The following is a 144,179-nucleotide window of genomic DNA, read 5'->3' as shown; positions in this document are numbered from 1 at the left end:
TGCAATTTATAGGTTTATATCAAATGGCCTACTTGGACAACTTGGTTGAACAAGAACAACAACAACAACAGTTGTGGTGGAACTACATTTTTCCCCCTTTTAGTAATAATTGCCTGCTCTGCAAAATGTTTTTTGTTTTAGTTCTTGAGAGGAATATATGGAAGGGTAAACATTACTATGGGATGTGTATTCTCTCTCTCTCTCTCTCTCTCTCTCTCTCAGAACTGCTTATTATATAACTGTTATACGGTATTTGTATAAAACAGTGAACACAGTGAAGAATCTTCCTGTATAAATAAAGCTCTTTTGAGGGCCACTGTAAGTCACCTACTGAATTATGTTACCCTGAAAATGCAAAAAATTATATGACATACTGCAAAGGGAGAATGTTAGACATCTCTGTATTTTAACTGAGAATACAGAAATTTTAAGGGGAATGTATAGTATCAAAATATATAGCAGCAAAACCTCATAGTAGTTCCAAGCTGTTCACTTAGGAGTAAACCCTACGGGGGTTCAGTTGGGTTTACCTCCAAGCATGCCTGGGATTGTTTCCAATGGTCCTATAACTTTATCTGACTTCTCTAAGAATTATTATTTTTGGAACACTTCTTAATATTTAGCCAAAATAAATGGAATAAAAAGTGTTTCAGTTCACCCCTGGCACATGGCAACATGCATGAACTATACAGCACAGAAATTGTGCTGCAGGGCGTAGTTTGGGGTAGAGTGTGGTAATCATGTTTATAGAATCATAGAATTTCGAAGTTGGAAGGAACTCTGAGGTTCATCTACTCCAACCCCCTGCAATGCAGGAATCTCAACTAAAGGCCACCCAACCTCTGCTTAAAAACATTGAATGAAAGAGGGTCTAGAATCTCCCAATCTGTTAAGGTCATCTTGAATTCCGATTCTGTCTTCTGCGGCATTGCGAAAGGAAAGAAGTGGTGAAAGTCTTGATAAGAAGGTTGCATAAACCAGTTTTATTTCAAATTCATTTCCTATAGCAAACTCCAGGATGGAATTTACCTTTTTTCGCATCATTTGGTTGGTGATGATTTCATCCAGCTGTTCCCCACCACAACCTCAAAATCCCTTTCCTGGTCAGCCACTGCCAGCTCATTCCAAAACAAAGAAGCTGAAATATGTTGCAGACTCTGCCAAGCTCTCTGCTGGAAATCACTTGGTCCTGAAATTGGGGCCGAAATGTTTCCTAGCCATTAAAAACCATTGTGGAGGTTCATTTCCTAATGTCGCTGGCCTTAAACCCCAGTAAATAACAACACACTGAGACATTCTGCCCCTTCACTGTCCCTGCTGCCTAGAATATAGGGGCTATTCTCAAAACAACAACAGCAGCAGCAGCGATGATAGATTAGTTACTTCGTCTTATTGTATGCTCATTTGAGTACATTGCAGAGAAATGGCTAATAAGCTTAATTCATAGGTATTACAACATTTTCACATGTAGCCTTGAATTCTAGGGAAAGTTAACGGAAGTACATGGAAGAAAAGCTTCCTGTGTCTTTCCTGTACAACTGCCTGCAGATATCCACCCCATAAACCTCTCTGGAGGTTTAGGAAGATCTCCTTAACAAGGAGTACCAAAGGACAGCTGAATTACATCCAGTTTTGGGCAGCTTCCTCCCACTGTGTCCCACCTTCCAAGAGATCCTCAAACCCTCTGTAGAGGCCTGCCTTTGGAGGCAAAGGCACCCAGTGTTAGAAACTCAAGATATATAATCTAATCGCAATGACAATTTACGGTCGCCACAATGGAATGTCTAGGTGCTTTTCCTGCAATGGGTATTATTATTATTATTATTTCATTTGTACAGTCATACCTCATGTTACATTTGCTTCATGTTACGTTCTTTCAGGTTACGTCTCGCGGCGACTCGGAAGTACCAGAAAGGGTTACTTCCGGTTTCGCCACTCGCGCGTGCTCAGAAGCGCTAAATCGCGCTTCGTGCATGCGCACAAGCGCCAAATCGCTCTGTGCACCTGCGCAGATACGGCGCTTCAGGTTGCGCTCTTTTCATGTTGCGAATGGGCCTCTGGAACGGATCCCATTCGCAACCAGAGGTACCACTGTATACCACTTTATACTTTAAAGAAAAAATCTCAAAGCGATTAAAAATCCAATAAAACAATCCAGGATAAAACAAGTTCAAGTTTCAAGGGAAATGTTTCAGATCCTTCTCGAAAAGGCATTTTGTTTTCCCCAGTCACCAAACTGGCATTCATGTGGTCACAATTTGACCCGTGCCAATCGCAAAACGTACCTGGTGCCTGGTTAATTTCTAGCTCTGCAGGCAGCCGAGGGGAAGAAGGGAACTGGAAACATTTCTTCCGCCATTTTAGGCTCTAAGATATTGTCTCCCCATCCCTTTGTGCCCTCCAATATGCTTCTGAAGGCCTACAGTAGATAGGCTACCTTGTCCCTTTTGAGATAACTTCAGTTGACGATGTACACCTGCAGACTTTGTTAGTTTGTCCACCTGTGAAGAGTGTTCAGGCCCTACCATGTGCTCTTAACTAGATTAGACTCAGGCTTTGGGTAGTAAAACAATTTCTCTGGAGTTCTCTGTCCACACTTGTCATCCTTGGGCAGCTGTGTGCCTAGCCATTCTGATGTCCCCCATTTTGGAGAATTAAAAAGTACGCACACCTCTGCCACCACCAGAAATGCTTACACTCCGAGCCTCACTGAGGTAGGAGAGGGGCCCAGCAGCAGGCAGGTTTCTGAGGGTCCATTTAGGTCTGAAGCTGACCCTTTGAGTAGCAAGAAATATTTTTCAAGGAAGCTAAGCAAACAAGGAGAACAGTGCTCAAAGCCTTCCCATTTAGCTACAGCTCCATAGCATTCATGCTCACTCCTGGAAGCTACAAAACTAAGGCATGCTCCATGTGGTATTATATAGCCCCCTTCCCCAGGTTTTGGCAAGGCATGCTTCTGTGAAGCGTAGGACAATGCAACCACTCATTACCTGGAATGAAAGGCTCTTCCATGTTGAAATCTGAGAACGCACCATACACGGTGGCTTGCCTGGCTGTGTCCCAGACTTGAAGTTTCCTTGAGGCCCAGCATCCCAAACATTGTGCTCTGTATGTTGAAGGTAGCCTTTGGTCTTTGGAAGGTTTTGGTGTGCCAGGTCCTTCCATTGGAGCTGCAGACATCTTCCGTTCCAGGAAGTGACCAGGCTAATGTCACCGTGTGCTTTGCTGAGCTAGAAGGTAGAAAAGAGTTGTATGAAAACTTGTGAGAATTCTGTCTTGTATACATAGCTCTGTCCTGATGCAGAGCTGAGAGCCTGATAGGAGATGGAGTATGTTCCTGCTACTTTTGATAAATTAAGACATAATTGTCATTGTAAATGAGCAAACGGCCGCTTAATAACTACCTGACCCAGGCCATTCCTTCTTCACTTGGCCTCAGTGTTAAGCAACAAATACTTAGCGTTTGTGCAGAATTAAATTAATGTATGTAAAATTAACAATTACCCAGTTTACTGTGTGAGACATGGCAGTCCTAATGTATGCTGGTGGCCAAAGTAATTGAATCACATTGAGTGATTAGCCAACTGATCTTGATAAACAGACCAGTGTACTTTAATCCGCTCATGTAATGGGCATGTTAATTAAAATTTGACATTGATTCCATGGAAAGAAGTGATTTCAAAAGTAAATCTTAAATTTTTTTGCAACTACACGTAAATTCCATTTGCTATCCCCAGGGTATACTAGCAGTCTAAGCCTGCAAAAGGGTATATCAAATGCTAATTTATGTGGGAGGAAGACCTATTAATGACCTATAAAACAGGAAGCAGTATACAGCACAACACAAAATTTCTTTTTTTTTTTTTTGAAAGGAAAATTAATTTAATTTTGTTTTTGTTTGGGAAGGAAATGAAGCAAATTACAGGGGATTTTTTTTTACTTATGCACTCCTGTTCCTTTTCATAATCCAGCCTTATCAGCAGTTCATTAATCCTGCCCCACAGAACATCACTCTGCAGAGTATTACATTGTGTAGTTCACCATAAAAAAAAACCAAGTATTTTACAGCTCAGCATTTGGGAAATGAATAATTTTGCACTGTGATGCTACTGATGAAAGAGGGCTATTGTGCTATCTTGATTAGCGCAAGTACAACTCTTACATAAGATTTGTGCTTGGAAAAGCACTGTGATGAGTTTATGCTGATTTTAACACATTCCAGTAGCCTACAGCACATTGATTCACAAAGTCCTGCCAAAAGCAATAAGCTTCATGGTGTACAGTGAAATGTACACAGCGGATTTTGTTTTTGAGGTGAAAACATGGGCCTCGGTTGTTTATTATAAAGATATACTAATTTTATTGCCAGTTTGGCAGCTGCTTTGTACCTTAGTCATTTCTTGGCCTCCTTCCTACTTTCCAGTTGGCTTTGGCTTGATTTTGTTTCAGGGGTGAGATACATGTATGACTGCTATCCATGCAGTCTTGACTTGCATTAATACCAGCATTTTAATTGCAAGTATTAATCTACCTACCCGTCCCCAAAAAGTCTCCCTAATGTAATTTCAATGATTGTTGAGTGTTGGCAGACTGTAAACAACAAGTGGGGGGGGGGGAGCTTCCCACATTATTGTTACTTGCGTTTTCTTTAATTTTATTTTGACAACCCAAAAGTACAGGCTGTTGCATCGTACCATATGCAAAATGAAAAGGAAAGAAGTGGTAACACACCAATATAAACCAAGACACCCATATTTCCAGAGCTGCTGTGGATGGTAAATATTGGACATATAAATCTGAAGCGTGAGAAACAAAAACCCACCAGATGACGTAAGGTGTTTTGGATCTTTGTACAAATTACCTTTAGATTGTGAACATGTAAGAATTAGTGGGAAGCTGAGCACTAGAAGTGCAAAAAAGGGTGTGTTTGGGGGGAGGGAGATATCTGATGCATTGGAGAGAGACATGTGAATATGTCAGACAATTGGTTTACCTAGCCCAGGGGTGGCCAACTCCCAAGAGACTGCAATCTACTCACAGAGTTAAAAACTGGCAGTGATCTACCCCCTTTTGGGGGGTTGAGGAAAGACCTGTTTTTTGGGTTGAGGGCAAAGTTGTTGAGCTTTTTAGGGAGGAAGAAGGCCCCGTTTTCTTTGGGTGCACAGCAAAAATGTTGATTTTTTTGGGCAACCCAAAGTTGTTGAGCTTCTTTGGGGGGGGGGCAGTGATCTGCTGGTAGGTCACGATCTACCTGTTGGACATGCCTGATTTAGCCAAATATTATATACACCAGTGGGCAGCAGCTCCCGTGTCTCATCCAAAAGTTTTTCTGTCCACTTGAGATGGCAGGGATTGAATGAAGGACTTATTACACGCTTTATCCCTGAGCCATGGGGCCTGCCATCCAACCTGCACACTTATTAAAGCAAAGCAATTATGTTATGGGGCTTGCTAATAATTTCATACTACTCCAGAGTTAAAACACCTCTCTTCACTGAAGTCAATTTCAATAGCTGCATGTAAAAAGAGTGGGAAAGGAACCATATAATCTTAACAAGGTGATTAGTAGGGTGCTAGCTTTCACAACTTGGCAATTATAAAGGCATTTAAATTACTTTCCTATCCACCTTTCTTACCGGAGTACTAAGAGAATTAATTAATGTTTGGGAAGCCTTTTAAGATAAGTGTTGATTAGTGTTGCCTCTTAGTTTAGTAAATGAAAAATGAATGCAAAATAATATATGTAAACAAACACCCAAGCCCTTACCCCGTGCTTGAGTTTAATTAGCACCATTAATTTTGCCTCTGATTTTAGGCTTTCCGGATGGGGCGTGAGTAACCCTTGTAGAATGCCTCTACGCATTCAGAAAAATAAATAAACTTGTAAGAGGCTGTACTATATGTTAGAACGCTCCCTGCATGTTGAATTCTGTGTCTGCAGAAAACTAGTACATAGCGGAAGTTAGAACAAAACTCTCCGCATTATGTCACCTTCCCGAATAAAGAGTGAAACCAGAAGCAGCAGAGTGGGCAAACTATTTGCATGTATTTTATTTGTGCTATTTGTGTGTGTATGTAAACACACACAGAGAGAGGGAGAGAGCTTAGAGTGAATTGGGCTATACAGACATGGATTTGCAGTTATCTGCCCTTTTATAAATCATCATATAAATTGTGCTTTCAGGTCATATGACTAACAATCATTTTAAAAATTGCCTGGTTCATTTGTCACATTAAACCATAGTTAAGCATGATGAGAATGAGCTGCAGCATGTTTCTTCCTCCTTCTCTTCTCCATAGTTGTGGTTTCAAGGAGTTTAGGGAAGCCTTTTCTTCTGTTTTTGCCTAGCATGAGTATGCAGTGTCATCCAAACCAACAATCTGTGGTTAATGTTAACGATGGTTTGTTTTAAACACACTTAAAACACACACACACACGCACACACACACACACATGCTTAGCAGCTGTTTACAGACCAGTTAATTTTTTTATATTACATTTTTATTGACTATTCTTATTCTCCTTTAGCACATGTGTTCTACCCATCAGCCAAAGCGCAGTGCATTGTACATACAAATATACAGAATCCCAAAAGGGAAGAACAACGAGAGAGCCATTGAATGTGCAAAACCATATTTTAGTAAAAATTGAAACTGACAGGTTTGTAGAGTTCAGAGCATTAATTGCCTGGTAATTAATAAAGGAAGCCCAGGCTGGACAAAGCCATTGCACTTTTGCCTTTCTTCTTAAGTTCTTAATATCACTTTTTAATTTTACAGTAATGACTTGCTCATGCAAGTTATGTCGTCTTAGTGGTGATTATTATATATAGTTAAAATTTTGGTGGTTTGCCAGCTGTGGGCCTCTCTGGAGAAAATGGATCTGGTTTCAGTTACATATCCTGGTTACCTCCAGACCAAATTTCTGAAATGCTGTCTATGTGGAGCTCCCTTTATGAAAGACAGTTTAGAAACTTGAACTGATACAGAATGCAGCTGCCAGGATGCTTGAGGCCAGGCATTCAAATCACTGTTGCACCAATTCTGTACCAGCTGCAATAGTTAGCTATTTATTTATGGGCTCAATTTAAAGTGCTGTTTTTGGCTTTTAAAATCCTGAATGGTTTGGGACCAGGGCACTAGGGTCACCTTGATCTTCATGAGCCTGCTCTGAGATCAGCCTTGAAGGTCTTGCTCTCTGGCCCACTGCCAAGAACCATACCTCGGGCAGGGTCTTTTTGGTGGTGGACCCACATCTTTGGAATCCCCTCCCCAGAAGGTTTGTATGCCCCCCTCATTGGTGGCTTTTAATTGGATTTTAACATTATTTCCCAGAGCAGTAGGTCTGTTAGATTCTTGCAGCAAAATTAACAAAAAGTATTTTGGTAGTCCGTGAAATCATAATATATTTTATGGTGTTGCAAGACGGTTGGTTGGTCTTTAAAATATTGTTATTTTGCTCAGCTTCTTATTGTTCACTTTTATTTGTTTTCATGTTTTAGTTGTTGCTATTTTAATTACTGTTTTTGCTTTTAATGCCTTGTTTAATAAACCTTATTTATTACTCTTAAGTTGTCTTGTGAAAGTTTTATCCTCAAAGGCAGGATGTAAATGCATTGAATAAAATAATAAATAGCATTTAAAATATAAGTAATGGAGCTTCAGTAAGCTAGTACTGTACTTTCCTTAGCAGTTTTATGGATGCTAGTCCAAAATTTTGCTGCAGTTGTACAAGTAAATCACATCTGGGGAAAAATGGGTTCTTTTTTAATATTTCCAGCACAAATTGCTGTACACAGTTACTTATTTCATGTAATTTCTTGAGATAATATATCATGTGGTGATTAAATTGAAATGGGTTTCCCTCATGTTGGTACATAATAATAATATTATTAAGATTATTATTACAGACATATTCCCAGAAATAAAAATGAATGGCTGTACTAAGATCTTGTTCCCATTTATTCACATAATTTCCGTTTGATCCATTTTATAGTGGAAATCCCAAAGCTTAATAAATTTTTGATGCAAAGTATTTTTTTTGGCACCGAAACCAACAGCTATTCGAAAGTTACAAGTTTTTAAACCAAGGTGCTGAGTGATTATCTAATTCTTGTTCAATATTTTTAATGCCCAAGTTTGATTTGAACAAATCTGTATGTCTATGAAAATTATGTTCTCGCCAGACCTTGAAAAGAGCCATTATTAAAGTGACGATTTTAAATGACTGCTAGTATTGGTGATTCTGTCTTGTGCAGATTTCCTCAGAAGCAAGTCCCACTGAGATCGGGGACACTTATTTCCAAGAAAATGCATATACCGGGTGGGGAACTGGCCCACCTCTCAGGGGTCACTTCAGCAGGTTCCTCTTTTGCAGCTACAACTTAGCAACTCAAGCTGTTTCTACAAATGAGGAATCTCCCTTTGCAGACATGGCTTGAGTCTGCAATGTGCAAATTTTCCTTCGCATTCCCAGCTTGAATGCAAGGAAAAGCCAGATCTACAAAGGAAGAACAAGGAATGTATTTAAAGTTGGTGGGAGTTTCTCCACCATTTCTGTATAAAATTACAGGCTTAGGCCATCTACGTTTCTTTCTTTCTTTTTTACATTTTCCAGTTTAGATAACCCTTTGTCACAGGCAAGGAGGAGGTACTCCATAGAAGATAACATTAGGCTTTTCCTGCTGACATTTGTACACAAGCTTTACAGTCCGAGAATAAGATATAGCCATTCCAGTTTCATATCTCTATCTCTGTGCATCTGTGTTTGGTCATCTTCCTGCTTTAAAATCTTACAGATTCGGTCTTATGCCACATAACACCAGTCTTGAAAGACTTCCCAGTACGTTTCCGGGCACAATTCAAAGTGTTGGTGCTGACCTTTAAAGCCCTAAATGGCCTCGGCCCAGTATACCTGAAGGAGCGTCTCCACCCCCATCATTCAACCCGGACACTGAGGTCCAGCTCTGAGGGCCTTCTGGTGGTTCCCTCACTGCGAGATGTGAGGTTACAGGGAACCAAGTCAGAGGGCCTTCTCAGTAGTGGCGCCCGTCCTGTGGAACACCCTCCCACCAGACGTCAAAGAGAAAAACAACTACCAGACTTTTAGAAGACATCTGAAGGCAGCCCTATTTAGGGAAGCTTTTAATGTTTGACAGACTACTGTATTTATATATTTTGTTGGAAGCCCCCCAGAGTGGCTGGGGAAACCCAGCCAGATGGGCAGGGTATAAATAAATTATTATTATTATGATTATTAATATTATTATTATTATTATTATGCGAACCAACACACAGCAAGAAATATCAAATATCCCGTTCATATGTAAAAGGCAGCATGCCTCTAAATTTATTTATTTGTTTGACAAAAATTGTATGCTGCTTAACTGTAAACAAGTAACAGATTAAAATACACTTCGCACGTCTTAAGTAGGCTTGGCTACACAGAAAAGGTTTTAGCAGGGGTCCAGATGAGTACAGGAAGGCACCTTCCTAATGACAATGGGAAGTTGTGCCAGTTGCTGGAAACTGCAAATGGAGAGAGTGTCACTCAGGTCCTGCCTTGCAGGCTTCCCCTTGGCAATCTGGTCGGCTGCTGTGAGAACAGAATGCTGCGCTAGATGGGCCATTGACCTAATGCAGCTTTTCTTACATTCTAACCCAGGGGTTGAATAAGCATGCATAGGATCACACTATTAGGTGATTGTGTTATGAGACTGTCTAACAGAGAACAGAGCTATTTTTTGCTTAGCAAAGCACCAGTTTGAAGTTGTGGGCTGTCTGCCATTTCAGAGTGTTCATAAATTATTTTTTGTCCTGTTACTCCATGGGTACCAAGGCACAAAGTACTGTCAGCAGATGGTGGTTTCTGCAGCGAGGACTGCTTTTTTTTCTTTTTAAGTTTGACGCTTTCCAATAACCAGCGTGATAGCATGCAGCTATTTTAAGGGGAAGGAGTGGATATATCAATTAATCTGTTAGATGGTGCTAATTTTGTAAAAATATTTTATTACCAAAGCGTTTGTATTTTGACAACTTAGCGCTCCATATGGTCTTAATGTTTTAAATGCTAAATTTCTACCTTTTAGGGAAGGCAGTTTCTGTATCAGTTTGTCTGTCATGAAGCTCCATTGCAGTGCAGAGCATGTTCTAGGATCCAGCTCCAAATAAAGATAGTACAACATGATAACGGAAGTTGTTGCTGTTTCCCAAGACGCTGATTGTTTAGTTGGCTTTCTCAATGCTCAGTATCGGGGGGAGAGAGAGAGAGAGATGGAAGGAAGTTTGAATGAGATGTGGTGGGAGCACTTCCTAGCTGACCCTATTGCTCCATAATTGCTACATCGTCTTTACCTTTGGTTCATGTGGCCCAAGTTACTGGGTGTGTCCGTGTGAACTGTAAGTTTGTCCTGGAACACACCCAGTGCTGTCCTTTGACTGTACAGTGGTACCTCTGTTTACGAACTTAATTTGTTCCAGTGGTCCGTTCTTAAGCTGAAACAATTCTTATTCTGAGGTGCGCTTTCACTATGGGGCCTCCCACTGCGCGCGATATATGTTCGCATCCTGGGGCAAAGTTTGCAACCAGGAGCAGCTACCTGAAGTGTTCGTAACCAGAAGCGTTTGTAACCAGAGGTACCTGTACACTGGTAGTGCTTGGAAAGCTGATCACCTGACGTTCTCATTGAGATACAAGCAGTAGACTTCTAGGAACCACAAGAGTTTCCTAGAATATTTTTTTGAAAGTCAGTGTCTTAAATGAATATGACTCTATGTGCATTCAGCTTAAAAATGTTCTAGTTTCTTCAGTGTGTCTGCACTTACCGGATGATGATTTTAACAGCTGTGTGTGTGTGTGTGTGTGTGTGTGTGTGTTATATTTAAAAGAATAAGAGTCAATTGAGAGTCTACTAAAATGCTGTGAAGCAGGGGTGGCCTTCCAGCTGTTGCTGGACTAGAACACCCATCATTTCTGACCATGGCTGATGCTGGCTGTGACTGATGGGAGTTGGGGTCCACTTAAAGCGCCACAGGTTCCCCACCTGCTGTGTGCTGAGGGTTTTCTCAGGACAAGTGACTGCTGCTGGAAGTGCTCCTAAAATTGTTCTCCAAAGTGTGGGGCTGGAAAGTAAAGGCTTCCTGCTGGTTAAGCAAATATTTTAACAATAATTGCAGTTGGTATGTTTCTCATGTATCCTCCTGATGAACTGTGCCGCAGGGAAATACGGTAAAACTCACATCAAATTGACCATCTAAAATCATATTTGAAAATTGTTGTATTGTACTTTTACTATTTTTTTGTTGGGAGCTGCCTAGAGTGGCTGTGGCAGCCCAGTCAGATAGGAGGCATATAAACAAATTATGATTATGATTCCACACCCATCTGACTTTTGCTGAAAGGTGCTTTTCACAGCTTCCATCGATGTTGTAGTTTTGTTAGATATAGAAATATTAATAAATCTTGCCCTCACACCTAAACTTGCTGATTTACTTTGGAATTGCTCTAAGAGGTCAGTGAGTGGGCTAATGTACTAGCAACAGATACTAAGGTTGAATTTTTGCCTTCCGCCATGTGGTTATATGACATTCTGCTGCCTTCTGTCTTTTGGGGAAAGTACAAAACTGCATCCCTCCTACAATGGTTTGGTTAGCATGTCCCATGATGACCTCTGCTATTCACAAGCAAAGGTTATCCGTGGTTCATTGCTATTGTTTGATCCAATTAGCTTTTATTGACTGAGAAGGCCTTAATAGGTTTCATTTATGTACCTTGGGTTTATTGCAGTTTAGTCCTCTAAAATCCCCAGGAGGCTTCCAGAATAACAAAGATGTTATTAATGAGATGTTAAAGGAGTGCAAATTTTAGAATCACATTAACAGATAGGTAAGTGGGTGTTCAGAGCTTATTGTACCTCTCAGTTTTCAGTACTGGCAGTATTGAATTTGGTTGTTCCAAGTGAACAGCAGCATATCTATCTCATGCTGTTCTTTGCATTGGGTGATTTTTGTGTGTGTGCGCGCGCTGCTTTTATGTGTTGAATGTGTTCTATGAATGTGTTCTAAACTTCCTAGGTGCATAGATAGTTCATTTGGGCAAGGATGGGAACGTCTATATTCCTGGAGAAAGGCAGCTCTTTTCTTCTCCAGACCTTCGGATGGAGTATAGAAATGTTTGTGTGTTTTATGCAAAACAAAACTCCTGCACAGATTGTCACACTCTTTAAAGTCAGCTTCACTTAGCTTTGGTTTAACAACAACAACCCCTGTTAGATAAAAATTAACAGATGATAAGTCAATCGGGAGTTAATATCTCCCACACACTTAAAATGTAATGACAACTGCACCCTGATAGCTGATAGCATGAGGGAGATAGGGAGGAAACAAGCCTTCCACAGTTACTGACTGGAGCAGAGCACGTGAGCAGAACTTATATACTACTTAGAAAATACATAAATAGCCAGTATATAAATTATTAAAAATAAATAAGTAAAATAAGAACAGAACGGTTGTTTTAGGGCTTTATTTCCGAAGCCGGGGCTCTCCAGAGTTTTCGTTGTTCCAGGGTCCTATATGTACATTTACTTCTTAGTGGGCATGTATAGAATTAAAGTAAAAGAGCATATTCACTTGAGTATGTGCAGAATGCTTTTCTTTTCTGCCTTAGAACTTCTGGATTAAGAGTTTTGTTGAGGGAGTGACCTTAGCAAGTCTGAGCTTTCCACAAAATGGAAGGAAGGGGAAAGAGGCGGAGGTAGTCTCATAGAATTGTAGATTTGGAAAGGACCACGAGGACAATGAAGTCCGTTTCAGGGACCTAATCTGGCCGGTCGGTTTAATCCAGCCCCTGTAGCAGTTCAATCCTAAAAAAAGCTCATCAACTATGGTTGGCCCTCACGGCCCTTCGCTTCATCAATCTGGCCCTCTTTGAAAAAAGTTTGGACAGCACTGATCTAGTGCAGTGCTGGAATCTTTCACCCAATGTGGGGCTAAAATCCACAGCCCTGAAATTAAGAGTCTCTAGAGAGAAATCTGTACCACTCCCTTCCCTTTCATTTTGCTTTGGGATGCAGGAAGGAAGGAGAAACTAACCATGTTAGTGTCTTCCCATATCAGCCCAAGAACTGACCCCGGCGCCCTGTCCTTCTATCCTCTTGAAACTACAGAATTGTGTGTGTGTACGGGGGAAGGAGAGAGTGAATTGCAAGAGAGTAAGGAGCTGGTAGAGCAGATCATCCCTGCCACCAACAGAGAAAGATGTGGATTTCTCTTCCATTCTTCTTATGTCAGGGTGAGGAAGCTTTCTGTCCATGAGGGCCATATTTTCTTCTGGCATCTGCCTGCCATGGGTGGGTGGGGCTAGAGGCAAATGTCAGCAAAGCAGCGAGTATGAATTTTACCTTAGTACAGTACAATAGTTTCTACATGCTCTCACACATCCCTTGGGGCAAGTGAGAGGCATTATCAGAGCTCAAGGACATAGGAGAATCCCAGGAGGGAAGCATTTAGCATATCTGTCTGAGGTTCCCTACCCCTACTCTATGTCTTAAGAGCCACACTTGGGCAACAGGTGGGGATGGGGAGACGAACCTGCTTCAGAGATGCCTAAGAGATATCTAACTTGCAGTTCAGCCCAGCTTCTATACACTTGGCTTTCTGTGTCCCCATCCCTTCTTGGGATGGAGGGATGCAACAAAGGCTGCAAACAGCAGCTCAAAACGTCGTGGTGCTCTCTTGGCTTGCTCTGTCTCTTGGTACCAAAGAACTCAGGAAAGATATGGTTCCTTGTGGGGTGTAATCGGCGGGGAGTGGGGCAGGAGAGGCTTCTCTGCCCTGATTGAGATAGTTTCCAGTTCAAATCAAGACTGTCGCTTTGGGCAAGGGGTAGTAAAGCTTTCCTGTTCTTGACATTTTCCAGACGTGAGTTACTCCACAGCTGGTAAATGGATCAAGTAGTGGTGGTGATGGGGGAGTAAGGCACGATTTATATCGGGGGGGGGGGAATGTTAAAAGCAGATGAGTCTCCTCCATCCCCTTGCACTATGGATCCAACCCAGCCCATGTGTTATTTTTTATATAAAAATGATCCCTGTACCAAAAATAAAAAGATATAGGAGATTTTGTTTCTTATCTAGTTTCTCCTTCCCTCCCCAGCCCCCCATGTCCACAGCAGTGACTCTGCACCTCAGGCTGCCTGCTTAGCATTCAGCTGGTTGCGCGTTGTCGGCTGTTATGGGCCAGATCCCCATCCTTCAGCACAGCACAGTGCAGCACAGTGCATCTTCTTGGCTGAATGGGCCAAGCCAGTCTAAGATAAAAATATGGCACATGCGTCATTGTTTTTGGCCTGCCGTAGCACACCTTTTCCATTGTTGCCTCCTCTCAAGGCCTGTTTGGCTTGCTCTTGTATTGCAATACTTGCCACCTTTTCCAGAGCCTCCCTCCCTTGCCACCCAGCATCCTGTTCTTACACTGGCCAATCAGATGCCTACAGGAAGCCCACAAGCAACGCGTCTGTGCCACAAGACTCTTCCTTTTGCTGAATGCCAGCAGAAACTGGTCTCTCAGCATTTCTTGGCTTCAGGACACAAATGGGAGTTTACCAAGGAGCGGGCTGCTGATTACGCGACTAAGGAAGGGCTGTCCCATTGCTGGCAGACCTCGGGTGGCTGTCAAGTATGCTGCTGTGCTTCTGCAGGCACTGCTGCACCGGACCTCTCACACTCAAGTTGGCTAGAGCTGCTGAGGGAATGCCCACTGCCTCCCTGATGTCCTGCTGTTTTCTTTTTGCTAACTGTTCTGTGGAAGCGACCCAGGATTTCTTATCGTGCAGGCTGTAGGATATATTTAAGACCCAAGCCCTCGCCAGGCATGCTTCTGTGTTGAATCAGCGGGGGGAGAGTGAGGACAAGCATGATAGCTCCCCCTTGGCAATGACTGTTCCCATCACCCTCCATGAGTCAGAGAGACAGCTTCTGCACAAAGTGGAGCCCTAATTTTCCACCTAGAGTAATGCAACATGTACAGACGTATAAAGTGTTTTTATTATTGTGTTGACACACTATACACAATTGTTTCGGTGATATCTCTATTGTTTTCCACAATAGCTACATTTTAAGTAACACGGCATACAATTTAATTATATGTCTATAGCTGAGTTTAATTTTTGATTATTTATAACCCTGGAGAAGAAAGCCAGTGTTCCAAAACCACATGGAAATGTAATAAATCTTGGTGGTTGGCAATTCTTGCATTATTTCTTTTTGCCTTTTACTTTGTTTCTGTGCCCACCTGTTATTTACTTATCTACCTACCTACCTACCTATCTATCTAACACAGGAACTACCAGAGACACTTGCCAGTCTACTGCAGATCTTTTCCTTCAGAAATTATAGCATGCTCCCCCAAAGCCTTCAGTATTTTTCTCCTACTAACACACACCATGGCAGACCAGAATATCAGTCCCCTCTGTAAATAATGGTTTTATGAACCAATTCCTTCACCTCCAGGACAATTCAAGAAAGCTTCTGTGGAGTTTTCACCTCCTGATTCCATTCCTCAATACTGTGAAGTCTTCCTGGCATTTGCATGGAAACTGACCTAGAGATGGGGCAAGGAACCATTTCCCTGCACACTTGGAATTCTTTGCACCTCTGTGTTTTCCCTAAAGTGAGGTTTTTAAGGACTAATATGCTAGGAATGCTGAGCTCTGTGGTGGAATGAAGAGGCTTTACAATCACATACATTTATGTGGTTGTGTGAAAAGTGGTGGAGCTACTTTTTAAACAATATTGATATTAACATAATTATTAGCCATTAATAAATGTATCGGAAATGCAGTCACTGCCTAATGGCTGAGGATTTAATTAGCTTGCCGTCCTGCACAGTAGACCTAGCTAATATGATCTAACTTAATATAGAGATGTTTGCCTTGCACAATTGTTCAATTCAGCTTTAAAAGGGGATTAGAGAAATTCATTGAAGATGAGTCTACCAGTGGCTACAAGCCCCAGTAAATGTCAGCTTCCTAAACTGCTGTGTTGTTGTTTTTTTATTTGTTGCTAAATATGGCTTCTTCTTTGTTTGTTTTCAACCATTAAGTATGCATTTGAAATCAGTTAAGATCACAGAAACTAGATTGCGGAAGGTTTCTTTAAAATGCACACAAGGGACTGAGAGATGTGGGCAATTTTAAAAATAACTTTCATTTATACAGAAAAAACGTTCAAATCGATATATGACTATGTTTTCTGATGAAAACATTTAGCCATTGGCTTGGATTCTTCTCCCCCCCCCACCTGCCTGCTTGCTTAGGTCACCTGTGATTCCCAGGGTGTGTGGGGGGGAGGACTGTTTTCAGATGGGGTCTTTTAGCAGCTGGGATCCAATGTCTCACTGCTTATCCCCCCAGGGCTATGCCAACCATAATCCTGGTGCATTGAGCTCTATGTATTAAGGGTGCCACCAGCTCTGCAATACAGGCCCATCTTTAGTTGAGTCCCCAGCCTGCTGTCTCAGGGCACTAATGCTGGTCCACTAGGCCACATAAAACCCTGGCTTCAGAACTTGCTGCCGGCTTCAGAACTTGCTCCAGTTTGTCGGAGAAGATCTTTCCCAGCTAAGTTCCTATTCCCTTCCCATTCCTTTTGGAATTTGGCCTCCATACCTGCCTGCCTTTGAATTACACTGCCTGTTTCTAGCTCTTGGAATTTGACCTTTTGATCATCTTGAACAGGGGTCAGCAGCCTTTTTCAGCTGTATATTTAAGTCTTCCTATACAGATTGATATTACAGTGGTACCTCTGGTTACGAATGGGATCCGTTCCGGAGCCCCGTTCGCAACCTGAAAGGAACGCAACCCGTGTCTGCGCACGCACGGGTCGCGATCCGCCGCTTCTGCGCATGCGCAAGTGGCAAAACCCAGAAGTAACCTTTCCAGTACTTCCGGGTCACCGCAGGACGCAACCTGAAAAAACGTATCATGAAGCAAACGTAACAAGAGGTATGACTGTCCTTGCGATCCAGATGATATGAAACTGTCTTCCCACAGTGAAGCTTCTTGCATATGTGTTCTGAACTCTGCCTGCCAGTGTTTAGTCACAAGAGATAGGCAAATACTAAGGGTGGGGGTGGGGAGACTGGGTTTCTCACAATTGCTGGTTAAATTACCATTCAGATGCAGTGAGAAGCAGCTGTTCATTACATAACAGGTTCTTGCACAAGATAATTCCCAGACACTCTCAGGTGAGTGGCAATGCTTGTTGTATGACTAGCAAATGGTGCAATGTACCTCGTCTCAAGGCAGGCATTGTAACTGATGCAAATATTTGCAAATAGTGCAAATATTACCACACGGTGTCTGAAACCTTCAACCTTTTGATTTCCCTTTTTGTCAGGTGTTTTGATTTATGCACCAAAAACTTGGAGGTAAAATTATGCCCAGATCCTTTGTGGCTGGCCATTCTCCTGGAAGTCCTCAGTAAGGCTGTAACGAAAAACAATTCCAGTTTTCTTATTTTACTACTTTTCATCCACACTGGGAAGCACAATTTTTGTTTTGTTTTGTTTTGTTTGTGGAAAACGATTGTTTGAACCAATCTCATAATAGTGGGTATTTTTCCATAGCAGAGTCTCAGCTCCTTCTCAAAAACTTTTTAGGTGTATGTCTATTTAAAGCACCAGCTACTTTTAAGAAGTGGATTTCAACTATGGCTTACAAGGAAGCTTAGATGTAAATTATAGAGTATTATTTAATATTATTTATAAAATATGAATTTGCTGGAGCAAGGCTTTTATAAAGAATTTTCAAATACTATTTCTGAAATAGTATACTATCTCAGTTTCTTGTCTATTAGTAATTGAGATGATAAGCTCTGAAAAAAGGACAGACATTTTCTTTTTAGTAATGTAGCTATGCTTAAACACTTGGTTTATTGGCAAATATTTTAAATATTTGGAATATAATGATTAAGATGAAACTAATGCACATTGTTAAATTGCATAAGGGTATCTAATGTATAAATACTACATGAATATCTGGCTAACTTTCAAATAATATTATCCTTTCCTTTTATTCAGTGTTTCTTAAAAAGAAGGGAAGGAAAAACCATAACTAAGGCTTCATTAATATGACTACTTTTCCTATCAAAGTTTTGCTATCACTTTTTAGTTGTTGGCATCCGTCTGACTCAAGAGGATAGGAGCCAACTCCTAGGGGTTGTAGGGGCTTTGGCCCCCACAATAAAATATTTGAGGGGGCTGCCTCCCCCAAGTTGATAGGTATTCGCATTCAAATGGTGTGTGTGCATTGTGTCATGTGATTTATTATGTGGGGTGGGGCTTACCTGGGCCCCCACAATATTTTATTCAGGTTGGCACTCCTGCTCGAGACACAATGAAGTGCATGTCTGGGGGTGAAGTAAGATCACTGTGGTAGCAGCACCGAAGTAGACTGTCTGAGGCGCAAGCCTGGGCAACGTGTATGGTGGACTCTAGAATTAGACGTATTCACCAGATGAGATTTCACATTAAAATATGAAATCTCATCTGGTGAGTCCAATTTTGTTGTAGTGCTGATGCCTAAAGCCACAAGGGTTACATACATGTGTGACGGAGCAGCAAAACACAGACTTGAACCTTTTTCATGCCCAGAGTCACAAAGATAGGAAGAACTTGGTTGTGCAAACTCTCCTTTAGTCTGAAATCATGGGTAGTGAACACTTGCTCTCAGAGGAGAAATACAAGGTATAAAGACCATATAAGCAAAAAAGCTTATAAACCCAGAAGGTTTGTCCAGTGATTGAAACACAGTCAGTTGGCACAGAAGAGCGATGACCTTTGGTAGGTTCTTTTGTCTCTGTTATTTTTGTTTTTATTTCTTAACATTTATGTACCTGCTGATCATAGACAGAATGTCAAAACCGTGTACAAACCTCAAGACAGTTTATTGGGAAGTATCTGGTCAATATCTTGAGAACTGGTGAAGGAATGATAGGAAAGTTGTCAACTTTTGTATTGGTCAGGATACGTTCCCTGAGAGAGGGTATAATGATTGTGTTCACATGTTTAGTGTGACATGGACAGACCTGTCTATAAGGCAAGTGAAGCGCTCTCCTCCCTTCACTTTCTCCTGCGTGGCCGAGACAAAAACTTATGTCAAGCTTATAGTTTAGCTTTTAAAGTATCTTGGCTTTACATATGAACTAGAGTTCTTGGTTTAAAACAAACTCTGTTCTGTGTAATAATAAGCTAGCTTCAAACCACAGACTATGAAGCTGGCTTATTAAACTGACCATTTTTGGTTTTATTCAGGATCCCTGGTTTCTACCTAAGACCCTTTTGGGGGGGGGGGAGGACCTATAAATGCATCAGAACTACTCCTGGCTATGTGGGAGAAGGAGAGTGGGGTGGGAGTAGGGGTTCGAGGCTGATGCTTTGTATGGGCTTGTGGATGCTATATTATGGTTTAGTGTTGTATGTGAACTGGGCCAGTACAGTGGTACCTCTGGTTCCAGAGGTCTGTTCTTAACCTGAAACTGTTCTTAACCTGAAGCACCACTTTAGCTAATGGGGCCTCCTGCTGCTGCCGCGCCGCCGCCGTGCGATTTCTGTTCTCATCCTGAAGCAAAGTTCTTAACCCGAGGTACTATTTCTGGGTTAGCGGAGTCTGTAACCTGAAGTGTATGTAACCCGAGGTACCACTGTAGTTCAAACACTCTTCAAGATTCCATTTACCTACCTACCTACCTACCTATTCATTCATTCAGTAAGTAAGTATACCACCCTTCATTTGAAGATCACAGGGCCATTTACAACATAAAAATACCTGATGCCTGATCATAATGGTGACTGACCTAGATTCTCAGTATGAATGGATGATGCTCAGTTGTGGTATCCCGGTTGTGCAACAGTTTTCACTTGTGTAATGGGATTTCCTTTTCCTCTCCTCTCCTCTCTCTTGCAACCCCTTGCATACACCCAGAAAATATGCTCTGGAGTGGGGGTTGGGTCCTTGCCCAATAAAATTTCTAGATAAACAGAATAAACAGAAGATGAGCTCCATTAGATTCCAAGATATTGAGTGGCAAAACGCTTAGAAAGTTGGCAAGTAAACCCATCGCAGTGGCAGAGAGTGGACAGAAGCAGCTCCACAAAGGAGGAAAACAATGGGTGCTTAAAAAAAAAAGCTATTTTTATTTTCTTCAATGTTAAGATTGTTATCTCATTTGTGGTGACATTTTTGCTGTGAGAAGGAAAATGTGGTCTGTAAAGTTTCCATTAGCCTATATGGTAGATATTGAGTGTTGAAAATACAAGTTTATATCTTGGCTGAGATCAGCAGAGCACAACATTCACTGGGAGTTATTCTTGCCAAAGTCAGAAAACATTATTTAGGACAAATGGAGAAGTTGGCTTCTGTAGTACCCTTCTGATTCTACCCAGCCTCTGCCCATCACCCACTATTTCCCATAAATCCGAATGTATGTGAATGAAAGCCAAGTTCCTAATAAGGCAAGTGAAAACATGGCTTTAATTTGTAGTTAAGAAAACTCCGATCTGTGTATGTGGCCACATGTTCCATTGGCAAGATGTTAGAAGTTCCTCTGAAGCATATAATTACTATATCATTGCTTGATAAAGGATACCTTTTAACAATTAATTCTACTTGGAGCATTCAGCTTTTTAAGATTTCAGAATTTAATAGAACAGTTTGCAGGTGTCAAGAGAATTGAATTGTTTTAGACATTTAATTCCTTTTTATTTAAATCTACCCTATAGCACACTCTGCAATTATTTTTTTTTTTAAAAGGTACCAAAATTCAGATGTATAAATACTGAATGGCGACTGCAAGAATATAAAAGAAACCTGCCTTGACATGCATGAATGAAGAACGATTTCCCTGGCTATTTACACAAATAAGAATTTTTCTGTGTTTTAAGATAGTCTTTGAAATGTTAAATCCCTGTCATGTTTTTTCTTCTTCTCCTGGCTAGCAGAAGGGGAATAGACACTGAAAGCGGCCAAGAACATCAGCTTGTATAGGAGCATTCCTGTTCTTTTAAAAAAAAAGAAATAAAAAAACCCCAGCCAGATTTGCTTCCGGTATTAAGGGACGGGAGATGGGAACACAGCTGCTCTCACAGTTCAACATGAAATGACTTTTAGTGTGCAAGTTTGATTGAGCACTTGGCCTGCAAACCTATGCGAGCTTACCCAAGACGAAGCATTGAACTTCATAGTGCAGTACTTGCTTCCTAGTAAAACACATAGGACTGCACACAAACCAATTCCTCAAAAGAGGTCTACAGTGGAGCTTTTATGATAGCATTCTCTTGGTCTATATAATTAGACCCCAGTTCTCCTGGGATAGTTGTGGATCTGTTATGTGGGTTTTTTTTAAATCAGAATGCAGGATGATTATCTCCAATTGCCAATTCAAGTTGCCTTAGCAACTTTGTTTACTGATTTAAAACTTTTTGATAATTTGTGAACATTTAAAAAGCACTAGTCCCAATAGAGATGCTTGTGGGAACCCAGTTAATTTTTCCTAAGTAAATTGTTTGGCTACATTTGCAAGGGCTTTCTGCCAGAATTGCAGTTCTTAAGGCAAGTCAGACACTCAGAGAGAGAAAACTATCAGCGCCGCAGTGTGACTGCATAGAAGCCACAAATAAGGAAAACGGGGTTGCTTAATTATAGTGGTTGCTTTTACAATTGGTCCTCTGTGCAATCACGCATCCCACCCCCAATTTTCATACCAGGATATTGTGGACCAAAACAATAAATAAAACCCTCATGGTGGTCACGATAGTCTACATACTTCTAGACTTGCACTTTTGGAAGAATACCCGAGGCAACTCTTGAAAAGTAGAAACCTTTCTAGAAAGGACCACCCAAAGAAACAACAGCTATACTGGTGAACAACCCTGTTTTATTTACGTATGCTTATACAAGCCAATCTCACTTTTGTAACTGGAGTTTAGATTTAGCAAATAATTATTTCTCCTTGCTGCCACCACATGGTGGCTGCCTTTTATTCACACGACTTAAAACACTGAAGTATCCCCTACCCGGAGTCTGGTTTGCTGTATATCTATGGTATGTTTTGTATGGTCAGATACTCAAATAATTCACCCAGGCCAACCCCTACTTGTTGCATAGGGGTGCTTATATCAGTGGAGCTTGTGAAGCCTGTGTTGCCAAACTTTGGCTAAGGAACAAAGAATAGTTGCTGTGATAGCATGCCAAACCATTAAATTGCAAGTGTCAACTTGCCAGCAGATATTCCGAGGTACTCTTGTTTCCACCCTCACAACACAGTAGGGTGTGGTATTCCAAACTAGGTCAACGAATACCTAGGAATGTGGAACTGACTGTTTAATTAGGGCTATCTTTTCATTCTTTAGTTCTTAAATGTTCTGCGGCTCAGCAGTTGTGTTACATAATGGAAGCAAATTCTAACACTGCATGATTGTACAGTTGGCATGCAGTTCTAAGTATCTCAGACAATGAGAGGTACCAAATAAAGCACAGCTGAGACTTAACAAAACCAACCTTTGCTGGGGGTTTTTAATCAGCCTACATGGAAACATCTTTATCATGTATGAGCACCCATAAGCCTAGAACCAGGATTTTTTTAAAAAATTGTGGTCAGGAGCTTCACTTTGCAAAAATCTCAGGATGGCAAGGAAACAATAGGCTTTTTTCCTGGTTATTAGACTTGTTTCATGACCTTCTCTCATCTTCGATGGTGTACTTGCCAGCCCTGTGAACACCCACATTTCCCAGTACCTAATTCCTGGATTAAGTCATCCTAAAGTATTACAGTGGTACCTCAGGTTACATATGCTTCAGGTTACATACGCTTCAGGTTACAGACTCCACTAACCCAGAAATATTACCTCAGGTTAAGAACTTTGCTTCAGGATGAGAACAGAAATCGTGCTCCAGCGGCGCGGCAGCAGCAGGAGGCCCCATTAGCTAAAGTGGTGCTTCAGGTTAAGAACAGTTTCAGGTTAAGAACGGACCTCCGGAACGAATTAAGTACTTAACCTGATGTACCACTGTACAAATTTTTCACCATCTTCCCAGCTCTATTTGGTCCACCTACCCCAGAGGCAACAGAGGGATGTTTTGGCCATGGGACAATCAAATGACAGGCATGTTCTGGCCAGCAGATATTTCGTCTTCATGATATACAGTGTGATGTGCCGAAAAGTGGAGTTTGGTGCTTCTGACCTCTACAGACATCTCCATCTCCTTATCCAAGTGCTTCTCTAGCAAACCTAGTTGTTGACAATATAAATGGCCCAGAGAACAGGAAAGGTGAGCATTGGAATAGGACATGTTGATATCTGTGACTCAGGATTGGAGCTGGAGCTGTTCTCCCGACAATTTAGGCTTATCTCCTCACTGCCAACCCTTCATTCTGATCACGAGCTACATCATTGTTCACCCCTGAATATTCTCAGACTTCTTCCTTCTCTTGAGCAAACCCCTTTTCCGTGAGAGACTGCAGTTGCTAAAACTTCCTGGCAGACTCTGGGCTTTCCACTGGTCTGTTGCCTTAATCTTGAGGCTGGTCGAGGGAGGGCTTGACCGTAGAGGTTATTGTAGCGATTGTGGGTGGTGAGTGGCTGGTGAGATGCCCTTGACAGTCTTTCTGGATGTCTTAGGACTCTAGCAAGTTCTTCCAGTTGTACTGGGATTCTCTCTGGAGTCCCACGCCTCATCCTCAGAGGAGGTCTCCCAGGGTTCCTGGGCAGATAGTTTCCTAACAATTGATGGTTAAGTCTACAACACAGCAGTTAGATATTTGGTTGAAGCTAGTTTCTGGGAGCATGTGACTTCCCTTTTGCAACAGCCTTATTTGCTTCTGGCCTAACTCAAAATATGCTTCAACATGAAGGTCCTTAAATTTAAACCCCTTGATGTTTTAAGACTGGGATATCTACCAAATAGTGTCTTTTCTATGTCCCTTCAACATTTAAGTTTGATTCATTGGGGTACAGGAGGGGGCTTTGTGGTTCTGCCTAGGGTGAGGAACTCCCTAACAGGAGAAGTTTGCCTTCCCTTCTCTGAGATGGTTTCCTGCCATCTTGTGAAGACCTTCTTATTTCAAAAGGCATTTGGCCTATTGAACTGTTTGTCAGTTTTTATATTTCTTGGAATGCTATGTTGAGCATTTTATGGAAAGCTGAGATATAAATATTTTAAATCAGTTTTGTGATTTACTTATTTTAAACTTGATATCCCTGTGTGCTTAATCTTTGGTATATTTTTTGTTGGCTGAAATTTAAATGGAAAAGCAGGGCATGAATGCTTTATAAATACATATGAATATACATACATGCACACATACTTCATAATAGCCATGACCTGATGGGCTTGTATGGTTAAAATGCACTTATAATATTCAGGAGCAATAGGATGAACAATGGTGGTTAAACCAGAAAGTGAAGATAACGAGAAAGAAATCTGGTTCAGATTAAAGACTTTGAGGGGTGCAAGGTTTTACTGTACAGATTCTTAGAATCGGGTTTTAGTCAAGAAACTCATTTTTATTACAACTCTAATCTGTTCTTTGTTCTTTTAATTTGAATTGAAGAATAATAATTCAATAATCCCAGGATCTAGGGTCTGGATAATTGGGTCTTTCAGAAAAATGCATAATAATGTGTAATAATAACAACAGTTGGGTGTTGGAATTCTGCCTGGGTCAGAGGAATTTGCCACAGCGTAGGCACCGGCAGATATTCCTGTCGACCTCCCCGCGTCTCCCAACCTCTGCTGATAAGCAGGCGAGGTCCGGCGATTCTTCTCAGATGTATGAGAGGAACACACCGTTCTTCCTCTCTCCCCTTTGGTGTCCCCAGGGAGGGGAAAGAAGCAGACAGAAAACTATTTACATCATTTATTTCTGCCTCTTACATCAGTACAGAGAATCATGTCTGCACTCAACAACAGCAAGAAGAAAACTCCTCCCAAGTACATCCAGTACGGGTCATATGACACACACACACACTGAGCTAACATCCGGTGCTCAGTACAGAATGGACTGCCCCTTTGTTCCCATGGCAACAGTCACAAACATCCTGTCTGGCTTTCCAGCCACAAGCAGCTGGCTGAGCTGCTAGAGCCTTTGCTTGCTGCAGCATTGGTGCTTTATGGTAACATACTCCCCCTAAAGTATCAATGTGTGCCGCGAGCAAAGCGTCATCCAGAGAAGAAAACAAACAGTTGTTATATTTATAACATTCCCCTGTTGTTTCAGTTCCACCCTTGGAACTACCCGCCACTGGTTTAACCAATGTACCTCTCTGGTTGTGTGACTTCGCATTACCTCGGTTAACAACTCTCTGTTGTGCCTTTGTCTCTGACTCAGACACAGCTTCAATCTGTCCTTGGTCGTTTACAATAGCAACATATGCAAGGTTAGCAAACTCCTTTGAATACCTCTTGGGTGGTACACCCTTCGTTGCTCTCTCAGACCTACGTATGAGGTTCTGATCCTCTGTGCTCACTGGTTCAACCTTTGGACTCTGTCGAGAACCAGTAGCAATCAGTGGTTCATCCTCCTCTTCTGAGGGTCTAGTCATTATGTGAGATTTCCTCTCAATGACTGTGACAACTGAGCTGTCTGAGCTATCGCTGTCATCATCAGTACTACTGAACTCAATAAGATCAAACTCATCATCATCATTATCATCAGAACCCTCTGTGGGAAATGTTTGTACTACAACCCGCTCTTGCTCTGGAGCACTCTCTAGGAACTTTGTGAGAATCACCTGACCAGATTCAGACAAAAGTACTCTGTAGAGACCTTTTTCATATCCCACAAAAATGCCTCTGGCATTCTTTACACCACCTGGAGCTTCTGTTCTCACATGAGACCCGAAAACCTTAAAGTAGGCAACAGAAGGTTTTCTATTGAACAGCTTCTCAAAAGGAGAACATCCCAACTCTGTTGAGACTTTTCTCAGCCACACATGAAGATAGGACGCTAGCGATTCGGCCCAATATTCATGTGGCAAATGTGAACTCAGCAATTGCGCATTCATCCCCTTTTGCAATTCTTTGTTCACTTTTACACAGACCCCCCTGTTCCACGCTTCTTGCGAAACTGCCACTTTGTGGTCTATCCCTTTTCCATCCAGGAACTTCTGAAACTTCTGTAACAGAAAAATTTGCTTGTCATCTGTGAAAAGACAATCAATGTTAGCATCATGCATATTTTTAACCTTGTCACAAAACTCCTGAAACTTTTCTAAAGTTTCTTGCGGTTTCTCCATCATATAAACCCAAGAATAATTAGTGAAACAATCCACACACACGAGGTAAAATCGTGCACCGCCTCTAGATGGTTCTAGAGGACCAATCACATCAGCATACACCCGCTGAAATGCTCTGTCGACCTTCTTGGTCTTAGTCACCCCTGCAAGAGAGATTTCGTTAGAAACAGAAGAATTACATTTCATGTAATCACTTTGATCAAAAGTCAACAAATACAGTCCATCTTTCTCTTTGGCAGTAAGAAACAGTTCTCCATCTTTGTAGATCTTGCAGCTTTTAGCATCATAGGACAGTTTCAGTCCTTTCTTTGCAATCTGCGACACGCTCAGCAGATTAAATTTCAGTTCTGGAACCAGGTAAACATTGCTTATAGTCAAGTTCAGACTCTCAAGATACACAGTCCCAATTCCAGTCGCTTCCAACTCCTGACCGTTGGCCTGTTTCACAGTGAAGCTTTGCTTCTTCAACGTCGAAAACAGTCCTCTGTGTGGGCACATGTGAACCGTTGCGCCCGTGTCAATTATGAACGAGTTCCCAACATCTGGCGTGGTTCCTTTCGCCATCATAGCCTTTGCAGGTTTCACCTGGCACTTGGTACGGCTTTTGCCTGACGCCTCAGGCTTCGTAGAGCTGCTCTTTGCTCCTCTTGACTGGCGCGGCTTCTTACAGTTTCGCTGTAGATGCCCAGTCTGTCCACAATTGTAGCATCGGACAGCACTCAATGCTACACCATGCTCCCCAGTAGCATCAGCAGTGGGGGAATTAGAACTCTGTTCTTCCCTCCCCCTATCCTTCTTCTTCCAGTGCAGCAAGTCTGTCGTGTTCATTCAGGACCACAGCACAAACTCTCTCCGCGGTCAGCTGCGCGGCCGGTAGGGAACCAAGCTGACTGGCAACAACCTTGTAGGTGCGGCTAAGGCTGTTTATCATCATGAAGCAAAACACTTCCTCCTGAAGACGAAAATTGCGTTCCACCATCTGTTGACGCAGAAACTTCATTTCTGTCAGGTGCGCTTGAACATCTCCATCAGGCGCAAGTCTCAGATTGGTCAATTTCTCAAAATACAGCAACGCTGAAGAACCAGCATCTCTCTGATGCGTTGTACGCAGCGTGTCCCAAACCTCTTTCGCATTTTCTAAATGCTGAACATGCACCAACTGATCATCTGAGACACACAGAATTATAGCAGTCCTGGCCCTTACATTCCGTGATTCCCAACCTCTGGTTGGTGCTGCAGGGATGGGGTTTTCAATTACATCAAAAAGCCTCTGATTCTGCAGCAGGGCCTTCATCTTTACAGACCAAGATGAATAATTGTCATTGGATAAGGGAGGTGGGCAAGGCAAACCTCCCCCTTTCTTGGCATCCATCTTGAAGCCAAGCCTCTTTCACCTCCAAACAAGCTGCAAAATCCAACAGCTGTTTTTTCCTTTCTCACGCAGCAAACTGCAAATTGTTTACGCTCTTTGCACCTGGCAGCTAAACTCAGGCTGCTATTGAAAAGTCCCTTCCAAGAGCTCGTAAACCTTGTAGCCAAAACATTCTCTGGTTTTGTTTCGCTTTCCCAGGCTTACACTCAGAGTCCAGCCCCTTTGCCAGTAACTTTCCAGGACCGTTACCTAGCAACAATGCATTTCAAGAGGACATCTTATCTACCACAAAAATTTGTGGAATGCAGGCTTCAGCCTTCAAGCTGCAGGCCTCTTCCTCCGGAGCTTTTGTTTTCTTTGAAACGCAGCTCCGTGAACCAGGGAATTAATCTTCCTGCGTTCACACTTTTAGCCCGAAATGCAGCATACCTTGAACTTTGTTGCTCTGGAAAACACCTCTTCTTTCCACCAGCTGTCTGTGGAGCCTCTGGCTACTTTCAGACGCTTCTCTTCCTCCTTGGAGCAGAGGAGGACAATCCACCAGCCTCTCATGCAGATGTCCGATGAATCGCAACCATCCGAAGGCTGCCACTGTTGGAATTCTGCCTGGGTCAGAGGAATTTGCCACAGCGTAGGCACCGGCAGATATTCCTGTCGACCTCCCCGCGTCTCCCAACCTCTGCTGATAAGCAGGCGAGGTCCGGCGATTCTTCTCAGATGTATGAGAGGAACACACCGTTCTTCCTCTCTCCCCTTTGGTGTCCCCAGGGAGGGGAAAGAAGCAGACAGAAAACTATTTACATCATTTATTTCTGCCTCTTACATCAGTACAGAGAATCATGTCTGCACTCAACAACAGCAAGAAGAAAACTCCTCCCAAGTACATCCAGTACGGGTCATATGACACACACACACACTGAGCTAACATCCGGTGCTCAGTACAGAATGGACTGCCCCTTTGTTCCCATGGCAACAGTCACAAACATCCTGTCTGGCTTTCCAGCCACAAGCAGCTGGCTGAGCTGCTAGAGCCTTTGCTTGCTGCAGCATTGGTGCTTTATGGTAACATTGGGTACTACAGAATATTAATGAATATGAAGTTGCACAGATCTTTGTATACAATGAAGGATGACACCCCTTCTCTGGTTTAGAGTTGATGAAGAAATAAACAAATTGTAGGGCCCAACATCAACATTACTTTGCTTGGTGTCTGTTTCAAATAGCTTCACTATGAAGCATAATTCATTAATGGGCTAGTCAGTGAATTGCTGAATTAGGTGGTGACTTCAAATACAGGTACCTAGCACTTTTTGTAAATATTGCTCTCTCCTTGCAAAATATGCTCCCTTTTTGGCAATTTTTCATTGGGCCATTTCTGGCATATTTCTGATGTAAGTGCTAACCCCAGCATAAATTTGGGCAGCCCACATGTGGCATTTAGTTTTCCTTGTGAGCCTTTTTGCTGTTAATGCCAAGGTTGCATGTTTGATCCTTGTATTGGACAGCTGCATATTCCTGAATTGCATGATCCTCAGAGTCCCTTCCAACTCTACAATACTATGATTCTAATACAGTAGTACCTCAGAAGTCAAACGGAATCTGTTCCAGAAGTCTGTTCGACTTCCAAAACTTTCGGAAACCAAAGTGCGGTTTCCAATTGGTTGCAGGAAGCTCCTGCAGCCAAGGAAGCAGTGTCAGACGTTTGGGTTCCAAAGAATGTTCGCAAACCAGAACACTCACTTCCAGGGTTGCTGTGATCAGGAGCCAAAACGTTCAAGTCGCAAGGCGTTTGTCAACCAAGGTACAACTGTACTATGATTTGGAATCCCTAAAAAGCTCTTTTTTCCATCAAAAACATGTCCGCTGAAGAAGAGAACATCTGATTCTGGGCCTTTATGACTGCTTTCACTTCTCTCTTGAGAAGGAGGGACCCTCTTCCATACCCCTAAAAAGAGGAAGCGCAACTCAAAGGCATAAGTGGAAGCATAAACCACTCTCACAGTCAAGGGCTTTGAGGCTTTAAGCAGAAGAAGGTAAAGCGTTGCCTGTGTGCGCTTAGGCTCAGAATGGAATTGGGCAGGTGGGGGGCAAAATACTGGCCCTTGAGATTGGCAGGAAGTATGAAGCCTTTGGACTGCCCAGGCCTTCTTCCCATGCCTGATCAAAAGAGCAGAATCCTTTGCATTTCTGTCCTTCAGGCTTCAGTTTCTCAGGCTCAAGAACATATTCTAGGGCAGGGTTGGGAAGCCCTGTAGCCTTCTTCCAACATACATCAGCCCTACTGATCAGGAATTATGGGAATCATAGTCCAGCAACTTCTGCTCTGGGCAAGTTTTGGGTATGGTTGTATCCATTGATCTGGCCCAGTCCTGACATCCGTATCCTCTCAGCTGTTTGCATCAAACATAAAGCCGTTCTACATATCTGCTTTTCAAAATGTTGTCTTTATAGCACCGATGTTGCTAAGCTTCTGTAAAACTGAGTTAATCATTACTTCCTTTATTATGTATTAGGACATCTAAGGATGGAAAATGTTGCATAATTGCTATGTTGACATAACCATTTATTTGTACATCTTTGAGCAAATAGGTTCTCTGCCCTATTCAAGCTCATTGCAACAGGCAGATGATTGTGAAGAAAACCCCAGTAGTTTTTATAGACCAAAGTTACGGGTTTTTAGTTTATATGTGCAATTATGTGTCTCTAAAATAAAATGTAGTTTTAATGTATTATTTAACAATATTCATATGTCACCTAATAAAGTTCTCTAGGTAACAACAAAACATTAAAAGTGGTTGCATCGAAAAGGTGTATGTCTGATGACAAAATGGGAGAATGTATGGGAGACAATTTTGGGGCTGGAGTTTCCTGTGGAGGGGAGTTTGCCCACTTAGCTGTTCTGCTGATAGATACTGTCCATCGGTGGACCTACACCAAATGGATTCCAAGTCAAAACAGTTGCAATACTCTTGCAATGCAGTCCTATACTCAATTTCAACAGAGTTCAATGGGACTTACTCCCTGGTAAGTGCGTATAGCATTACAGCCTCATATAAAATATGAAATGCATCTCAAATACAGTTGATTGTAAGTATTTGTTAGGATTTTGCTAATACACTTACACATTTGCAAATTAGATAATTATTGGTATTTAAGTAGTCCTGTGAATGTAAACATATTCGTGTTATTATTTTCATGTGTGTAATGGCTGTTTGCGAGACACAATAAATTGAACTGAACTGTACTGAACCAAAGTAGCAGGTAATGTCACTGGAAAATTGTTTTAAGGAGATTTTAGTCTGCAGTTGGAGCATGCTGCAACTAAATTCTTACCCAGCACAGAAACATATCAGCATGAAATGCCTTAGGGCTCTTCAGATAGTATTTTCAGGACGATCTCCAGTTAACGTCTATCTAGATTCTTTCACAGCTCACCATAATTTGGTGGGGTGAGGAGGGACATTTTGTTATCCATGTTCATGTTTTCAGAAGGAAGGATGTGAGGTTAGGAAATACATGCATTAAGCCAACCTTTGCCAACCTGGTGCCCTGCAGATGTTGGTCACTGCTGGCTAGTGATGATGCGAGTTGTAGTCCAAAACATTTGGAGGTTATCAGGTTGGGGGAGCCTGTACCCTGAAAGGGGTTATAGGCACTATTCTAGAAGCAAGGTTCTCTGCAGTTCTCTGCAGTAAACATTTGTGAAAGAAGTTGCATATCAAAATGTTTTCCACTGATGGTTATTTTCCTTGAATAAAAATTGGTTAAGTTCTTATGACAAGTTTTCCTTCTTCTGAATAGAATTTTTTATGTATCTTGTAAGTCTCTTTAGTTGGGTTTTGTTTACTGTGGTGTCATATTGAAAGCCAGTATTGTGTAGTGGTTAGAGTGTTCGATTAGGACTTGGGAGACCAGAGTTTAAACCCTCACTCATCCATGAAGTTCACTGCGTGACGCCATTGCCTCTCAACCTAACCTAATTCACAGGGCTGTTTTGAGGATGAAATGAGGACGGGGAAACCATGCACACCACCTTGAGCTCTTTGGAGGAAAGGTGGGATATAAATGTAACAATAAATAGATATTGAAAGCAGTGTTTGAAATTTGCCAGGTACATTTTGTACCTGGCTATTGGCCACTTGCAACCAAGTGAAGCTGCCAGGATGGCGCCTGGTGTCTCCACCATCTGGAGGTGTAGGCCTGGGGATACTTGGGTCTTGACTTTTTTCATACACTAAAACAATGAACAGGGTGGTGAAACAATGACTACTTTAATCAACACAACGTAATATCACTAAGGCAACTATCTGTAAACAAACAATCTACGTCCATAAAAATGGCAAAAGTAGTTTCTTTCCAATATAGTTTTATTCTTAAACAATTGCAAAAGCAGTAATAAAGAGTCCACTTGTTATATACCAGTGGTTCAGTGCTCGGACGCCATTTTGTCGCCAAAGAGCTTAGTCATCGAGCTTTGTAGTAAATAATGTACAAGAGATGACAGTATGTAAATGACTTGAAGCGGGGGTATATCTGTCTCCATCTGCATGTTCCCATCGGGAAGAGCATAGAAAGAGGATGATGTCCTTCAGTTTGTTAAACTTTACATACTGCCTTCTCTAAGCTTAAAGCAATGGTTTTCAGCCAGTGTGCCGTGGCACCCTGAGGTGCCTTGAATGGTGGCCGCAGGCAACACTGGCTTCTGTGTTTCCTTCACTCCTCTTGTGTTTCTGCCTCCCAAAGGCTTGTGCAGCTGTTTGTTGCAGCAGCTCTGGCTACAAGCTCTCCAGGTGAATGGTGCTTCTGGGGCTGACCAGGAGGTGCTTCCCAGGCCCCTTTGGGGCAATGTGAGGAAGCAGCTGTCAGCTCAGAGACTAGGGTGCCAGCAGTGGCTGCCCGGAGGACTCCCAAGGAGAGGGGAGAGCAGAGGAGGTTGAGGGAACATTTCACAAGGGAGAAAGTTCGAAAAGAAGTGAGGGACTGCCAGCTCTGTAGGCAAGGGCTGAAATAACTGGACTCCTGAGGCCCACAGGCCCACAGAAAGAATGTCAAGGGAGCCATGGACCCAAAAAGGTTGAAAACCTCTGACAAAGTATTCTAAACTTTGAGTAAACTCAGTACTTCTGATCAACATGAGAGTGTGAGGCTCAATAGACTCAACTTGCCCCAACTGAGCTTTTCATTTGCTTTTTCTGGGGCTGTTCCCAAGCTTTTCAACTGCAGAAGAAGTGAGTTGTAGGTAGCGCAGTGCTTGAAGAGAGGGGGTTTCAGTAAAATGCCTAGGAAAGTCCCTGTTTCCTGTGCTATGCTATCCTTTCCCTGCCACCAACACAATGATCTGGTTTAAATGCCATGGTAAACCAGCATTTTAGTATGAAGCTGCTGTGAGTCTCAGGTTCACCCACCCACCCACCCTTTCTTCATCAAATTGTGGGGACGAGTTTGGAAGATTTTGTTTATAGCTTAGGTTACTGCTGTTTGTTCTATTGTCTGAATCTGACAAATGAAGTTTGAAACAAACCATCATGGATTACGAGGCAGTTTTATTTAACCACACCATAGATAACAAACCACAGTTTAGGGTTCTGACGAGATGCTAGACTGTGATAAATGGAAATTGGATATGAAAGCGTTCAATGACCACAGAAAAAGAGAGGGGAGAAGATAGTGTGGCTTGCTATTAATACACTATGATGCGCAGCATTATGTTCGAATGGGGCCAATGAGTCACCTTTGCCCATCTTCAGAGCCCCTGCCATGAAGTATTGATGGAAGCAGTGGGAGCATTACAGACCACGAGTGGGATTGAGAAGCTAGGGCTTATGATTCAGCTCAACACTAGCTTGTCATAGATGAATTGGCAGGAGCACTCCCCCCGCCCCCGGTATAAATAGTAGCCATTGTCATCAGAATGAAAGGAAAGCAGCTGTTCAGAGCAAACGTGTAGAGTAGTTGAAGGATGACATAGCAGGACTACTGAACTGTTGTCCTCTCCAAAATAAAATTGAATCCATGCAGCCACATGGTTCAGCCTTTGCACAGGAATACTTGATTCATACAGCTCTTTTGTGTTTGGAAAGCACTTGCGGGACAGTGGAATGCACCATGCACCATGGATGTTATTAATTCCAGCCAATTTTTACCAGGGCACAAACCATCATTTAACTTCTGTATCCTATAATCAAGTTTTCAGTTGTTGAGCATACAGATTTAATGCAACCAGAATCTGCTTCCCACTCTTGCTAAGTTCAGTATTATGTATTTGCAGCTACAACTGAGAAATGGTATGCAGTTCTGGAAGCCAAAGTAAAATGATTTGACCAAGCTCTGTCTTTGCAGCCAGTGAGTTGGTTTTCACAAAATATTAAACCATAATTTAAAATAAGCTATGGTTTAATGTGCACGGGTGCTTGGCTCTTTCGCCATTGGACCCGCTATTGGTCTCATCTGCCCAATCCACCAGAGCCTGTCTTCACATGCAGGGAAAGTCCCTACTTCACTGAGGGTTTGAGACCCGTTGGCTACCCTGACTTGGTTTAGCTAGCCAGTTGAAGCTGTTTCCTTTGGTATGGCCACTGTCTCATGCTGACAGTGTCTAGGAGCCACAAGTGAGAGCTGAGTGCAGGGTGGGAACCAAAGGTGGACAAACTACCCCATAAGAAGCATGGCATGCCCAAATAATATTAAAAGTACTTTTATAAGTTATATCTGTGCTCAAGGCTTCTTTCCGTTTCTACACTTAAAAATAAAAAGGGCACTACTGCTTTGTCCAGGTGTAACTCCAAACCATGGTGCCATGAGAGCACACTGTGGCTTTTCATTCTTCCAAATCCCCCCCTCCCTTCTTGCACAGTGATGAGGAACTAGGGGAGACTAAGATTCCACAAACTGGGACCAGAAGATTCCTACCTCTCTGTGCAAGAGGGAGGAAGGGGTATAGGACTGCGTCAGGACTCATACCTGCTCATTCTCATAAAGGTAAGCCATGGTTTGTCATTACATCTGAACACAGCCAACATGATCTGTGCAACTTTCTACCTTGGCAGAAATAATGGGGAGCAATGCGAAACTCAGAACAACCTCTATGCAAAGAGTAATCTGAGCAGCCTTTTTTGATTGACGGTATCCTTGGATAATATGGTTTTGCTTCTGTTCATTCAGTTTTTAGAGTATTTTGAGTAGTTCTAATCTTGAGTAGTAGTAATAAATCTGTTTTTGTTTTTATGTTTTGAACAGGGTATCGAAAGAGAGAAAGCTGGCCTGAAGTGAAATTGGGGAAAGCTGGGGATTTGACAGCATCCCCTCCTCCCCCAGAGTAAGTGAATTACTGAAATTATTTTCCTATTGTATAATTGCAATGGGCATGATCAATTGAAACCAGTGGAGCTTAAAATAGCTTAACTTTTGTTGGAATATGCCCAGTGTGTATTGTACTTGAATATGTAAAGCAATTAGTCTTATTCATTGGGAATTATAGCGTGAATTCAGGTTTAATGAAATGGAACTTTGTTGCTGTTCTGTCCAATGCACTGGGCAAATGTCCATCTTCCAAGTTATAGCCTGAATAACTTAACAGTGAGTTGAATTAAATGTAATTGCAAACCATTGTTTGGTGTTATATGGAAGAGCTCCTGGACTCCCCTCACAAACTGCAAACTATGGTTTTCACAAACCCTCTAAACCAGGATGGCAAACTGCACGGTTTGATATTACATGGGAACCAACGCCATTCATGAACATGTCCAATTTACGGCGTTTATACCACTGATTGCTATACCAACTATATTTATTGTGATCAAGATATATCCAGTGTTATTCTGCTGCACCAGTATTTACTGAACCTGAGAAAACTACAAAAACCGCTATGATTTCATATTATTTATGCAGTGAGTGAAGGTTGCATTTCCTATAGTGAAGCTAACTATTGTTGCCTCTACTACAGAGATTAACATACAGCACAATTCCACTTTTCTATGAAATGTATTATTGTTTATTACCCTGTTGAATTAAAACAACTGGTTGTATTCCTTGAGTAAATGTAGCATTTACTACATTTTTGTAAACAGCTTGGACTTGGAGGATTGTTTGGGTGTTTGTTTTTATAACCAAGCTGCCTGTAAGTTTTAAGAAATAAATACATGAGCAGCTAATCCTGGAAATTTACAGTATCTGCGTTGAGGCCTACTCTCATGCAACTGTGTATAGACTTACATTAGTTTTGCTTTGTTTCACTAATTTGATTGCAATACGCATTTGCCACTTTAAACAAGCCATAATAAGATGAGAGAAATTGCAGCAGAGCAATTTTAGTTTTGTTATGTCCAAACTTTGGTTTACCGGCTTTGTTAACCAGTTTGCTGTGGTCTTTTTTGAGTGATATTTAGTAAAAGAAAACAAAGTGTGCCCTGAATTCTTGGAGCCACCAGTTAAGTGGTTGTCCTCACAGATAATAATTAGCACTAAGCTGATTAACTAGCAGAATTGTAACTAATGAACAGGTGAAAGTTTGCAGCCATGGTTAAATATCTCTCTTGTTTCTTATTAGATTTACTGTATATCTTGCTGAGTGGGGGCAGGGAGGAATTCTAGTCCATGTGCTTGGCCTAGGTGTTTAAATATATAGACACTGCTGCTTTACAAGGTTGTAAATACGATAATTGATCATGACCACTGCTGAAGCATTTAGAAGTAGACGCCTTTCAAAGAACAATCTGTTGTTTTACAAGCTCGTTTAGAGGTTGGATGTTTTAAGTGATTCCTGGGGACTAGCAGGTTGCTTTTTATGATGATTCTGTGCCTGTGATAAATAGAATAGGTTTATATTTCTCCGGATTTCGCTTGGCTCCAATCAGAAGCTGTCGACATAATGCTAATTCTCCTTTTTGCACACAGTGAGTCTTTGTAGTGGAGAGCAGGTGCTGTTTTCTCACCAACCAAAGTAAATTAAAAGAGAGACTGTAGTTAATGAGTTGCTAAACTGGTATTCCTTGACTGATAGTTTTGGGGGGTGAGGGTAGGAAGGGAGGAGGAACTTGCGGTATAAATAGTGGGCATCCTTTTCAGGTGACCTGAAAATAAGTTTATTACTGATGGGGCCTGGCCTGACATGTGTGCGCATTTGCTGTTCTCATTTTTGCTGATCCTTTTGAGGAAAACCAGCTCCTGCAGTAATGGGGGAAACAGAAGCAATTAGTGGTGTACTCTCAAAGGCGGAATCTGAGGCCCTGCTTTAAATGCAGTGTTTAAATCATCTAAATTGGAAAGTGTTGCTACTGCCGACGCCCCCCCCCCCCAGCTCCCCAAAAGAGCTTTCGTCCATAATTGGATGCAAAAGTATTTTGTTGTTGTTTGCTGATAGCTTCTTGGTTTCAGGCACATAATTAGTAATGCATATGCATTGGAGTCACTAAAGCTGAAAATCCTAATAATCGGAGGGGGGAAGCGTATGGACGTGCAGGTAGGAAACAGAGAGCTGGAGGAGTGAAATAGTGTTCTGTTGATAGTACCTAAGTAGAGCTGTGTGCGTCAATAAAACAAGTGTCCTACTGTGCTGGAATACAAATGGGCTGTCTGTAGCAGGGTACAGCAAAGACATTTGGCAAAGAGGGATAGGAGAGCTTCTGGCATAATGTAATTGAATTGACCATTTCTCTAAAGATACAGCAAATTGTTTGTTACAGCATTCATCATCATAAGGGAGGCCAGACAGCTTGCCAAACATATTATATTTCTAATAAAAACGGGAGAAAATAAAAGCCTACAGCTCTTGCGCTAACATGCAAATTACTCTTACTATGCTTGTGGCGTTTAATTGATACTATTTTTATTACTAATACTGTTGGACATTGACCTTGCAAGAGCTGTATAGTTTTTCATTTTGAGGAAGAGAGGCTGTGTTGACCCATAAGAAAAATGCCAAAATCCTTGATTGGCTGAACTGAGCCTTTAAATATCAGCCAACATTATGGCTTGCACAAGAGTTCGTAAAATACCTTGCATATTTTTTGCCGGTCACAGTGCTTCTGTGTTATTCTGTTTCCTTGGAGAAACTGATATGTTCATGTAACACGAAGCTGTGATGGAGCACAACCCAGAAGTTTTTGAGGTTGGTTATGTGATGTAGAAGACCAATAAACATGGGCCTAAATGACAGCTGGCTGGCTACATTCACAGTGGGTCTTTCCTCAGTGAAATTAACCTCTGCCCAGTTGCTATTTTTTGCTGTGTGTTTACTGCTCCAGAGTTTCACAAAATTGGTCCCACCAAGAGGGCTTTTTCAAGGTTGGTTTTGTGACTTTTTAAAGTATATTGAAATAAAAGGTGTCTGATACCTTTCTTTTTTAAATAAATAAATAAATGGAGGAACTTGCTTAAGTCTCTACTAGAACACTGCTCCTTGTTTGAATTTCCTGCGGTTTGACAGATGATGCAACAAGAAGCAGCATATCTGAAATGGTACAATATGAAATGCTCAGCCTCAGTACATGGGGAAAACCCTTTCAAGCCAGCTCTACAAGACTGAACGTAAATTGTATTCTGACGGGCCCCCTGGGCCATGCAGTGATGGCTCAGCAAATGAGAAGCAGTTAGCTTTTTAGATTGCCACATATGGAGAAGACAGGCATTTTGATTTCTTGCACCACTGAGCCCCTGATAAGGCTGGAAATTGGAATCAAAATAATTAGATTGGCTAAACAGATCCTCACAAACGAGCCAAGTTAATTAAGGGGAGGGGAAATGCCTTTGTATTCCAAAAAAACAACAACATGGTATGCTCCCCCCCTCCCCCCAAATTTAGGATGATATTTGTGCTGGGGTAGTCAGTAAGAGAACAAAGCTACTTTATGGGAGGCAAGCTTTTGATCGCTTTTAAGATACATGGAGAAAAAGCAGTTGGATAATTGATACATTTTAAAGTAAGTGCTAAAAATAATAATGAGTGGTGTGATATGTAAGAAACCAGTTTGTGTGCTTTTTGCCTGAATGAAGGTGGGAGGCAACCCTTCTAAAAAAAAAAAACACCAAATACCTCTCCAAGAAAATAAAATATTTTTGTTACAGCAACCATTAATCCCAATATGGAACGCTCCTGCAAAACACAACGTTGCGGAAAAATGTGTACACATTTTCCATCTAGCCTCCACATTTCCTTTTCTACTACCTGTGTCCAAAGAAAGCTAGAGCATTTGAATTCTCAGATAGAAATATCTTTGCTCGTTTGCTTGAATGACCTAAAGTAACATTCCTGGTTTATTCTTGTTTTGCTCTGTAGTTTGGATTATGATGGATGGTCTGTGTTAATTAAGGAGGTGAGTTAGGTATAGACGATGCTGCCTGGGGAAGGCAATGGACTTGATAACCTTATGGTCTATTCCAGTCTAATGAGCTCTGCGTTTGCAAATCGGGATTATAATTCCAGTTCAGATTATGATTTGAAGTCCTGGTTTGCTGACAAACCATAGTCTATGCAAATGATAGGTTGTTCAGTACAGCTGAAGCAACAGACTATAGTTTGCTCCTAATAAGAAGCAACAGACTATAGTTTGCTCCTAATAAGAAGAAATCAGAGTGTGTAGTGCCTGAAAATCCCAAATGATCTTTATACCCTAAAGCATCTTAATAGCATCATCTTTGATTCTTTGTTGATCAAGAGAATGGATTACTATCATGCGTCTTACTCCCTGAATGGAAGGCTGGTTGAAACAATTTTCTCCCTGTACTAACTTCCCATGGAACCAGGCACTGGCTAAATTGGATTGTTAATTGTATTTTTGGACTGTTAATCATGATTCTCAGTATTCTGGGATAATTGTCTTCTTGTACAACCAATTTGCTGAGTGACTGAGGGTTTATTTGCATCCCTGTGTATACAGGTGTGTTACATGCAAATAAACCCTCAGTTACCCAGAAAATTGGTTGTATAGAACTGATGACAGTGTAGAAATTCTTGCATTGTTCAGCAGCTCAGCAGCTTCTGTGCCTGAAAAGGTGATTTCCTAGTGTCGGGGCACAACTTGGGAATGAGGCCCTTTTCAAGACCTTCGCTCTCTTTAATTAAGCAATTTCGTATGAGAACAATATTCCCAGTACTTATTTTACTGTTAAGAGTCCAAAATAAAATTTAACCAATTTGCATTTTCAAACGCATACTTCACCATATTATGATGAAGTTGCAGTGACCAGTGGCGTCACATGATCACCTGTCTGAGCGAGTGTAGGCTTGCAATACCTTGTGGCTTATGAGAAGGTGAGTTCCTGGGAACCTAGTTCCTTGGTGAGGTACCATTCATACATGACCATCACAAATTGCACCCCTGTAGTGATTAAAAGGGGGAAGGGTTGCCATGATCACACAAAATTGCACATCTATTGTCTCTAACCATGCGATCCTCTCTACACAACTTCTGATGAATCATAAGCATGCTGATTCATGATCTCCGACAATTGTGCGAAGGTTGCTGATTGACTGAACTGGGCCCATGCCTTAGAAACTACAGTGGTACCTTGTGTTATGGATGGGATCCGTTACGGAGTCCTGTCCGTAATGTGAAATGCCTGTAACTTGAAGCGCTGCGTCTGTGCAGGCGCACAGTGCAATTTGGTGCTTCTGCGCAGGTGCAAGCGGTGAAACCTGGAAGTAACCCGTTCCGGTACTTCCGGGTTGCTGCAGGACGTAATGGGAAAAGACGCAGCATGAAGCGGACACAACACGAGGTATGACTGTATATGCAAGAGATTAAAATTCTAAACAATGCACATAATTAAAACACACTACAATCCTATTTTGTACATGTTCTTAGGAGCAGTTCTTCAGTCTTCCTTTTAGTTGTTTAGTGAGACATTATAGCACTTTTGTATAAAAGCTATTATAGTAGTTAATGACTGCACATCTACAGCCAATACATTTTTCATACTGTTGTATAGGACTTTACAGCAGTTGACATCTGCCAGTGAAATGTTTTGAATTCCACCTCTGTGGAGATCAGATTGGTCCTCTAAAGGAACAGGGCCTTTCCCCTTGTGGCTCCAGTGCTTTGGAATGTCCTCTCCTAAGAGTTTCATGTGGTCTTATTACTGCAACATTTCAAAGGCTTGTTGGCACCTTTCTTTAACAACGAACTTTTTAAGTGGCTGGCAGATTAGTGCTCCTGTTTCTTGTGCTGACAATTTTTGTTTAGTTCTTTTTGTCTTACATATTTTACACTTGTTATGTCTGCATGTTGCTTTAGATGTTTTTAGGAAGAGTGGTATAGACAACTTTAAAACAAATAAATAGGTTAAATGTTTATTTGTGTGTATGTAGCGGTGCACTTTTCTGTTTCGTTCTTTTGCAATGCAATTTACCACAACTTGTCGTATCCTTGGGAATCGTTTATACTGAATTATTTTATGAAATTTATGGCTGGCAGAAAGATGTAAATTTACATAGTTGGAGAGAGAGAGAGAGTCTGACTCTCTTGGGCTCTGTTTCAAATTTGCGTTCAGAAATACACTTAACAAGCCCTATTTATAGATCAGTGTGCTGTCATGAATACTCTTTCCTTGTTTGCATATATACAAGGAAATTTGAAACTAATTCATTTGTTAACTCATTTGTAAAAAGCCAACATTCATTTCCAGCTCTAAAACACAATGCGTTCCTATGGTCAAAAAAAGTCCAAACAAAGCCAAATTTGGTACAACAAGAGTTTATTAAGTGCTCTTTAAAGTCACACATACTGTAAAGAGCATTTCAAAATTCAAACCCAGAATTTTTTTTTAAAAAACAGCAGAGTTGCCCAATGGTCACAGAAAATCATAAAAATGCAGGAAAAAAACACACAAGCTTCCAGATTCTTGCAAACCCCTCCCCAACTGTTTCCCCAGCCACCCAGCACACAGAAATTCCAATCCAGAATTTTTTTTAAAAAACAGCAGAGTGGCCCAATGGTCACAGAAAATCATAAAAATGCAGAAAAAAAACACACAAGCTTCCAGATTCTTGCAAACCCCTCCCCAACTGTTCCCCCAGCCACCCAGCACACAGAAATTCAAATCCAGATTTTTTTTAAAAAAACAGCAGAGTGGCCCAATGGTCACAGAAAATCATAAAAATGCAGAAAAAAAACACACAAGCTTCCAGATTCTTGCAAACCCCTCCCCAACACCAAGTCCTTGAATTCCAAACACCCCAACCCAAAATCCAAAACCTCCCCAAAAAAGTTTTAAAAGCTTAACTTACCAAATGGCTGCAAAAGAAGTTTTGGAAAAGCTTCAAAAATCACCAAAGTCTTTAAAAACCTCAAAAAAGGCTACTATGTACACTGCGTTCTATGAGTTGCTCCTCGAAGTCAAGTCGCAACTGTATTAACGGTGTTAAGAAAAAGGAAACATGGAGGTCAAATGGCCGAAATATTGGGAAATTTTGGAACAAGAAGGAGACAAATTGAAATTGCAGAGTTTCGAGAAACTAAAAAACAAAGTGAGAGATTGGCTTCATTATTATCAGATAATGGAGGCATATAATTTGGATAAGAAAATTGGCTTCCAGGTGGAAAAATCAAAACTAGAAACAGAACTGTTAGAACCCAAAACTAAGAATTTGTCAAGAATGTATAACTTGCTGTTGAAATGGAATACTCAGGATGAAACGGTGAAATCTGCTATGATTAAATGGGCACAAGATGTTGGACATAATATTATGTTTGCTGACTGGGAACAGTTATGGACCACAGGTATGAAGTTTACGGCATGTAATGCCCTAAGAGAGAATATTATGAAAATGATATACAGGTGGTACATGACCCCAGTCAAGCTTGCAAAAATCTATCATTTGCCCGACAATAAATGCTGGAAATGTAAAGAAACTGAAGGTACATTCTTTCACCTTTGGTGGACGTGCCCAAGGATTAAGGCTTTCTGGGAAATGATATATAATGAACTGAAAAAGGTATTTAAATATACCTTCTTGAAGAAACCAGAGGCCTTTCTTCTGGGCATTGTCGGCCAATTGGTGCCAAAGAAGGATAGAACTTTCTTTATGTATGCTACAACAGCAGCAAGAATACTCATTGCAAAGTATTGGAAGACACAAGATCTACCCACTTTGGAAGAATGGCAGATGAAGGTGATGGACTATATGGAATTGGCAGAAATGACTGGCAGAATCCAAGACCAGGGAGAAGAGTCGGTGGAAGAAGATTGGAAGAAATTTAAAGACTATTTACAGAAATATTGTAAAATTAATGAATGATAGAGAGGTTGGATAGTAATTAAGCGGTTTCCAGCTGTAATGCTCTAAGAGAATATGAAAAAAGGGTTATAAATGGGTTAAAATCTAATGGTAAGGATTTGCTGAACCAATAAATTGAAGTGGAATACAAAAAAGGGAGGTACGAGGAGGTCCGGGAAACAAGCTAAAGGAAAATAAGTAATAGAAAATATGTGTGTTTTTAACTGTTTTTATTTTGTATTTTTCTTTTTTCTTTTTCATTTTCACTGTAATATTTCAAAAAACCCTAATAAATATCTTATTAAAAAAAAAAGGAAACAAACTTGCAAGACGTTTTCGTCTTGCGAAGCAAGCCCATAGAGAAATTTGTCTTGCGAAGCAGCTCAAAAAACGGAAAACCCTTTCGTCTAGCGAGTTTTCCGTCTTGCGAGGCATTCGTCTTGCGGGGCACCACTGTATCTGTTTTAGTTATCTTAACAGTCTAGTGTTGGTTGCCCTGATTATATGCATCTTTTGTCACTTTTGTATTATTCACTTGTTTGAATCAAAACATGTTTATAAAAGAATCTTCCTTCTGTATCAAGTCTTGATACATGACTGCTTTGTGCTCTACAGTGGTACCTCAGGTTAAATACTTAATTCGTTCCGGAGGTCCGTACTTAACCTGAAACTGTTCTTAACCTGAAGCACCACTTTAGCTAATGGGGCCTCCTGCTTCCGCCGTGCCGCCGAAGCATGATTTCTGTTCTTATCCTGAAGCAAAATTCTTAACCTGAAGCACTATTTCTGGGTTAGTTATTTCTGTAACCTGAAGCGTATGTAACCTGAAGCGTATGTAACCCGAGGTACCACTGTATATGGTCACTGATGGGTAATAAGACAGTTAGAGCGTACAGTATTAACACAAATTATGGGTAATTGATGGGCGATAAGACAATAGGAGTGTATTAACACTGCGCTGTCTGGTTTTGACCTTTAAAGGCTTATTCCACTTAGGAACCCAATACTCCAAGGCTTGGTCTTCCCATAGGAACTTATTCAGACTCCCCATTTGTCATCAGAGCTCCTTCTCTTTCTGCCTCCTCTTAGGAGGGTGGGGAGGGTGGTAATACAAGAAGGCGCCTTCTCAGTGGCAGTTCCCCATTTAAGAAATGCACTTCCTAGGGAAATATGCCTGATTAAGACTAATACTAGTCATAATACCCAGGTGTGTATTAATTGATAGGGAAGCAAGTTGTGTGTGTTGGCTTTTTAGTGCTCATCTTTAAGTGGACTGCGTAGGATTTGTCATTTTATAAATATTTTTGGATGAGCATATTGCTTTCTAATGATCATATTGTGCTGAGATTAATGTCAAGCTGAGAGTCACTTTGGGACATTCTTCAGTGTGTGAAAAACAGCAGCAAAACAACAACACAATTGCATGTTTTCATTGTTATACATTTCCACTCCATTGTTACTCATTTCCACGTTGCCTTCCTTACAAAGCTACATGGTGATTAAAGACAGAAAACATCACCATGCTTAGGACTTAAGGTTTGACCCATTAGTTTCAGGAATGTGGAATAATATGAATCTCTGTAGGTGAGGGATATGAATCTCTGGGCTTTGGATAGGACATAGACTTCATTCAGATGTGGGGTTTATTGTGTTAGTTTTCCTGGTTATAATGACACTTCTGTCTGGATTTCTAATGTTCTTTTATACTGTGGTACCCAAGTTGCACTGAAATTCATTTACATCAATGGGCATGATATGACACAACAGCAAATGTGATTGGACCCTTTCCAGGCATGGTGCTTCTGTTCCCCCCATGATATGCACTGCATAGTCCAGAATCAAATTACATGAGCAAAATTCCCCAAACATTATGGGTTTCCAGGATTGCAAATGGATTTTTTCCTGGAAGCAACACAGAAATGAGCACTAACCCATTGCTAGATTCCACTCAATTTCCAGAAATAGAAGATCACATAAAGTGTTAAAAATTACAGGTAATGGATTGTTAGGAAGCTGGAATAAAGTGCCATCTGAATGCAGCCAAAGAAGCATCATTAAAGGGAGTATGAACTGGTCACTCCTCTCGGTTTATTAATTGAAACAAAAGATCCAGTTTTTATTTGCAGGGACTGTTTCCCCCCCCCCCATCTTGTCTACTGTAAATATGAAATCACCCACTTTAGCTCAGAAAGTTCTGTGGTTAAAATATCCATATACTAATTGATAAACTGCATCAAATACATCTGACAAAACCATAGGATGCTAAAGGGGGTGATGAAATATTTATTTGTGAAGAGGGAAGCAGCGCTTTTCAAATTAGTGCCAACAATCAGTTCTTGCAACCAAGAGCCCAATCAAATATGTGGCTGTGATGTGCTGCTGTAATTGGTTTGTACAAATTAGCATAATGGACTTTGATGCAGGGCAGTAACAATAATAATTCACATCTCTTGCTAAACTTTTGCTATAATGGTGAATTCCTAGCTCTGTGTAGTACTTTCGTACTTTCCCCCCTTATTTTAAGAAGTGAAAAATGATTAGGCTTAGCTGTCTTGTTTCTCTTTCCCTCTCTCCCTATCCCTCCACATGCACACAGATGCGCAAACACACACACAACTAGTTAGGTAAACAACTGAACTGCTGGAAGAGATAGGGACTTCAGTATTCTGAACAAATAAGATGCATGAAATGCTATGCAGTATTAGGGGTTGTTTTGCTTTTGCCCCTTTAATTCCTGCCAGCTTGAAGAAGAAAGTTCAGATTTGGGGAGTGAGAGCTACTGAAATTAATTTCATTCTCACCAATATATGGTATGACAGCTTTTGATGAGAGAATGTGTAGTTCTATTTCTTTAAAAGACAAACAGGCTAGAGTGGTGGCATGATTGCGTGCATGCGGGATGGGCAGTGATAGGTAATGTGACACAATCTCCTTAACCTTGTCTCCTGCTGGGCAATAAAACTGCAAGGGGGCAAGTTCCTCATCTCCCCAGCCTGTCCTAAGACACTATACCTTCCCTTCCCTTCCTTAGTTGTCTCCCCTGTGCCATATTTCTGATTGTGAGTTCTCTGGGGCAGCGACCTGTCGCCTCCATATTTTGCAAAAGCAAAGCACACACATAGCAGTTAGGCACATCTCGTAGCACCCTTTGAGTTGCCCTCATTCTTATTATGACTGATATGAAATCTTTTTTGAAAGTGATTTTTCTGGTAAGTCACGCAGTGTACAAAAAGACACATTACTGTCTCACTGTATCACAAATAACTTTCTTTTTGACATGGAGAAAATAGCCCCAGTTTGAAAGGTTTAGATAATAAATTACAGCTGTGACAACGGGAAGCCTTAAGGTAACTTCCACCCCGTGGCTGAGGCATATGCCAAAAACACTGAAACACTGTATAGGAGAAGCAAACCCTGCACATGTTAAAAACATCATATGCTCATTGATGCTGATATAATGACCACCATTGTTGTTGTTGTTGTTGTTGCTGCTGCTGCTGCTGCTGCTGCTTGGTCACACATTCTTTCTCCTTCCCTTTCCTCATCCCCCACCTGTATGAGTTGGGCTGAGGAAATATGGGGAAGGATGAAAATTGATGTGGTTGCTACCTGTTTGTGGCTGTTTTGGTTGTTTCCTGCCCTCTAGGGTTGGGCAGTATCAGCTTTTCAATATGGTGGTGTATCACCAATCAAACATTGTGGTTTGGTGATATACTGCAATGTTTGGGGCAGGGAAGGTGCATTGGCCTCTGCCCGTGAGACATCGGGTGAAACTGCCCCAGCTCTCACCTTGAGAGCTGAGGCGGTTTCACCTGGGCTCACAGGTTCTCCCCCCCCCCCCCAAGCTGAGACAGCCCTGGTGCTCTTGCCGCTCATGCCTGATTGGGCGGAGTCGTGGGCCTCCTTTAACTGCTTGCTGCGGGGAGCTGAGCAGTTTCACAGAGCCCCCACCCCGCTTGCCGGCTTGCGGGAGCCAGCGCTGGGCTGGGGGCTCCTTTAACTGCTTGACTGAGGCAAGCGCAGCTGCACGCTCCTCAGTCGGGTAGTTTAATTAAAGATGCACCTCGTCGATACACCTTGTTTCTCCCTGTCCATCGTATGAGGGCAGAGTGGGATGGTGGTTTCACTCAGCGATTTATTGCTGGTGAAGCAGCCCCCGCTCCTGAGTCCCTCTGCTAGCAGCGCCTCCTGGAGGGAGGAAACCGGCATTGCAGTCTGCTCCTCATACTGGTCCTGGGCTATACATCGATATATCGCCCAGGCCTACCGCCCTCTGATTGCTGCAGGCTTGGAACAGAGCAGTGGCTTATCAAGTACAGTGGTACCTCGGGCTAAGAACTTAATTCGTTCCGGAGGTCCGTTCTTAACCTGAAACTGTACTTAACCTGAAGCACCGCTGCACGATTTCTGTTCTCATCCTGAAGCAAAGTTCTTAGCCCGAGATACTATTTCTGGGTTAGCAGAGTCTGTAACCTGAAGCGTCTGTAACCTGAAGTACCACTGTACTTCAGTCTGGTTTGCCGAGCAAAACAGTGCAAGAAGAAATTGTTGTGTTGGTGGTTTCCCCCACCCCACCTCCACCTTCCTCCCTGGAGCTGACTGTACAAGAGAAAATGAGGAACTTAACATGAGAATTTGTTTCCCTGGCCCATTTAGCCTTTGAGAATACTTCATGAAAGATCTCTCCCCCGCCCCGCCCCGCCCCCCGCCCCCCCCGCTTCTTTCAAGGTTGCTCTGTGACTTGGTTTTCTGAGATTTACTAACCAAAACAGGGATTCTAGCCAAGCTAGTAAAAAAGGATGTTCTGTTTTGAACCAGGAAGTGCCACTAAACATGTCAAAAGTATTATTTTGAGATGTCTGCCCTTGTAATTAAATGGTAATACTGATGTTGGTGGTTCTTGCTGTTTTTAAAACACAACTGCTTTACAATACCATGGGGGGGGGAGATTCCTTTTCTACAAAGTTTGCTACAGTTTTTTTAAAAAATATTAATGTCATGCATAACGATGTGCCAAATATAGAGAGACAGAACATTATGACTGGTGTTATAGGAACAGCTATGTCTGGGGTCACAAGGTTTTCTGTAAGAGTGCATTTAAAATTGCCACATTTGCATAAAGTAAGTTCTTCTGTAAAGCAGGCCAGTTTTTCAGAAGCTTGCCAAAAGGGGTGTGAGAGGAGGAGCTTTCTTTTGATGGTTGCTGAAAGCCAGAAATAGATACATTGGTCTTTTTAGTTCTTTTCCTTTGTCGCATCGTTAATTTTTTTTAATGCTTACAAAGGCATGTTATTAAGCGCTGTTTGATGGCTTTCTTTTACAGCATGACCACCCCCCAAAAAAGCTAGTTGTTTCTTCTGCAACAGCTGTTTGGCTCAATATTTATCTATGAATAAGCAACGGAAAAGACAATATTTCATTAGATAATACATTATTTTTGTTCCTAGCCTTTTAAATACTGCAGCTTGATGGTGTGTGTTTCCACTCCGTCAAGGTTAGTGTCTTCCGCCTCATTTCTCAAAGAAGCAAGTTGGGCCTCAGTGCAAAATTTAGGCTTCCATAGGGCCGGGTGAGCCCTTTCTGCGATCAACACACAGCATTTCTTAAAGGCACATTTAAAGCATTCTCTCTCTCTCTCTGTTCGAAATTAGCCAGGTGCCACAATAATTTTGCACCTGGCTCTCAACCAACTGGAGCTGCATGCCTAGGGACCATTGGATCTTGACTGTTTTCACACAGTGATACGCCATCCTGTAGAATTCTATCAGTTATTTTATCTGCACAACTGGGATGAATTTCAGGAACCAAAATGCTTTTTCTGAGCAGGAATAGTCACCATTAAAAAAAAGAGGTCAGAATAGACCAATATATGTGTGGACTGTTTCTGGATCAAGTGACTTTTCTTCTTTAAGTTCTCAAAGTTCTTAACCTAGCTCAGGGTTGCCATCTGAACTAGTCATATGTTTAGCTGATAATCGACCACAGTCAGTGCACCACTTGAAAAATAAGACTTCAGAGACATCTTGCCCCAAAATGGCAAGTAGACATTCCATTTTGGCAACTGTAAGGAGCCATTTTGGTGCCTAGCTTGTATATCTTGAGTTTTTAACACTGCACATGCACACACAAAAAACGCGTGCACACATTAATTTTCTACCTTTCCTTCAAGGAGCTCAAGGCAGTATTGCATGAGCTCCTTGGGTGAAAGGCATTATACATGGTCCCTTCATCTTTTAATCCTCAAAACAAGGATAGGTTAGATGGGAGATAGGTTAGGAAGCAACTGACCAAAGGTCAGCCTAGGAGCTTAAAGGAATTGGAACCCTTCAATCCAAATCCTGCAATCTAAGTCTACATCCACACCATATATTTACAGCTCTCTTGCATCACTCTTGTATCACTTTAATAGTCATGGCTTCTCTCAAATAATCCTGAGCATTGTGATTTGTTAAGGTTGCTGAGAGGTGTTAGGAGACCCTTGTTCCCCTCACAGAGCAACAATTTTCAGAGTGACTTGACAATCAACCTGTCTTCTTGTGGAACTCTGGGAATTGTAGCTCTGTGAGGGGAGCAGGGCATATCCTAACAACTTCCAGTTTTTGTAACAAAGTGAATTTCCCAGGATTCCTTGGGAGAAGTCTTATGTGTGGCATGATACTGCTTTAAATGTATAGTTTGGATGTGGCTATTAACTGTTACATTACACTGGCTCTCAGGTGAAGCTCACTACTTGCGATCCATTCTCGACGCTCTGGTATCTGCAAACCTTAGGCAGAATGGTAGGGTTGAGACTTAGCAGTTTTATGCAGGTCGAATCCATGCATTGAAAAATAAGGATCAAGTCGTTAAATCAAATAGAAAGGAAATAGAAAGTCAACAGCTGCAGTAACAAAACTATTGGAAACAAAATTAAATATCTGACGAACCATTGTCATTTCAGTTGCTTGTTTCAGGATAAATACAATCTAGAAGCTGCTCCAGAGGAAAACACCCAGATTTATTTTGAGCATGCCTTAAAACATAAACATCACATAGCATTTAATCACGTTACCAGAATGTGCCTGGAATTAGATTTCAGGTTGATTTATCACTGTAAACATATGTGACACGATGTTTAGGCACAAGAGTAGTCAGCTGAAATGATAGTAAAATACCTCAGGAAACAGCTATTATACAAACACAGGATAATAAACACAGAATATGTCTTAGACCTGGGGAATGATTCAGCCCCTGCTGTCAGTGGAGAAAGGGAAATATCTTGAACCATATGGGGTTGTTTATTTTGTAGATACTTACAGAACAGTGCCCTGATCTCCATTTATAACAAAATATTAACTAGATTACCTGGGCAAATATGTAGAGGGTCATGTGTTGAGGCACAAGTTTGGTCAAGGTGTCCTTTTGATCACTTCCCACCCGGGCACTATATGATTAAAAGCAGTCAGGGTTGGTGATCACACATGCCTTTTCCTCCATGGACTTCAGAGCTGCATATATAGTTCTTCTCCCTCCTGCACTCATCTTTGCAACAATCCTGCGAGGTAGTCAACATCAGATTATGAAAGGGAACCATGAAAAGGCAGAAATCAGATGGTAATTTTGCTTACTAGTAGTAAAATTCTGTCATGGATGGGTTAGGGCATGTGTGGAAGGGTAACAGTATAGGGTTCCAGTGGGTGAGGGCCAGTTCATGGCAGTGTCAGAGTAGGCTTTTCTTCCCAAGCACCATGCATCATTTTCCCATGGGAGCACTGGTTGGTACTCTTAGAGTCAAGATAAAGTTCTGTCCTAGTAACGCAATTTGTTGAAAATTCAACTGCCAAGAGTTAAGCTTGTCAGTATAGACCATGAGTCAGCAAGCTAAGGCCCGCGCGCTGGATCAGGCCCAATTGCCCTCTGGATCCGGCCCGCAGACAGTCCTGAAATCGTCGCTTGTATTGGAGCAATCGTTTGGGCTGTGCCATTTTTTTTGCCATTTTTTCAGGCGCCATTTCCCCCCCTCCCTCACACACACCACGGCGGCACCTCCCCCCTCCCTTCTCCTGGCTTCTCCCCAACCTGTGGAGGAAGGGAGCTGGGCTTTGATTGGTGCCAGCCAATCTGAAGCCTCGCCACCCACGCGCTGAGGTGTGGCCCAGACTTGCAGCCTGCCCGCCGGCCTCTCCGTCCATGGCCGCACTGTGGGCATCGTGACAGGCGCGTCGCAGGGCTTCGGCTGGAGCTTGGCACGCCTGTTGGCCCTGCTTCTGGCAGCCGGGAAAGCTGGCCCAGAAAGGAGAGGCGCCACTGGTGGCTCCCAACTGCAGGCAGAGCGGCGGAGGAGATAGGAAAGCAGGGGGAGGGAAGCGGCAGGGGGAAAGAGGTGGAGGGAGAGAAGTCCCCCTCTGCCATGTTTGTGTCATGCACTTGCATGCGCGCAGTCTGGGCTGCCACAAGGTATGGGGGTGGTGAACCAGCCCCCTCCTAAAAAAGTTTGCTGACCCCTGATATAGACCCTCCCCATTGCTAGGACTGATTACATCTGTTTTTCACATGGGCACCCTGTGGAGTAATGCGGAATCAATCTTAGCGAGTTTCTCAAGAATGAAACCAGTTTCTCAAGAAGTGATTTTCAAGAATACACAATATAGATTTAGATTATGTGTAGACTACATAGAGGAAGAAAACATGTCCCCAGTCTCCATTGATTCTGGAATAAAATGTCATGTGAACGCAACCATAAATTCCTTCCTGTCCTTTTTTTTTTTTTTAATGGGAATTATTCATTTATTTTTCCCCTGCTTCTAATCTGCCCTTTACCATGTGATCTCAGGGCAGAGATACATCACACCCAGCATATTAAAATATAACAACAACGTTATAAAATGCCACATTAATAAATGCACAACACCAGCAGCACAGTAGGCGGGAAATAAAAAGACACATTGAGTGGCTCAATAATAATCAGAATGCTGATAAAATAAAGCTTTATTTATGAACCAAGTGGAAACTTGGAAGTGACTGGTTGAAACAGAATTTACTGTATGATGCAATATGGCCGAGCTGCCACCACATCATAAAACATCTGAATTTACATACCTCGGCTTCTGAAAAGGAGTATGTTTTACCACATATTCTCAAAGGATGTCATTTTCAAGACTTGGGGTGGATTTCAGTGTCGTGCTATTACGAACAGTCAGTCTGCACAAGCATTGCAGCTTGCCAGATGGAATGGGGATCCCCTCTCCTAACCCTGTGTGCTGTTGTGGGGATTGTATTGATCCCCCGTTACGAGCCTATTTTAAAGCACCTTGTAATTTTCCTCTGAAGAGGATCATCCTCTCTCTCTCTCTCTCTCTCTCTCTCTCTCTCACACACACACACACACACACCTTTTTGCTCCAAACATATAGCGGCAATTTCATCATATTGTCATAGGGAATAAATAACACTCTTACACATTCTCTGCACTTCCATTCCCAGCTCAGATTAATAAGAGGCAGCTTGCAGGTGTTTTGTTTTTGTAGATCTCTCTCTCTCTCTCTCTCTCTCTCTCTCTCTCTCACACACACACACACACACACACACACTCATCATGATCCCCCTGCATGGAGCATCCTTGTTAAAATTTCAGCAAGGGTCACAACATCTCCTTGGTGGGTTACAAAAATTCCATGACTCCGGCAAGTATTTTCAGGGAAATGCTAAACATAAAACATCTGTGAAAGGAATGTTCTTTATTTAAGAGGATTCTTGCAAGTGCAGTAGGTTAAACCTTGGCCTTGGAATTTCCTCCCCTGCTAATAGTGGTTACATATGGTAAACACAAAATAGGTTGGGTGTAAAGTCAGCAGGGGTCAGCCCTTGTATGGAAAATGGGAGGGAGGGACGGCATCCGTTTCCAAGGCTGCATTTGAGAACATGGAAACATAATCACATATACTTGGCCCCACTGGAAATAAAACCAGAAGCATAGATTTGTAAAATGTTGTGCATGTAGGCGTCTCGGATCTTTCTCTTTGTCAGATATCATTCAGTTTTTCTAGGCTTTTTTCTTTTGTTTTTGTTTTTGTAGGCAGGATGGGTGGGATGAATACTTAGCAACGTGGATATCAAATTGTTTGTGCTTCAAGTGGGCGCACACAACTGTCTGTGACCAGCAAACTGTATTAGTGCTAGAAGTGAGCAAGATTGCTTGAGATGAGGAGACAGCTTGACAGAGAAGCTTGTGGGGCAGCTGTTAACCCTGCAAGAACTCAGGAGAAACATAGTGTCTTATATCTTCACGGCTGGTCGCCGCCTCCTGGCCATCTACTGGCTCATTGTTCACAACTGAACCTTCTATGACAGCCCATGAAGACTGTTTTACCGGCCCATGAGGCACCCCTGAACCGAGCCACCCGCTCGGTGAGTCCCCCGTGCGCTGCACTAAACTGGCGCGGTGCGGGAACTCGCCCAGAGGCGCCAGAAATCGCATCTGCTCATGCGCAGATACTGGAAATCGCATCTGCGCATGTCCAGACGCTGAAAATCTCCTGAGTAGACCCTTCCTTCCAAGGAGCCCCCTGGTGGGAAAGCTTCTTGGTAGCCAATAAGCACTCCTATCCTGTCTCTTGGGCTTCCCACTGAGTGTCCTGCTGCCTTTGTTATTGAGTGTCCAATGCCCAGATGAAATGTCCATGAGGCTAGGTGCCTTGAGATGCCTTAGGTCTGGAATGGGTTCTTCTACATCCCCAGCTATGTCGGGGTCCTCTATGGGGTCCCACTGCTCTTTCTTGGAGGAGGTCTCCTGGGCGTTCTGGCTGGGCAGGGTTCTGTCAACAACAGTCATCTCAGAGTGGTACTGAATGCATGCAAAGCAATCACTCAGACAGAATAAAGGTGGCAACTGTTGGGTCAAAACACCTCTATCGGTTCCTACAATTGGAGCCAACTTGTGCAGGATAGTTTTGCCTGGTGCAGCCAAAATAAAAAACTATGGTTTCTCTTTATGCTCATGATATTTAGGTCATTGGCTCCCTCCACTAGCACAACCACAAGGCGGAGATTGAATATTTCCTCTTCAGATTTCAGTTAACCACAGTTTAGTGTTGCTCCAGACCCCAAACTATGATTTGTTGAAATAAGACTGTGTGCTTCGTAAGTTGTGAATTGAAGTTTGCTCGTTTCAGTAAACCATAGTTAAAATTATCCACAATGTGATGCCAGATTCTCTAAAATGCCTTGTAACTGTGATTATTCTGAAACAGATTGTTGTGCTTTCTTTTGCTAGTGATAACAAAAAATGTATCCATTCTTTTTTATATATATTAAATGTCAGGGGTATTTTTTGTCTGACAGTAGATGGGGAACATCAGTATAAATTTCAGGGTTCCATTTTAAAAAACCATAATGAGATGTGGATTATGGACCAATTTGCAATATCAACCCTAGCTATCCTTCAAGTTTGTTACAGCTGATACATAGCAAGTGGTTGTCTAGTGACAAATCTAGATCAATTTTCAGCCTGTGATGATGTGATTTCTTCCACATGTTTAATATCTGGCTGTGAATTGATCTGAGTGTGAAACAAGCCAGAAAGCTGCTTCATTGTGATGGTCAGCTACAATGGACACTTATGTGTATATTTGGGACTGATCTAGAGTTGGGTGACTCCAGTTGATAAAGTTGAAAAAGATGTTGACTTTTAATAGTGTGGAGGATGGTGGTTCTGTAATAAATTCTATCGCAAACCAAAATGTATAATAGCATGTGAGCACAAAGGTGATGGAGAAGGGACATGCAATAAGTAACTTTATATAGCATTAGATCATCGGTTGACATATCAGGAAGTGGCATCAATTGATGGTATCAGCTAGTTGGCATGAATCACTTGATCATCAAATAGTTCAACCTTGGGTTTAACAACTTATACGTGATCAGGAATTTCAGGCAGGCAAGCAATTGGGCTAGCATGGAAATAAAGTGAACAGAACAAAGCAGATTGCTCTTCTTGGTATAAGGGAGATATTCCACTAGCTTCGTATCAGGTTGGTATTTTTGTGGCCTTATATACAAGGCTGAAGTACTTCCCACTTAGAAATATTGTATATTCCTATTTTCCTAAGCTGGTCAGTGAGGACTTCACTCTTGACCCTGTTTGAATCAAAGTTGTTTTCCTTTAGTTTGAAAATAGCAAATCATTCAACATTTGAAATTGGGTGGTCATCCAGCTATGTCTGATTACGTCATTGACTTTATCTCCTACTGTGAGTTACAGTCCTTGTTGAAATTTATAAGTTGATCATATTCATAATTACAGCTGTGTCGCGTCAGCAGGGATTCTTCAGTATAAAAGACTTAACTGATTCTGTGCACAAATGAACTTCATAGATCATCACAAAGTTACGAGGAACAAGGGTGAGAATGAAACTAGGGGGATTCCCAGATATTTTTTGAGACAGGACCATTGTGGCCCTTGTGTTCTGAAACAAATATGTTGTGCCAACACACTTTCAGCACCCATGTTGCGTGGTTGGACTTCTTTCATAACTGCAACTCTTGTTCATAAACTTTCCACTGTTTTGTGTTGGAGCAACTAATTCATGTGAGGGTTGCCCCATCACTGGCTTTATTTATTCTCTTCACACAGCGTCCTGTTGTGGAACAGCATCCCTGTTGAGATGTGACAGGCACCCTCTATTTGTACTTTCTGGAAACAATTGAAGACATTTTTCTTTTCACAATCTTTCAGAGCTGGATAAAAAGCAGGGAGAGAAGCAGTCAGGTTTATTTTTAGGTCTTTGCCTTGTGAGTTAACCTGTATTTAGTTTTTTTTTTTTAATTGTTTCTAAACCCATTTTTGCTGTTTGTATTGCATTGTTGCAAATCACCTTCACATTTACATGAAAGTAAAACACATGAATTCAAATAATATAGAGATGTGTGTGTATATTGGCTATTCTGGTTTTTTAATCTTAAAAGTGGCAAGTTTTAAATTGTCTGGTTCAACAACATGTCACCCACCACCAATTTATTTGCTGTTCAACACCAAGCAAATTTATCCGTATCAGAATCTGAACTTGAAACTTGTTAAGAACACAAGAATCTGAATAAGCACAAATGTCCTCTTTTTATGTCAAACTGGCAACCTAGCAAGCATCAGTGCATCTCCAGCACAAGCAGCTCATTATCCAAGACTTGGACATGTGGAATAGCAAGCTATAAATCTACTAGAGGAGGAAGTAGGATGTCTGCGGCGAATTTGGAAAATGTAAAAGGTCAATTGACTTTCTGAGATTCAAAAATAAATCCAGCGTGCTCATACTAAAGTGAGGACTTCTTAATGTTGTCTTTGGAGTGTAAAATAAAGGTTTGCGCTAGCCTACTTTGCCTAGAAAGCTTGAGGGTTGACTGATCTCAGTACTTTGATGCTGAGATATATCAGGCGCTGGAAGATGTCAAGGAACTAAATTAGAGTGGTCATGTGACCAAGGTTGCAGCGTTTGAAGGTGCCATCTCATTCAAAGGACTATGAGGTTGAAGTCCAGGTTAAAGAAGGCAGAACTGTGTTGGAGGTTGAAACTGCCTATCAGCAGTTATCACTTGGGCAGCAGAGTGAGTAGGCAGACAGGTTCACTTGGTCACAGTCTTCCCCACTATGGTGAGATGCATTGTATTTCTTTTTAACTTTATAGTAATTATTTTGAATAGTGCATCTAAACACATAAATCAGCATGCACATATTTTATACAGCTCCATGCTCTCTTTTGGGGTGTTTGCTTTTCCTCTCCCTCCCCCTTTTGTTTTTGTTTTGTGATTCATCTGTGGCCACACTAAACTACATGTTGGGAGGCAACTAATGGAAAGGGGAAATGCCTCTTTAAATGAAGAATGCAAAGCAACAGAATTTTAAAAGCCAGAACTGACTCAAACTTGTGGGCATTCAGTGGGACAGTTTTCTGACAAGGTGTGCTACTTTTCCACATGGAGGGACCTTTTAAATGGGTTTTTTGGTTAATGACCATCTTAAGTGCTGTCTCCTGAAGAGCTACAAAAGGAGGTTGACTTTATTCACATGAAGAAATGCAAGGAAAGAGGAACACGTGTCTGAGAAGTCTCCTTGAGCAGGGAAATCATCCAACCAGTTTTTGCTGTAAGTTTGGGGAGCAGTGAGGCAGAGGAGACAAAGGGGAGCCTGTACATGCAAACTAGAAAATAGCAAATTAACCATCCATAACTGAGTCAACAATACTTCCAAATAGTTTACCAAATAAGGGCATGGACTTTCAGTAGGTTCTCCAGCCTGCTTACCAGAAGGCCATTGTGGCTTTGTGTGTCAAAGATTGGGATCTGACAGGAACAGGGCAGAGCTGCTGTGCTCAGGCAATAATTCATAGAGAATTATCTTTTGATCTAGAAGGTACCATTACATATACATATGTTCATGAACTCACTGCCACCAAACAATGCGTTCAGATGTGATGTCAGGTCAAAACAGATCAGTCTAACACAGGGATGGGAAACCTGTGCCCTTCACATGTTGTTGGACTCCCAACTAGCTATGATACTATGGCTTACGATTTCATGGAACATGGTTTTTCCTTTCTTACATATGAGCAATATAAATATCTGAAAACATACCTAAAAAACGAATACTACAGATTGACGGATGTGTATCCCAAATCTGTATTTGAATTGCAGAGTGCAGTTCTAGAGATGAGTCCATCTGTTGCAGTTTGCTGCTTATTTGGGGAGCCAGGAATTTTTGTGGTGCCACGTTACTTCTTTCTGAGCAGGTCAATATATTATGGGACTGGTCCTGGAAGAGGACAGGTGCATGTTTTCTGGCTCACAAGAGTAGTTCACTTTTGGATGGTATCCTTAAGCAGAACTGTTTTGTGCTGGAGCATGCATTTATGTTACACTGCACCCTGTATTCATGATGCCGGAAGAACAGCAGCAAGTCTAAAGTCATTTTTACAAGGATAATCATCCAAAGCCACAGAGCATTTCAGAATTATTGGAGGAGAATGATGAATATCTGCTTGTCTTGGCCTTAGGCTTTCATATGTTGCAAATGAATGGTAGTGATAGCCTGTGCATTTTACAGATTTTCTTTAAAAAACAAATGTATAAAAATAAATCAAGGCAGGCAATTTGGAAATACTTAAAGGTTACAAGGGAGAAAGAGCTCACAGGTGTCTTTCATTGACACTTGCCGTCTGCTATGGTAAAGTAATAACAAATTTTATACTGTAAACCTAGAAAATAAAAATACGGAATAAATACTGAATGCTGAAAAAATTGAATGTGCCAGGCATCCTGTGCCCATGTGTTTGGTCATGTTGTTTGGTTGCCTGATTGTCATCTTCCAAAGCGACTACTGTATTCCGAACTTAAAAATGGAAAGCGTAATGCTGGTGGTCAACAAAAGAGGTTTAAAGACTCTCTCAAGGCAAATATTTAAAAAAAGTATTATGAACATCGACAACTGGGAAACACTGGCCTGTGAGCGCTCTAGTTGGAGAACAGCCTTTACCAAAGGTGTCATGGGCTTGCAATGCTAGTTGCATTGCTAGAATAGTACCACTGCAGTTTTAGGGTCTATAATGTTGCACTGATATAACCACATCCTAGCAGATATTAATTAATGCAAGGTACTTAATAGCATGCAGGATGCGGGTGGTGCTGTGGGTGAAACCACAGAGCCTAGGACTTGCCGATCAGAAGGTCGGTGGTTCGAATCCCCACGATGGGGTGAGCTCCCGTTGCTCGGTCCCTGCTCCTGCCAACCTAGCAGTTCAAAAGCACATCAAAATAGGTACAAAGCAAGTAGATAAATAGGTGGGAAGGTAAACGGCGTTTCCGTGCTGCTCTGGTTCGCCAGAAACGCCTTAGTCATGCTGGCCACATGACCGGGAAGCTGTACGCCGGCTCCCTCGGCCAATAAAGCGAGATGAGCGCCGCAAACCCAGAGTCGGCCATGACTGGACCTAATGGTCAGGGGTCCCTTTACCTTACTTAATAGCATAACTTTTGAAAGAACCAAAAGCCGAATTAATGATAGATATTTGCAAATGATTCACCAGAGTTCAGATACTGTCCATTATGCAATTAGCTACGTATGCTTATGTCTAGTTGGTGACACTTATAGACTGTATCTGCTTTGCGCAGTGAGGCTGCTTTTATTGGCTGCATCTCTTACAAAGGGCTTTTAAGATGGCAGGAAAGGCTGTTGTTCTGGGCATTACACAATTTTCATCTAGATTAGTTTTGTGTTAACTTTTTATTGGTTGCACTAAATCAAAGAAGTACATTTTCCGATGACTTCTTGTGGAATACTGGGGCAGAGGACCTTGTTACAATTATTTTCTCATCCAGCATGACTCAGATGCTGTCGCAATTGCCCCAGCAGCTATGGCAGTGGATGGGCTTCATAAAACAGTGTCCCTTCCTTTTGAAGCAAATTATGCCATGTGCAAAATCAAATGGGAGAGTCCTTTCAGGGTCATACTACTTCCATCTGCAAATGGACATTAAAATATGAATATACTGTACAAAAATGAATCTGACTGGCATTCTGAAGTGACTTCCACAACTCTGCTTCGTGATTTTGCTGAAGCTGTGGTTTAGATAAATAGCAGACTGACTCACACAGCTTGATTTCTGATAGTGGACATAGCCAAATCTCCAGTTGTAGATTCTCCGCATGGGTTATTGATCTACCTCTGCCCTCACAACCATTCACAGCAAAGTTCAGGGGTTAATTTGAAATTGCAGTGGACTTCACAGGCAGATGACAAAATGTGGACAGGCATAAAACAAACCTGACGTCTGAAACCACTTGAATTATAACTCTCAGAGCTCCTATGATTCCCAAGATGATATCAGTCAAGGCTGGAGAACCTGTGACTCTCCAGATTTATTGTATTTTATTTTTAAGACCCACCAACTCATAAGAAAATATAATGGCAGGGCATAATAAAAACATTAAAACAAAATGAAGCCATAAAATACAGAACAAATGACCAACAAGTGAATCTAATTAATTCTCTGACAATGCTTGGTGAAACAGAAGTGTTTTCAGCAGGTGATGAAACATACATACCTTTTAGCTATAGAAATATGGCAATGCATATTATTCAACTTTAAGGGGCTTGTCTATTCTATCCCAAAAAAATGGTACAATGCCTGTGTCCTCACTTGCTGTTTTGTGTGGTATTGTTTATCTGCTGAATCTCCCCGTAGAAATTAAACAGTTTTTGTTATTTGAGAAAAGAGAGTGAGATACACATTTTTTATTAGACCATGTAAGCTTCAGTTACATTTCCCTGTACTACCTTTGAAAATACCATGTAAATTTTGTTGATTCTTAAAAGTCACCCAGTTGTCTATAGCGATGTAATGCAAAAGAGTTATGAATATCTTCGCTCAAAAATCAGGAAGTTGCTCCAACAGGGGGAAGAATTATAAAAACATAGCATTGTTAGTCTTTAGCCAATCCCCCCCCCAAAAAATCATGCCCCACATAAATAAAATACAAACAGTACTTCCAATGTTTTTGATGCTCGTTTTGAAAGAATTCATGATGCTCACTTTTATCCAACAGAGGTAGCATATTTTATAAATGGAGTGTAATTCATTTGTTGGCAAAAATCTACAGTATTGGCAAATAGGGGATTGCGAACATTTGGGCAGATATGGGGGTTGCCAACATGGTGTTGGTGGAATTATTATTTTGATTTATTAAATCAAATCATTTGCCAGTTGTTTGAAAACAGTGTGCAATGCTAAGATCCAGATCATAAGCTGAACTGAGATGATGTGAGATATATAAACGCTAGTGGGACCTGCAACAGAATGTTGCCATGTGGATTTCTTATGTTCAGGGTTCCTTCCAGCTGCACCACACTAGCTGTTTAGCTGTATGTGGTGACTGTTGTTCCGATACTACCCTTCTGTGAAAAACCAATTACAGTATGGTTATGTTTAAATTCTGTGAATAAAACAATGCTAAAAGGAATCCGTTTGCTTAATCCACTATGAAGTTTTGCTGAGAAATCCGAACCCCTTGTGAATCAAACCTGGTATGTCAGCTGCTATGTGATGATATGAAAATATCATTTCTTCAGTTCTTTACAAAATTTAGCGTTTTTCAAAATTTAGCATACAGACTCAGCAGTTGTTAAAACCATTTTTAAAACATTTATTGCACTGCAGTATTGGTTGGAAAAATAAAATGGGGCGGTGGGGAAAACTAAATCAGAATTTGGTTAGCAGCTTAGTATTTACAGTTCCCTTTCTTTGCATGCTGAACTTGAGGATCAACTCACCTCTTAGCAGGTAGGGGCTTTCATCATGTGAAATCTTTAGAATGCGTTTGCTTCACCACATTTTTTGAAGTCAACATGGTCTTTCCCTGTTCATGACGAAGATGGCGCAGTGCCCTGTGGGGCCGCTTAGATACTACATGCTCTCCCCATGTGTTGTGGCACCTGCTCCCACATTGTTTGGTCTCATGTTGCATTGGTAGCATCTGCAGAGAAGGAATCACATGGGTTAGGCAGACGACAGGATTCCTTCCCATGGCACTGCTGAACTGGCAACACCATTTGCAGATATTACCAGTGTCAGCTGGGAGCAGAGCACTGCAAAAGTAACATAACGAGTTAGGCCTTATAACTGGCACACTTTTGGAATGCTTGTTTTCCATAGTGGCTTACTACATGATAAAAGCAGCTGCAACTTCTTTGCCAAATGTCATGTTATTAATATGGCTTGTTACAGGTTGATAGACCCCCATGCGGATGTTGCTATTCCTAAATTCTGTTTTACAATTAGTTTGTCGGGGTGAGAAGTTTGCTAATTTATTCTGTATCAAATTCGCTTGCTGGTGGAGGTTTTAATAAACCACAGCCATACTTTTAAGCTTGTGCCATTTTTATAAGCTAAGACAGAAAGGTCAAAATATATAATGGGGCTTTGGACTGCAGTCACTTAATATGTGGACAGGAATCAACATACAGTGGTACCTCTGGTTACGTACTTAATTCGTTCTGGAGGTCCGTTCTTAACCTGAAACTGTTCTTAACCTGAAGCACCACTTTAGCCAATGGGGCCTCCCGCTGCTGCCACACCGCTGGAGCACAATTTCTGTTCTCATCCTGAAGCAAAGTTCTTAACCCGAGGTACTATTTCTGGGTTAGCGGAGTCTGTAACCTGAAGCGTCTGTAACCTGAAGCATATGTAACCCGAGGTACCACTGTATACACTTTTCAGAAGAGAGTGCCCCCAGCCTTCTGGAAAACAGGACACCTAGCACCACACAAATCCACGACCTGGAGGCCTAATTTCCATTGTAGTTTTTGGGCAAGTAAGAAACAGCAGAGTCCTTTCTGAACATTGGGCGAGACTCCTCCAGTTTCTGACCTTTTCCATACCTTGCAGAAATAACAGATGATTCACCCTTACAGAGGATAATGGGGAAGGGAACTGTGGCCACGCCACACAACAGTTGGCTGACTGGCAAACTGAGCTAACATTTGTGTACCCCTGTCTGTGAAGAAAATGACTTTCTGTAAGCACACACACATTATGGATAAGTGGACCCCCACCCCCTGTGAATACATTTATCTAACCTATCATGCCCTATTGCACTTTCTTGTATGGGATAAAGTTCTCTTTCCCCACATTTTTCTATTCCTACCCTCAAAGATGAAGGCACCCAGCCAGCATGTGACATGAGTTATATGAAAATTCTTTCTAACCTGTTGGAAAAAGGAATTGAGCCATATCCATGGAACCCATCTGTGTCGTTATTTTTAACTATGCTATATTGAACATGAATTGAACTCAAGGTTAAACCACAAAGGAAATACTCTTTCAGTCTCTGTTTCTATTAATACAGCATGGTACACCTATGTAGGTCTTATTTTGCTGCCACTCTGGTTTATATTCCATAGGAAACATACTGCCTGTGGTTCAGGTTCAGTTCTGGTCGTTGTCTTAAAATCTGTTTGAAACCAAGTTTTCTGGTCCATCTGCTCTTTGAATTAACTTGGGGCCTGTTCACGTAAGGCAATTTCCCCATCATGCCACCCATCCCAACAGTTCCTAGGTATGGCATCAGAAAAGGAAGAGTGCTGCTTGAACTGAAGCACATGGGTATATCAGTAGATATTTCCATTACTGCGTGAATTCACGTGTTGATGGATCACTCCATAGTGCTCTCCACATGATCATGTGCCATAAATGGAATAAGCGGCTATGAGAAAAACCCTGTATGGACTGGCCATAACATCATAATGGTTTATGTGTGCCTGAAATTAGAATCTCCTAGAGGCCGGGCCAGCCAGAGTTTCTTCTTTAATTCAGATGATATTTTTCGTTGATGTACAATCGGAAAAGCTACTGTAACAGCACTGAAACTGAGCAATAGCACTTTCTTTCATTGGGCTTGTGGCTAGAACAAAGTTAGCAATAAGTAATAAAGCTTTTAGTGTAAAATGCATTCCATTTTTTCCCCCACAACTCACCGCTATCAAGGCCAAATATACGCTGTTGTCTGATAATAGGTGTTACATAACTCCACCTCCCCGCCTGCCACTTGATTCCTTTGTAGAGTTTGCCACAGACCTAGCAGACATATCCATGGTGAACAATACATCATTATGTTAACAGTTACATGCTGCCAAGTTCAAGATGGCTTTCTGACCTACATGTAATGGTTCCAGCAAAAGAAGTATACTCACTATGCCTAGTGGTCCATTTTTCTGCACATAAAAAGTCCTGCATCCACATGGTCTTGTTGACCATGGTATTAAACACACAGGATTTATTTTCTGCACTGTACACATAAAATGGATTTTTTTGGTTGCTTACTTGTTTTGTGTAAATCATTAGTTACAGTTACCATATTTCAAAAAGTGAAAATCCTGAAACAAAAGTTGTTGAGCATTTTTTGCAAAGTTGTTGTTGAGATTTCATTTTGGGCAAAGTTGTTGAGCTGAAATTACATTTTGGGCTGCCATACACATGGAATTCCCCAGACATTTTAACTGATTTTTGACAATTCCGCCCAGACGCTATTATCAGCGGACAAATCCTGGATACGTCCAGGATATTTTCCAGATGTATGGCAGCCATACATTAGTATATATTAAGCAAGCAATTGTTTTCTGGTTTGAATATCCAGAATAGTTCTGTTCCTGACAAGCTATGCTATCAATGAAAAAAGGTAGGGGTGTGAGTGAGTGTGTATATTCCTTTTCCTTTCTGTTTACCTGCTCTCAATGATGCAATTGTTTTTAAAAATAATAATAATGGCAAGCTGGCATTTTGACTACAGCAGTATTAATGGAATAGGGTCCCTGTTACCAATGATTCAGTCATCTGTCAGCCTGATAAATGGATTAGTGTAAGAGGTATTCCAGCGGGGAAATGTAGCCCATAGGGCTTCCAGCTAATTATATTTAAGTTGTTTAGTACTGCTGGGAAGTAGCATCCAGGCAATTGCTGAAAGCTTTGATGCAACGTGCCCCATTAGAGTTTGTGTTCAGAAACTCATTATCCTTTCAGGCTTGTGCTGGATGGATTCTAGGAAGCTGACATGAAATGGAGAGCAGCAATAAATAGCCAAGAAGACATTTTAATTCAGCTTCTGATCCATTTTCCTGATTCAGCAACTATTGGCGTGTATGATTTGTATGCCATGCCTGCGTTCGAGGGACAACTATGCTTTTACTTGGTGTGGTATCTTTACAGATCTTTTTACGCTATCGTGCATCCAGATAATAATGTGATTTGATCTTTCCAAATCAGAATTTAGATCAGGAGAGTGCTATGCATTCCTGGGCTCCCAGGTGGCACCAAGAGCACAAAGTGCCTTTCTTAAGGTATCTGTGTCTGATCGCTTGATTGCAATTGTCTCCTAAATGCCTGACCTCGCAGCCATTATCTGAGCCTTATGACTTCAGAGTTTCACTAACTCTGGTGTGCTCCTTGTGGGGCTGCCCTTTAAAACCACTCAGAAGTTAACAGCTGTTTCTAGATGCAGCTGTCAGTGGTAGCCGCAGAGAGCATATTACACTAGATATCAGATGTCAGTGTTTGCTTTCGGATGCAATTCACTTTATTTACCCCTATCCTCATTGTGTGGGCATTGCATCTTGCTGGCTCTCTCAGAAAGCCATGCCAGTTTAATATTATGGGTATGTTTCCTCGCCCCATCCCCCAATGGCTTGCTTAATCTTGCCTATCCTGGTATGGATACAAGTTATTTTTAATGCATTCTCGAAATGTAATTGACTGATAGGTGTTTTTTAAAAAGATGCTGTATATTGGCATATGCCAGACACTCATGACAGTAAGAGGGTCGATAACGGAAAAACATACCACATAGTAGGTGTTCCTGTTACATTTGACTTATTTCCACACAACGTGGTTGTGAACTTGCTGTTGCCTCAGTTCTCCAGTCAACCTAGTGAGTCAGAGGAAAGATCATCTATGAGAAATTGTTTTTCTTGCATTCCATAGGGACATAAGAAGCTGTCTTACACGAGATCAGTATTATCTATATGCCTGGCAGTTTTTCTCCAGGGCGTCAGACAAGGGACATCCCTAGCCTTAGCTGGACATGCCAGGGATCAAACCAGTGGCCCTCCAGATGTTCTGGGACTACAACTCCCACCATCCCTGACCACTGGTCCTGTTAGCTAGGGATGATGGGAATTGTAGTCCCAAAACATCTGAAGGGCCGAGTTTGCCTATGCCTGGTCTACATTACTAATTCTTTACTTCCTTTATGAGAAAGTCAGCTTTCTATGTACCATTTATTATGGCTTCCCTGTTGTGGCTACTTCTGCTAGTGGGGTACCATATTTTGGGGATTCACTAAAGCTAAGCTATGTGCTGTTCCCATAAGAACTTCTGCAATGCCCCTGATGCTCTAGAACTCATAATCTCAATCTCTCAAGACATACTATAACCCCCTCCCCTCAAACGTCCTGCGTTGGTAGTGTATCTGAAACTGGAGCAAAACTTTCCCATTATTTGTACTGATTTGCTTTCAGATTGTTTGACATATAGGATGACACACTGGGAGCTGCCTTATACCAAGTCAGATCATTGGTCAATCTAGCTGAGCACTGACTGAAAGAGGCTGTCCAGGGCTTCAGGCAAGAGACATTCCCAGCCCTGGTGATACTGCAGATAGAATCTGGGGCCTTCTGCATGCAAAGCAGATGCGGTGCAACTGAGCTACAGCCTTTTCCTTTATTGCATTTCTATTGTGCATGTTCAATAGAATATTGTCTTCATTGATTCATTGCAGGGTATGGAAGTTTATTTACTAGTAATAATAATTTTATTATTTGTAAACCCACCCACCCCCACCTGACTTGGTTGCCCCAGCCACTCTGCGTAGCTTCCAACAAATATAAAAACATAATAAAACTTCTCTATACAGGGCTGCATCAGATGTCTTCTAAAAGTTATATAGTTACTTATCTCCTTGATATCTGATGGGAGGTGTTCCTGTGGCAAACTGCTTTATGTCCTTTAGAGAGAGAGAAAATATTAGCAATAAAAAAGAATGAATAAATAAATAAATATTAAAAATGTGATCCTCTTTCTATCTATATGCAGCTGCAGAGCTACCAAAAATGCCTGTGTATTGCTTGGTACACACCATCTCTTAGTTTTATAGACTTTTTCTTTCTTACTTACAGTGTAGTCCTCTGCAGAAATAGGTGCACTTAAGTTCATGGAAATCAATCGGTCACCAGACTTCTGCCAGCTTGGTTAGCAGATGGGATCGAGTTTCTCTAATTACTGTGGATATTGTCTGCATCCATTGAGGAAGAAAAGAAGACTAGAATAAGAAAGGGCAGAGAATGGCGCATTTATGTAATATTCATGAGCACGTTAATTCCCCCCCTTCAATATTGCATGTGCACTGTCTGTGTGAATTCTCTACATATTTTCCCGACTGTGAGCTGAGTATCAAGAAACAAACTAGGTTGCATTTGTAGCTGTAAATATATACCGTATTTTTTGCCCTATAAGACTCACTTTTTCCCTCCTAAAAAGTAAGGGGAAATGTGTGTGCATCTTATGGAGCGAATGCAGGCTGCGCAGCTATCCCAGAAGCCAGAACAGCAAGAGGCATTGCTGCTTTCACTGTGCAGTGATCCCTCTTGCTTTTCTGGCTTCTGAGATTCAGAATATTTTTTTTCTTGTTTTCCTCCTCCAAAAACTAGGTGCGTCTTGTGGTCTGGTGCATCTTATAGAGCAAAAAATACGGTACATTATTTTATTCTGACCTGTATGGCTCTCTAAAAAGCAAGTGTGAGCAAATCTTGGGCCCAAGCAATCTCTCAACAAAACAGATGCTTCCTCTGCTCCAGGCCTGATGTCAGCACTCTGCATGCTTGGGGTCCATGTGTTCCAGAGGTGATGCCTACCTTGGTTTTCCCACTTGGCATTTTCCTCCAAACATTGCTACCTATATATACTGCTGGCTTGGGCCTATGGCAGCAAGGCCACTGGCTTCAAAACTAGGCTTTTTACTGTGGGAGCCTGTACTACCTGGTGCCCAGATGACAGTGGGTTTGCTGATAATAGCAAATTGTCCAGGGCAAGCGTAAAGTGTGGTATGTTGAGGCAAGAAAAATCCACAGTAAACACTCATGGGGTCTGAACTGGCAGTGACTACCTAGGTATGAGGGTTGTAGTGTGTCTACTTGAAGATGATGTTGATCCATTGTGTTGCTGCTGTGAAAAAAAGCAAATTCTGTTCTAGGAATCATTACAAGGGGAGTGCCAATAGCAGAATGTTGTTATACAAATCTTGGTGAGTACTGTGTACAGTTCTGGTCTCCACGCCTCAAAATGTCTGTTGTAGAACTCTGAACTCTGTAAAGGTCCATCAAAATTATTGAGGGGCTGGATCTTCTCTGTGAGGAAATGTTTGGGGGCTTTTTTTAGTTTAGAAAAATGGTGAGCAAGGCAGGACTTGATAGATAAGTACAGGAATCTGCATGGTGGCGGGGAAAATGGATAGAGAGAAACTTTTCTCCTTCTCTAGAACTTGGGGCTTTCAAGTGATGTTTAATGTTGGAAGCTTCAGGACAGGTAAAAGAACAAATTTCACACAATGCATAGTTCAACTGTGGAATGTGGTGCCACAATATGTGTTGATGCCCACCAACTATTATGACTGTAAAAGAGGGTTAGATAGATTAACGGAGGATAAAAAAGTAAAGGTAAAAGACCCCTGGACGGTTACGTCCAGTCAAAGGCGACTATGGGGTTGCGGCGCTCATCTTGCTTTCAGTCCAAGGGAGCCGGCGTTTGTCCACAGACAGCTTTCCAGGTCGTGTGGCCAGCGTGACTAAATTGCTTCTGGCACAATGGAACACAGTGACGGAGACCAGAGTGCATGGAAATGCCTTTTTATCTTCCGGCTGCGGAAGTGGTACCTATTTATCTACTTGCACTGGCGTGCTTTCAAACCGCTAGGTTGGCAGGAGCTGGGACAGAGCAATGGGAGCTCACCTCGTGGGGATTCGTAGCTCCGACCTTCTGATTGGCAAACCCAAGAGGCTCGTGGTTTAGACCACAGCGCCACCTGCATCCCTTTAATGGAGGATGCTAACCAAGATGACTACATTTAGTCTACATATAGTTGGAGACAGTAAGCTTCTGAATACCAGCTGCTGGAAAGCACAGGAGGAGAGTGTGCTGATGCACTCAGGTCTTTTCTGTAGGCTTCCCACAGGGATCTGTTGCAAACAGCAACATTATCAGAAACGGAAAAAGAAAAAGTGATGTTGGGAAAAGACTGAAAAGCAGGAATGTAAACAGAAGCTTTGTGTGCTAACTTCGAGAAAATGGCCCTTCACCCACACAGCAGAGAAAGAAGCAGAGGTGAGGGTAAGAGAAGGAGAAATATATAAAAAGTAGAGTTGTAGCATCTCCATAAAGGTGGCAATGATAAACATAAATGGGGGCCATAAGAAGAACAACAAGGGGAAGGGGGCTTGTTGCTGCTCCGTAAGTAATTCGTATTGAAGTCAGATTCAAAAATGAAATCACTTCAGTGATAAAACAATAACTGAAAAGCTAAAAAAAGGCATTAAGTATAAAGAGCATAAGTATAAAGGCTGTGCCAAAGGCCGAGTCATCTTCTAAGAAGCACAGATAAAACACCCTATGATTTAGCTACAAGAATATAATTGAAAATAACAAAGGATTCTCATTTGAATTAAAACAGGAGGGGTGGGGGAAAACAGATTGCAAGTGGCCTAGAACAGAACTGGTAGAAATAAGACATGGAAAAAGAATAAAAAGGTCAATAGCTGCCCCTTCCCCCAAAAAAGAAGAGAGGTGGTAATATTATTTTTTTTAGAAAAGAGCACTGACTTAAAGGGAAAGAACTGGAAGAAAGAGTGTGCAGTACAGAAGAGAGAATCGATGGGCCAATAGATTTTTATTTTCTTTTAAAAAGTGGGAACAAGATCAAGGGACCAGGTGATTTCATATCTGGTAAAGTAACTGGAGAAAAAGAAGGTGCGTCAGATGGTAGGGTAGCACACATTAGTTTCTGGCCTCCGGCTGGTGTTGAAGTTATCTAGGCAGGATGTGATAGGCTGCTGCTGGAGCAAAGGTGTCAAAGTCACCAATACATTTCTTTATGAGGTAATATTTAGCCTGCTAAATTTAGCAGGAAAATGCAGCGTGAGTGGAAACTGGTACAGATACCATGCAGATTTTATCCTGGTTGGTAATGGGTTTGTAGATGGTTATTGGAAGCAGCCATCGCAGTTCCATGTGTTCTTGGATGGAAAATCACAATGCAGCTGTGTAATGCTTTGCTCACAGATCTCTTTGTGTGCCTGTCTTCTGGCCTCAAAACATCTTTCTTTCTATTTCTTCTTTTGGAAAACATCGTGGCCTCATTTTTTTTCAGCTTCACGGCATGTTTATGGATGAAAACGCTGCCGTTTGCTACGGACTGTGATATTCATGGAAGAATTGGAGGTTATCCTTTGGGGAACGTTTGTGAATATTAAAGCTGTTCATCATTTCAAAAGAATACAAAACATTCGTTTTATGAATTTTGCAAATTGGCACACCTCTCCCTGTTTTTAGGAACTGAAATCTGCATCCCCATAGAGGTTGGAGAGAGATTGTGTGTGTGTGTGTGTGTGTGTGTGTGTGTGTGTGTGTTCCCTCCCACTAAACTGAAAATGTCCCAGTTAGCATTAAATTACCTATGCTGGTGGTTAATGTTCTGAGGGCCCTTCCCTTTCAGGGATGGGCAGCCTGCAGAAAATGCTCTCTATCCGCCCATCTGATTGCTACCTTATTCCCTAATAACTACTTCTGTGTACCATGAATCAGCTCCTAGGTTTGCATGATCACAAGACATCTTCATGATTTGTTGTATTATCTAGTACTGTACATTTGAAGTGTTTCCAGAACGGCAATTATGTTTTTTTTCCAGTTGGCAATGGAAGGAAATATAAAAGGTTAATGATGTTCTACTTATGTAGAAGGAGTTGTTGCTTTGTTGTTCCCTCCGAGAATGCTCACACTTATGAGACCAAAATGGACAAAAAAGGAGGTCTCAGCAGATGGCTGGGAAACACTGAGGTTTGCAGAAGTGTGGAAAGTCTTCAAGGCGGGGAATAAACCAAAAATACTCCAATGAGTTCCACACATGCTCAACTGTGCACAAAATACTGACTTGCTGTTAAAAGAGGAGAAATGGAAAGTCAAAGGGAAGCGGGAAAGGAATATTTTAAAAGGAAGGTGTAGATATAAAAGGGGTAGAAAGAAATAGCCAATTGCTATAGGTAATTTCCTGGTTCTCTGGCTTTTTGTTTCTTTTTCAACTTCCTCAGCCTCACACATGCGTACCAGAGATACTCTACCACATTTTACTGTAATAATGCACATGCATAGTCTAATGTGGAGTGATTATTTATTTATTTTTATAGCAATTTAAATAAAATAATAAGTTGTTGAAATATTACAATGATAGAAGGTAACAATAATTTATGATAATTTTCCATTAGATGTGAGCTTTTTTCAGACAATTAAACATGCAGCCACACAATACCTGGCAGATAACCCAGCTGCACCCAACAATTATATTTATTTGTATTTTTGTTGTTTTTAATAACTTTTTAAAAAAGATAAAACGCTCTAAAAATAAAAAAGTAATAGAGACTGACTTATTCATAGTATTTACTCTGAGATGTGAACTTATTTTTTATGCCTCAGTGCACACTTGGAACTGAGCCCCTTTAAATTCAGTGGGACTCAACTTTCCTGCAGACAGGCATAGGATTGTACTGCAAGATTTCTGGACATGTGACTTTAAGACACTTTCAACAAACCCTTCCATTAAAATAAAAACATTTCATAATGGTGGCATTGAAACTATTATTCAGTGATCAGTTTAATTTCATAAAATATGAAAATAGTTTGAAGAAGTTGGGTTGGTTGCAGGCATTCTTTTAAGCTTCTTTTTATTGGTCCTTTTTTGTTGCTATTCCAGTCTAAATTTTAAGATTAATGTGGAAAAACCAATGGAGAGTTATGACTACATTCGTAGCCCATCTTTCTTCCATCATGGAACTCAAGGCAGTATACATGGGGTTTGGTGTGGTCTCCCATCCAGACACTGATTAGACCCCAGACCTGCTTAGCTTCAGCAAATGGCTGCATTATTTGTTCTCAGACCACACCTGGTCTTATACTGAGTCAGATCACTGATCCATCAATTCCATAACTTTCCTCTCCCAGCACGACTTGGGTGCAGATTATTCCTAAATTTGCTACGTTCGTTTCTCTCAATTGGAAAACCTGGGGATTTAATGTAGGGACTTTTTGGATAGAAAGCATGTACTGTAATATTGAGCTGTGGCAGTTTCCTCTTAGATATGAGCTATGGAGTGCCTGCAGCACTTTTTCTGCACATACTGGGGTAATAAAAGAAGCCCTGGGCTACATCAGAGGTACCAACACTGTAGTTTTGTCGATTCTAGTATTGTCCTAGTTTTCTGGAGAAGTAATGCTGGTGTAGTAGCGAGGTATCCCAGCCAGGACTCAGAAGGCATATGCCATACTTCTCAGCTTTACCCAGGTGATGTGGAGCTCAGCTGTTCTCCAACAGCTTCTACACACCTAGTGTAACATAAGAAAGGAACCAGAGTGATCTGGCATGTCTCACAACTTCTCTATGTTCAAGTGTTTGCATACCAGTAGCCATGATGCCTCTTTTTAGCAGAACATATGAATGTACTAGGTTATCCCTTAGTTAGGCAGAACATAGGAATGTTCTAGGTTATCACTTACCGTATTTTTTGCTCTATAAGACTCACTTTTTCCCTCCTAAAAAGTAAGGGGAAATGTGTGTGCGTCTTATGGAGCGAATACAGGCTGCGCAACTATCCCAGAAGCCAGAACAGCAAGAGGGATTGCTGCTATCACTGTGCAGCGATCCCTCTTGCTGTTCTGGCTTCTGAGATTCAGAATATTTTTTTTCTTGTTTTCCTCCTCCAAAAACTAGGTGCGTCTTGTGGTTTGGTGCGTCTTATAGAGCGAAAACTGCGGTAGTTAGGCAATAACATGATGTTGGTGATGGGTAATAAACTGGAGCAGGGGACATACATGGTCTTATCTTTCTATACAAACTTGATCTCGTTAACCATGGCATCCTCTCATTCTAGATTTCTCCATTGTCGAATGTAGAGATCTCCATGGTAACTCAAACCCCCAACCTCTTCTCAGCAACCTGCAAGAAGCAGTTTTCAACAGCTCAGAGGTCTCACGACCAGGTAATTCAAACAATTAAAGAACTGGATATATATTGGAAATAAAGTAATTTCTACATCTATTCCATAATAAATGAAACATAGCATTTTGATTCCTTATCTAAGTGTTTTACAAATGCTAGATTATAACAGTTGCCATTTCTGAGATTATTAGAAAAACAGAAGTCACCATAATTGTTTTTAAGTGGCAAGACTAGTGGAGCTGAATAGTTATATTACTGGGATAACCACAAATATTCCACCAATAAATGTTCTTCTCTTGCATCTCCTGCAGCATGGTTGGTGTTAAATAATTGTCATAGTAACCTTCTTACGATACGATAAATTACGAGAATAATTGGGTGCACTCTTCCCACCTTGGATCAAATCTATGCTTCCAGGTGCCATAAGAAAGCTGCAGAGATAGCGCAGGATATTACGCACCCCGGAAATGATCTCTTTCAGCTTCTGCCTTCTGGAAGAAGGTACAGGGTAATAATGACTAGGACTAGCTGCCTGAGAAACAGTTTCTACCCAAATGTGATTTTGGTTTTAAACGCAGTGTAAGGGGTCTCTATGGGAGTATATTGTATTTAAAAATGGGGTATCAGAGTTTTTAGGGGGCTAACCAGGTTGGGATAGCTGGGATAGCAGGCTTGTTGGGTTTTGAATGTTTTATGTTAATTTTTCAATTTTGTTGTTCTGCGTGGGACAATGACAATAAAGATTATCATACTCCAGAAAATAAATAGGAAACATGTTTTTCATGGTGCCTAGGAAATATCACAGTTCAAGTGAAGTTATGGTTCCTGGTTCACCTACGCATCAACCAGATTTTGATGTTTGTTGTCAAATCTGCCTTTAGACCATAACATTAGTGGGATTTTCCTGTGTTAACAAGGTAATTCAACTGAAGCCTAAATTAGCTTACACTTTCTTTTTCTTCGGTTAAATACCTTGTTAAAAAACAGATTGATTTGTATAATATGATAAATACCGTGTTCTGGTACAATAAATAGGGTGGGGTGTGGTGTGGTGGGGAGGGATAATATTCTAAGTTGCTTTGAATCATAGAATCATAGAATCATAGAGCTGGAAGAGACCACAAGGGCCATCGAGTCCAACCCCCTGCCAAGCAGGAAACACCATCAGAGCACTCCTGACATATGGTTGTCAAGCCTCTGCTTAAAGACCTCCAAAGAAGGAGACTCCACCACACTCCTTGGCAGCAAATTCCACTGTCGAACAGCTCTTACTGTCAGGAAGTTCTTCCTAATGTTTAGGTGGAATCTTCTTTCTTGTAGTTTGGATCCATTGCTCCGTGTCCGCTTCTCTGGAGCAGCAGAAAACAACCTTTCTCCCTCCTCTATGTGACATCCTTTTATATATTTGAACATGGCTATCATATCACCCCTTAACCTCCTCTTCTCCAGGCTAAACATGCCCAGCTCCCTTAGCCGTTCCTCATAAGGCATCGTTTCCAGGCCTTTGACCATTTTGGTTGCCCTCCTCTGGACACGTTCCAGTTTGTCAGTGTCCTTCTTGAACTGTGGTGCCCAGAACTGGACACAGTACTCCAGGTACTTTGATCAGAAGATGCCTAGAGAAATTTATAATATATGACATATGAAAGATTGCTGTTTACCATGTCACAGAGAGATAATGGAGAGATAATTTGCATTTGTGTTCTCCTCCTCAGTTCAAAGTAGGTTATTAAACATTAACAAAAAAAAACCCTTCTGAAAGCTATCCAGGTTCATAAAACTTTCTGATATTTTGCTAGTTTACTGTATGCTACTTTCAGTACTGATCCAGTACTGAGTCACATGGCAAATGATTTTCTTGAATAACAAGCTAGCACGACATTTATAATAATGAATATGCATGGCCCTCAAGGCAGAGCACCTGAACTCTGTAGCACTACTGAATCAGTAAGCTCAGAATCACTTCAGTGGGTGTAGAGTCATGTTGCAGGATCCCAAACAGGTGCCATTTTGGAATCTGTACCCTTTAAACGACACTATAGACTTGTACACAGGACTTCGTTTTCTAAGTCATCGTGTAGCAGGGAATGCTTATTTATTGATTGTATTTTTAACCCGGGTGATATGCTCTTTAGATGAAAATTATGTATATTGACCTGTTTTCCAAATTATTATTATTTGCATGTTTAGTCACCTTAAGAACGCTCCATTTTCTTAAAAACAAAAAGCTACCTCAAGTCAAGTTCACTTCTAAAAGTTGTTGAACAAATAATATTTATTTATTTTAATCGTACATGCTTCCTTTTGACCTATTAAAAAAAAAAACAATCATTCTTAAACAATAAATATAACCAGATGATGATGATACAGAAAAACATCATCAGCAGACAAAAAGCAATAAAACGCGTAAAATAATAAAAACAATAAACTGACATCATAAAAGCCATAGATTAGCAACAGAAGCAGTAAGATATTAAAAATGGAAAAGAACAGCATACCATGAACCAGTAATTAGAAGACTTGTAAACCAGATGGCTTTAACTTGGTGCCTGTATATCGATAATTTGAAGTGTCTCTCTTACATGTCTGAAGAAGGCATTCCATAAATGGAGTTTGATCACGGAAAGGTCTTATCTCCAGTGGCACTTTGCTTAACCACTGAGAGTGACTGACTATACATGAAGAGGGGCCTCATTTGGAGATCAAATATCACACTAACCCCCTCTGTAAAGAGAAAACAAGTCACCATGTCAGTGTATTTGTGAAAAACGCTTCCGTCTTCCATGAACCAGTGAGACCCAGTGCAATGCCATCACAAGAAGTTTGAGAGTTGACGTTGTGCAATTGGGAGCAGCTGCACTGGGGGATTGTACAGTGCCTTTCGCATGCATTGGATTCACTTGCTGCACTGTTCTAAAAATGAGGGCCCCCACTAACAGAATGGCAGTCACTCTCTGTGTTTGCTCTGTTGGAATTACTCAATAAAACAGCAGTAGCTTCACTATACAAAAATAAAATGTCACAGTGTCGTCGTTTTGTTCCTTTTTACCATCAGATAGTTTTGTTCTCGATTTCAGACTTCTTGTGGTTCACATTTTTCATAAAGCTGTTTCAATAGCTGCCCAGCACACCCACGTTCAAGAAGGCACTTGGAATATAAATAATGTTTGCTCACCAGCTATATATTTTTTTTCTACATTGCTTTCCCAGACCAACAAGAGTAACTACAGATGAGTCACTGTGTCTTAATATCTACATTATATGATACCCCACGATCAAGGCTTAGTTTAATATGCCAGATGCCAAATTCCAAATGTTAAACTTGTCTGGAAGTTATGGTTTTGGCATTTACCTCAGGGCATGCTGGCTTTACCCTGCAACAGTTGCATCTCCCTCATGCTACTTCACATTGCTGTACTGCAATCACCTATAGGTAAATTCTCCTTTATGTACGTGTTTCAAATATCGTTTTGAGGTTGAGACTCTCAGAGAGGAGCAGGACTACTTCCCACCCCCACCCCCAAAACCCACAGACTTCAATGGAAGCTGAATTGGCTAGAGCTGTAAAACATGTTCCCTGAGGAGAATGTAATTGACAGATTGGCTGTGGCAGGCTTTGCTAGATAGAAGGCCCCCACGTCAAATGGTTTAATGCCCATCTAGGGCTGTACAAAGATCTTGCCAGGGTCCTAGAACCAACAAGCTTGCCATTTAGTTCATTGGAAAGGTCCCAGTGTTCAGCGTCTTTTTCTTTTCTTTTTTACAAATAATTTTCCCTGTAATTTAACCGTAGCATCATAGAGAAGAAGAAGAAGAAAGCATTATAGTGAAATCATAGTGATCTCTGTTTGATCAAACCTCATATTTATCATACCTGGTGATATCATGCATTCATTTTGCACTTACTGATGGATGACCTGTACAATTGGTCCCTAAGAAGTGCGATTTCAAAAGCCAAACTGGAAATGGTGCAGATATTGAGCTGAATACCCTGTCACCTTCGATGTGGAAAATGCATGACAGCATGCTTGCTTAGTAAATATACATACTTTGTAAAATACTGTGATACAGGCACAGTTGCTCTTTGCCCCTCGCCCCACATGTGATAAGGATTGTTCTGTCCTAGCTACTAGCATTTTCTGTTACTGTGTTGTTAAAATGATCATCCTATCTCTCTCTTTGTCGCTTCAGTGTTCAGCCACCATTTCCAAGCTTGTTCTTTATGGAAGCAATCATTAGTATCTTGTCATAGTGTGAGCATCATAAATAGTGAATGTGTATTAATTTATATTTTATAATATAGTTTGGCTTCAATATAAATATTGAACATTTATTCAAAATTTATTGTAAATATTGAATGTAAATATTTACTGTTACTAGTAAAACCATTGTGTGTGTATGGGTTATATCCAAAATTATATACAAAGTAGATCCATTAATAAATAAGACTTTTAAGTCAGGCATAGGCAAACTCAGCCCTCCAGATGTTTTGGGACTACAATTCCCATCATCCCTGACCACTGGTCCTGTTAGCTAGGGATGATGGGAGTTGTAGTCCCAAAACATCTGGAGGGCCGAGTTTGCCTATGCCTGCTTTAAGTCATTAGTTTCAGTGGATCTATGCTGAGAACGACCAACTCAAATATTAGATGTCACGACTTACCTCAAGGTTCTGTCTTGTTTCCTATGCTTTTTAATATCTACATGAAACTAATAGGTGAGGTCATCCAGAAGTTTGATCTGAGGTGTCAACAGCATGTAGGTGACACACAGCTCTATCTCGTTCCCATTGACTTGTCCTGGGGAGACAGTAGAAGTAATAAACTGGAGTCAATTCACATTAGGTGGATAGGTGTTAAGAAGCTGAAACTTAATTCAGACAAACCAGAAGCCCTGTTAGTCAAGAACACTGGCAATTTGGATGTGGTGGTTCAACCTGTTCTGGATGGTATTGCACTTGTCTTGAAGGAATGGGTTCATTGTTTGGGAATTTTGCATTCCCTGGATGCTCAGGTGGTGGTGGTTGGTAGGAGTGTTTTATTATTATCATTAGCTTCAGCAAATACACCAGCGGTGCCATTTATTAAAGAAGGCAATTTTGGCATCAGCCACTCATTCTTTGGTTACTTCCAGACTGTATTGTTTCAATATAGTCTGAGTGGGGCTACTGTTTGAACACAGCCCAAAAGCTTCAGTTGGTCCAAAATATGGCGACCTGATGTTTGTCTATAGTTGTTGCAGGTCAGAGCTTATTACTTGGGTCTTATTTCGGCTCCGCTGGCTTTGATGTGTTGCTTCTAGCCTATAAAGCCCCAAATAGCTTAGAGCTGGGTCATCTTAGGGACCGCTTGCTCCCATATAAGCCTGCCCAGGAATTGAGATGCTGGTCACCTTGCTGTTGGTGCCATTGTGGAATATCTGACAGGGTCTCTTCAGCGGTAGTGTGGCAACTGTGAAATACTCGCCCAATTCAAATTCCCAGGTTCCCTTATTGTGACTCTTTTGCCAGAAATTGCCTTATTTTTTAAAAAATGTATCTGCGTGAGAAATTGAGGCAAAAAGTCTAACACTTAATGGTGTCTGTTTAGGCAAGAGGAATCTGGGCCCATGTTATCTCCTGCACCACTCACCGAGCCTCTGCTTAGACTTTTTTTGGGTAGAGCAAGAGTTGTGCACTGCAGAAGAGAGGGAGTGGAGAATACCTGAGCATGCATTGCATATAAATCCAGATGCTGGAAACCCTGGTTTGGTTGTTTGTTTGTTTCCCAATCTCCTTCCTCTGCCCACCTGCAATTCTCCTGTATATTTTGCACTCAGTAATGAGAGGCTCAGTTCAGAGATCAATCCATCTGATTATCTAGTTCTTGATCCCTTTGCCCAGAGCATGTCCGCCACCCGCCGTGCTAATTAACAGGTGACACAGTTAGGTTTAAAGGCAAAGAGGACAGCTGCATCTTTATGCCCTCCCCTTACTCTGCAGCTGTCATAAAAGACACCCAAGATTCCTCAAGGCCGCATGGCAGATTGAGGATATCAAGGGCAGTTGATATTAACTGTGCCAGTACATATGGGTTAAATGTTTCTAATCGTCCCAAATACTGTATGACATATGGGTTAGCAGAATATTTTTTAAAGCTGTGCTTACATCGTAACATTATTGGTAAATTATATTATTGTATGCTGTGCTTTCTTGGCACGAGATGAGATGGTGAAGACTGGAGCAGGCTTTGCAATTTGGTGCGACTTATAATGATATTCCATTTATTGCTAACAATGAAAAGATAATAAGAGTTAAGCGCTTGCTTTCTGCCTGACATTTGCTTTGCATTTTGGTTACAGCTGCTTTGCGTTTCCTTATTTTGAAGGAGACATGATGCTTTAATTTTTAACTGGATCCATTAACAAAGGCATTGAAGTCAAATATGAACCTGACAGGCTCTCAGTTCTGAGGAAAACAGATCGCATGATTGTGGTGATTCCCTTGAGCAGGGTGTATGTGTTCTTTAGTGGGTTTACGTTGGCTGTTTCTGAAGCTGTTGTGATGATAGAACCTGTAGGAGAGAAGGGAAACGAATGATAATGTAGTGAAAGGAAGGATGGAGGATTGGTGCCCGAAGTGGGAGGCTTTTGGAAGTTGTAAAAAGAAGTGAAATGGTTATACCAGACACCGTTTTGTACACCTGAAATGGAATAATTGCAGATCCAGCCGACATCCCACTGCACTCTGAGCACAATATATGATTGATATGTTTTCCAAGGACAGTTATTGAGGTGTAGTGCATTCACAAAGGCAAGGACTTAAAAGGGGTGTGTGTGTGATTTACTTGTTCATTTTTTAAAAAAAGTTTGAAGAGCAGTTTATTAAGCCTTTCCATATCAAACAAAAATAAGCCAAGAAATAATAAAAACTTGGAGCATAAACACCTACACATTTGCTTACATCAACAAATAAAGAACAGAAAAACTCCCACAAATATTCAACCCACGAATCTCTGCAAGTATACAACCCACAAATATACAATACAAAGTAAAGCAATCAGAGAATCGTCATAGAAGTAATCAGCTAGTCAAGCATAAAGAGAAAGGGGGAAATTCAGCCACCCTGTAATATCACACCATAAAGATGCATGGGTTGATGAAGGAAGGCAATCATACCCCTTGACTGACTTAATAGAATAAAATCATTTCTCATAAAACATACTTTGTTCTCCTTGGATTATTGTATGTTGACAAATACATTTTCCCATAAGGGCCGTTTTCTTCTTAATTTGAAATGCCCAGGGACCTGTTTCTCCCTTGACCTGAACCCATGGCAGTTCCCCTTTCAACTACTCTATTGGGCTGTTTTTCATTGCCGCCACCCCCCCTCCCCAAGTTTCAAAACTCAAAAGTAAGGGATAGATGGCCTAGGAACATTTGCAGAGAAGTATAGGTGTTAAACTGGACGCGGGTGGCGCTGTGGTCTAAACCACTGAGCCTTGGGCTTGCCGATCAAAAAGTCGGCAGTTTGAATCCCCACGACGCCAACCTAGCAGTTCGAAAGCATTCCAGTGCAAGTAGATAAATAGGTACCGCTCTGGCGGGAAGGTAAACAGCGTTTCCGTGCGCTGCTCTGGTGTTGGTGTTCCGTTGTTCCAGTAGCGGCTTAGTCATGCTGGCCATATGACCCGGAAAAACTGTCTGCGGACAAACGCCAGCTCCCTTGGCCTGTAAAGCGAGATAAGCGCCACAACCTCAGAGTCGTTCGCGACTGAACTTAACTGTCAGGGAGGGGTCCCTTTACCCTTTACCCTTATGGGTGTTAAGCATGCTACTCACTTGCCATAAGTTTGCACTCCACATTCCTGTTGCTTCAGTATATGGAGGTTTCTTAACACACCTTTTCCAAGGTAACATGGTTGTGAGTTCACTCTGGGCAGCTTTCAGCATATATAAAAACATAATGAAACATCAAACATTAAAAACAATTGTGAACTCAAGGACACAATTCATAATACTTAAAAGGGCTTATATCTGCAAGACTATTTGCGCTAATATCACATTAAGATTTCATGGCATGAAACTGGGCTTTTCTTGCTCTACCCTTGACCTGCCGGATGCTATGGTGGCCCTAATCCAGGAAGCCTTTTTTTTTTAAGCTTTAAAGTTGTCCGCTTTAGTTGCTTTATAAACCAGATAATTAAAGTATGTGGGCTCAATTCATAAGTGTATGTGAATAGGTTATTGCATGAATGTAGCTACTGTAATTTCCACATATCCGTCCACTATAGGAACACTGTCTAAAGCCAGCTTCACAAATAATTGTGTTCTTAGTGCCTCTAATCTTCCTTGTTTATTTTAACTTGAATCGTTTTAAGTCCTAAAGCTATTTTCATATTTCCTTTTTCCCTTGCTCTTGATTACTTAGGATAATGTGTAAATAATTTTTTTAAAAAAACTTTTAAAGCTCAGGGTTTAATTTTTTTAAAGAAAAGAAAAAAGGCTCACTGAAGTTCTTGTGTCTTAGAAAAGTAGGTCACGAAGTAGAATACAACACAATCACACTAATTAAGAGGGCTGTTGTTGTTTTTTCTCAGCAAAGTGCCATGAAGAAAAGATCAATACAGCAAAAACCCTTTTCACTGTGGAGCCAAGGGAATTGGAAAAGATCCACTTGTGCTTTCAGACCTTAAATGCTGGAGGCTGATGTCATTAAGAAAACCAGCTGAGGACTGAAAAGTAAACCAAGCAAACTAATAGGTTTTAAGTGTAGGAGGGGAAAAGGGGGGGAGGTGTATACCAGTAATATCTATGGCAGCGTTTCTCAATTCGCTGACAGCTAAGGCACCCTATTTTTCTTAAGTAAATTGTACAGTGGTACCTCGGGTTACATACGCTTCAGGTTACAGACTCCACTAACCCAGAAATAGTGCTTCAGGTTAAGAACTTTGCTTCAGGATGAGAACAGAAATCGTGCTCCAGCGGCGTGGCAGCAGCAGGAGGCCCCATTAGCTAAAGTGGTGCTTCAGGTTAAGAACAGTTTCAGGTTAAGTACACGCCTCCGGAACGAATTAAGTACTTAACACGAGGTACCACTGTACAGTGCAGTCCTACGCACGCTCAGCACTGCTTAAGTCGGTAGGACTTACTTCTGAGTAAACATGCATAGGATTGCCCTTAAGACACACTCAGCTCTTCTATAAGCAACGAAAAGTTCACTTGAAGAGTGTGTAGATAGATGAACCATTTAACCTTTGATGAACCGCCCAGTTTGAAGGATATATCTCTTCCTTGTAGTACTTTCCCAATGTTTCTCCTGCCCCCCCCTGCTTTCCCATCTGTGTATTGTATTGTATTTATGGGTCACCAATTTATATCTCCCTTCTACACCTCCACTGGCTACTCAAAGGCTGTCTACTTGGGCAGACATTGGTCTTAAATGGCAGAATACAAATCAATCATACCATACTTTGAGCAAACTTACGTCACTTATCTGGGAAACACCTGTGGGTTGCAAAGGGTACTAGGGCAGGGCTAGTCAAAGCGGTGGTCCACAGACCAGGGCTCATCCATGAGACATCAGCTGCTGATCCCTGGTGACTCCACCACAGCTCAGGTTTGGCGGGATGCTTTAGAGGCCAGTTACGGCTCTGCCACATCAGGTAGTTCGAGAAGCACTGTTCTAAAGCACAGAGGCAATCTGTGCATTTGTTGCCTTGCACAAGCTGTGGTCCCTGTAAGGGACAGCTGCATATTCCTGCATTGCAGGGGGTTAGACTAGAATGATCCTCATGGTCCCAACTCTGTGATACTCTGACTGCTGCCCAATAGGCAACTTCAAAGCTCCTGCTCTCTCTCCTTGTGGTTCTTTATCTTTAAACAAGGATGTGGACCAGAGTGTTCTTCCAACAAACAAAAGGCTCCTTTGGGGTAAGGGGTTGTCTTCTGTAAAGAAGAAGACACTCTCCCCATTACAATGATGGGGAAAAGGAGGCTGAATTGTGGATCATGCTCCAGGATATTTTATGAAAAATGCTCCATACCTATTTCCCAGTCCTTGTGGGACTTTCTGGAGCGAGGGCCATCTCTGGAACAGATAGTGTGCTTGTGCAATTATAATTGAAAAGGAGAGATATCTGCTTTTGCATATGCTCTCTTAAGATTCACCAGTCCCAGAATTTTTTATGCCTAGGCAGAAACGGGGGGCAGGGGGCGGTGGTCAGCTGGTGAGAGGAACAAATGCATTATTAAGCTGGGACATTGATTCCAGGGGCAGTATAGCAGCCCTTACTGTTGGTAGAGTTTACACACACACACACACACACACACACAGAGAGAGAGAGAGAGAGAGAGAGAGAGAGAGAGAGAGACTCATTTAAGCCACCTAGCTACTGTATTTTATCTTCAATCTATGAAGAATGCAAGAGAAATTGACTGGTTTGAGAATTCATTGTTTTGCAATGAACACCCCCCCTTCAAAAAAAGCGAGAAAAATGAAGCTTAAAATGAATTGGTCTATTTATAAGAGCTTTGCAGCTGTGTTGGTCTGTCAGAATAAAGCAAATTCCAAACACTGACAGGCAGATAAACCAAAAAGTTACAAAATCATCAGCAAGTTTTAGCTGGTGAACCAAAGCAGTGCATGTCTGTTGAATTTCAGCGGCTGTACTCTTTGAGTAGGAGTTGGATACCAGTTTAATTGTTTGTTTTCTCTGAAGCATGGTGTTGTTGCTTATTGTTATTTATTCAGTATGCGACTTACAACCCAGTAAGGTGTAATTTTGAAATCGCAGAAAAAACAATTTCGGAATTAAAATTAATTAAAAAACGCTTCCTGCATGACTTAAGAGGAGAAGAAGAAGAAGAGTTTGGATTTGATACCCCGCTTTATCACTACCCGAAGGAGTCTCAAAGCGGCTAAACTTCTCCTTTCCCTTCCTCCTCCACAATAAACACTCTGTGAGGTGAGTGGGGCTGAGAGACTTCAAAGAAGTGTGACTGGCCCAAGGTCACCCAGCAGCTGCATGTGGAGGAGCGGAGACGCGAACCCGGTTCCCCAGATTACGAGTCTACCGCTCTTAACCACTACACCACACTGGCACCACAGAGGTTGTTTATATGGGACTGGATCACTGTAAGCATGTAAGAGGGGGCTTGCAAGTTTGTCCTCAAAAACTATTCCTGATCCTGCATGCAAACAACAACAACAATATAGGCATGCAGCGCTACCCAGCTATGCCATTTCCCAGGATACTCCATTCCACTACCACCATCCTGGTTTTCTGTACTTCTTCTGCAAAACAGTCAGTATTCCATGTCACTAACAATGCTCAGTCCTCATTGGGTTGTTTTGGGGATCCTCCTGCCTCACAGTCAGATAATCCCCCCCCCAAGGTTATTTGCACTTCCAGAAACCTTCGGGTTCTCTCCCCGTCTCCATGCCTGATCATACCTCCAAATTATTTGTGGTTGTGCCATTATGTTGTTGTTGTTGTTTAGTCGTTTAGTTGTGTCCAACTCTTCGTGACCCCATGGACCAGAGCACACCAGGCACTCCTGTATTTCACGGCTTCCCACAGTTTGGTCAAACTCATGCTGGTAGCTTCGAGAACACTCCATCTCATCCTCTGTCGTCCTAACCTTCTCCTTGTGCCCTCCATCTTTCCCAACATCAGGGTCTTTTCCAGGGAGTCTTCTCTTCTCATGAGGTGGCCAAAGTATTGGAGTCTCAGCTTCAGGATCTGTCCTTCCAGTGAGCACTCAGGGATGATTTCCTTAAGAATGGATAGGTTTGATCTTCTTTGTGCCATTATAGCTCCATAAAAATCTGTTCTGGGAAAGTGAATTTGCTGTTAGTAGATCGTATATATAGTATATAGTGCAGGAATTTTTTTTTGTCGCTTGGTGGGTAAAACATTTTTTGTGTGTTTCAATAGAAATTGGAAATGTGCGAGGGGCATACGTGAGGGGTTGCAAAGAGAAGACTGGTAGTTTATTTGCATCTTTTCTTCAATAAATGGACTTCTGTTCCTTACGTGTATAAGACATCAATGTGATTCTTTGTCCTGTGATGCTTAATCTTGGAATGGCATAGAACACACTTCTCAGCAGTGTTGCAGCTGCACAGTTACCGCAAAAAAAAAGAGAATTGTGGTTTTCTTTTTATTCCGCTTAAAGGATTTGGACAGGTGATTTGAGTATACGGGTCCTCCTATTGTCCTTAATTTTTGAAATTTTAATTAACTGGAACAATTTAAAATACCAACACATGGTTGGTTCTACACTGTAGACATAGTCTACACTGGATTGCAGTAAAGCACTAGCTTGAAGAGCCTGTGATTCTTTAGTAAATTCAAGATGTAAAATAATTGAGTCCTGTGTTCCCAGGACTATATGGTAATGCTGTTCCTTTTTGCATTTATTTATTCCATAGGCTCAGGGTACCTAACAATATTTTCAAAATGAAACTATTGGTAAAATAAGCCAGTGCTAAAAAACAACCTGCCACCAAACATCTGGCCTATATAAAAATAAAGATGTCCTACATCACCTCCAGAAAGCGATCAGGAAAATGTGTAACATCTGGTGATTCTATAAATAGGGCACAGCTTGAAAATGCAGGGCTTAAAAGGATTTTAGGGGAGATAGAATTCTGGGTTGTTGTTGTTGTTTTCAAATAAGACTTTTACAAAACTTGCTTTAGGAGCCCAATATACTGTATGGTTGATAATGGAGTGTGTGCATTGGATCCAGACCTTGTCGTGCTTAGGATAAACCTATTGAACCAATGTATGCAGTGTTTTTTTTCTACTCAGAGTTGACCTGTTGAAATTAATATACATTACTAACTTAGGCTCATTAATTTGGGTGGGCCACTACTCTTGAGTACAACTGAGCTGGATATAACTCAGTGGGACTTTAAATGTTTAAATTAAGTTTCATTTATTTCAGTGGGTCTACTCTAAGCGTCATGAAGTCCAGATCCATCCCAGTGTGCTTGAGAAAGAGGTGAACAAATATAAGAATGAAAATGATGTCTTGCTGTGCAGTGTTCATGTGCTTAAGAAGCAAAGTACTGGCTCAGTGATGCTTACCATCTTCTGTAGCCAAATGATTCAAAGTAGAATTCAGACAAATAAAGACGATCAATGTTATTGGAGAAGCAAAATCAGAATGCATTTCAACAAACTCCCTAACTTGTGCACTCTTAATCTTTCTCCTAATTTTGTCGGAAGAGTCTTGGGAATTTGTTGTTGTTGAGCAACTCTTTCTCTAGAGTCCTGAGGCCATAATTTTTATTTTGAATAATTTTTATTAAGTTTAAATTTTTTACCATGGTCACAATCCATACTTATCATCATCTGAAACTTTGCTCATCCTGAGCCTTTACTCCCCCCCAGCTTTCATAATTATTCACTTTCATCTTAGCATTTCTATATCAACTTATTTACCTTCTTTCTATACTTATAAAATTTGCCTTGATAATTGCTAACCAGTTCCAAAAATTAACATTACAAAATATTTTAACTCAAACCTGCAAAGGTTTTCAAATGTTTACAGTGTTCTCTCATATATTGTATACATTTACTCCAGTCCTTTTCAAACAGCTCGTCGCTCTGGTTTCGGATCTTCCCCATCAGCTTTGCCAGTTCTGCATATTCAGTCAGAGTCCTGAGGCCGTAATTTTGCAGAACTGAGAACTTCAGCATTGTCCACTAAACTGAGTTTGCTCTAGCAATTCGAAGACAGATTAAGCATTTGTGATTTAAAATGGGTTTGTTTTATCGTTTAGGCACAATTATTTTGCCCATCTTACTGCAGGAGGCTCCCCACCATTCCTTTATAATCAGAATAGCAGCCTTTTAAGGGGGAAATAGATTTTTTGCTCCTGAACAATTATTAGTTAGATCAGGGAGCTAGTTAGTGATTTATGATGTGTGCTATCCCAGGTGTTGGCAGAAGGTATATAGCAATCCACCATTGGACTACTGTTTGATTTCAGGTGAACCACCTAATACCTGCTAGTCACTGGGTTTCTTGCAAAGAGTACTAAAGGAGGAGAACTTTGATTTGATCTGGCAAATCACTTCTTACAATGTTTAATCAAGATTGCATACTTAGGCTTCATTCAGACACCTTCTCTGATTCTTCAGTCCTAGAATCATAAGAGTTGGAAAGTACAGTGGTACCTCGGGTTAAGAACTTAATTCATTCTGGAGGTCTGTTCTTAACCTGAAACTGTTCTTAACCTGAAGCACCACTTTAGCTAATGGGGCCTCTTGCTGCCGCTGCTGCACAATTTCTGTTCTCATCCTGAAGCAAAGTTCTTAACCCGAGGTATTATTTCTGGGTTAGCGGAGTCTGTAACCTGAAGTGTCTGTAACCCAAGGTACCACTTACCTTGAGGAGCATCTAGTCCAACCCCCTGAGATGCAGGAATATGCAGCTGTCCCATACAAGGATTGAACCCGCAGGCTTGGCATTGTCAGCACCATGTTCTAACCAGCTGAGCGATCCATGGTTTAAAGATCAGGAATTAACTCTGTTCTCTTCTGTCTCTCCGCTCCCTGCTAAATCACACACTTTACTTAGTAGAATACAGTGGTACCTCGGTTTTTGAGCATCCCATAAGCCGAACGTTTCAGTTTTCATACTCTGAAAACCCAGAGGTAAATGCTTCCAATTTCGAACATGCCTCGAAAGTCGGATCGGCTTCCGCTGAGTCCAACCACCCATTTTTTTCCATTGAAATTGCAGACCACCCTTTGTGCCTTGGTTTTCAAACCTTTCGGAAGTTGAACGGTCTTCCGGAACGGATTGCGTTCAGAAACCAAGGTACCACTGTACTTTCTAGTTTGATCAAATCACAGTTTGCAGCTACATCTGAACTGGCAAATTGTGATTTGAGTGAGTCCTCCAAACCGGTAAGTTGCAAGCTCAGAGCTTGTTCCCAGTAATCCTAGCCAAGGTTTGTGTTCTTCCTTTGTAAATTTAAAGCATACCAGCAGGCTATGCTATAACAGCGGAAGCAAAGGTACACTATACAAAACTAAACTCAGACACACTTGCTTAAAGTACGACGCACGTGAAGGAAAAGGACTGCTTAAATGCAAAGCATTAGATGCGAGATTACTGCGCACAGATGCATGACGTGTCCATTATGGAAAAGAAAAGATGGCCTTGGAATGCACAGGGAGCCTGTTCACATGATCTGTGTGAACATGTGATTTCCTGGAAAGGAGCTTGCAGCTGTTTTGCTTGTCCCTTTTGTTGCCATGCTGCACTGAGTGTTGTCTGATCAGGAACTGGTGATTAAGCTCTCTCTTCCTTAGCCACATACTGTAGCTAAGAACTAAACTACGAGCCTAGGTTTGGATGACCTGTTCAGCCACTGCACAACTTGGTATTGTACAACAGCAAAACCAACCAAGAAGGAGCTAAGCAGCTGAGATCTCCTCCCTGGGAGACTGCACATTCATGCTTAGGCACAGCTTATCTTCACATGACGACATGTGAGCCCGGGTGCCCTCTGTTTCCTTCATCCTTCTTGTTGTCTATGTTTGGTTGGTCCTGTGGCACCTGCAGAAGCGTAGATGGAAGGAACAAACAACAAAAAAGCCTTGTTTTTTAGCATTGCATAGTAACAGTGTGTATGAAGATGCAAAGTGGTTTATTTATGCCAAGCAAATTCTTGTTTACTGTCTTCAGGACAAAATGTATTAATGCATCCAGAGATGTAGGTGTTTGGAATGCTAATGCAAACGGAGAAAAAAAGTCGCTGTTTTGAAGGAGGATGTAGGTTATTTATGATTTGTGTACTTAAGCGGTTTTATAGACACAATGATTTTCCTTTGGCTTCTAATCTAATTAATAAAGGGATTCTAATCAAGATAAAAAGAACCATCGATCATGTAAATAAATATTGTTACTAATAGCTATATTTGGATTGTTACTAAGAGCTATATTCTTGGTGCCGACATTAATATATTTTTCAGTGACGGGCAAAGGCTGTCTTCTCCCAGGCATTTTTCTGCTGTCTTATGTCTGTTTTGGTTATGATATAGGTATTGGGCGTGGGGGGTGGAGGCGGTGGTGTATTCTTAGAAATGTATCCACTAATTGTCAGTGCAATTGTATGGCTGTTTGAATTTTGCATATTTTATATTGCTGTACTTTCGTATTGTAAATGGCCTTGAGTCTATTTTTAGAGGTATGTGCCTAAGAACATAAATAAATAAATAACATTTAGCCCTTTAAAATATATCTTGGTTCTAGAATTCATACCACTTTGGCCAGTTCTATTGTAACATGTCTGCATCCATAGAATGGCTGTTATTGATACTTTTTGGTATTTTATTTATTGTTTGTTTATTGTTTATGACTCATTTTGTTATGTTTGTAATTACATATATATATATATTTCATGTTGTAAGCCTTGAGCATGGATTTAACTATGGAAAGGTGACATACAAAGAAAATGATGTATGTATTATGTACTGTCAAGAGCTCTGAGAGAAGTGGTTTTTTGAGCTATGCTAAGTCAAGGTGTCATTCAATGATCTCATATTCATAAAAACTTTTCAATAAATATGTTTGAACTCTGTCATAAATTAGAACCAAGCAGGCGGAGATTAAACAAACATGGCAGAAATTACTCAGAAAATCTGTTGCAGACTGCACACTAGAATCCATATCCCTTAAGGGCTGTATTCTTTCATTCATTATTCTTATGTGTTATTCTGTAAGGACAAATACATAAGAATGCTAAGTTCAAATGGGTTTTTCAGTGTAAATTTTCCAGGGTCATTAATAAAAGGATCCACTGGGCTAAACCCATTTTATGGATCTTTTATTCCAATATGATTTGTCTGTCTGCATGCGTTCATTGTGTGACCATTGTTTGAATATACATTATTACATTGGAACCCATCTTGAATCATGTAGCCCAGTCCCTGAATGTTGCAGTGGACTGAAATATGGTAACTCATAAATATTTTTGGCAGTTTAATTATTGTTTTAAATAGAAATGTTCCAGACCGGTGCATCACAAATCTTGGGCCATAGAAATACTTAAATAAATATGAGTTTGTTTGTTTAATGGAAGCATCCAGCTGCCTCAAGGCACTTTGGTTCGTTTGTTTGGTTGTATGCATGATGCGTCTTAAGAGTTTCAGGTTTTGCTAAATATGACCTTGGGGCAATTCAACAAGAAGAAAAGCCATCAACTCCCTGATTCCAAAGCTACCGTATTTTTCGCCCTATAGGACGCACTTTTCCCCCTCCAAAAATGAAGGGGAAATGTGGGTGCGTCCTATGGGGCGAATACAGGCTTTCACTGAAGCCTGGAGAGCGAGAGGCGCACCGACCCCTCTCGCTCTTCAGGAAGCTCTGCGCAACCCTCCGGAGCCTGGCGCGAAGCCGCGCCGGCCTCCGGAGGGTCGCGCAGAGCTGCCTGCCCTCCCGGGCTCCGCGCAGCTCTGCACGACCCTCCGGAGCCCGGCGCCAATCCGCAGCGGCCTCCGGAGGGTCGCGCAGAGCCGCCTGCCCTCCTGGGCTCCGCGCAGCTCTGCACGACCCTCCGGAGCCTGGCGCCAAGACGCGCCGGCCTCCGGAAGGTCGCTCAGAGCCACCTGCCCTCCCAGGGTCCGCGCAGCTCTGCGTGACCCTCCGGAGCTCGGTGCCAAGCCGCGCCGGCCTCCGGAGGGTCGCGCAGAGCCGCCTGCCCTCCTGGGCTCCGTGCAGCTCTGCGCGACCCTCCAGAGCCCGGCCTTGGGGGGAAATATTTTTTTTTCTTTATTTCCCCCCCCCCCAAAAAAAAAACTAGGTGCGGCCTATAGGGCGGTGCGGCCTATGGGGCGAAAAATATGGTATGTACAGTCGTGATAATTCCATGGTGACACAAATGCCTGTAGAAAGGATGAATGAGTGAGACGTTCCCTGTCCACCACATGCCATTTCTGTGTGGCGCAACAGTGTTGTGTGATCCTGGCATTGACTCAAGCGCCACAGTGGCTATTTCTGGTTGACTGCTTAGTTGCAACCTGCTTAGCTGACAACTCACTGATCTTGCAGTGGTATGACAGCCAGTATTTCATGTACAAAACAGTTCTTTTCTCTAGCCGCAGGACTGGGCTTTAAGAAAAACAATGGTCCCATTTTGCACCATCGTTTTATCATTTGTGTTTTTCTTATACTGTTGAATATTCCTGACAGGTGCTTTTAAGACCGCCCCCCCCCCCAAGTATTAAATGCTTTTGAAAGCTGAGCCTTAATTAGGAAATCATCTGAAGGAAGAGGAGCAGAGGATAAGAAACCAAGCCTTTTCCTCAAGAGCAAAATAATAATAATTAATAATAATAATACGGATGTTGCTTTTGTATGAAGTACAAATCATCACAGTAAATAAAATTAACACTTAGGAAGAAGGGTCTTAATTTGCCATAATTGTCAAACTACAGGGTTCGTGTCGGTGAGGGTAATCAATCTGAATTGTTGACGAAATATGTGAGGACAGTAAAATAAAAGCACCACACAGCTCTGAAGAGCAGCTCACATAAATAATGCAGGGACATCTGCTAGAGTCATGCATGACCTTCACTTCTGGGGACACCTGTAGATGAGCATAGCTGACTTAAAGGAGCAGATGCTACTCTAAGCAACAGGGATCGCTGAGCACAGTTTCAAGGAGCAAAGGCTCTCTTAGCTGCGAAGGGAAAGAGAAGCCAGCCACGACGCTAATAACCTGCCCTTTCTTATTTTTTGTTTAATGCAGTTTAATACTTTCCAGTGGGCAGAGGGGGCAGTGTAAATACTAAAGCTACCAGATCAAATTATTTTTAAAAAAAATTGCTGTAGTGAGAAGTATTGAAGCTTCAAAGGCAAACAGACATGGCCTCTTGATGCATTGTCTACCCATATTTATGTGTTTAAAAGCTAATACGGTCCTTTTATTTTTAATGCACAATATTTTCTTTGAAAAAGAGGCTCGTTTGGTCATAAACTCTTGTTTCCGTAGGTGTTCTTATATTTAAGTTACTCAGTTTGTACTTTTAGGACATATTCACTGCCAAATAATTTCTTAAGTGTTGTCTTAAGTGCTACCTCACCTGGTGAGGCAGTGCCAGATAAGGGGGCTTTGCTTTGGGTTCTTTCATTTCCCCCCACACTTCGGGGGCAACCATGTAGTTTCTGCAGTGAAGGAAGGTGTCAATAACTCTTATTTAATGCTTTGACGTTGGGTTAGAACAATGAAGGTCTGTATGACCCAAATTGCTGCACTGTGCTGCCAAATGGGCAAAAGGACATTCTGCCTCGGTGGTTTGTTCTAAATAGACCTCTCTGTTTGTTCTGCAATGTTTGCATTTGATTTTAATGATGCATTATGACACAAATCTAATTTATAGGAATGGATGGGGGGGAGGCATCCTACTTGACCTGTTTAAAAATAGAGTATGGTTGAGCTAGAATTGTAGGTGCCAGGGGGGTCAAGCGGATCCGTATTGCTGGAGAGCTGGAAAAACCTAGACATGGTTTTGCTGCAGCAGCTTTTCCACTGCCATGTGTTTTTGCATCTCTGAGCCTGGTGGCTTTAGGTCCTTTGCAGTCGCTGAGAGCAGCACTGTACTAAAATTATATACGGAGTTGTTATTATTACATTCTGTGCAAGCACCTCAGCACCATGCATAATGAAAATAGCAAAAAACAAAAAAGTTATAAACAGCAAGTAAGTGTGTGTGTGTGTGTGTGTTTAAAAAAATACAAAATAGACACTTATGGCAGAGACCCATTCATTCTGTTGGAGAAGCCTATCAGAGCAAAACAGTCTTCGGTTGCTTCTGAAAAGTGTTGATAGTGGGTGTCTGCTGCATCTCAATACGAATGCTGTTCTGCAGAACAGGGGCAGCCACACTGAAAGCGCTGCTCTGAATGACTGTGGAACTTGCAGCTGAGATTCTCTCATAGGTCAGTGTGACCTAGTGGGTACAGTGGTGCCTCTCAAGATGAAAAACTCGCTAGACGAAAGGGTTTTGCGTTTTTTGAGTCATTCCGCAAGACGAATTTCCCTATGGGCTTGCTTCGCAAGACGAAACGTCTTGCGAGTTCTTGCGAGTTTGTTTCCTTTTTCTTAAAGCCGCTAAGCCGCTAAGTCGTTAATAGCCGCTAAGCCGCTAATAGCCGTGCTTCGCAAGACGAAAAAACTGCAAGACGAAGAGACTCGCGGAACGAATTAATTTCGTCTTGCAAGGCACCACTGTGTACAGAGGACAAGACGGTATTTAAAGTAACCTGGTTCTGAGCGGCAAGAGGGCCTTATATTTTCATGGCAACACCTTGGATTTGACCCAGTAACAGATCGGCAACTGGTGCACATCCCACCCTGCAAATCCAGCAAGCAAGGTGTCCTATGCTGAGAGTAGTTTTCCTCCACAATCAACCTAGCTACTGTGTTCTGCACCAGACTCAGCTCAACACATTGCAGTAACCTGATGGCGAGGTTGTCAATGCATGGAGAAAGCTCTTTCAAGACTTCTGTTAACTGTTGTCCCAACTCCATAAATGATGATGATTTTCCTGTGGTCGATTCATTTTGAACTTTGGCTGTAATTCAGATGTAAATTGATGTATACCTTAGTATGTGGCCATAGAAATGAATGTTTAATTAAAAACAACTAAAGCGGTGTTTTATCATTCTTCCTCTTTAAACAGAGCGTGGATCACACTTCTTGCAGACCTCATCATATTGAGGTGGGGCTAAGATGAGCATAACCAGTGACGAAGTGAATTTCTTGGTTTATCGCTATCTTCAGGAGTCAGGTAACTTTTTCTTTTATAGCAACATTCTATATGTCCTTGAGAGTGTTCTAGCAAAGAAGTTTGACTGGACTGTTGCCAGATCACATAGCAAGATTTAGATGTATAAACAATACATTATATTTTACAGTTTACAAATAGTAGCATTTATCCCCACTGTTAGAGTTCGTTTTTGTTAACTAAAATGCATATACCTTGCACTTTGCATTTCACTAAATAAGTGTTCGAGCCTGCCCTTAGCATTTATTATAAACATTTATTTACCACTTTTCAGGTGTAGGAAAATACCAAACTGGTTTCCATATCTGCAAATCAGAAAGAAAAACAGTTGAGGTCACCATGTGCGCTGCAACTCTCCCCTCCCCAGCTGCAAGATCCCTGCCCCACAAATCACCCCCTTCACCACAATTCAGCTTGAAAGAAATATGGTAGTAAAATTAAGAATTTTCTCTGCTGAATTTTGTATTGAGTGTATAGCCTTTAGAACGTTGCGGTTGATTTAATTGTTCATTTGCCGATAAGGGCAAGTAAGTGAGTGGAAACAGCATTTATTGTACTTTATTTAAAGTCTATGTGTAGTTGTAAAATCTTTGAGAGATCTGATTACGAACAGCCATCACAAAGTAGCTTCTACAGGATTTTCCTGGTTTTGTCATGCATAGAAATCTGAGTTTAGAACCAAGGGCCAGTATCCAACTAACTCATTCCGTAAGCGCGAAAATTCATACTTGCAGAATCTCTCTCTCTCTCTCTCTCTCTCTCACACACACACACACACACACACACACACACACACACCATGGCCTCTCCGAATCTGCTCTGGAAGATTGGGGAACCTCCTTGAGCAGATGGGGGGGGAGAAGAGGGGAGACAGCTCCATTGTGCGAACACACATTTTGCACTCAGGCAACTTTAAAAGAGGAGAAACATCTTAATATTTTTCAGTTTTTAATTTGAATTGAATTAGGTTGAATTTATCTGCTGCATCTAATGATTCTCCCCCCCTCCCCATATGAGGAAGTGACTCCTACCCTAGATTCTGAATAATTGGCGAACAACGTATATAAGAACTAGCTGGTATTTTTGAACCACATTATTCTAGAAGTTAGTTATTCTGGAAGCTACTGATACATGGCTTTTAGAGTGGTGTGATATTTGAATGGGGCACTTTGCAGTTAGATTGAATTTAAAGAAAATTAGGGTTTACTGTCTTGGCTGCTAAAAAAGCTGCAGTGACCAATTGTGGATAATTTCAATGTTGGAAATCCTTGCAAACTCATTACCATGTAGCAACAGTGATGGCCTATTCAGTGTTGCTGGTTACAGGTGGTTATTTTGACTGACTGCAGAGCACAGTTAAGGACTAAATCTGCAGAGTATAATTTCCCTTGTTATAAAATGAAGCTGGATGCTGTCTCAATTACCTCCTACAACCTTTTTCTTCCTCCTCCCTCCACACACAGAGGGAAAAAGAGCAGAAAAGAATGTTCATCTGTGTAGGTAAAAGAGGGTTTTGTTTTGTATCCTGGCCAAATTGAAAAGATCTCAGATTTTATGGATCTGCAAGCTTAGGCACAGTGAATGGCAGAATCTGGAGTGCTCTTTCATTCTAATGCCACAGTATGCAAATAGGAAAGAGGATTTGTTTCATTTTATCCTCCTCCTCCTCAAAACCTGTAATGAAGAAGAACTGTTAAATGGTGCTAATCTTTGCTAGCTTATTCAAGTTTTTAGAAGTACTTTCCTAGTAAAAGATGTTTCCTCAGATGACTAAAATTTCAGTAGTTTTATATTCTTGGCAGATATTGAAAAGAACTGTCATTCAACCCAACAAAAAGGTTATTATTTACACACACACACACACACACACACACACACACACACTATGAATTTTAGCAAACAGTCATGTGTGCTTTAATTTTGGCCACTTTGTAGTTCAAAAAAGAAGATCTCCTCAGTTCCCAGGATAACCTGTAATACAAGGGTGCATTTGCTGGGTCTTCGGAAATAATTCTTATTATTGTAGTCATTCTCATCTTAAATTAATGGCTTAGATTGAAATACTATACCCAACAGTAGCGATGCAGGAAGAGCCCACAGAACTCTGCTTCTAAGGTAGACTCACCTGATTCAATCCAATAAGATCATGATCTGATCTCACTGGATTGGATCAGGTGAGTCTACCTTGGAAGCAGAGTTCATGATCTGAGTCCACTGTATAATCCACAGTCTGGTGGATTCCTTTATGAGGGCTTCAGTCCTCCCTCTGTGTCCTGTCCCTGTTTATTCCCCCCCCCTTAAAAAAGGGTGCATTTCGACGTCTTGCTACCACACTGAATAGAGTAGTAGAGCGAGTCCCTCTGGAAGGAACAAGTCTCAATGATGGCCCATCTCCCTCAGATGCAGTTTGATGGCAAAAACATGCCAGATAGATAGATAGATAGACAGACAGATACACACACACACACTTCATTCGGGGGCTAGACAGTGTTTTGTAACTAGGAGAGTATTCTGGAGAAGCAAGACTTATTACAGGGCTGCAAGCATTTAAAAAGTAACTGTGACTCTTCAGAATACTTCATCTTCATTGTGCGCAGCTATAAAAAAAGCTTTAGAAATATGGTTTTTGTTAGGCATCTACTAACAGGTCTGTCACTGCCATTTAAGGGTTAGGGAAACTATTTCCAAGGATCTCATTACACTCCCCCCCCCCTTTCCTCTTTCCTCCGTGCCCCTCCCCCCAATTGTCTCAGAAGGCACTCCCAAGGCCCAGATGTTATACAGTGTGAGATATTTTCCAGTAGACATATCTGGCAGTTTGGCAAAGCAGCGCAGGCAGTTTGAACTACTCAGGGCTGGAGATACAATTGGGGTGCTGACGAAATTGCTTTACTCTTTTTTTTAAAAAAAAAGACACGACTTATTTGTAAATGCAGTGATGCATTTTAATCTTTATCCAAGTCTCATTTATGGAAATTATTGTGATGGCTTCCATAGATCTCTGCTGCCTTTATAGGAATGTCTACAAATCTTAGAAGTCTGATATCTTCCTAATATTCATTCCTACTGGGGGGTTTTTTAAAGTGCCCATTATTTTACATTATTTTTCTAAGTATACACTTTATATCATGCATTTATTAATTTTATCTTTATTTATTTATCATTTGAAAACGAGCAAACTAATAATGCATCCGAAACCACAGTGTTGGTAAGATCATGTTCATTTTAGTGTGTTCCTTCCCACCAGCTGCTTTGTAATGAGTGGGGGAAATCCAGCCTTTGTGAGCAAAGGAAGACATTATGGGCTAGATTCACACACCTACCAAGAATATCCATGGCATTAGTTTTCCTGATTATAACGCTAGTGCTTCTGTACTGTTTCCTAATATTCCTTTCACACTGAAGTGCTATGGAACTGTGGCTTTCTGACCAATATACAGTGGTACCTCGGGTTACAAACACTTCAGGTTACAAATTCCACTAACCCGGAAGTAGTACCTTGGGTTGAGAACTTTACCCCAGGATGAGAATGGAAATCGCGTACCGGTGGCACGGCAGCAGTGGGAGGCCCGATTAGCGAAAGCGCGCCTCAGGATAAGAATGGTTTCGGGTTAAGAACGGACCTCCGGAACGAATTAAGTTCGTAACCCAAGGTACCACTGTACCAGAATGTCACACTAAATTTCATTGACACCACGCTAGTGGGTTTGGTGAGACACAACAACAAACATCATTGGACAACATCACTGCACCCTTTCTACACATGCATCCTTCCGTTCCCCTGTGGTTCCCCATGAAAAAAATTGTATGCCGGTGTACCACCCCAAATTTTGTCTCTTTATTTCCATGATTTTCCGGGATAAGGGAACTGCAAGCTGATCCGCCTCCCCCCCCCCCCAAATGCAATAACATGGAAATGAGCGCTATATACGAGTAATAGAGTTGGCTCACCATTGAGGGATCAGTTCTGGGGGTCTGTGCACAAAGGTAGAATCATGCAAAGTCAGGACCCCCCTCCAACCCCCCCCCAAAGAAGCACTCCCCCAGAGCCCTTGAATCTCTTTCCCAGAGGCTGATGAGGAAAACCTACTGGGTGTGCTGTTGGAGGGGAAATAAATAAACTGAGAGTGGAAAATTACAGGTTGCGATCGCGAATGTAAAGGGGCCATAAATTGTGGGTCCACTGTATTCTATTTTCTGGAGGCGGCTTTTTGTGTGAAAACTCAAATATACTGCAGAAACTTACAGTTAATGGGGATATTGAATAATCTGCTGTGTGAATGCAGCCTAAATGTTGCATCACATGGTTTTGCTACATTCCTCCCCCCTATGTTGTACTACTACCTTGTTTAGAATGAATTGTTTTCCTCTTTGCTTGGTATTTGATGGGGCGGCATGCTATTTCAGTTTATGTCCGCCGTGTGGAAGTTGCTTTTTGGCCTCATGATCTAAAAGTGGTCCCATTTGTTTTCTTACGAATGGGAAGAATAGATTCCTCTGACTTTCATCTCCGAAGCCATCAGAAGAGGGAGTAGAATAGCTGTCCCCCATATATCTGGAGATTTCTCATAATTACAAGTGTGGGTTTGTGACACCTGGACACCATTTCTCATACGGGCAAAATGTTTTTTTTCTGTCCGCATCCTGAATTGAATGATTGTGGTGGGTGACATTAGGCCAACTCATTTATTTTTATTTTTATTCTCTCTTCCTCCAATGTCTCCGTGGGAGAAAACACTCTCCTTTTTCTTGTAATCTGTGCTGGGCTCTGCCGATCATTGTTTTCTTAGGGGCTGTTTCTCATAATATGCCTGCCACCTTCTGGGTGATGGATGCTTCGTAAAGTGAGCCATTTCATATGTGCCGGATTGCCTTGTGGATTGGTTTTCCAAGAGTTGTCTCTCCACGACTGTCAGACATTGCTGGTGGCGACAGTACACCCCATGGAGACCTGCTTATTCAGCAAGCCAGTATCCTCTAACAGCTCACTGCATGAAGTAACTACCATACAGAGGCCGCTTCAAGCAGTTCCCGCAGTGGTTGTATTTTGACTAGCCCTGAGTTGCGCACGGATTTATCTTTTTGTTTTTACCTGAGAAGTGATACCATGACAAATACATTTGAGAAGCCCTGATGTAAAAATAGTATTTTATATGAGACGTCGAAGCAGATTATCATTCCGTTTCCTCCTTCCTTGGCTTTACTTTTTTGGATACTGGACTGCAAAATACAAGCAGGACCCATCAATCCGTTGTGAGGGAATCACACCTGTAGAACTTGATGCTTATCACTTCAAAACTTTCAGAAGCGGGCCAGTCACCCATTCCAGGAACACATGATTAATTCTACATCCACACACACTGCTTTAAGATTCTTCCCTCGCTCTCCTACTGCTTGTTTGTCTTCTTAGAAGCCGGAGCTGCTATAGAGAAAACTTCCAAAGGAAGGTTCTGTTGTGTTTTCAGAATACTAACAGGCAAATTGGTAACACTGGAATATTGTTTTTAGTCCACTTCCCCTTCCTCCATTCTGTCCATAAAGGTAAAGGCTGTGCGCTCATCTCACTCTATAGGCCAAGGGAGCTGGCATTTGTCCGCAGACAGCTTCCGGGTCATGTAGCCAGCATGACTAAGCCGCTTCTGGCGAACCAGAGCAGCGCACGGAAATGCTGTTTACCTTCCCACCGGACCGGTACCTATTTACCTACTTGCACTTTTAGGCGTGCTTTTGAACTGCTAGGTAGGCAGGAGCTGGGACCGAACAACGGGAGCTCACCTCGTCGCGGGGATTCGAACCGCCGACCTTCTGATCGGCAAGCCCTAGGCTCTGTGGTTTAGACCACAGCGCCGCCCGCGTCCCTATTCTGTCCATAGGGCATAGTTAATTGTCTGTGGAGCCATGGAATATTCACAAATATTCTGTGGCAAAAACAGTGCTGCTTTCTTGTGGGAAGCGAAAGATCAGTTTTTCTGACACAGAAGCAGCAAGTCCTTATACCTAGCAGTGGGCTATTCTAAAAGGACCCAGGCATTCCAGGAAGCTGGAGCTAGGAGTCTATGGGACAGGAAGTGAATATGTGTGTGATGGAAGAGGAAGCTGATTTTATTCTTAACTATATACGTAGACCACTATTAGACAAGCCTTCAGTCCCAGGTCTCTATTAACATATACAAATTTCAACATTACTGTAAATAACTTCTTTGGGATTTTGTGAAGTTCCACTTCTTTAAAGCATGATGGTGTTGTGTGGAGTATGTGTGTTTTGTTTTTTAAAAAATATATTCTACTTCCCACTTCAGGAATGAATCACAAGCTTCATAGCACGCTCCCCCCCCCCTTTTTTTTTTTTTGTTTAAAGAGGCCATTGACTTAGTTGGACTGGTTACATGCATTTTCACACTATAAAGGGGCACAGTTTATAAACTAAGCATGCTCTTGGCATCTGGGACATTTTCACTTTAGAATGTTATAAGACAACTTCCTACTTGAGGTGGAGCTGTGGTGGTTTACCCCAAAGCTTTTGTAATGTTACCTTCATTCTCTGGTAGTATTACTGTGATAATTGTGCCCCAGTAATTTCAACTACAAAAGTACTGGTAACTTGCAGAAAGTTAGCCCAACTTTAAAATAGTTTGCAAGAGGCAGCCCTTGATGATGCCTTTTAAAAAACAAATTGCTTAGGCACATTATTTATATTTAAGCTTCCAGTATCGTCTCTTATGAAGCCATCTCTGTAGCACATACTGATGAATTTTCTGTGTTTCCAGTCCTGAAGTGTTCCTTAGCTTTGAAGTTTTTAATTTGGTACATTTTTGCAGCGGTTTTCTGTAATCGCAGCAGCTCTCTAAACAGCACTGCTGTGACTGTAAAAATCACAACAAAGCATACCTAGCTCTTTATCCACTCAGGTTGTACTCATGGTTACACAAATATTAATTGCTGTAGAAATTGCTGTGAAGTTGCCTCCTCTTGGCAGCAAATGGTGTGTAGAAGAATTCATTGAGGTGTAATGTTGGTTAGTTGGCATTCATAATCAAGGTCAGTCCTTCATCATGGTTATGATGGTTTATACCCCTTTGCATGTTTCCTTCTTTGTACAGTTGCATCTGCAGCAGTGCTAACCACCGTTAACAGTAGCTGTCATTAGTTAGCAAGTGTTTGCAAATAAGCCTGGCGTCCTCTAGGGCTCCCCCCGGCCCCCAGTACAACTCCTGTCTGCCAAAACATCTAGATGGCAGGAGGCCATCAAAGACTGAACTGCACCATGGTTATTCTGTTCCTTTCCATCTTTTCCATTCTGAACATTTTTAATTTCTAAATTCAGAGTTCCAGAGTAGAGTTGTATATGTAACACTGCATTGAGTGCAATAGAATCTCCCCCCCCCCCAGCATCCTATATACTAACAGTGAGTTCATTGTCTGAGTGTGGTTTCTTATGCAAGCCAAAACCATCCACATACTATAAGAGAACTCGGCAGACTTGGGAGAACTGCAGTTTGAAATACTGTAAATACCTTTAGGTAACAATAAGTTGGGGAGGTGGGAAGCCCAAACAGCCTAATGATGACTGAGGAGCCTGAGGAGGTCGCGTAGAAAACCAAGGGAGGGAGAAAATGGTACGGAATATTCTGGAAGAGAGCATGGCTAGTTGGCAGGAACCCTGAACACTTCACACAGCAATCAATTTTGCTTCTAAGGGTTCCGCCTGGTCTTCCTTCACATGAAGAGTAAGGTTTTGTGCCACGGCTTAAAGTCTCAGCATTGTCCAGTCTGTCAGTGAATAGTCCACCAGCTGAAGACTCAAGAGCATGCAGTTTGTCACCATTGTGGGTGGTTAATCGCCTTCTCAGCAACCAAATATGCAGAGCAGATGTCAGCACCAACTGAATGGCGGTGAAAATATCTGTACCCACCTACAAGGCCTCTGTGAATGCTTGTGTGCCAAAACTCCCAGTTGCTACCAGATTATTCATCAGGTCAGCTTTGACCAGCATTTGTGATATAGCTCACCCCTCTTAAGAATATGGTTTGTTTTCAACTCCCTTCCAGAATTCAATTTGCCTCTCCTTTGATTACATGTGTGTACAGCAGTAGATGAGCTGGTTTCAGCTCTGTGAGAAAGATGTCCTTTATGGGCTGAAAATCAGGGACCTCTGCTGAGCTGTTTCTCACTTCCTCTATTACTTTATATTGTATCCGTATTTCCTCCAGCATCTTGGTGGCATCTAGATTAGCAGCACAGCTCTGCCTTCGCATGATACCAGACGTACAGAAATCTTGTGCTACTTCATGACTGCACATGAACCACACTTCCCTCTTGTGTGAATAGCTTTTTAAACCTAAATTGCTAGTGTGGGGACTGATCAGAGCTGGGAACCTGGTGGGGAGCAGTTTTGTGGGGGGAAACTCTTTGCCTCCCCACCATGGTCATGATCAGGGCTCTCACATCTCCTATAGGTATTTGCGGGGTGGGGTAACAGCTGTTAGAGCAAAAGAGAGACCCCCACCCCCAATGCAAATAGCAGGCACAGGGGCTCTGACTCAGATTGGGACAGCAGCAGTGGGGAGGGGTTTTAAAAAGAAACCGTCCCATGTCAAAGCCCTAATCTGATTTGAGGTCCCACATCTGCAATTTGCTTTTTAAAAAAATCATCAAATCATGCTATTGTTAATTGCACGAATGGTGTTGCAGCTAATGGATCAGCAGCAGTTATGTCTGCACTGGGCCAGCGTGGTACAGTTCCAGTTTGTTGTTGCCTGCAAAGAAACATGCAGTTAGAGAGTCTACCTCTTGGGGATGGCTTCTCATTTCCTGTTAGAACAGTTACACTGTGCATGTCGGATTGAGCTGGTAATGAGAACTGTGGGCAGAAGGTTGAAAAGGTGCCTTTGTCCTGTTCTGCATGAGAGAATGTTTCCCTTGTTGTGAGCATTGGATTGTAGGTAATACAACCTGCGCACTGTAAAAAAAGTTTAAGCATCAAAATGGTGTGTGTGTGTGTTTGCTTTTTTTTAAAAAAAAGAACACCTTTTGGCTTAGCACAAATTATTTCTTTGCAAAGTCTGCATTCTCCGCAAAGTATGTTTGCAAATGACTGCTAGGAGAAGGAGGAGGCTGTTGTAGTTCTTTGTAACACCCAACGTAATCTGGTAAAATAAACCTCCTAAATGGTTAGGCTGGCAAAGGTTTTGGGCAGCGCTGTTTTTAGGGTGTGTGTGTCACATTAAGGAGTGTTTAGGTTTTTCTATCATGGCTTCCCTTCCTGCTTTCAGGTTTCTCCCATTCAGCCTTCACATTTGGAATAGAGAGTCATATTAGCCAATCCAACATCAATGGGACACTAGTGCCACCTGCTGCCCTCATCTCCATACTTCAGAAAGGCCTGCAGTATGTGGAAGCAGAGATCAGCATCAATGAGGTGAGTAGCTGTGTTTTCTTATGTGGAGACACACACCACTTGAGGGTGCATATGGAGTATGTTAGATATTGAAGAACCTACCTCTTGCCTGTCTCCGTTGACTCTTACCCAAGAGCAAGCCACAGTTTTGTGCTGGAATGGATAACCAGGTGGCATTTGTGCAAGGAATCAATACAGAACAGTAAGAAATTAAGTATATTTGCAGTGCCAGAGGGTTGGAAAAGATTTAGGCCTTACTGAGCAATTGGATACAATTGCCTTATGTGTCTCTAAGAATAGGAGAGAGCAAGAGCTAAAAATACAAGGGAGGATCCGGGTGTCTTCCTGAGCAGTAGCCCTCCGTAGACCTCCCGGTGGCTGTGCCACCAACCAAGAAAGAAGGCATTCATGGGCATCATTTGCTAATAAAGGAGAAACAATGATAGCTTTGTGCATCTGGATTTTCTTTGTAAAGATGTTTACATTAAAACATTGAGAAGGCCTCTTCCTTTGAATTCTCTTGCTGTTTTAAATTATGCTATCTTGAAAAAGAAGCAGCACATGTGTAAAGCAGAGAGGCATGCAAAGATGCTGTCTTCCCATCAGATTTCTTCCCTATACTCTGTAGTTCCAAACTTTTCAGATTAGGCTTCATCCTGAACAAACATGTCAAGAGGAACTGACACATGAATTTTGTTATTTTTTTTATAGACGTAGTAGATAGTCGTCACTAGCCATGATGACGGGGTGTGTGAGGCAGTGTGCCTCTGAATACCAGTTGTTGGGAATCGCTAATAGGGAGAGTCCTGCTGCACTCAGCTTCGCTTATGGGCTTCTCATGGGCACCTAGTTGGCCTCTCTTGTGAAAGAGAAGGCTAGACTGGATGGGCCTTTGGTTTTTGCAGTCTTATTAATTATCGCAGAAGTGAAGGTGAAATGGGGTGAATTTGAGCCTGGATGGTTCAGTTGGTTAGAGCATGGGACTGATAACTCTTAGGGTTGCAGCTAAGATCCTCTTATGGGACAGCTGTGTATTCCTGCATTGCAGGGGGTTGGACTAGAATGATCCTCAGAGTTCCTTCCATCTCTATGATTCTTTGATCCCATAATGCCTTTTTAGAGCCAATGCTCTTCTAGGAACCTAGAAAGCTGCCTTATTCTGAGTCAGACCATTGGTCTATGTAGTTCAGTGTTGTCTACAGTGACCAATAGCAGCTCCTGAGCATCTCTCCCAGCTCTGCCTGGGGACGCCATATTATTACTACTACTACTATTACTAGCATTATTATTATTATTATTCACCTTCAAAACCACTGCATCAAGGCTATTTACACATAAACACAATTAAAGTCATTTATAAACATGAAAACAACAGATACATTTAAGGCAAAACTAAAACCCTAACAAATGGATACTTGTTGTAAAGACCCATTTATACAGCATCGGAACAAAAATTACTGCAACTGTTTCTGGAAAGCACAGTTAGTGGGCGCCAGTTGTATCTCAACAAGACTACTCAATCCAGTGCTGTTCCGTCACTGTGTGCTCAGCAGTCCAGAGTGTGGTGATTAAAAACTCGCCAAGAGGCTTCTCTTACAGAAGGTTGTTACAGATGGCTCCGTCACCGTATTCTGCTTGGCATTCTCTTGGGTGTCGCCTGTCCTCTCAGCCTCCTAATTCGTTTTCTTTTCATTTTCCTTCCCCTCCCTCAGGACGGCACAGTGTTTGACGGCAGGCCTATAGAGTCGCTATCGTTGATAGACGCAGTAATGCCTGACGTGGTACAGACTCGGCAGCAGGCTTTGCGGGAGAAATTAGCTCAACAGCAAGCTAGCACGGCACCAGTCACAGCGCCGGCCACCATGGCCACCACAGCTTCTACAGCAACGACAACTGCTGTCCCTCAGCAGAACACACCAAAGAATGGAGAAGCCACTGTGAATGGAGAGGAGAATGGGGCACATGCAATAAGTACGCTTCCTATGGGTGTGGCTCGCGAGTGCCGGATTTTGTGCAACTGCAGCACAACCATTGGTTTGGGTCTGGGCTCCGAATTCATCACCTCGAGAAGTGCAGTGGTTATTTTTTATGTGGAGCTTCCCTTGGGAATGGTCTGGAAGCTGAAGCTGGTTCAGAATGCTGCTGCCAGGTTTTTGAGGGGAACACCTATTGCATCTTTACTAAGGGAACCGCACTGGCTGCTGATGAGCTGCTGCTCCATGTGCAAGGTCTGGTTGTTAACATATAAAAGCCCTGAACAACTTGGGACCAGGTTCCTGTGTCTGTAGAAAATCTTTGTCGAATACGTTTTGGATTTTTGAAGCCCAGGGAAGGGGACTCCGTAGGCTTTCAAGACAGCTTATATCACCTAGCACAGCTCCTTGCCTTTTTGCCCCTGACTATAAGAATAAATTATGCAGATATTTGTACTTGTATTTAACTTGCATGATTTTATGGAGAACACAAAGCTGATACATTATTGGCATGGAATTTGGGTTACCTTGGGGAAGAATGTTGATTTATTTAAAAGCACACAGCTCTGAACATGAAGGCTCCTTTGAGTTCATGATGCTCAGAAATTGTATGAAGACATGGAGAATAGTTATTCTGCAGCCATTCTGTTGCAGGTTTTCAGGATCGTGATACATCCGACATAGTAGCTGCTTGCTTTCTATTGGGACCAAGATCCCCAAGAATTGCCAGCACTAACCACATGTCTGAGTCTATAAGGATATGCCCGGTTTCCACACCATAGAATAGGCACCAGCACTCTAAAATTGAGTTAGGAAACTTCAACTCCTGCATTTAGTCAGGGACCTCATTCACATGTTCTGGTAAATCACATGAACGTTTTCTCCTCCCTGCTAGCGGGTGGGAGAAACATGTCTGAAATGGGGACCGTGCTTCGCTTTGCTCCAAACAAACCCTGTTTTGCAGCACCGGCTTGTTCTTGTTCTTGACATGTTTGTGGTTTGTGTGAGTTAAATTAACTATGACGCCCAGTTTGGATATAACACTACACCAGGGATCATGGTTTGTGTGGGTGGGGATGAGCGAAGTGGCCTAGATTCAGTGTGAACTGGTCTACTATAGGAAACATGAAGAGAATCAGACTTTTAATCGCAACATCACTGTACCAAAAATATGCATAGTAGTGCACAGCTAGGCAATATAAGGCAGCCACAGGCTTGTCTGTGTTCAAATGCTTGCTTGGTGTTAAGTTCAGTAGATGGGCTTGGGGAAGTGGTCTAACTGAATTTCCCCTAAGTCTCATCTGTTTCTCCTTACAGTTTCTGAGTCAGCTATTTCCCTATCTTCCCCAACCCCCATTTGGATGTTATATTCCCAGGATTAAAGATTAATTTATTTGGGAATTATCCATGTGTAAATAAAATTTGGCAGTATAACTATGTGTTACTTTTCCCTATAGGATCTCTTGCTATTAATTGCACAGTTTGCAATGTACAGAAGGGAGCAGAAACTAATCACTGTGTGCAGTTTTCATTGTTGTTATAATTAATGTCATCTTGTCAGCAGTTCACCCAGATCATAGTGTGAAATATGACTTGTTTAAAAAGCCTGTTCTTAAATGTAGAGAGTTACGTTTCCTTCTGATCTTGGTAAGGAAAGTGTGTGTTTATGCAGCCAGCATAAAGCAATCAAATAAGTTATACGTTATTGGAATTAAATGGTTTTGTCCAGTCTTCTCTGTAAATAATTACAGCTAAGAGTAACATGCTGCAAATTTGAAAAAGCAAAACAGAACAAAACTGAAAAGAATAACTAACAGTACATAATCACTGCCTTACCTCAATGTGTGTGTTTTGTCGTGCAGATAATCATTCAAAGCCAATGGAAATTGATGGGGATGTTGAAATTCCTTCTAACAAAGCAACAGTTCTCCGGGGTCACGAATCAGAGGTGTTCATCTGTGCCTGGAATCCTGTCAGTGATCTGCTAGCATCGGGGTAAGTTAAAGGGTTAGAACAGCTCTCACTGTATTTAAGTTGCATTCATCTCTAGTCAGTGCTGATTTGGAGCATCAGTAATGTGGATCTCATGTGCCCTCTCTGTATGTCATTGTTATGACAGACATAGTCTTAACACATTGTGGCTAATGTGTTCTCTCAAACCAACTTATAGGAACTTAGGAGGCTGCCCTGTATTGGGTCAGACTGCTTCCTCCATCTTACACCATATTGTCTACTGTAATTGTCGGGGGCTCTCTAGGGTTCTCAGGCAGAAAGCCTTTTCCTCTGCCTGTTACCTGAGCCCCCTTTTAAAACATAGCTACTAGCTATGGCCCCAGCATCTAATAAAATCCAACATCTAGTGAAATAACTTCCAAGAGAGTGGATTGCCCTTCGTAGTGCATTTTTGTTAGCCTTGTTCTGTCAGGTTTCCAAATACAATTACTACTGCAGCTTTTCTTTACAGTGTTATGGTTAGAAATTGGAAGTTGTGAGGTGCTGGAGTTGTTGTTACTCAATCGTTTTCGGTTTCTATATTATTTCATCATGTTGTCGTTGAACGTGCCTTGCGATTTTTTGTTGTTGTTGTTGTTAAAGAAAAGCAGTCTATTCGTTTGCTGGGGTTTTTTAAAAAAAATACAAAATTTCCTGTGTGTGCTAACAAATATACGTTCATATCCTGTTCCGTGTGCATGACAAACACATTTCCTCTTGATAGATCTGGTGACTCTACGGCCAGAATATGGAATCTAAATGAGAACAGTAATGGTAGTTCCACTCAACTCGTCTTGAGGCACTGCATAAGAGAAGGAGGACATGATGTTCCCAGCAATAAGGATGTAACATCGTTGGACTGGAATGTAAGTTGACTGCTAAAACTCTTGAAGGTGTCTGAAATGTAGATTGCTATATATTTTTTTAAAAAGTTGGTGCTTCCATTCCAACCTGGTGTTATTTTACACTAGCAAAATATGTGTCACCATGATGGATGGAGTGTGCATAGGGGGGATTATATATGATAAGAGGGATCCCCGCACACCAGCTGATCTCTTTCAGGAGGGCTAAGCTACTCAATAACTGCGATAAGGAGGACCCTTGCAATTGCAGCATTTTTGCCAGAAACACTTTATTTTTCCATGTCATTATGTGTGGCAGTCACCCCCATACCTAAAAGAAAATAAAAGGTAGGATGAAATGTTTAAAGCTTATATGAGCAGGTAGGTAGAATGATTGTTTTAGAAAGGGCAAGCAGTCCTTCCATCACCTCTGAATACTAACTCAAGTGTAAAAGTCTCGCAGTGCTTCAGTCATTTATTCAGTCTCGTAGCCTAGTAGTTCTAGTTCCTCTTTGCAAACAAGTGCAAAACATTTAACAGCTCATAAAAAAGCTTTTTAGTCTTTCCATGCTGTTACTTTCCACTTGTTACTTGATAGACTTTGATTTAGCAAATCTTCAATCTAAGAAATAGGATTTGCCCACCACGCCCTCCCCATTTCCATGACTTACCCCTTAAGAGTCAAAAATATTTTATTGTCCTTTTGTCAGAGGCCTGCATCATTGGGGAACCTGCCAAGGGTCCTGGAGATCCAAAGAGCCTATTACTAGCCAACCCAAGACTGCTGCTGCCCATCCTTCACCTCGCCTCCAGCCATGCCTCCGGGCGTATTATTGTGGCGAGTGGTTGTGACTCCAGTCTGCTGTGACCCCATGTTGGATTACCCAAAATGCAACACTGTAGTTGAGTTTGATCAGATATTGCATTCTGGGTAACTTAACTTGGCAAGTGGCCACTGCAGATTAGGTCTGAGCACCAGCTTGGCTCCCATTCAAAAGCACCACCAATGGCCATCACTGAAACATGTCCAGGGGATCGGGTGGGATGAGGTGAATGAATGAATGGCAGCTGCACTGTGGTGGGAACCAGCGGGGAACCTGGTTGAAGTCAAGTGAGGGTCTACCATTGGCACCATGCTCAGGTGCCACCCCCGGTCCCTTGCTAAATAATGACTTTTGCATCACTGTTCTTGAACTGAAGCCTAACAAATTTATTATTAAAATACACAAGAGAGTAGACTTCACCATGTGGTTGGTATACAGCTGGCGGGGGTGGGGGAGTACAGTATCCATTTAAGAAGCATCAATTTACCGGCGTTTTGCATGGCAAGCAGTCAACAGTTTGTTAAATACTTCTGGAACATTAACTTGGTGAACCAGAAGCACACTTATTTGGTTAGGCAGTTGGAGCCCTTTTTGTTTATTTATGTGCAAAGTGTTGTGATGTCTTTTATGAGGCAAAGATAAATAGTGTAATGAACTTTTAATTTGCAAAAACAATGCAAGAGTTGTGCAGTGCCTCATTTGGAGTAAAAGATTTATGCTGCCTCTAAGACAAACTCAGCCAAAACAAATAGGTTTGTAAGATTAAAGGTTTCCTTGCTTTGCAGTGTTTACTGCCGTCTGCAAATGAATCAGGTTTCCCACTTGCAAAATCACGTATGCCTCTTCCCAGCGCAGTGAAAATCTAGTTTGTATCCTGTTGTTATCTGTCCTCTTTGCTGTATGTCATGCATAAAAATGCAGATAGCTCCACACTTGCCATCCTCTTTTCTGCACTATGGAATAAATTTTCTGCAAAACATTCTAAAGCTCCCGGGGGTTGTGGCAGACAAGGATGTTTTCTAATCTTAAACTCCAGAGCTCCAGAAGAAGGAGCAGAAGTGTGAATGACATGAATGCAAACAATAGGACTGGGAAATGAGCCGTATGGCTGTAGCTGCACTATTAAAAATATGAGGAAATCGTTATGCATAGCATCCTATCCCAATTGTTATTCTCAACCAATAAATAGACAAAGCTTCCCGCCCCCCACCATGGATTGTAAAAAAAATGTGCTCTTAGTCACCGATCAAAGTGTAGAAATAAAAAATAGTGTTAATAAATGTAGTGTATTATATCTATGATACCTGCAGCCACTACATAAGGTGGACCAATGTGATTATCCCCATATTACCGGCGGGGGTAGTAGCTGAAGCTAGGAGTTAGTGGCTTGGCCAGGGGCCACTGAAGAGGAAGCCTCGAGAAGCAGATCCATGAGTCATTTGTGGTTCTGCTTTTCAAGCTTATTGTGCAACTTAAGGACAGAGAAGTTCCTCATATGCCCTCTGGCGTATGAGTTCCAGATGCATTAGCAGTATTTCTCCTTCCTTTGCATGTTCTACCAGTAGTGTGATCCACTCTTTCATTCATTCATTCATTCATGCTTGCTTGTTTCCACCTACATTCCAAGTCATGTGAAACATTCCAAATCATAGCTGAGCTTCTTTGTTGAACGAGAGCTTTCTGGTGCACCGTCTTAAATACCAAGGCACCAGATTATTCTCTTACGTGTGGCACACAGGAGAGAAAGCGCACAGCATGTACACGGGAGTTGCTTTCTTTTCTTACACTGTTAACCCTCATTTCTTGCAAAGAGCTTGAGGCGGCAAACACGGTTCCTTCCCTCCCCATTTTATCCTCACATCCAATGCGCGAGGTAGGCTAGGCTGAGATGTAAGTCACTAGAACCAAAGTCAGCTTGTGAGCTTTAAGGCTAAAGGGGAATTTGAACATGGGTGAAGTAAAAAATGTTTGAAACAATGGCCAAGCTTGCACTGAACAAATGTGTGGGTTCTCAGAGCGAGTATCACAGTCCCTTTGTTCCTCTCCTTAATGCCACTGTGCTACCCAGGCCTAAACCATGGTTGGCTTAGCATTATATCCAAACCTGAGGTCGTGGTTTGTCTCACTTTGGATAAACCACCATCTATAACCAAGGGTTGTTCTTAGTTTGCTGCTTGCACTTTGTCTGCGGCCTACAAGTCCCCCCCTTCAGAACTATATACCGTATTTTTGCTCTATAGGACACATCTTGTTTTAGAGGGGGAGAACAAGAAAAAAAATTCTCCCCCTCTCTGCTCAGCACTCCTTCAGTGAAGTGGCAAGAGAAACGGAGCCCCTTCCATTTCTCCTCCTGCTTCGCTGAAGGGGCGCTGCGCAGCTCTCCCTCTCCTGAAGCCAGGAGAGTCTTGCTCTCCCGGATTCAACAAAAGGAACCGAAGCCTTCGGAGCGCAGAGCGAGTTCCCGCTGCACTCAGGAGGTTTCAGGCAGCTATCCCTGAAGCCTGGAGAGCGAGAGGAGTCGGTGCACACCGACCCCTCTCGCTCTTCAGGCTTCAGCGAAAGCAACGCGAAGCCAAGGAGCCTGCATTTGCTCCATAGGACGCACACACATTTCCCCTTAATTTTTGGAGGGGAAAAGTGCATCCTATAGAGTGAAAAATATGGTATCTCTATTTTTCTACAATATATGAGCTTCAGATAAGTTCACATATGAATGTTCACACTTGACGAATGCAACTTCAGGTGATGGCTTGCATGTGTGAAATAGCTATTACAGAACAAATGCCACAGGCAGGAGTTATATATGGGTTGACATGATATCAGACATTTTAAAATAAGCATTGTAACACAGTTGCATGTGAACTTGGGGAAATGGGCTTTTATTCCCAGCCGTTTCCACTTGAAATACTTTAGCCTTCAAGAATCTGATGCTCCCAGATACTCCGCACTTCGTTCAGTTCAGATGAGGTCTCAGTTAGGCAATTATCACCTCCTCAAGTTGCCAGTTGTGAAGTTAAAAACAGTTACATTTTGGCAGGTGAAAAAACAAGCCTCCCCAAAACATTGGTTATTGGGTGGCCTTTAGATTGTATGCATTCATGTATGTATGAGTGAATGAATGAATGAATGCATAAAGTAAGTAAGTGTTGGTTTCTTGTGCGTAAAGCACTGAACTGTAAAGCACTTTAGGAAGCGCTTATTACATAGTCAAGAAGCAATGAAGACTCTTAATGAAGTCATCTTTCAGTTGTTGTTCAAAGGATAAATGAAATTAATGGTTGTAATGATCAAAATTAATTGGGACTTTTGTATCAGTAAATATACACACACAGCTTTATTGCAGTCCCTAGACACAAAATACACAGTGCAGTGGAACAGTCTCACTAGCCAACAAAAGGGCTTTAGCCCATATTTCTAATTCTTACTGCCTCCGAGAGGAATAAAGTAAATATATGTAAAAGTTCCATTGAAGCTGTTCTGCTCTCTGCTCTGTTCTTTTCTCAGTGGTCTTCTTTAGGGAAAAGGGAGGAATATAGATACGTTGGCATGTTTGGCAGGGTAAGGGAAGGAAATCTCTCAGCTAAGCTAAAACACCTCATAAAAATAATTATGTCACAATTTTGTTTCTTAGTGGTTTAATTGTTGCAATGCTGCTTTGGCCGTCTTTGTTTCCATCTAGGTGCCAGGAGTGCCAGGCTTTAATTTTGGGTACAATCCAGTAATGATGCTTGCTCTAGCTCAGTGGAGCACCTAGTTTTGCTTGCTTTTGAAAACTCAGGGTTTGAAGGATGAGTTAGTGGGTTGTAGCTGACTCAGGATATTGTGTGCCTCCTGCAAAAAACACCATTTGATTCTCTTTGTTAACATCCCTGCAGACCGATGGGACGCTGTTGGCTACAGGATCATATGATGGCTTTGCAAGAATATGGACAGAAGATGGTAAGATTTATAACGGTATCTGTTTCCAAATAATTAGATGTTTTGTACTGCTGAATTATTTCAACTCCCAAGCTATTTGAAGGAGCTAACTATTGTCTTTTATACTTTGCAGGAAATCTTGCAAGCACCTTAGGTCAACATAAAGGGCCCATCTTTGCTCTGAAGTGGAACAAAAAGGGAAATTACATCTTAAGTGCTGGAGTTGATAAAGTAAGTGTTGATGTGCATAGCTTGCAAGTATAGAATAGCTCTTGGGAATTCAGCAAAATTTTATTTCTGCTCATCTGGGAGGGGGGGAGGTGTTTTGGAAAGCCTAGATTTCATCAAATTGAGTGATTGCTTTCTTAAGGGATAGTAAATCTGTTACATGTGCAGCCTGCCTTGAAACAGGCTGTTTGTTTGTTTGTTTGTTTGTTTGTTTGTTTGTATGTATGTATGGCATAATTAGTTCTCCTCTTCAACGTTGTCAAAGGTTTCTCATGCACGTGTGTATGTGCATTTGTACACATCTGTTTTTCCCAGTGCCTAAAAACATGTCACAGGAAAATATCAGGTATACTGATAGTGGATTCATTCTCAAAGTGTGGATTCTGGTGTAGTTCAAATTGCATTATCTACACGTTGAGAGGAAGGTATCAGCAGACTTGAGGCAACCTCAAACACATAGGAATGGATCCAAATAATTAGTTTCCTGCAGGACTGCTTGAAGCAGAGAGACCATTACTCACTCCATTACATTGCTTAGAAATGGATGGTTGGAAACAGGGTGTTTACTTGTCGCAAAGTGTAAGATCTAAACTTGATTTTTCAAGAGGGGCCTAATCAGAGCTTCACTCGGCGCAATATGTTGTGAAGTCACTTGGGGTTTCTGCAAATCTTCTTATGCAAACCTTGAGATTTTCCAAGCTGACTTACCTTTTCGATTATTTAGAGGAAAACCAAGGACCTGATCTAAATCATATGACTTGTTCTGCTGCAGCATCTGTAGCATCAATCTCGATTGTGATGCAAACATTACCATGTCTCTGTTATTGGCTATCAATTTCAGGTTGTGGAGGCATCATAAAATTCACCTAAACACATGCTGGATGTTATAAGGACCACCTGTCAAAACAACACTGCAGTTTACAGGAGGCTTAATACACCATCATTTGTGGTGTGAATCTGACAGATTTGCTCAACTGAATAAATTGACATTTGGTCTCCTTACAGAAACATTTTTTGACTCAGGCTGATTTTTATCTTCCCCTGTGTAATAAGGACAGTTCATTATCTATGTTAGATTTTCTTATCTGTGTTGTATTAGAACAAATGCATTTTTTGACTAAAATTTTCAGCAGTCAACAACAATGTGTTTCATAGTGAAACCTGCTTTTCTTCGGAACTGAATGTGTGTCTTTTTCTCCCTATCTGCCCCCACCAACGTAGACGACAATAATTTGGGATGCTCATACAGGAGAAGCTAAACAGCAGTTCCCTTTCCACTCAGGTAAGGCTAATTAGCCGTCCATGTATTTCTTTAAACATTTTAATTTTAGCAAAAGGCAAAGCAGCTTAAGCTTTAGCAATTAAGGCACAAATCACAATAAACCAGTTGATCATTAAGTAATTCAGAAAAGGTATGCTATACTTTCATACAGTAGCAATCATCTCTGAAAAGACCCTGCTCCATAGCCTGGCTGATTGTTCCTGCCTGATAGATGGAGCCCAGGACAGGACATCATCTTGGAAATATGCTTTGGTGGAAACCAAAGACAACTTTGAGAGAGCACTTTTGGATTCCTGCCTTTTGTTGCTGAAAAATGTCACTGAAGCTTTCATGACCACTCCACCGTAGCCTTCAAGATCCCGCCATATTTTACTGTATGAAAATACAGTACTGCCGTGTCTTTAGTTTTTGTAGGCACACCAGTTGTGTTTTTGTGAAACAGCTTTTACCCAAGATGTGCTCTGTGCATCAGGACAAATATGTGTAAAAATTGTTGTTATGTTATTTGAAAGCTTTTGTGTGTATTTTTTTGGAATTTTAGCAGGTTCTCTTTTCAACTTTTTCCTGGGTGAATCCAACCTAGGAAGCTTAATCAATAGATTATTGAGAGAGATGGAATGGGAATGTTGGGAATCTTGGTGCATGCTTATCACTGCACCCCAGCACATTGGTATCATATGGGTGTTCCTGGGATGCTGCTCCTGACTTTGTGGGGGTACTAGAATCAAAGTGCCAGTCATCATATGGAAGTGGGAAAGGAGCCTTGTCTATTGCTTCTTTCCAAGATGTCCTCATGTTGCCTTTCTCTGGTTCCCCTTTTGCAGCCCCTGCTCTGGATGTAGACTGGCAGAACAACACTACTTTTGCATCCTGCAGCACGGACATGTGCATACACGTATGCAGACTAGGCTGTGATCGTCCAGTCAAAACTTTTCAAGGCCATACGGTGAGTTTACATGGCCCTTTTAACCTATTGCAGTTCCTGCTGTGACCTTTGGAAATTTCAAGGGTGAGATAGATAGATAGATAGATAGATAGATAGATAGATAGATTCCTCCGCCTCTTCTTTCTATTAAGTGTGTTATACTGTTCTTAAGAACAAATGCAAATGAAGCATTGCAAGAAAACAAGACTTTGATGATGACAAATGCAGGATGATAAAGTCCTCGCGACAAACTCATCTGTACACTTACTTGGGAGTAAGCTCCATGAAGGTTAATGGGATTGACTTTTAAGTAAACCTGCATAGGATTGTGTTGTAATGAATTCTTATTGGTGAGTAGTTTTCCCTTCTCAAATGGCAGAAGGAAAATGATTTTAGGTTACCTGCTTGAGGGAGGAGTTGTTCAGCAGTAAAGCAGATGTTTTGCATGAACCAGGTCCCATCTTCAATCCCTGGCATCTCCAAGCAGATACGATAATGACTATTTTTTCTGGAGTCCTGGAAAGCCATTGTCAGTCAGCACAGATAATACTGAGCTAAATGGACCAGTTGTCTGACTTGACTTGGTATCAGGCAATTCCCCCTAGGAGGACTTGTTCTCTCTCGTGCAAATAAAACTGAAAGAAGGCAGCAAACTATACTTTAATCCTATAAAATAGTCTCTATAAATCTGTTTAGCTAATGAGATATCATTTCTGTTGTTTCACGAATGAAAGAACCAAACCAATAATTTTAACATGCAATAGTTTATTTGTTGCTGTTATAAATTAAACCCAGATGGCCCTCTTCTGGATAAAAAGGTACAGTGCAGTTTGATACAGAATTGCCACCAATTTAATTATTTTTAAATTTCAGAATGAGGTCAATGCTATCAAATGGGATCCTTCTGGGATGCTTCTAGCGTCGTGCTCAGATGATATGACATTAAAGGTAATTCTGGCTGAAGCCTTTGGAACATATTTTAAAGAACTGTTGCTGGAAATACTGTATGAAATGTTAGCCTTTATTTACATTTTTCAGTTCTCTTTCTTAAATGCATGCGTATTTCTTGGTGAGCTCTCCTAGAACTGGAGAAAATATTTAATGTGCAGATTTTATTCCCCTCTGATATTGTATAGATTTGGAGTATGAAGCAAGATGTGTGTGTACATGACCTTCAGGCACATAACAAAGAGATTTATACTATCAAATGGAGTCCAACGGGACCAGGGACCAACAACCCAAACTCTAATATTATGTTGGCAAGGTAAAAATGAAACAGTGTTACGCATGCTCAAATAAACAGAAAAGTTTTTCGTTGTTTTGTTAACTGTGTATATAGGGATTATTTCATTTGTATCCCACCCGTCCTACAAGGTGTTTAGGGATGCCGGTGGTGCTGTGGTCTAAACCTTGGGCTTGCCGATCAGAAGGTCGGCAGTCCGAATCCCTGAGACGGAGTGAGCTCCCGTTGCTCTGTCCCAGCTCCTGCCAACCAAGCAGTTCGAAAGAACACCAGTGCAAGTAGATAAATAGGTACCACTGCTGCAGGAAAGTAAGCAGCGTTTCCATGCACTCTGGTTTTCGTCAGTGTCTCGTTGTGGTTTAGTCATGCTGGCCACATGACCCGGAAAGCTGTCTGTGGACAAACACCGGCTCCCTTGGCCTGAAAGCGAGATGAGCGCCGCAACCCCATAGTTGCCTTTGACTGGACTTAACCATCCAGGGGTCCTTTACCTTTTTTGTACCTTTTACAAGGTGTTTGGGAGGTCTACCATACATGGGTCCTCCTCTTTTTATCCTCATAACCTACCTTATGAGGTAGGTTAGTTATGGGTCACCCGGTCAAGTCCATAGCTAAATTGAGATTGGAACACCCAAGTTTACTCCCCCTCCAAAAAAACCCCCCTCAAATGCTGACAATCAGCAGTTAAAGTGGGGAGTTGAGATCAAATTAAATGTTTCTCTAGGAGCCTAAAAAACCTTACACTGGCCGTGCTCACGCAGAATGATGTATGGGTACTTGCAGTGGCGTGTGGTGAAATTTTTCATAGGCGAACAGTTAGGGCCAGAGGGGCCAGTTTGTGCGGGCAATTGGAGGGGTTGTGAGGTTGACATCGCACGTGTGAGCATCACGCCTCCTTTCTAAGCTGGGCAGAAGCTTCCCGGGCTTTGAGAAGGAGGCGCCAGGGGGACACCTAGGGGACTAGGCTAGTCCCCTAGTCCACTGACCGCACGCCACTTGCGCAAGGAAGAAAATGTTCTGAAGTTTGCTAGAACCTTGACAACGCTCGGTACTGAAACCTTCTGCTGTCGCTTGTCTCCCATAGTGCTTCATTCGACTCTACTGTTCGGTTGTGGGATGTCGAAAGAGGAGTCTGCACTCACATGTTAACCAAACATCAAGAGCCTGTCTACAGCGTAGCTTTTAGTCCTGACGGAAAATACTTGGCCAGTGGGTCCTTTGACAAGTGTGTCCATATATGGAACACTCAGGTATGGAAATTTCACACCCAAGCGATGAGGAAACGGCTTGGATATAATGTTAACCGAAATAAAGCTTGTCTGTAATATTGTTTGCCAGGGTTAGGCAGCTTCAGGTCCAGAAGCCAAATGGAGCCGTACAGTTATCTTTATTGTGACTCTGGGAGCTTGCCCACAGTCCACCCTCCTGTTTTGCTTTGCTGGAATGTGGCCTTGAACTCTGAGCATGGTTCTCGCGTGTCTGGACGGAGGATGGAGAGGGGTGTGTGCAGAAGCTAGCCTGCTCAAAGCAAAAATTCACAATTGTGGCTCTATCTGCTTTTCCCTCCAGCCCCACCCGCTGCTGGCATATGCAGTCCCCTACCCTTGCTATATGGGTTAAACCACAGAGCCTAGGACTTGCCGATCAGAAGGTCGGCGGTTCAAATCTCTGTGACGGGGTGAGCTCCCGTTGTTCGGTCCCTGCTCCTGCCAACCTAGCAGTTCGAAAGCACGTCAAAGTGCAAGTAGATAAATAGGTACCGCTCCGGCGGGAAGGTAAACGGCGTTTCCATGCGCTGCTCTGGTTCGCCGGAAGTGGCTTGGTCATGCTGGCCACATGAGCTGGAAGCTGTACGCCGGCTCCCTCGGCCAATAAAGCGAGATGAGCGCCGCAACCCCAGAGTCGGTCACGACTGGACCTAATGGTCAGGGGTCCCTTTACCCTTGCTACATGCACCAAAGACAACAAAGCGCTTTAAACATATTTATTATGGCACAAGTTGTGGCAGGTGTGGGGAGAGAGAATTGCAAAGCGGGATCAGAAATATTGTGACAGTGCAGGAGAGTTTTGTGCTCCTTTTCTTAACTACGCACAAAATGTGCATGCAGTCTAATCCAAAGATTAAAATATCTAATCGGAGTGGGTGTGAGCTACTCCAAATTTGGGGGGGGGGGGGGAGGATTGAATTGGCAAAATTAGAGTCAGTGTTGCACCAGAAGCACCCAGAGCATTGCTTTCCGTAGCAGACAAGACACTTGCAGTCGCTACTGAGCAAAGTTACTCACCCAAGTACAACCCTGTTACATCAGATGTTACAAAACTTCATTAGAAGGCAGTTCTTCACAGTTTTACTGGCCAGATGTTTCAGATTATAGAGCTGTAGGAAGACAGTCCACGGTACCAAAATGAAGCTTTATTGACAATAAAGAATTCTCATAGTACTAGTGATCCTGTGGCATCAACATGTTGTCAAGGAAGGAGGTGTATGTGGTATTCTGTATGTCCACATTGTGCAAGGAAGGGAGCTCCAGTCTGGGTGAAAATAGATTCCTTCCACCATACAGCTATGAGGGGTTTTCCCCCCCAAGGGGAGCGTTCTTTTGTGCTAATACAAGCTGTTCTCTGCCCGCCCCAAAACCCATATAGCAATGCATGGAGGGAAGGAATGGACCTTCTGTCTTCACATACTTCTGTACCTATGGCAATTGGGCTTTCTTTAACCTGAAATTAAAGAGCGAAAGACAGAGATATAGCTCTATGCTACATACTGAGCATGGTGCAGCCTTTGCCAACCTGGTGTTCAGCTGGTGTTTGGGACTACAACTCCCATGTGCTAGCTAGGGATGATGGGAGTTGTAGTCCAGAACATCTGGAGGGCACCAGGTTGGCAAAGGCTGGCATAATGTATATAGTTTGGCCATAAGAGTAGTTCAATGTAGTGCAACCACTTTTATCTTGATTCAGCTTCGTCCAACTTTCTGTTAAAAGCCGAGAGAGAAACGGCTGCCTCTGCATACAAAGTTATGTGTGCTCTCTTTTACACACACACACACACACACACACACACACACACACACCAAACAAACAGCTATGAGCCTTAGAAAGAGGCCTGCGTGTCCTTGGCATTTGTTGACACAACTCTTAGGAAGATTCCGATGATCTTACCCAGTGATACCATCTAGAAGTTATGCATCAGGGACGGATCCATGTAGAACCCTATGTGACGGAATCCATTTCTGCCCCTAAAGGAGGACAGGAAGCAGATTTATTATGGGTTAGGAAAAGATGTTTTATCTAGGAAAATCTCCCATTGCTCTTCCACCATGAACCGAGTGGGGAGGGCAACGTAGAAGCATATGGGCACAGCACTCATTCCCAGCTTCATAAACCATAGTTGCATCTAAATCAGGGCATTATATTCTGCATATATTTGGAATATAATGTCCTGGTTCAGATGTAACTATGGTTTATGAAGCTGGAAATGAGCTGCGCCTGCATGCTCCTATGCTGACTCTCCCCCTCCCCAATATCCTGGATTTGACCTTTTCATTGTCAACAGCAGCGCCAGGGAGCACACTCTCAGGGGTAATCTTCTGAGTTCACATGCCAGTGGTGCATAGCTGTCAACGTTTCCCTTTTTTTAAGGGAACGTTAGGGAAGCTTTTAATGTTTGATGTATTACTGTATTTTAATATTTGGTTGGAAGCTGCCCAGAGTGGCTGGGGAAGCCCAGCCAGATGGGTGGGGTATAAATAATAAATTATTACTATTTTTTTTATTATTATTATTGGATTCCTCACAAGAAAAGGGAAAAGTTGACAGCTATGCAGTGGTGGGGTGGAGCCTGTGGCAGAAGTAGGCGGGGCAATGGATTTGTCTCTTACCTTTCCTCTGCATTCAAACCATTTAAAAGACTAAGGTTTACCGGTATGCACACACACTCCACCCCGGAAAGCCAAATTTATTGTTGCAGCCCAAGGAAACATTCCCGCAAGGCAAAACCTCTCAAGGAGGACCTGCAGAAAAGCCAGTGACAGATGTGGCATAGAAAGAGAGGGTGTGTGTGTGTGTGTGTGTGTGTGGCCTGAGAGGAGTGTCCCGAGGGCCAGATAGGGCTGCATTTGGGCCTGAAGTTTCGAGCCCTTGATCCAAGCATAATTTGCATGTATTTCTTAGAAACCTTGGGGAAACACACGCACATACAATGCAGAGCAAGAAATATTTGCTGCCTGAATAATAATGATGGCGGTGGTGATTTGTTTATTATTATTTTTGTAGAATGGAACTCTAGTACATAGCTACAGAGGCACTGGGGGAATATTTGAAGTCTGCTGGAATGCTAAAGGAGACAAAGTGGGGGCTAGTGCATCAGATGGATCGGTGAGTCTTTTCAGACTTTATTTTCAGTGATTGTTCCTATCCCCTAAATGAGCATAGTTCCCATGTTGTTAAAACTGTCCTCCCCCCGTGATAAGATTAGAGACCTGTGAGTTAGTGAGCAGTATCCAGAGGCATTTAACTGCACTCACATCTCCATATGTACTCTGAGCAAGGAACACCATTTAGTCTGATTTCATCCTTTTGAAACATCCTGCAGAGCTTTTTGTAGCTGGGAGACTTAACAGATCCATGAAGTACCCTTTAATGTCTTAGCTTAAGCTCTCGATGGTGTTTTATAACAGATGGCAGAAGCAGTGATATGTAAGAATGCTGCTACTCTGTTGTATGCGTTCTCCAAGGACCAAATGGACTCCCAAGATTATTGCATTATTTCACATGCTGAGGATCCTTCTCATGAGTGTGTGTTTTAGGAGCATACGTTTGCTTCTCCAGCATGCAGAGAGGACCTGTAACTGCGTGACTGTGCAAACTGAACCTTTCTGATTGTGATACCTTTCCCTTGTTCAATATTCCCTGCTGGATCGCCCAGATCATTGTAAATACAATTATTACCGTGCAATTACGAGTGAACAATATTAAGATATCCGAACAATGTTTTTTGATCGTTTTCCACCTCTCTCTCTGCCTTCTAGGTTTGTGTTCTAGACCTGCGAAAGTAAATGTTTTAGAAGAAAATTTGCAAATGGACCAGCATTGAATGTGTGGGTAGAAGCACTCTTCAAAACTATTTTTTAACATCTCTAGAACTGCAAGAACAGGGGGAAACAAACAGAAACTGGGCGGGGGGGGGACCCCAGAGTGTACAACAAAGGCAACTCTCCCAGGCGGCAGAAGCCTGCAAAATGTTTTGTCCATAACCTTCACCGTGGAGTTAAGACACAGTCACGTAGGGGGAGGGGTTGGGGATGGTTTCCACCTGGAACCTTCAGCCTTTGGAAGCAAGAGGCCACCACCAGCTAAGACTCCGTAGCGTTTGGTTTGGGTCTCTGAGAACTCGCTCTGATGGCTGCAGAAAAGAAGAGGAAAAGCTGTGCCAAAAATGATAATAAAAATAATAATAATTAAAAAAAAGAAAACCTATAAAGCAAAATGCTTTGATAAACCAAAATGGGGAGAGAGAGAGAGAAAAAGAATCCTCCTCCATGCGGTCTTGTATTTTTTTCCCTTCCAATCTGGACACTACCGTTGCTCTCCCAAAGGACATTCAAAGACCAGTTTGTACTGATGACACACACAACTTTGTAATCACAACACTTTCTATTTTCTAGACTACTTTTATTTGTTCAATGGGTTTCCCCCTCCCCACCCCCCTTTCAGCTGGAATATGATAGCCTTTGAGGATCACAGGCATAGTAGGTTTGAACTGAATTTCTTTTCCTTCTTTATTGTGCCCATGTTTTTGTTCGTCTGTTTTGTTTTGCTTTTTTCCATTGGTGCCCGCAGAAAATGCAGCCAGGTGGGCAAAATGAAAAGTTTTAACAGACTTTTTCTCTCCCCTTCTTTCTGCTCCCCCCACCCCACCTGCCCCTTCCGCTCTTGTCTCTTCTCTCCCAGCTTCTTCTTTCTCTTAATACTTCCACGCTTCAGATCTTAGGGTCTCAAGGGCACTTTCAACAAATTGTGTAATAAGTGCTTTATGTAAGAATGCAATGCCGGGAACGCTTTTTACAGGAGAAAGATGACTTTTTAGGAAAAGAAAGAACCCAGTGTATTTTTGGAAAAAAAAGAGAAGTATTTTTTATGTTAAAACACAATTTTAGAAGCTTAAAATCTCTACCAGATGTAGACTGGATTGTGTTACTCATTCAGAACAAAAAAGACCCCAATTTGAATGGAATCTGATACAGATTTAAAGATGCAGTATCTCTTTTATTTCCTCCTCATGAAAGGCGATTTGCTAAAACAAAGAAACAAAAAAGAAACCAGGCATTGCTTCTCTTGTAAAATATAATCTTATTAAAGGGGGGGGGAATATCTTGCATGTTTTTAATTTAATTGACAAGTCTTAATGATGTCAATTATGTCACATTATTTCAGAAGGTTAGAGTTTTAAAAATAGATACTTCTTTTCTGAGTCATATATCCAGATAACTCTCAACATTTTTTATAAAATCCCACATTTCTTGCAGAAAATATTTCCACGTTGAATAATGCCCAATTCTGCCATTTTATTCAAAATGGGTAATTGTTTTTATTTTTATTCTGAGTAATATGTCTAGCATTTCACAGAGTGTAGAAAGAACTTTGTTATTTGCTGACTATTTCTGTTTACAAATACTGCTAAGTTAGGGAGATCTACAGTGGGTTTACTTTTTTAAACTGCTGCTCAACTGCCCAAGGTATTAAATAGCTGCAAACCGACCCCTATTTAACTAGCAGTAAGTCCCATTTAACCCAGTGGGACTTGTATCTGAGTAATGTAGACATGCATAGGATTGCACTGTAAGAGGTAATAAGATTAGACTGGTTTAAGCCAACAAATAGCTTTTGGAATTTTGAAAGAGCTAATCCTTTCTCCACAAACATTTCTGACATATTACAGAAATTGCCTTTGGAGATACTTAGCACCCTGAATTGATCAGCAAGCTCCCAGGGAGAGAGGGATACTGCATCTTTAACTTGGTATACACTGGGTTCCTTATATGGGGCATCAAAAAGCCCAGTATTTCTAGGGTTCAGTGCATATTAGTCCCCCAAGACATATATGAGATTGCATTTTTATTTTTTATTTTAAAAACTAACTTTAGAGCCAAGTGAAGTGCACTTTGTCAAATGTAAGGGTTGTTTTTTTTTGTGGGGGGTGTTCTACTTTGTCCTTGTTTCATTCTCTTGTTTTCTTTTTTGCCTTCTAAAAAAATGCGGTTCTTTGTCAATTGCAGAATTGTTACTTCAGCCACTCACTGATTAAGTCTGAATTCTGGCTTCTGAAGTTTTATTGTCTGTGTCAGACTTGAAGCCGGGCTTGGTTCTCATTTCAGCATTTCCCCGGGTTCTGTTGAATCAACATCTCCCCTCACCCCGTTTTGTCTGTACACCCACTCCCCTCTTATAAACACACACACATACACACAAACCCGCACTCTCTTTCAGAAAATCACCTTGTGTGTTGTAGTTTGTTTGTTTCAAGGAGAGAATCAACAGATCATATTCAGTGTCTTGAATAAATTGCTATATTTTGATATTAGAAATCTCTGTGTGAGTTGTTTCTCATTCTTCCTGTGCCATTAACATTTGCCTATTTCCTTAGGTGCACTGTGGCTTCTTCCCTCCCTTCTTCGACTTTCCAGGGCCATTGGCCATGCTTTCGGGTGCTGTTGGGGATTGTAGTTGAGGAACATTTGGTGGACCAGAGATAGCCCACAGCTGCCATTCTGGCTACAAAAAGGCTGACAGGACCTGCTTAGCTTGTCATTTTTAAAGGGACAGAGCAAATAATATTTACCAGCCAAGATTTCATAATTCTGAAGGTACCATTGGGAAAGATTCACATGCAGAAATTCACCATTTGGTGGGTTAATAATGCAAAAGGTGAACTTTTAAGTGATGAGCTGTGCTTGAGATGATGGGTTATATATCTAGTCCTACTTGGGAGTAGACACATAGAATTTAATGGCCATGACTGACTTGGGTCCATTTATTTCAGAAGGTCTACTCTGAGCATCACTTAGTTGGATAGTACCCTATGTCAGAATACAAGAAAGCTGTCGCTATGGTGTTTGAGCAGCAATGGTGGTTGTAAACCTGTGGCTCATTGCTTGATTTTTGCTGTCATTATAAGGTATAATCTCCAAATAAAATAAAAATAAATATTTTCCTCTAACTAAAACAATTAACTGAAAAAATCAATTAAGTGTGTAAACACAACAGGAGTGTGTAGACAGGGCTGCCCTTCAATGTTAGAGTCTGGCCAGTTCAGTTGTCAGGAAACAGCAAAAACCTTTTCCCACATCAAGGTGATTGACCCATTGGAAGAGGAATCAACAGTTTATAGTGTGTCACAAGGATGGAAAGGAATAGCAAGGAACACATTTTCAATCTCTGAAAGGTCTACTAAATAGTGTCATTTGGTCTGTAGGGTTTCTGTGGGTGTCTTGTTAGAATTAACCAAGGTAAGCAAAGGAAAATTAGTAAAAATAAGAAAGCTTTGTGATACTTTTTCAGTATTTATGTTGTGTGTGTATATGTGTGTATATATATCTGTATATAGATCTACACACACACACACACCCCATGACATTTGGGACCTTTTACACATCCCAGCAATGTTTAGAGGCAAAAATAAAGCATGGTGGTGGTTTTGTGGATAGGAATGTTTTAACACTTGCTACTGAATCTGAATGTGGTTCAGGCTCATGTTCAGAATTAGTTATGTGCTTTTGCAGACTGAGGACTAGAAAGCCGTCAAAAGTCAGTCAAGGGAAGTGTGATCAGGCTTGTGGGGGAGATGCTGGCAAATCTGAATTTCAAAGGAGGAAGACTTGCTTGTCACTCCATGCTAGACTTTTTTGGGGGGAGTGGGTGTCAGGGTGTCCTTCAGCTCCTCTCCACAGACCGTTTCCAATTATTCAACATCAGCATCATTACCATCTAATTCATGGGCTCCACTTGAGATATGGATTTCAATTGTGCTAGCATCAGAACCTAGCGAGACAAAAAGAGAGATCTCTCATTACATTCGGAGAGGGAGAGGGATGGCTGAAGAAACTGGTCTGTCTCTTGCTGACTAAAAAAAAATGAAGGAAACTTACAGCACAAAACTTGCATTTAACCCTACAGAGCAGGAATTTTGCTGTATAAGTGTGTCAAACCACAGAGTATTTTGACTGGACATCTATGGAGGCACAGTGACTCTTGCTTTAGTGTGGACTGCTATGTATTGTATTATACAAACTGTATTTTCAAGATGATTGTGTTGTTCCATGAGGCATTAGGGAGATGTTGGGTAGCTTATCAGGTGTAGGAGTCAGGAAGTCTGGAGAAAGAATTGTTGGTGGCTTGAGCAAAGATGTTAAAACTAGGAAAGACCTCATGACCGGGAATAAAGCTTGTGACATTTCCACAGAAAATACAGAATTTAGTTGAGCTCTTATGCCTGAAAGGCTTCCATTCATTTTTTTTTTCTTTTAATGCCAAAGCAACTGCTGCATAGAAGTGTTTGATGTTTTCCCTGGTCACACTGAGAGTTGATGGCTGAACGTATTTGCTGCTTATTGCCATCAACAGTTCTGAATCTATAGCCCCTATAGATAGTAGAAGATATTTTTTTATGAGACTGAGTGCGACAGCAAGCTTAGGGCAAAGGTGAGCAGAGTTTTGCACAATTTTTAAAAATGTATGGGCGTGTGACATTCTAACTCTAAAAATATCTCCCCACTATCTACTTGAAGTCCAATCAAAACTGATGTGAACAAGCCAGAGACTAGCAACAAACTGCATGTGAGCCTGTTGTGAGGCTTGTCGCCCATGCCCCATAGGAGTGTCTGTTTTCTCTCTCTTCACTTCTAGCACAATATTTGGTTTATTTCTTTTCTAACCCACGCTTCAGCACATCTCAATCCAGGCACTAATGGACCGGGGGGGGGGGATCTGCTTTCTTTTAACAAAGCCCTTTCTTCTAAGCCAGAGAGAAGACCAAGTATGTTCTGTTGCTCGTTATTAATAGCAGATGCTGACATATCAAGCCTTTGTTCTTGCGACTAGAGAGGGGCCTGTACTGAATAATAGTACTCTAGCTGTCTCTTTAAGTATCAAAGAAATTTGAACTGGGATATGTATCTGAACTGTGTGTGCCTTAGGAACACAGGCAGCTGAATGCTTGGTAGGGACATGGGTGAGGGCCTTCCTGGTGGCTGCTCCCGGACTTTGAAACTCCCTAGAGATGTTAGGCTGGCTCCCTCCTTGTCCTTTCGTTGGCAGGTGAAGACCACCTTATTCCAACAAGCTTTTGGGAACTGCTTTTAATGAGGGCTAGTGCCATGGAGTTCTTACTGTAATTATCTGTATGTTTTGAATAATGTGTACACACAAACACACACGAAATTCTATTGATATTTAGGTGTTTTTTTTAATGATTCCCTCATTTTTAGCTGTTCATATTTTATCTGTAATCTGCCTTGAGTCCCTGTCAGGGATAAAGGTGGGGTCTAATGAAGTTCAGCCGGAACTCAGTTCTGGCACCTCTCGGGTAGGTGCCATTGCCATTATAAGAGAAGTTCTTTTTCTAGAAAAATAGCACTGATAATATAATTATATTGAGTCATTGCTCCCATCCAGTTCAGTAGACTTAGGACAGATCTCCAGTGTTTCAGACAGGAGTCATTTGTAGTCCTGTCTGAGGTAATGAGGGCCTTCCACAGCCTACTGTTCGTTTACCTGCCATGTTTTTATTAGAATAGTATAATTATTCCTGTTTGCCCTGACCATAAAAAATCTGAATGCCAGGAATCATGGGGCGTGAATTTTATTTTTAAGCATTCACAATTTGATGCTGGAACATAGTGGCCATGGACTGTGTGCGCTCAAGCCTTCAAGCCCTCTTCCAAGAAGGAATAGGTTTGTGTAACAAAAATTGCTTGTGGCTGACAATTACCATGGAGGCTCTTGCCTCATCAAAACTGTGTCTCCTTCTGTCCACTGGATTTCAGGCTCGTTCCCCGCCTCTCTTGCAGAACCCTTCTTCTATCTAGATCTGGGTAGTGGCCATGCGCAAGATGTATCTGAGGATCCAGTTTAAAACATGAGTTGAACCCAAGCGAAAACATCTGCCATGGATTCCTGTAAAGTGGTGGTGGCTTTGCTTTAAAACACACCATAGTAGTGCCCATGACTGGCATCCCCGAAACTGCTTCTTTAAACCTACTTCCAAGTAAACATGCATGGGCCTGTTTAAATGTTCTCCCACTGTGATAGCACAACAAGAATTTCAAAACCATTTCTGTTGCCAGTTTATTTCAAGCCACATTAATATAGTTCACGTATAACATAGCCCAGGTTAGAAGGTATGTAAGAAGCACCTGTTGGAATTGGGCTAATGGCCCATCTAGTCCAGCATCCAGTGGCCACCTAAGATGCTTGTGCGAAACTCACCAGCAGCACCCAAGCACAAGAGCACTCTCCCCTTACGCAGTTTGCAACAACTTGCATTCAGAAGCATACTGCATCTGGCATGGCCAGTCAGAAATAAGATTAGAAAAACAAGTAGGCGTCATAAGCCTTGTGCTTGACTTGCCCCCATCCCCAATCCTGTGTACAACTGGCTGACATCACAAAGACCAGCCACCTTTGGCACGTTTCACAGTGGGGTTCATTGGGTTTGTTTGCTTAGTTAAATGTTAAGGGCTTGCATTGCTCAGTTGGATGCTGGATCTCTCGTGTGCCTGGCAGTTTCTGTTCAAGAATTCTTCAGAAATCTTGACCCACAAGGCCAGGCCTTTGGCTCTGTAAACAGAAAAGCACGATTATGTTCTAACGTTTACGTGATGGAGTGAGGGAATGGAACGACGCGTTTAAAAAACAAGTGGGTGGTTGTTCTTTTCCTTCGTTAAAAAGGATGATGAAATGGCATCTTAAGTGTTTGGATGTTTTATTTTCTAAATGTTAACCACCTTCCAGAACCAATGCTACATCAGCAGCAAAAGGCTGCTAAGGAGAGACTAGGTAGGTGTACAGCTAAAACTCTCACACTGTATCTACAGAATGATCGGCTCTCACCTTGCCCCACTTGATGTCCTCCTGATATTTTGGACTGTACCTCCCATCATCCCGAACCACTGGCTGGGGCCCATGGGAGTCATAGCTCAAAGTATGCGGAAGACACACCACATTGGGAAAGGCTGGTCTATACTCTTGTGTGCAAAAAAACCTCGAAGCATGATGCCTTTTCTAGCCCTGCTAATATTGTACCTTGAAACAAGTGATTGGGAGGGATTCTAGCTGGGTTTGAACTATGAGATCTAACCCAGGCAAGGTGTCCTTTGCCACACAAACAGGGTTCAGGTAGTGCAACAGCTGTGTTTGACTTCCACCGTGTGTAACGACGCAACTTAGGATGTGTGTTTATCGGCATTTATGCATTTACCACCCCCTTCCTTTTAAGGTAGAAAGGCTGAGACAAGCACTTGGGAAGACAGACTTACAATAGCGAGGTCTCAAGGAGTCCAACCTCAGGGGAAAGTTTGAACCAGCCCCTAGGCAAATCAGGCCTGCAAGTCTTGCCTTAAAGCAGCACTGATCCCCACTGTAGCCATCGCAGAGTGTTTTGGGTTTCTTTAGTTCTGCTTAAGCAGAGTTGACAGAGTTGACTTTAGTTCTGCTTAAACAGAGTTGAAGGAAAAATAGGATTCAAATTGCGGGGAATACGTAGCTAAAAGTTGACTGGGAGATCCCCAATACAAATCCGGCTAGAAGAGTAAATTGCATGTGTTTCTGACGTAATATTTTGAATCCAAATATTGGGCGTTCCTTTTTTTGCTGCTGTAGCTCTCTTCCCTGAGAAGGTGCTATGCTTTGTGCAAGCCAGCTATGTCAACAGACATCTTCACAATGGTGCAAAAGCATGTCAAGAAGCACAGAACAGAGTTGAGTACAGTTATATAAAAACGTTTTCCCTTGTTGGGAAAGAAATAAATGCCAAAGTTGGCTCAAGAAAGCAAACTCTTCTGCATGCTACAAGGCAAAGGCCAAAACTGAGGCTCAGACTACAATGCTGGAGGTATTTCTAATAAAACACAGCAACGTTGCAATCTCAGCTAACCAGGAAAGCCACTAGGGTTACAGGGTTCCGTAATATATTTATTAAAGAAAATCATGTACCGTAAGATATACAAGTTATAGGAGACAAGAAAACAAAGTATGCCAAAAGAAACAACAATGCTAATAAGTTCTGAACACAGGAACTGTCTGACAGCAGTATTCTTGTGCACTGTTTGTCAAAAAGTTGACTTCTCTCATATTTTTTTTACTCCCACATTGCTTCTCTCTCTAGCAAGGGAGTCTTGATGAGTGGAAAGATAGTACAAGAAAAAAAGTGAGGTACTGGTGAGCAAGGGGAAGGATGAACTCTCATTCACAACCGCACATTCTCCAGATCACACATTCATGTACACCTCTTAATTCCACTTTGTGTTGACTGGCAGCTGAATAGGTGAATCAACAGTGTTGAAATATGATCTATGCAACATGCATGCCTTCCAACAAGAGGAGTGCAAGGGTGAAGCAGCCCTGAGGTGGTACAAGTTACCAGCCCTGGTAGACAGGAGAATTCCTAGGTGGCCTCTCATCACTGCCAAGGTTACCTTCAGACAGCATGCTTAAGGTTTCATCCGCCTGATGGTTTGGCTCCGCTGTCGTTTTCTTTGAGTCGGGGAAATTCACAGAGTTTCCGCTTGGCAAGCCGTAAGCATTTTCAGCAGCTGTTGACGTGGACATTGATTCCCAGGGTATTTCGCTTTTTCTCCAGCGCAGGTCCAACTTCCAGCCTGTCCATCCGTAGAAAGCCAGTGTAAAAAGGAAGCCTTGCATTGGATTCAGTACTCCCTAAAGGACCAAAAAGCAGGGCGAGAATCAACATGGCCATGGGTAATGAAGAACCATGGTCCTTTTAAAAGAATTCATGCAGTTTTAATTATTTACACATCACATTTCAGTAAAAGAACCTCCCAAGGCAGCATACAGTGGTACCTTGGTTCTCAAACGCCTTGGTACTTGAACAACTTGGAGCCCAAACACTGCAAACCCGGAAGTTAAGTGTTATGGTTTGTGAAAAATTTTCAGAAGCTGAACGTGCTCCATTTTGAGTGTTATTCTCAGGTCTGTCTGTTTTTGCTATTTATTTTGCATTTTAGTTTTTGCAGCTTTTTTGTTTTGTTTTTGTGACTGTGTGGAACCCAGTTCAGCTACTGATTGTGAGACTGCAGTACATTGATTATTGCTTTCATTTTATGGATCGATGGTCTCGTTAGATAGTAAAATTCATGTTAAATTGCTGTTTTAGGGGTTGTTTTTAAAAGTATGGAATGGATTAATCCTCCATCGTTCTACCCGGACACTGAGGTCCAGCACCGAGGGCCTTCTGGCGGTTCCCTCACTGCGAGAAGCCAAGTTACAGGGAACCAGGCAGAGGGCCTTCTCGGTAGTGGCGCCCTCCCTGTGGAACGCCCTCCCACCAGATGTCAAAGAGAACAACAACTACCAGACTTTTAGAAGACATCTGAAGGCAGCCCTGTTTAGGGAAGCTTTTAATGTTTGATGTATCATAGTATTTTAATATTCTTTTGGAAGCCGCCCAGAGTGGCTGGGGAAACCCAGCCAGATGGGCGGGGTATAAATAATAAATTATTATTATTATTATTATTATTATGCGCGCCTTGGTTTTGGAATGCTTTGGTTTTGGAACAGACTTCCGGAACGGCTTAAGTTTGAGAGAGGAATTTGGCAAAACTCCTGGGAAAATTAATGATAACTCTTGTCCCCTTCACTTACTACGGAAATAAAAGTATAATTTCTCTGCGCAATCCCCAGGTGTGCAGCGCAGCCACCTTCAGCCTTTGCTTTGGGAAGGGGGGCTTCTCTTCCGGCTCCTGCCTAAACGAAGATGATGGAACTAGAATAATACCTAAAGACTCTCCCAGCCCTGTTTGGACATTTCCCTCTTGCATGTGGGGGAGATGGTGGAGCTACACTGACTGAGCCATCCATGCGCTGAGGGGAACAGACATCTGTAGTGGCGACTCTGCTCTATGCATATAGGTGCCTGGTAATAGAAGCATTTTCAAATGGAGATGGGCTAGGATGAGGAGCGGAGAGGAAGGAGGCTCACAGCAGAAGTTCCAATGAAGACACTGCGACTGGGAGGAGCCTGCGTGTCTCACCAGCGTACCTGAGAGCGAGTCGGGACATGCAAAAGCGCTCCTTCGCTGAACTTGGCGTTATTGCACGTTGGAAACAAAAGGTATGTACAGTGGTAGCTCGGAAGTCGAACGGAATCCGTTCCAGATGTCCGTTCGACTTCCAAAACGTTCGGAAACCAAGGCGCAGCTTCTGATTGGCTGCTGGAAGCTCCTGCAGCCAATCGGAAGCCGGGTCGGACGTTCGGGTTCCAAAGAGCGTTCAAAAACCAGAATAATCACTTCCAGTTTTCGGGAGCCAAAACGTTCGAGTCCCAAGGCGTTTGAAAACCAAGATCCGACTGTATTAAGAATTGTTTTGAAGGAACATTCAAGGTTGCCCCCTTCAGCCAGTCATCTAGCATTCTATACATTTGTTGGTGTGAGGAAGTATTAGTTACTGGTTAGCAGGAAGGCAAAACTAAAAAAAAGCAACCCCGGCTGTGAAGCTATGTATGCACACTTGCCTGGGAGTAAAGCTCACTGAAGTCAGTAGGGCTGATTTCAGACATAAGAATAATTATTATGGGACGGCACTGTAGCTTATTGCTAGAGCATCTGCTTTCCATGCAGAAAGTCCTAAGTTCAATCTTGTATCTCCAGCATTCCCTTCTGCCTGAAACCCTGGAGTCTGCGTATGTTTGCTTATTTATTATTATTACGACTACTACACATGTGGGCAAAGAGACACACAACACTCCCTAGGACAAAAATAGGACAGCACGCTAGAGTGGTCATGAGATTTCCAGCAAAGTCACACTGCTGTGTTGTGGGGAAGAGAGAGGAAGAGAAAGGTAGAAAGAAGGAAGTTAAACACGAGATACTGGGCAAAAAAATTAAAAAGGGGGGAGAAGGCAGACAAAAGCGTGTAATTTCACAGCCGTACAAGGAAATGAATGACACAAAGGGCTCTAAAGAGCAAAGAAAGTAATGGAAGTGCTGCTGTGTTGAGGGAAGAGAGAGACAGTGGAAGGAGGAACAGGAAGCCAATGATGAAAAGTAACACTAGGCAAGAGAAGGACAAGGATCGCTCCAGGTGAGGAGAGAGAGATGCTGAGACTTCGGGAGAAAGTGACAGGGCTGATTAGAAACCAACTCTGCCATGACTCAGTAACCTGGTATTGATCATTATCAACAAGCCTGTATGGATAAAAAAAAGTACACAAGCAATTTAAAACGTTCTCCTGGCAGTTAATTACTACCTGTATTGTAGACACCTGCAGCCAAAAGAAAAGAAAAATAAAGTGGTTGGCACTTCTGTCTATCCAGTGAACTTCCAAATTCATCACTTCCTGCACTGTCCTCAGCAGGATAATTCTGCCCCTGCCCCACCCTGCAGGTCTCTGGGGACTCCTTTCCTGTTGGATGGCAACCTTGCCAATGACACTCGTTTAGGAAGCCCTAAAAAGCATTGCTAAGCCCTTACCATTATGATCCACGTGATCAGTGCTGCATTCCGGACGTGTTTCAAGGGGCTTCCGTTGATATCTGGCTGCATTTCCAGGTAGAACAGGAGGCCCTCGTTGATGATATTCGATGACCAGCTGATAACAGGCACCAAGAGAAGAAGGCAGAGATATGGATCACTTGATGCATGTCCTTTGTTTTCAAAGCATAGCTGTACTCGTTTGCAGAAAGAGCTTGGAGAGTTCCCTTTGAATGCTAATTTTCAAAGCCGGTAATATAAAAAAAGATGAATGCATGTACAAAATCTCCCTGCCTTGGAATCCCTTTGTGCAGCCTCAGGCAGAAAAACCAATCGAAAATGAAATTTTAACATGCCACTCTCCTGTAGGCTTGTCAGTTGCGGAATTTAATTTTGGTCATTTGTATCATAGTATACCATACCATAGTATACAGTGGTACCTCGGGTTACAGACGCTTCGGGTTAAGAACTTTGCTTCAGGATGAGAACAGAAATTGCGCAGCGGCAGCAGTGGGAGGCCCCATTAGCTAAAGTGGTACCTCATGTTAAGAACAGTTTCAGGTTAAGAACGAACCTCCGGAACAAATTAAGTTCATAACCCAAGGTAACACTGTACTGGGCTGTGGTGTATGAGGTTGGGGGGGGGCAGGGGAGAGAACCCTCATTGCTGTAGGCACCATAAAGAGGAAAATTATAAGCAGCAGTTAGCAGCAGCAACATATAAAGGGCAGGGATGGAAAACCTTCGTCTTGAGGGTTACATTCTCTTCTCGACAGCCATCGGGGGGGCACACATGCCAACAGGTGGGCACAGCCATAGGCAAGAGTGGGCACAGCAACGAACAGAAATATAACTTCGTACATTTGATTAGTTTCTAAATTTCACCCTTTCACACAACCTCTGTCTTGCATCCAGGCAAGGAAAGGCATTTTTAGAGTTCAGTGAGACATGCCATCGAGGCAAAAGCACTCAGGATGTGAAGCAGAGGCAGTGGGGAAGGAGGGTAGCTTGGGAAGAATTCAAAGGATCAGGCAGAGAGGTCTGGAGGGATATATTTGCCGCCTGAGCCTGAGGTTTCCCACCCCTGTATAAAGGGAGGGAGCATGTGTGACCCCTACCTGGGTCAAAATTTCAGATAAATGAAACTGACTTTTTAAAATGTGGAGCTGATGCAACATCAGCCTATGCATTTGCCCGCACAATATTGTTAAAAGAAACTGTTCCATTAAGCAGGAGGGCGGAAATGTGTCTTACCAAATAACGACCACCAGCATGATTTTGAAAAAGCGAACTTTGATCTCTGTCCCCAGGCGCCTTTCATTCTCTGTATAGATCCCTTGTCGTCCCTTCAGTAAGGATGCAACTGGAAAGGAGAAATAAAATGCATTGGACACACCGTGAGATAAAGCCCAGCGATTTTAAGGTCAGCAGTGAAGATCAATGGCACATCCCACTAGGTTGTTTCTCTTGCCCAAGCCCCATTAAAATGCTACTGATTTCAAAAGGGCTTACACAGGATAGTTGGGCCCAAACTTTAACGTCACTAATGTAATCTGTTCCTAAGATTGGCACTATGCAACAGCAGCAGTAATAGCCAGGCAGAAGTATATGGCCGGTCTGTTAAAAAAAAACCTCATGGCCCCCCAGATGTTGTTGGAACCAAAGCCCAGCAGCAGAAGCCAGCATGGCCAATCGTCAGGGATGATGAAAGTTGCAGTCCAACCACATCTGGAGAGAACCAGGTTCCCTCTAAGGAAGATAAAATAATGGGCAGAATTTGAGTCCTGTGAGCTGAAGCCCTGGGCATGGACTTCTGCCCTTCTCCTCTGCATACCCCTGAAGTTGGCTCAGTTTGGGGGGTTGGGAGATCCTTTGGAAGAGCACATAGAAGGAGGGGGTCACTCTATCTGGCATTCCAAAATGCTTGCCCTGGCAGAATGATCATCTTAGCATGATGCTGAATCCCTCCCAAAGTTTTCTGAAAGTTTCTGGGTACAGAGGTGTAATCTATTCAGGAAGCCACCTTTTGATTCATAGAAGTTCTCAATTCTCTCCTTCTGATTACCTGCGTCCCTTGATTAAAAAAGGAACCATGATCCGTTAAAACACGTTCCTAATACTTGTTTTTCATTCACACGCGCAAATTCCGATTGCCATCTGGAATCTTACCAGCGGTGACTGTCCTGCTGAAAAGGACTGGGTTCGCCACCAGAACAAGCACCAATGGAACGTAAGTCGTGACGTAATGTGGAATCGCATGCTCCAGACCATTTTCGCAACTGAAGGGGTGGGGAGAAAAATGGGCAGTGAACAGATTTTATTTCTCATTCCCTTCGTCCAAGATTAGAGCTCCCTCATACATGTAGCGGGCCTTACTCAGGATTCCCAATTGGCTTCCTGCCTAGCCAGAAACACAGGGGAATAATTGTGATGTGAGAATCCACATGCTTATCTATGTCTGTCCCATGTTCAGACAGTATGATAGCTTTTACTACTTCCACTTTCACATTACAGCACAACCCCCCCTCACTGTACTGTATTGTTCTGTCTATAAGACATCCCCGTCTATAAGACGTCCCCTATTTTGGGGGCCTCAAAATTTAGAAAATGGGGATTGAGCTTTGGGGGAGGATTATTTGGGGGGGGGATGCTGAAAATCGCTCACCCGCCAGAATGCAGCGCACAATCGCTCGCGTCGCTTACAATTGCTGCTTACAATCTCAGGTTCGCACTTTGTTCTGAGGGGTGAGCAATTTTCGGCATCTCCCCCCCCCCCCAATCAAACGGCCAATCGCCACTTAAAAACTCAGGTTCGTGCTTTGTTCCGGCAGGTGAGCGATTTTCGGCATTGGCCGCTTGTCTGTTGTGGGGGGGAGCCCCAAAAATCGCTCACCCGCTGGAACGCAGCACACAACCACTCGCGTCGTAGCTGCCTGATCGCCACCATTAGCCCTCCAGTTTGCCGCTGCGGCAGCCAATAGACAGCTGCCCTTGTCGCAGCAAGCAGGAGCGTGATTGGCGGCTGCTGGCGGAGATTGGGGAGCTGATAGGTGGTTTCTGTGACGCGAGCGGTTGTGTGCTGCGTTCTGGTGGGTGAACGATTTTCGGCATCCTCTTTCCCCCAAAAAAACAATCAAGCGACCAATCGCCGTTTACAATCTCGGGCTCACGCCAAAAAACAATTTGCACGTCCCCCCTCAGCACTACCTGTGCCTAAAACAAGCCTAAATTTTGAACCTCATTTTTGGGTCAAAAAAGCTCATCTTATACACAGAAAAATACAGTATTTACCTTAGAACATCTGGTTTGGACCCTTAAGGTTTTAATTTAGGCAGCTCCGATATTAAAGCAAAGGTTTTATTCAATTATTCTTCACATGCATTGCAAAGACAGTGTAGGCAGAATCCCTAAGAAATCTCCCATCCATATGACCAGAACCAGGCCTGTTTGGCTTCTGAAAGGTGTCTGCGCCACATGCCTTCCAGCTGCAACTTGGTCCACATTACCAAGCTCATTTCCCCAGATGCACGTGGACTTCACACCAACTGAGAGCCGAGGTCGTAGAGCTGGCTTTCAGCTGGTGGACTCCTTAATAAGCCTAGGCCTAAGCAACTGCCTGAACCTGACAAACCTACGCCATCTGCCATGTCCGACTGAATTCATTAAAACACTGTGTGAATCACAGAAGTAAAGCTAAACAACTTAAAGGTTACCTAGAAACTGAAGGGTAGTATAGCATCGCAATTCCCTCCACGCACAGCAGGATCGCCAGGCCCCACGTCATCATGTGATACAACACAATTGTACTAGAAATACATGGAAAGCCAAAGTTTTGGACGTCAGAAATTGCTTCAGCATTACACACATCATGTGTTCCTCCCTTTTAATGGTGTAGTCAACGGTTTGGGAAACAAATTAGTTATGAGGTTTGGTAAGGAGTTTGACTCAAATCTTGCACCTCAGCTCTTGAAATGCTGTGTGTGTGTGTGTGTGTGTGTGTGTGTGTGTGTGTGTGTGTGTTAGCTACAAACAACTGAAGTTGGGAAACTTCAATGAAGAAAACACACTGCAAGAAAACTGCGGAGAGCAAAAGTCATTTGAGTTGCTAGCAAAGAATATTCAAAAGTAGTCATGACTCATGAGGTAAACCCAGGCTAGTGTTAGGCAAGCTTTCATCCAAAAAAAGTAGCAATGGCAGATCAGATCTGGATGCATATTGAGGCATGAACAAAAACGTAACGCTGAAAATATTGCCCTATTTTTAAAGTGTGGTTTTATTTAACGTTATTACCTCATCCCTGCCGATCTTCTAACAACCAAGTAGGAATCTACAGCATAGCAAAACAGCCACCAAAAGCCAGCACTGTACAAGAGTTGGATCCACATCTGTGGGGGGAAAGAAAAAGAAGAAGAGGGGTCTTGTATTTCATAGCTGCAGAGAGTAACAGACAACTTAACGTGACACTTAAACTTGAAAAGTTACATCGAAATATGTGGACGTCAAAGTCATTGAGTGCCAGTGTTAGCCCTGGGCTCGGTTCTTGTGCGTACGATTTGATCAGTTGCCTCCCACAAATGTTACACATGTAAAACGTAATTTGACTTCAGACTCTCCCTCCCCTAGGAAAGGACATCTGATAACATAAAAGGCTTGTCAAATGCTGCAAGTAAAGCAAGGCTTTCTGAGGTTGGTTCTCACCATTCCCGCTATACTGCTCGCTCGTGATAAACCTGCCACAGTCACATGGAAAGCAAACCAATGTGTGTGGGGTAGAAATGAAATCAGCACATAAATGCATGCAATGGAGAAACTAGCCACAACTTCAGAAACGGCTGCTGTCTATCTGCATAGCCAAATTCAGAGTACTGGGCTCTCACTCTCACAGCAAAAGTGTGGGTCACCCAGAGAAAGGTATTGATCCAATGGGTGGATGGGGAACCCATCCAATCAGGGATGGGGAACCCGTGGCCCTCCGGATCTTCCAGAACCACAACTCCCATCATCCCAGACCATTAGCAATACTGGCCAGGGTTGATGGGTATTGGAGTCCAATGACATCCAGAGGGCTACAGGTTCCCCATCTTTGCCTTAGCTTAAAGACAAGAGTGGCCCTGATATAAAAATGCATCAACTGGAACAGGCAGGCATCAACTTCCATGCTTGGTTCTCACCCAGCTAGGAATATGCATGAGGAACCCGCCTATCTAAAGTACGACACTTTGTATGGAATAAAATATTATTACATGAATCACTTTGATAAGAAATGGCTATTTCTTGCTGCACCAAAAAGGGGAGAAAAAAAGCTGTGAGAAAAGGATTATCTGCACTGTAAACCCTGCTGCATATATTCCTCGTGAAAGGCCGATGGAAACATGGAATGTGCAGGTTTCAATCAAGCTAATTCCATGGCATTTATCTGTAGATAATTCACATTTTTTCCCACAACTAGACCTTAGATAAGTGATCTTTCATGTCTGTGTTTACAAGTTCTAACATTCTTCCTTGCAAGAGCTGGAATTCTGCTGCATTCTTTCCCCTTTAAATTGGTCCAGCAACCTTTATTATTCCACCTTTACTTTCTCTGCAGCTCCTGGAGTTCTGGGTGTTTAGGCTCCATTGAGCTTTCAGTTATTTGTCTCCTCTCTTAATTAGTCATTATCCCCAGTGGCAATTGCTGAGTTTACCTGCAGAAAAGCCACAGTTAAAAATCATGCTTCTTGCAAACTCAGAGGTTTCCCCCTGCTCAGCCCTAATTCCAAAAAGATCTATTTCACCTTTTTTAAAAAATGCTGGTTACTCAAAGCAAAGACTGCTTATTAGTTGAAGAAACTATGCAACACAATCCTATGCATGTTTATTTAGATGATTCACTGTGCTCAAGGTGGCTTACTCCTGGGTAAATGTGCACAGGACTGCAATTGATGGATTGCTTTTTCAACAATATTAAAATCATTATTTTGGGAAAAAAATCTCAAAATTTATTATGAGAAGGAAGACTATCTTTTATCAATTCCCCGCTTTTTATGCCCTATACTGAGAGCACATCAGAACTAAACTGGCAATGTGGGTTGGGCAGAAGATGCGAGGGGGTATTTTTAAAAATTTCCCTCCCATTGAAGAGGGAAATTTATTGCACCAGGTCCATCTGGAGCTGGTGTAAATTTGAGCTTTGATGGCAGCACAAGTCAAACAGCATTAAGCGTGCTCCTTCCCTGCACCACCTACCTTCTTCCCACAATTCCACACCATTTTAGTCATTCCACTAGCGTATCTTCACTGGCAGCTCGGCCAACCTTTCTAGGAGGTTTCCCACAGTGGGTGCGTCGTGGTGGCAGTGCAGTATCTCAACTTCCAACCACAAAGCACAAATCCACCCCAGCTCACATATTTGATTTCCTCCCTCAGGTGACTCAACCATTTTGAAAAGGTATGGAGAAATGCTCAAGAACTTCAGGTGAGAGAGATCACTTTTGAGGCTTTCCATTTTGTAAGTTCGCTGCAACTGATCCCAGTTTGCCAACAGACTAAAAAGTTCTTGCAGCAGTTGGGAGTGCCTTCCGTGGAACCAGTTCAGAGTCACTTCTTTGTCATTAAAAACACTTCATCTAGGCTCTTGAGGCCTTGCTAGCACTCTTCCCTAACACAGTTAACGGCACAGATCCACAGACTGTTGGATTAGATAAGAGATCCCTGTGTGGGAATTCCCACTCAGCCATGACGCCCACTGGCCGATTTTGAGCCAGTTGCTTGCTTTCGGCCTAACTCACCTTGCAGGATTTTGCGATAAGCCCAGCACATGCTGCCCTGACCTCCACAAATGAAAGCCAGAATGCAAATGTGATAAACAAACCAGTTTGTGTGGACCGTGGCCACATCTATTACCTACCGCACTTCCTACACAGAAGGCAGCAGGCCAAACATCCGTCCCATTCACCACAGATATGTTTGCTACGAAGTCTGGGAACCCCAACCAGACAGTTGATCTGAAGATGACACCTAAGGAGGAGGAGGAAAAATTCATGTTAATGGGCTGTGACTCTAGCAAGTTCTATGTTCACCTTGTTTATGCAAATGTTTCCCCAAACCCAGGCATCATGTTGACCACTGAGCCCAGGAGGCTGGACTAGATAAGGTACTGGCTTGATCCAGCAGGGCTCTTCTTCTTAATAATTATTATTATAAGGGAGGACTGAGACTTCCATTCTTTTCGTGTGGTGTTATAATAACAGCTTTGCATGGTGATATAATAAATATACCAGTTCACAGGGTAAGTGAAGGGATTGTTGCAATGGGCGCTGTCATGCTATGTGATCCTGCATGCTCCATCCTTAGGAGTCAAAGGTAAGGGCATGAAGTTCCCAGAGTTATTGAATCACATGCTCGCCTTCCCAGTCTTCAAACTGCCGTCATGTGAGTGACCAGTGATCAGACTTACGGATTTCATTCATGAATTGAGACAATTCAGGGATTAAAAGCTCAGCTGTTTCAACCAAATCCTACTACGGTATGCCTGAGGTGATGAAGTTGCTGTGGTCTAGCTTTTTTGCCTTTGTGCTTTCTTATCTAGAGCCGCCTTGCTGCCTGCTCTCGAATTATTATCACGCTACTCATGTGTTAAAGAAGATGGGAGCAGAAAGGAGGAGAGTGTCATTTTCTAGCAGAACGTACGCTGTAGCCAAACATTTGCATTACAGTATACACAGTATACAGGATGCACAGTATTTACAAATACAAGTCCAAACATTACAGGTGGTGGTGGTGGATTAGGAAAAAGGGGCACAGCGTGTGTGAACTGGTCATTAGTCTCTTCATCTGCATTTTTGCTAGTACATATACAAAGCAATCCTAAGAACATTTGCTCAGAAGTAGGTCTCATCAAGTTCAATGGTATTTGCTCCTTGGTAGGATTGTAGCCTTAGCAATTATAACCAGTCATCAAGCAGGATTCAGCTCCAAATGAATTATCATTTTGAGATTTTTTATTTGTAGGGCAGAGAAAAGGCAATAATGGTATATAGACAATGTATAAGTACGCAAGTTTCTTTTCCTTCTTTTTTAAAAGTTAAACCACTCTCATCATTTATTAAGTTAAAAAGCACCAATTGAAAGCACTTATCAGATATTTCATGTCGAGGCCTAAGCTCTTCCTCCATCACAAACTCAAATCTGGTTGCGGTTTTTAAAAAAAGGATCCTGACTTTTAAAAAGGGATTCGGCATTTAGGAAATTCCAAGATGCAGGATAGAGACATGTTCTGGGCGGGCTAAAGACCTCAAGGGGTCCCACTCTGACATTTGGCAGATCTCTCCTCTCCTAGGGTTCCCTTCTTGCTATCCTAAGAGAGGGAATGAGGGGCTGCACCGCTCAGTGCTCCAAGCTGTCGGAAAAACACCCCGGCGCCCGCAACCATTCTTATCCCTGACGTGAAAATGTATCAACCCTGTATGCAAGTTTCTTTGCACTGAGTGCTGTCAATCTATAAGAGAGCAACTGGGTTCACACAAAGTGCAAAACTGAATTTGAAAACTATGGAACCTGAAATCAGAATGGGGAAACTACTATTTGCAATGGATTTTCAATTCTGATTTGGTGGGTAAGTGCAAACCACAGCTTGCCAATTTCGATGTAATGGCAAAGCAAGCCACAATTTGATGTTATTGTCTGAAATAAACCATTAACCTCTTTCTATTCTGTCAGTGCAGTTCATTCCTTTTGGACAAATCAGGTACATTATTGCAATTGCCCAGAAGGCTCAGTACATGAAGCAGAGGTCAACTGGGGTTCGCCACTGAATGTAATCTCAACAGGGAGCTATACCCTCTCACAACTTCCTACTGAGCTAACCTGTCCTATACAGTTTCATTGTTTTTCATTCATGCTTAGCTGCTTTGGAAGCTTTTTTTTTGGCTGAAAATGTAGCATCATGTGTATTTCATAGAATCACAGAATTGTATACTTGGAAGGAACTTCAAGGGTCATCTAGTCCAACCCCCTGCAATGGAGGAATCTCAGCTAAAGCATCCATGACAGATGGCCATCCAACCTCTACTTAGAAACCTCCAAGGAGGGAAAGTCTACTACCTCTCATGGGAGTCTGTTCCACTGTCCAACAGCTTTTACTGTCAGAAAGTTCCTGATGTTCAGTTGCAATCTCCTTTCTTGTCGCTTGAATTCATTGACTCCTAGTTTGCTGCATTTATAGTTCACATTTTTAGATGACATTTAAAGCCATCTTAGTGTACATCTAAAAATATGTAAAGTATTTTTTCAAATTCCAGCACTATTTCTTCCATTAAGACATTGCAATGCAATTAATAAATGACTGTTAACACCTCACTATTTTTTTTCCTATAAGTTAATATCAGTTGCATTAATTTTCTCCCTGGTGTTATATATTCTTGTATAATATCAGAACAAACACTATTTTTTTACTTGGAGGTGGAGGGATGGACAACCGAGAGTAGGGCTTTAAAATTCCATCTGTACAAACAGACTTGGTGGCCACTAAACTACAAATTAATGTCAGTCATGTAGCTCAGTGATGGAGAGGCGGTTTTAGTTTTAGATCCTGGCATGAGATGGTAGAGGGGATTTAACCTCTTGCTAACTTGCGCAGGCTGGATCGGTATCATGCCCCCGGCCCCCACTGCTTCACCTGCAATTTACACTGGCAAAAAAGTCCCTTGCCTTCCAATTGTCCATTTGGAAAAATAAAAGTAGACAGACTATCATAAGAATCCTACATTCTTGGACACTTGTGCAAGTGGCCAGAAGGCTGACCACATGATGCAGAGGTCAATTTGGGTTTGCCACTGAATGTAGTCTCAACAGGGAGCTATAGTTGGAAGGGACCATGCAGGAAATCTAGTCCAAACCCCCTGCGACGAGGGAAACGTTTGCTCAACATGGGGCTCAAACCCACAACCCTGAGATTTAAGTTAGCTCAATCTGTTTGGCATAAGACTCTTTTATCTCAGGATCGAGAGCCCCACGTCGTGCAAAAGATTCCTGAACTGCAGGGGGTGGGACTAGATGACCCCCGACCCAACTCCGCAATTCTATGAAATAGGATTTGAAGGGAACAGAAGTCATGTAATTGGGGAAGGAACCTGAGGATCATCTAGTCCAATGCAGGAATATACGGGGATGGAGATGGAATCTGAACCATCCCTCCAAGTCTGCAACCCTATTGATACCCCAAGCGACAGGTTGCCAATGCAAAAGTCGTCCGTCGCCCTCCCCCCCCCCAAAAAAAAACCCCACCACGCGGTGAAGAGGTCTCCTTGCAAAGCAAGCAGGGGGCGACCCTGGCCAGCAGCGCGTGGCCTCCTTACCCAAAGCGCCCAGCATGTCGCAGGCGGAGATGAGCAGCAGGATGGTGGAGGACGAGGACGCCGCCGCCTTGGGCACCTTCCTGGCGCCTTGGCCCCTCTTGGGCAGCAGCTGCAGGGCGCTGAGCGCCAGGCCGGCCGAGGCGCTGCCCAGGCAAACCCCGCAGAAGACCTGCGGCTGGAAAGCGAGCAGCAGCTGCGAGGCCGCGTCCCGGTTGGGGCAGCAGAAGGTCTCCAGCCTCGGAGAGGCCATGAGGGGCGAGCGAGGGAGGAGCAGCGGGCCCGACGGCAGCCAAGCACCCAAAGCAGCCTCCTCTCGCCGTTTCAGGAGGCTTTTTGCTTCATGTTTCTCCCGCCGAGCTGAAGGCAGAGAGTCACGGGGTGGCTGGGTCAGGCGGCGGCATCGCTGGCGCTGCTGCGAAGGCTAAATCCCCTGCAGCGGCCAGGCCCAGCCTGGCGGGGCGGAGATCAGAGCAGCCGCGCGCGGGGGCCTTAATCCGAAGCGGGGCTCTTTCGCTCCGAGGCGTCGGGTAGGCCTTCCCTCAGACTGAAGGGGAGAGGGGGGAAAGGAGGAGGGAAACTCCAAAGTGGCAGGACGGGGGGAATCCCCTCGAGGCAAAAGATGCGTGTCGGCATTGGGCACGTGGTGCTTGAATGACTACAAATGAGGCGGGGATTCTGCCCGGGCGCAGAGCCTTCGCTTCGCGCACGGGCAGCAGCTGCAGCGCGTCGAAGTTGCTGCTTCTTCAGAATCTGCGAATTCGAAGCGATCGGCTTCCGTCCATATGGAGGCTCTGGGCAGAAGGAATCGCGCCCGAAACAAGGTGGATGATTACTCACTCTGGGATAACTGCAGCCACGCAAAACCCGAAGGACTGATTGCAAACACACGGTCCCACATATTTATTTAGCTAAGGGGGTTAAAGAGGGAATCGCTTTTCCACCATCAAGCGTGCTTCTTTGTATTGCACTGGTACCCTTGCATGGCCTTGAGCCCCCCAGCAGTAGCGACTGTAACTGGGACCCATGTATGTGGATTTAAAATCTCTTTAAGGGAGGCGAGTCTGCCACTCTTCCAGTAGA

General features: G+C 42.2%; 2 protein-coding genes across 4 annotated transcripts; one reads left to right on the top strand and one right to left on the bottom strand.

The window, feature by feature from the left end:
- Positions 1–72,571: 72,571 nt before the first annotated feature.
- Positions 72,572–123,643, top strand: TBL1X (transducin beta like 1 X-linked). 2 transcript variants are annotated; one of them, XM_081001386.1, is made up of 15 exons: positions 72,572–72,679; positions 93,325–93,432; positions 102,703–102,848; positions 104,540–104,798; positions 106,663–106,795; positions 107,517–107,658; positions 112,334–112,397; positions 112,510–112,607; positions 113,826–113,886; positions 114,711–114,832; positions 115,685–115,759; positions 115,948–116,075; positions 117,139–117,304; positions 120,333–120,434; positions 121,088–123,643. In XM_081001386.1, exons 2-15 carry the CDS (start codon positions 93,375–93,377, stop codon positions 121,112–121,114), a joined length of 1,581 nt encoding a protein of 526 aa, XP_080857512.1. In that variant the 5' UTR covers positions 72,572–72,679; positions 93,325–93,374; the 3' UTR covers positions 121,115–123,643. The 2 variants fall into 2 exon arrangements, with proteins under 2 accessions (XP_080857512.1, XP_080857513.1); XM_081001387.1 differs by lacking the exons at positions 72,572–72,679; positions 93,325–93,432 and adding an exon at positions 93,731–93,857.
- Positions 122,333–143,792, bottom strand: GPR143 (G protein-coupled receptor 143). 2 transcript variants are annotated; one of them, XM_081001413.1, is made up of 9 exons: positions 143,100–143,791; positions 139,652–139,761; positions 137,056–137,150; positions 136,478–136,570; positions 134,934–135,043; positions 134,019–134,127; positions 132,765–132,882; positions 129,749–129,989; positions 122,333–125,096 (listed from the first exon to the last, which is right to left on the bottom strand). In XM_081001413.1, the coding sequence occupies exons 1-9, from the start codon at positions 143,347–143,349 to the stop codon at positions 125,017–125,019; spliced, it is 1,206 nt and encodes a 401-aa protein (XP_080857539.1). In that variant the 5' UTR covers positions 143,350–143,791; the 3' UTR covers positions 122,333–125,016. The 2 variants fall into 2 exon arrangements, with proteins under 2 accessions (XP_080857539.1, XP_080857540.1); XM_081001414.1 differs by lacking the exon at positions 122,333–125,096 and adding an exon at positions 127,462–127,892 and having other exon boundaries at positions 143,100–143,792.
- Between the last annotated feature and the right edge of the window lie 387 nt (positions 143,793–144,179).

Source organism: Podarcis pityusensis (genome assembly GCF_964106645.2).
Source record: "Podarcis pityusensis genome assembly, chromosome: 4".
Classification (NCBI taxonomy): domain Eukaryota; kingdom Metazoa; phylum Chordata; class Lepidosauria; order Squamata; family Lacertidae; genus Podarcis; species Podarcis pityusensis.
The sequence above is the reverse complement of the archived record's forward strand: the minus strand, read 5'-3'. Positions and strand labels throughout refer to the sequence as shown.

What these genes read in the sequence shown, in the direction of transcription:
- TBL1X (XM_081001386.1), top strand. Translation starts at nt 93,375, where the DNA reads ATGAGCATAACCAGTGACGAAGTGAATTTCTTGGTTTATCGCTATCTT. An exon ending in TCTAATATTATGTTGGCAAG is followed by an intron (nt 116,076 to 117,138) that starts GTAAAAATGAAA and finishes TGTCTCCCATAG; the next exon opens with TGCTTCATTCGACTCTACTG. An exon ending in TCCATATATGGAACACTCAG is followed by an intron (nt 117,305 to 120,332) that starts GTATGGAAATTT and finishes TTATTTTTGTAG; the next exon opens with AATGGAACTCTAGTACATAG.
- GPR143 (XM_081001413.1), bottom strand. Translation starts at nt 143,349, where the DNA reads ATGGCCTCTCCGAGGCTGGAGACCTTCTGCTGCCCCAACCGGGACGCG. An exon ending in CGACATGCTGGGCGCTTTGG is followed by an intron (nt 139,762 to 143,099) that starts GTAAGGAGGCCA and finishes CCTCCTCCTTAG; the next exon opens with GTGTCATCTTCAGATCAACT. An exon ending in TACTACCCTTCAGTTTCTAG is followed by an intron (nt 135,044 to 136,477) that starts GTAACCTTTAAG and finishes CCACCCCTTCAG; the next exon opens with TTGCGAAAATGGTCTGGAGC.